This window comes from Leopardus geoffroyi, chromosome A3 (assembly GCF_018350155.1).
Source record: "Leopardus geoffroyi isolate Oge1 chromosome A3, O.geoffroyi_Oge1_pat1.0, whole genome shotgun sequence".
Taxonomy (NCBI): domain Eukaryota; kingdom Metazoa; phylum Chordata; class Mammalia; order Carnivora; family Felidae; genus Leopardus; species Leopardus geoffroyi.
The window spans coordinates 101,622,922-101,744,817 of NC_059336.1; the positions used below are offsets into that span (position 1 = coordinate 101,622,922).

General features: G+C 44.8%; 2 protein-coding genes and 2 long non-coding RNA genes across 10 annotated transcripts; 1 reads left to right on the forward strand and 3 right to left on the reverse strand.

Moving 5' to 3' along the window:
• Positions 1-50,330: 50,330 nt before the first annotated feature.
• Positions 50,331-55,337, reverse strand: FOXI3 (forkhead box I3). Its single transcript, XM_045446795.1, has 2 exons — positions 54,516-55,337; positions 50,331-51,861 (listed from the first exon to the last, which is right to left on the reverse strand). The coding sequence occupies exons 1-2, from the start codon at positions 55,246-55,248 to the stop codon at positions 51,242-51,244; spliced, it is 1,353 nt and encodes a 450-aa protein (XP_045302751.1). The 5' UTR covers positions 55,249-55,337; the 3' UTR covers positions 50,331-51,241.
• Positions 55,338-55,529: 192 nt separating this feature from the next.
• On the forward strand, positions 55,530-120,979 carry TEX37 (testis expressed 37). 7 transcript variants are annotated; one of them, XM_045446796.1, is made up of 6 exons: positions 55,536-55,660; positions 68,187-68,248; positions 74,003-74,143; positions 116,736-116,772; positions 117,509-117,601; positions 120,439-120,979. In XM_045446796.1, exons 3-6 carry the CDS (start codon positions 74,091-74,093, stop codon positions 120,865-120,867), a joined length of 612 nt encoding a protein of 203 aa, XP_045302752.1. In that variant the 5' UTR covers positions 55,536-55,660; positions 68,187-68,248; positions 74,003-74,090; the 3' UTR covers positions 120,868-120,979. The 7 variants fall into 7 exon arrangements, with proteins under 7 accessions (XP_045302757.1, XP_045302752.1, XP_045302755.1 ...); XM_045446801.1 differs by lacking the exon at positions 117,509-117,601 and having other exon boundaries at positions 55,530-55,660; XM_045446799.1 differs by lacking the exon at positions 74,003-74,143 and having other exon boundaries at positions 55,537-55,660.
• On the reverse strand, positions 107,129-108,572 carry LOC123581094. The gene is made up of 2 exons (XR_006703593.1): positions 108,372-108,572; positions 107,129-107,964 (listed from the first exon to the last, which is right to left on the reverse strand). It is a non-coding gene; the product is annotated as an uncharacterized LOC123581094 (long non-coding RNA).
• Positions 111,159-115,712, reverse strand: LOC123581093. The gene is made up of 3 exons (XR_006703592.1): positions 115,576-115,712; positions 113,153-113,967; positions 111,159-111,269 (listed from the first exon to the last, which is right to left on the reverse strand). It is a non-coding gene; the product is annotated as an uncharacterized LOC123581093 (long non-coding RNA).
• Positions 120,980-121,896: the final 917 nt, after the last annotated feature.

The window sequence follows — 121,896 nt, forward strand, 5'->3', positions numbered from 1 at the left end:
TGAATTAATTAAAATTAACTGAGATGGAAAAAGATAAAAAGAATCGAACCTGAATCTATTCCAGCTTCTAAAACTCATGTCAAATACACCAGAGGATTGCATTCAGCAAATGCAGGACTGTGGAAAACTCTACTGGACAAATAGTCCAGTGTTTTCAATGAATGAATTACCAGAGCGGGGGGAAAAAGAAGATGGAGGGAAACCTTACAAGTGAAGGAAGTTAATATGGTTAATATGCATCTCAACTATTTGCAGCGTGAAGACCTTATTTGGATCACGGTTCCATTAAAGATACAGACAAAAATATGACTTTCATAATATAATTGGAAATTGAATACTGCGTGAATATTGAATGATATTAAGAAATTGTTGGGGTTTTTTTGTACATGTGATAATGTACTGTGGTTTTGGCCTTTTAAAGTACTTACCTATTAGAGATGTGTAGTAAAATATTTAAAATTTTTTCTTTAATGTTTATTTATTTTTGAGAGGGAGAGAGAGACAGAGTGTGAGTTGGGGAGGGGCAGGGAGAGAGGAGGACACAGAATTTGAAGCAGGCTCCAAGCTCCGAGCTGTCAGCACAGAGCCCGACGCGGGGCTCGAACTCACAAACCATGAGATCATAACCTGGGTTGAAGTCGGACGCTTAAGCAACTGAGCCACCCAGGCGCTCCTGCGCGGTAAAATGTTTATGGATACAATTCTATGATGTTGGAATTTACTCATAATGGTATGTGAGGGGGATGTGGATGGAGGTTTTTCAATGAAATTTAGATTGGCCGTGAGTTGACAAATGTCAAACCTGGGGGATGGATACATGAGGTATTCTAGTGTTCTTTTTACTTTTGTGCCTGTTTGGAATTTTCTATCTTGAGTTAAAAAATAAAATAAAGTGGACCAAACCTGGCAATGTTTCGAGATGTCTCCAGAAAATAATGCAAATTCTTTCCGAAAGCATGTACCTCCTTCAGAAACCTCAGAAGGTTCCCATTGGTAGTTTTCCAACAAATAGGAGTTTACAACTGAAATACACATGACAAAACAAGGTTTTAAGACCAAGAGTCAGCAGAAAAAGCTGCAGAGCCAACATAAATATATTTAAGGTGCTTAAAGAAATTAAAGAGATCATTGAAAACATGAAAAAGGATTAAGAAGCCATCAAAAAAAAAAAAAAAAAGGTGGATAATTCTATCAATAGCAGCTCGTGTGATTGCACACCAGACCTCCTACTGAAAAACAATTAGGAAATCTGCCTAAAGACACTTGATTTACCAAGTCAATGGTAGATCAACTGTAGATCCAAAAACCAAAAATGATAATAGACTTAATAAACATAATTAGAAACATAACCAGTTTGTTTCTCTTCTTCCTAACTTTTATTTGGGAAAATTGCAAACATACGTAGAATTAGAAAAAAATCATAGAGTGAAACGCCACGTATGCAGCTTCAACAAATTCCAACTCTTGGACAGTCTTTCTCTGTACCTTTACCTACTTCCTTATCCCCATTGTTTTGAAGCAAAACCCAGACACTATATCAGTTTATTGGCAAATATTTTGTTATCAAATGCAATCCTACTCAACCATGAGATGAATTACTAAACTACAATTACTCTCAAGTGTCCATTTCTCTGTATATCACCCTCATGTAAGACATTCCAAACTAGTCTGTAAAAATAAAATTTGGCACCTATATTTGGAACATTCTCCACAGGTACCAGGAAAAATTATAAAATTTACCATTTACCATTTACCCATTACCAATTTATCAGAATAATTTTTAATCTGGTTGGTTAACAAGTTGCCTTCAAGAGTTACAGATACAGAGATATAGGTGGATAGATAGATGGATACATAGATAACAGAGGGATGTATAGACAGAAACAGAAATTTAGTTTTAAACCAAAGACTCATGCAATTGGGGTGACTGACAAGCCCCAAATCTGTAGGACAGGCTGCTAGGCTGGAGACTCTTAAGGTCAAATTCTGCAAGGCAACAGGGAGGAAGCTCAGGCAGGGTTTCCATGTTTCCATCTTAAGGAAAATTCCATCTCTGAGAAAACTCTTTTTGCTCTTCAGGCCAGTTGATTGGATGAAGCCTGCCCACTTTGCTGAGGGTAATCTGCTTTACTCCAAGTCTACTCATTCAAATGCTAATCACATCTAAAGACCTTCATGGCAACTTTCAGACTGGTGTTTAACCAAGCCATGGGCACCGCAGGCTAGCCAAATTGACACATAAAATTAACCATCACATTCATAGAAAGATGAACTGATTGGCAGAGAAAAAAATACTGTGTTTTTGATAGACGTTTATTTGTTACATTTAATAAAGATCAAATTTTGGGCTATTTTATGATGTTTCGATCAATTAGGTTTTAATCATTGGAAACGACCACGTATCTTAAGGTAAAGCTTTACTGTTATAGAACATTAAAAAAAGTAACCTGTAAACATGTTTATTGAAGAGGTGTGTGAGAGCGAAGAGTCAGAAGAATTTCAAACAAAAATTGCATGACGATAAGGTTGGAGGAAGAAAAGTGGGATGTAAAATTTCCAACTCTGCAAAAGTTGTTTATGCATCTTTTTAAACAGCTGATAAATATGAAAGGCACTGTGACATTGAGATTACATTTGAATCGATTTAAAGATGGATGACACGATTATATTTTTAAATTACGTGTGTGTATACATTCAGAAACCCAGCTAAACAAATAAATGTTTAATGCCAACTTAAAAAGTATATTAAAGAGCACACAGATTTTTTGAATTCTTTTATAGGGTACATGAGCAAAAACGTTTGAAAGCCACTCCCTCCAGATCCTCTGCTTCAGAACAGCGTAGAATCTTGGGAACTCCCTTCTCAAGCCATATGCCTTTGAAAGTTACTTATTTTTTGTAAGTTCTTTTTGCCAGGATTTCTTACCACAATTTCTTACCACAAGATCTACTCCGTTGACTTTAGTTTCTCTTCCCTTTCTTGATTTGGTGGACTTTTTCTCCCCAGGCTCCCTTCAAACCATCTGAAAGCCTAAGGCCCTCTCAGCCTGGTTAGAGCATGAAACCTCAAAGGATTAGTGGCCCCGTGACTTTTTCAACTCAGAACAGAACTTTTCCTGTCATCATCTGAGTCATTTAGTTTAAAAGCATTGGGACCCTGGATCAATCAGGTTATCTCCAGAACACTCCAGGTAGTCCCTTGTATCTTTTCAGTGTGTGTGTGTGTGTGTGTGTGTGTGTGTGTGTGTATCAATGAATGACCTAAACCTGAAGATTGGCTTTGACTTCAAGGTGAGTGCCTGAAGGCACTATGTAATCAGAAATCTCCATCAATAGAGCCTCTCTTGTTTAATACTCCTCAATGGCTCTAAATAGCAGTTACAATAAATATAATCCTCCAATGACCCTTTTTAACTCCATCAAGTTTGTCTTGCTAACCTCAGCTGAGGCCACTCTCTTCTTCACTAAACCCAGTCACCCCATCTTCCTTCAGTTCCTGGAACAGGTCTATCTCTCTTCTGCCCCAGGGCCTTTGCCTTCAAGGTCTCTTAGCCAGGTTTGCTCTCCGTACTCTTTCAAATGAGTGGGTGCCTCTTTCTTTTCAAATTTGTTACGATTTGACAATATCTCAAATGTAAGAGATCTGCTCACAGACCCATGAACAGTAATTCTAGAAATCCATTTTGAAGGAATATTCCTCTAGTATCCAACACCGTATATAAAAGAAAGTTTATTGCAACACTGTTAGGAGTAAAAATTTGTTGAGAATTTAAATGTCCTTCGAGAGAAGAATGGAGAAATAGTGGTGTATATGCCGCCATTGAAAAGAATGAGGTATGTAAGTAGGTCATGGTGTGGACAGGGGTCCATCGTATGTTGTATGTGAAAAAAGAAAGTCAGAGCAACACTGTGGAACATGGAGGCCCATTTAAGTAAATAAAGCAAAGCCACAACACCCACGTGAACATAGAAAAGAAGGCCTCACACCAGCCAGGATTGGGAGGATAGCGGAAGGCGAAGACGAATCTCTTCTACTACTCATTCTTATCTTGTGTGGAAATTTTACAGCAACTGCTGCTTATGTAATAATTTCACGGGCTCTTGAATCTCTTAAATTGAAATACATTTTGTTGAAATAAATTTGAGGAGGAGGAACTATCTACAAATCAGCGTCACACGAGGGAAACGGTCTTTCAAGGAGATACCAAAAAGTTGAGGCCACTTCCCGCACCTTCTTTGAGAGGAGCAGTGAGGAGGAGAGTTACCGCCCTGGTGCTGGAGCCGGCAGTCCGATGCTTATTGTCCAGGCTGAGGTCTCATCTTCTGACCAGGAGCTGTTTAATGGTGCAGCCGGTTCACCGTGTCCACGGATGCCATTATGGTTAGAGGGAGGGTGCTCTCCCCGAGCCTTGGCAGAAAGACTGGAAAGGGAGAGGTGAGGAGAGAGAAAGCGGGAGAGATGAGAAAACAGAAATTGAAGAGTAAATGAATGAGAAGAGGGGAGAGTGGAGGAGGCAGATGGGAGAAGAAGTTTGGGGGATGGAAAGGGAAGGGACGAGGAGGGGACAGGTGGAGGGAGCAGAGCAGAGGGAAAGAGAGGAGAGAATAAGAGTGAACGCTTACTGGATGTTTAGTATGTGCCAGCCATTCTAAGTGCTGCCCGTGTTTTTATGTTGTCCTCTCCCGTGAGGAGAGTTGTATTACTACCTCTGTTTAACTGCTGAGGAAAATGGGGCCCAAGGCATAGAGATTTTTTTTTTTTTTTTTTTAATTTTTTTTTTTTTTTTCAACGTTTCTTTATTTTTGGGACAGAGAGAGACACAGCATGAATGGGGGAGGGGCAGAGAGAGAGGGAGACACAGAATCGGAAACAGGCTCCAGGCTCTGAGCCATCAGCCCAGAGCCGGACGCGGGGCTCGAACTCACGGACCGCGAGATCGTGACCTGGCTGAAGTCGGACGCTTAACCGACTGCGCCACCCAGGCGCCCCGAGATTTTTTTTTTTTAATATATATATTTTTTTTTGTAAAGGAAACATTTTATTTTCTTTGATGTTTATTTATTTATTTTGAGAGAGGGAGCACAAGCAGGGGGTGAGTGGAGAAAGAATCCCAAGCAGGCTCCTGACACAGGGGCTTGAACTCACGAACTGTGAGATCACGACCTGAGCTGAAATCGAGAGTCAGATGCTTAACCAACCGAGCCATCCAGGCGCCTCCCCAAGGCACAGAGATTTAAAGACACTTTCCCAGGGTCACTCGGCTTGTAAGTTCTGAAGCAGGAATTCAAACCCACGTTGCCTGATGCCACAGCGCCTCCTCTTCTCTCTGGAAACAGGAGTACTTGTGACAGAGGGAAGGAGGAAAAAGGAAGGAAGATGGAAGAATAAAAACTCAGTCTGAAGGTGACTGCTCTTTTAATTTCTACACTATGTAGGAGGGGAGGATAAGTACACACAACAGGTAATTTCTGAACAGATGACAAATGGGGATGCTTTGCTTTCCTACCTCAGCCAGTCTAGATAAACCAAGACATCTATTACTGCCCAACAAATCACCCCAAAGCTTAGTAGCTTCAAATAACAAACGTTTGTTATCTCACACGGTTCCTGAGAGTTAGGAATCCAGGGGCAGTTAAGATGGGTGGTTACAGCTCAGAGTCTTTCATGAGGTTACAGTCAAGATGATGACCAGGGCTTCATCATCCGAAGGCTGGACTGGGGCTGGGGGATCTGTTTCTAAGATGGCTCATTCACACTGACTAGAGATCTCAGCTGCTTGCTACCTTGGTCTCTCCATAGGGCTGCTTGAGTATCCTTACAACATGGCAGCTGGCTTCCAAAAGAGGGAGTGACCCAAGAAAGCCAGGTAGAAATGATATCTTTTATGACCTAGCCTTGAAAATCACTAACCATCACTTCTGCCATATTCTATTGGCTACACAGACCATCCCTGAAACAATGTGAGAGGGGACTGCAGAAAAGCATGAATACCAGAAGATAGGGATCACTCAGGGCCATCTTGGATACTGGTTACCACATAAGGACACAGATGGGTTTCTGATAAGCAGTCTCTTCTCTGGCCATCTATAGTGACTTAACAACTAGTTTTGTCAAATCTCTCTGGGAAGCTTATCGCCCAGCAGTTTCTCTCCTAGCTACATTATATGGAGATCTGTATATTTACGAGCAAAACTATCCTTACAAAGACTGTAATAGCCAAAAACTGACCAATAGCCCAAGTGCAACTCAGCAACTGACTACACATATTGTGCTACACTTATATGACAGCATACTCCACAGCAACAATGGAGTCACACGCAAAAACATAGCTGAATCTTGGGGCACTCAGCTGGCTCAGTCGGTAGAGCATGCAATCCTTGATCTCAGCGTTGTGAGCTTGAGCCCTACATTGGGTGTAGCGATTACTTAAAAAAATAAAATCTTAGGACAAGCAAACAGTGTAGATGAATCTTACAATGTGGAGCAAAAGAAGCCAGGCTAATATATACTCTACGAATCCCCATTTACATACAGCTCAAAAACAGGGACAAGAAAACCAGTGTTTAGGAATGCCATTTAGGGGCACCTGGGTGGCTCAGTCATTAAGCATCTGACTTCAGCTCAGGTCATGATCTCATGGTTCATGAGTTCAAGTCCCATATCAGGTGAGCTCAAGCCCCGCTTTGGGTGAGCTTGAGCCCTGCTTCAGGTAAACCCTCTCTCTCTCTCTCTCTCTCTCTCTGCCCCTCACTCAAACTTCTCCTTCTGGAAACCTTGGTCCTGGAGGAACTTCAGTCTGGTTCTACCATCATGGGCTCTCCCCACCCCCATCCGTCTTTGCCTGCTCCCTCCCACCCCTTTCTAGTCTAGCTCTTCTGAATTTCTTTTGTTAAGCTGACAGAAGCCATAAATGAACCCACCGACAAGAGCTGGACTGTGCTTTTCTCTCTCTTTTCTTTTTTTTTTTTTTGCAATCTACAATGAACCTTCCAAGTTCATTACCGCAAATGGTCTTGGTCAGGACCCAGGGGCTGGTGGCAGAAGCTTATTATCCAGCCTCGGGGACAGTGAGAGCTGGCTGGCAGCCGCAGTCATTCTGAAGCAGTCATGTCCAATTAGAAGGAACATTAGGCACTTTCCTTCTGGAGCCCCATTAACAAATTAGTCCTACCACAAACTGAGAGGGACTGGATGGGACCGAATACCTTTTGACCACGGGATAATTTGATAATTTGGAGAAGAAACAGTGCAGAACACTACTGTGTGTGTGAGTGCGTGTGCACGAGTGTGTGAGTGAGTGTTGGCAATAGAGTGTAGACGGGTGGCTAGGGAAGAGGAGTTGGTCCTGCATTCCTGTCCTACCCGGGAATGAAACCTTTCTAATACCTGTTCTTGGGTTACAATAGTCAGGGAACTGGGAAGAATGGCCATCTTTTCTGAGGTTAATACTTCACCCCTGACTTGACGTGATGGGCTGGAGGAGGGGATGCACACGGCCTCAGCCTTGCTTCCTTATACAGTTTTGCAAGTTTGAGTTCCAGGAAGTTCACGGAGAGAGGGCCAGGGAAACGTGTCTCATGTACTTGCTGTGCTAAAATATCCTTAACTCGGGGCGCCTGGGTGGCGCAGTCGGTTGAGCGTCCGACTTCAGCCAGGTCACGATCTCGCGATCCGTGAGTTCGAGCCCCGCGTCGGGCTCTGGGCTGATGGCTCAGAGCCTGGAGCCTGTTTCCGATTCTGTGTCTCCCTCTCTCTCTGCCCCTCCCCCGTTCATGCTCTGTCTCTCTCTGTCCCAAAAATAAATAAGCGTTGAAAAAAAAAATTTTAAATATCCTTAACTCAACTATTAAAGCTTATCTTAAGTTTTCAAAATATTGGTTATAAGTGGCTTGCTCGGGGAAAAGTACTCATTAGACCTCTGAGACCTTTAAGAGTCTGAATCACAAATAAATTTTCATTGCTAAGGAAATAACTATGTGCAAATTACCATTGCAAATTCAAACTGCCATTTTAGGTTCACTTGCCATAGAGCAAAAGATTGGAGCAAGTCCTCTACAAAGGAGAGCGGGAAAGGAAATAAAGTAAAGAGGAATGAGAAAAGTATTTCTGTTTCTGATCAGAGGCTGAAGAACTAAGAATCTAGAAGCAGAGGGGGCTCCTGAGTGGCCCAGTCGGTCAAGCGTCTGACTTTGGCTCAGGTCACAATCTCAGGGTTCAGTTCATGAGTTCAGCTGTGTTGTCAGCACACAGCCCGCTTCGGATCCTCTCTCTCTCTCTCTCTCTCGGGGTGCCTGGGTGGCTCAGCCGTTTAAGTGGCCGACCTCAGGTCACGATCTCTCGGTCCGTGAGTTCGAGCCCTGCATTGGGCTCTGTGCTGACAGCTCAGAGCCTGGAGCCTGCTTCAGATTCTGTGTCTCCCTCTCTCTGACCCTCCCCTGTTCATGCTCTGTCTCTCCCTGTCTCAAAAATAAATAAAACTTTAAAAAAATTTTTAAGAAAAAGCGGATCCTCTCTCTCTCTCTCTCTCTGCCCCTCCCCCCAAGAATAAATAAATAAACTTAAAAAAAAAAAAAAAAAAAAGAATCTAGAAGCAGAGGACCACAGAGAAGACTCAGGCTATCTCTCTTCCCATGACAGTTTGTTAACCCTGGAATTTCCCACTAGAAAGATTATCTTAGAGATTTTCTGCCAACTCCCATGTAGGGCAGGAGGGCTCTTTCTTATGAATAACTTCATACAATGTAATAAAAATCCAGATAAAATGGATAAACTCTTTCAAAAACATAACTTACCAAAACAGACAAAGGAGAAAAAAAAAAAAAAAAAAGCTCCATATCTATTAAATAAGCTGAACTTATAATTAAAACCCACAGAGAAATCTCCAGGCCCAGATGATTTCACTGATGAATTCCATCAAACATTAAAGAGAGAAATAATACCATTGTACACAAACTCTTTCTGAAAAATAAAGAAGGAAGAAACACTTCTCAACTTGTTTTATGAGACCAGTGTAAGCCTGATACTAAAACCTCAGTAGGTGCAAAAAAAGAATTTGTCAAAATTCTTTCACAGTCAAAGCCCTCAGCCACCTAACAGAAGGGGGCTTCCTCAACTTGATTAAACGAACAATGGGGCGCCTGGGTGGCTCAATGGGTTAAGCATCCGACTCTTGATTTCGGCTCAGATCCTGATCTCACAGTCATGGATTTGAGCTCTGCGTGGGGCTCTGTGCTGAGGGTGGAACCTGCTTACGATTGTCTCTCTCTCTCTCTCTCTCTCTGCCCCTCCCTTGCATGCGTGCTCTCTCTCTCTCTAAAAATAAACAAATAAATAAATAAAAATAAAGAGTGACAATACTTACAGCTAATATCTTAGGTCGTAGAGACACATTAATCCATTTCTCACTAAGTTTGAGAACAAAGCAAATATGTCTGCTTTTACCAGTTTTATTCAAAATTGAGGCCCCCCAAAAGAAATAAAAAGCAGAGGGGCTGGAAAGAAAAAATTGAGGCAGTCAGTACAAACAACTTGACTGTGTATGTGGAAAACATGGGAACCTGGAGAACAACTACTGACTCTTGAAAGAGAATTTAATGAGATTGCAAAATACAAAGTCCACCTGCAAAAACTGTGTTTCTGGATATTAGCAACAAACAAGAAAAAACTAAAACTTTTCAATGCACCACTTCCGGGGCGCCTGGGTGTCTCAGTCGGTTGAGCATCCGACTTCAGCTCAGGATCGTGATCTCACAGCTTGTGAGTCCGAGCCCCCAGTTGGGCTCTGTGCTGACAGCTCAGAGCCTGAAGCCTGCTTCAGATTTTGAGTCTCATTCTGTCTGCCCCTCCCCCGCTTTCTCGCATTCTCTCTCTCTCCCAAAAATAAATAATAAAACATTAAAAAAAATTTTTTTAAATGCACCATTTACAATAACATCAAAAAACATCAACTATCTGGGATGAAATTTAGCCAAAAATGTGTAAGACTTCTGCCCCCAAAACAACAAAACACTGCTCAAATTAAAGACCTACAAAACAGAGACATATGCTACGTTCATAGATTAGAAGCCTCTAATGTTGTTAATATTTCCATTCTCCCAGAAGAACTGAACAGAGTCCAGAGATGAACCTGCCTATATGTGATCAATACATTTTCAACCAAAATGTTGTCAATTCAATGGAGAAAGCAAAGTCTTTTTAAGGCTCACACAACTATGTAGTTTAGGGGGAAAATATGAACCCCAACCCCAATCTTACTCCATACATAAAATTACTTGAAGGGGCGCCTGGGTGGCTCAGTCGGTTAAGCGGCCGACTTCGGCTCAGGTCATGATCTCGAGGTCCGTGAGTTCGAGCGTCGCGTCGGGCTCTGTGCTGACAGCTCAGAGCCTGGAGCCTGTTTCAGATTCTGTGTCTCCCTCTCTCTGACCCTCCCCCGTTCATGCTCTGTCTCTCTCTGTCTCAAAAATAAATAAACGTTAAAAAAAAAAAAAATTACTTGAAATAGATGAGAGAGCAACATAAAAGCCAAAACTGTAAAGCTTCCAGGGGATAAAGAAAAAAAAAAAAAGCAGTCTTGGGGTGAGCAAAGATTTCTTGGGCAGGACACAGAAAATATTAACCATGAAAGAAGAGAGAAGTCAATTGACTTCATCAATGCTTCTGTTATTCAAAGACCATGAAAAGGCAAGCCACAGACTGGGAGAAAATATTCTCAATGCATATATGTGACAAAGGTCTTCAATCCCTGTTGAAAAGAATCCATATGACTCAGCAGTAAGAAAAACGACCCAATTGTTTTAAATGGTCCAACTCTTGGGGCAACTGGATGGCCCAGTCGGATAAGCATCCGACTCTTGATTTCGGCTCAGGTCTTGATCTCATGGTTTCTGAGATGGAATCCCACGTCAGGTTCTGTGCTGACAGGGCAAAGCCTGCTTGAGATTCCCTCTCTCTCTCTCTCTCTCTCTCCGCCCCTCCCCCTCTTGCACTCACATGCTGTCTCTCACTCTCCCAAAATAAATAATAAACATTAAAAAAAATAATAAAATAGAATGGTCAAACTCTTGACCAGAAATTTCATCAAAGAAAATACGCAAATGGCTAACATGCATCTGAAATTATACCCAACATAGTAAGTTATCACTGAAAATGATATGAAAAACGCATATGAAAAAATGCAATCATAGCGAAATTTTATTTAATTTCTTTCTTTATTTTTAAGTAGGCTCCCTGCCCGGTGGGGAGCCCAACACAGGGCTTGAACTCACAACCCTGAGGTCAAGACCTGAGCTGAGATCAAGAGTCAGATGCTTCACCGACTGAGCCACCCAGGTGCCCCTCGTAGTGAAATTTTAAAAGGCTGATAATTACAACAGTTGGCAAGGATGTGAAACAAACAAAGGGTCAGTCCGAGATGACAGGAGAGTAAAATGGAATAACCCCCTTTGAAAACCAGATTGTGACTTTCCTATAAAATTTATAATCGCACCTCTCCTAGATCAGCCAATTCTATTTCTACGTCAAAGAAACATGTCCACAAAATGACTTTCGTATAAATGCCCATTGTAGCTTTATTCATATTAGGGCCAAACTGAAGCGATCAGACGTCCGTCACTGGGCGGACAGATAGATGAACACATTGAGGTGTACCTACACGAGGAAATACTGCTGCACAACAGAAAACAATGAACTGCGGATACAGTCACATGGATGAGCCTCACAAGTCCACGGAGTGAAAGAAGCCAGACAAGAGAACGAACATACTACGTATTCCTTTTGTACCAAGTTCTCAAGTAGGCCAAGCGGATAGTCGGTGACAGGAATCGGATTGTGGGTAGCTGGGGTGGGCAGTGACTGAAAAGGGGCTTGGGCTTCCACAGGGGATTCCGGACTCCAGATGGAATGAGTCCTGAACAGAAGCCTTCAGGCCGAGTGACAGGCAAGCTATCTCCCCAAGAGGCAACGGGGAAAGCGAAATCTGGGTGGCACCCCCCCCCCCCCACCCAGGGGCATTATTTCCATTTTTAAGAACCTTCCTTTCCTCTCCTCCCTCCCTCCCATCCTTTCTTCCTCCTCGATCTCTCCTTTTCCGTTCTTGTCCAATTGAAATCTGTGGGAAAGGCTGGTATCCTCCTGAGCCGAAACCTTTTAAAAATTTTTTTATCTGATTTCAGAGAGGCATCTGCTGATCCCTCCATTGTCTGTGATGGAGCAAAATCTCAGACCCGTAATTATCTCTTCTCCTGCCAGGCCTTAAGATGAAACAGACAGGAAGACCTGAACGGATTCTTCCCAGATGCCACCTCTTAGCACCGGGCTTTGTGAGCCTGTTATTTGGGGCACTGCAGAAGGCAAGGCCCGATCCCGCCAAGGATCAATGCGAAAATAAGCGGTTGCTCGTGCAGAGACTGCGGTCTCCTGCAGTTGTCAGGCCTCCTGGGTAATGGCTATTTATCCCCACTTAATTGCTACCTGGGGTCCCCGTCATTCTGTGCTGGCTGGCACTTCCCAACGCTGCCACCCCGGGCAAACTCGGGGCAGCCTGCAAAGGGGCGGTGTGCGAGCCGGGCACCCCCTTCCCGGAGGCCGGGCGCTGCCCACGGTGACCTCGGCCAAGGTGATGGACGTACCACCTTCACGGACTCTCTCCCGGGGGGTGTCGCCTGATTTCCAGGTCCGGGAGACAGCTGCGCCAGCAGCACTGGCCATGCTAAGCGTCCAGGCGTTTCGTGGGGAGGCCAGACGAGTAGGGTGGGCCGTTCTCTTGGACGACGAACCCGCCGGAAAAGTAAGTCTGCATTCTCAGGGAGCGGAAGAGCCCAGAGGCCCCCAGAGGCCCTCAGAGGCAGGGAACCCCAAGCCCTCCTGCATCTGGACTTCTTGCTGGGTGGGAGGAGAAACGGATGCCCTTCTCTCAAAAGGAGAAGAAACACGTTAGCACATACGCAAAAATCCCACCCCAAATATTATAATCCAAACCAGGTATTATATCATAAGCACATTATATCAGGAACAAATTTGCCCAACATAAACCAGTGTGAACTTGGAAAATCAAGTACTGTGATTCACAATTTAACCCCATTAAAATAAAAAGCTTAAGATTTAAAAAAAAAAAAAAAAAAAAAAAAAAAGCCTTTGTTCTCTTGCCGGGCTCTCTCAGAGAGTTACATAGTCATTTAACTCGCCTTACTACCTGTGGGATTCACTTGGCCTCCACGGGGTTAGGCAAACAAGTTTCGGTTTTGTTCCCATCCAGACTGAGTGCCTGGTGGGCCTGGAGACCAGCGTTGGGGACGATTGTGAGGTCCTCTGCGGGCTTGGCAGGAAAGAGGGCCCGGTCGGAGCAGCCAGCTCTGCTGGGGCGCCAGGGTGGCAGGTAAAGGTGCCCAGACCCTGTGTCACATGGTCAGACCGCCTGCGTTAGAAAGTATACAACACTTGCCCAAAGTCTTCTTGGGAAAGAATCAGCTTGTTAGCCCAATTCTGCACACCAGAAAGCGGAGACCAAAACAACAAACTGTAAACCCTCACTGGTTAAGCTGTTTTCTGGTATTTCTGCATTAATTTACTCCCCTCCGGGAGTAAATGGAGAACTCTATTGCACAGCCATATACTCAAGCTTCTGAAAAAAGTTTTACCTCTTTGGGCAAGTCTTCTGTAAAAGCTTTACCTCTTAGGTAAAAAAGAAAAAAAAAAAAGAGCTTCAATTACTCTGAATCCCTCTTTTATAATTCAACAAACATTTTGCCTACTTACCAGGTAAAAAGAGAAACAATGCTAGGTACTATAAGGAATAAAAATTTTAAAGTCTAAGGCATTGTGCCAAGACATTTGATGGGAAAAGAATAGTTTTTTCGATTAATGATGCTGGAAAAACTGGCTATCCCCATGGGAATAAATGAATTTGGACCTCTATCCACACCACATAACAAAAATTTACTCGAAATAGATCAAAGACTGAAATTGAAGAGTTAATATCATAAAACTCTTAGGAGAAAGCACACGCATAAATGTTCCTGACCTGGAATTAGGCAAGCATTTCTTCGATATGACACCAAAAGGACAAGCCACAAAAGAAAAGAATAGATAAGCTGGACTTTATCAAATTAAAAGTGTTCGTTCTTCAAAGGACACCGTTAAGACAACTCACAGAACAGGAGAAAATATTCGCACATTATATACTTGCTAATAGTCTAGTATCCAGAATATGTAAAGAGCAATTATAGCTCAACAATAAAAAGACAAATAATGTGATTTTTAAAAGTTTGAAGAAACATTTCTCTAAAGGAAATCTACAAATAGCCCATAAGCAGGTGGTAGGGTGCTCAGTACTATTGGTCATTAGAGAAATGCAAATGGAAAAGCCACAATGAGATACCACTGCACATCTACCAGAATGTCTGTAATCAAACAGATAGACAAAATTAACAAGTATGGACAGGATGTGGAAAACCTGGAACCCTCATACGTTGCTGCCGAGAATGTAAAATAGTGCAGTCATTTTGAAACTGCCTGGCAGTGTCTCAAAGAGTTAAACATAGAATTACTATGTAACTCAAGACTTGAACTCCTTGATACATATGGGAGAGAATTGAAAATGCATGTGCACACACACCTGGGCATGAATATCCACAGCCGCATTACTGACAATCACCAAAAAGCAGAACCAACCCAGATGTCCATTCACCAATGAATGGATGAAGAAGTCACAGCCACACAGTGGAATAGTATGCAGCCATCAAAAAGAACTTGGTGCTGATACATGCTACAGCATGGATGGACTTTAAAAACATGGTAAGTGAAAGAAGCCAGACACAAAAGACCACATATTGTACGATGCCATTTACATGAAGTGCCCAGAAAAGGCAAATCCATACAAGCAGAAAGTAGGTCTGTGGGCTCTGGGACTGGAATGAGCGGACAATGGCGAGTGACTAACGATGGGCAAAGCCTTCTTTCTGGGGTGCTGAAGATGTTCTGGAACCAGAGAGTGGTGATGGTTGCACAACTTTGCGAATATACTAAAAGGCACTGAGTTGCACACCTTAAATTTTATCATCTGTGAATTATGTATCAATTTTCTCTATCACTCATTTTAAGTCTAAGGCCTAGTCTTCAGTCGCAGACGGCTGACAATATTCCTGTTCAACACTACCTAATTATCAACACCATATTCTTTTATTTTCTGGGGTGGTCGCAAATCACATTGCTCTTGGTGCATTAATCAACTCGTGACCTAAAAATTAAAAATATAAGTCAGTCTACAACTACATTGCATCAGGTTTTCAAGTCTTAATTAGAAAGAATGGCGCATTTTACAATAAACGTTTTTCTAACCCACAAGGAAAATACTAGTCGTATCAGTGGACCTGAAGACGTCTTCATTTGACAGTGTTGGAAGTGATTCCGACTCAAGTGTAGCAGAAAAGGCTCTCATGTTTTTATTTGTTCATTCATTCCTCAAAACCTTATTAGGTATTATTATCTCCTGGGCCTCGGGGAGAGACTGTGAGTTCCTTCAGGGAGTTTCCCCAGGGAGCTCAGTGTCTAAGGTAAGAGGAAAGCTTGTGTACAAATCTCTGTAAGACTACACTAGGGGAGGGGCGCCTGGATGGCACAGTCAGGTGAGCGCCTGACTCTTGATCTTGGCTCGGGTCGTGATCTCACGGTTCACGAGTTCGAACCCGTCATGGGACTCTGCACTGACTGCAGAGCCTGCTTGGGATTCTCTCTCTCTCCTTCTCGTTCTGCCCGAATCCTGCTCTCTCTCAAAATAAATAAACTTAAAAAAAAAGTTAGGAAAAAAGGCAACTGAAGTCTGCCTCATCTTCCTCATCTGTACTAGGCCCCTGCTGGCGTTTTACTGTCTCTAAAAGAAGCCTTAAGCAAAGGGCACAGCCTGGTGGCCAATGGCCAGACTTGGCCCACAAATGTGTTTTCGTTTGGCCCGAAGAATGTTCCCCAATAAGAGTTCAACGTCATAGTTGGGAATCACCTGCCAATTCTCCCCAGTCCTCACCTCCCACCACGTTGTTATTATTATCTGGCCCAGTAAGGGTTTATGTTCCTTACTTTGTCCGTGTAAGTCTCTGAATTTTAAAATCTAAGACAGGAGGGATGGTGGTTTTATTCAGTATTTATGCTGGCAGGTAGACTGGCATCACTGATGTTCAAGGGTCTTGAAATCCTGTCTGTCCATCGAGACTTCCTGTTGGGAAAGACAGTCACACTTTCCATTTAGTGGCTTTTGTGAGCGCCTTCCTAGTTGGGGAGTTTAAAACAGCTCTTTATCTTTCTTCAATTTTTTATCAAACGATTTATTCTGCGTGATGCCCAGCATCGTCATTAACACCATCGCCATCTCCGACGATGCCTGATTGTCATTAAATGTTCAATAGAAGCAGGTAACTCATGCTGCGACCAAATATAGTTGATACTCAAGGAAATGCAGGAAGTACAAGATTACTTTGAAAAATTCACAACCTTTCTGGCAGAGGAAGAAATGCAACCCAAAATAGGTTTAAGACATTCTTATAGCCCTATTAAGCTGATTACAAAAAATTTTAAAGGTAACATTCTGTGATTACGGGGAGACAGATACACTTACGAATTGTTCAGTAGCCGCGAATTGGTTGGGAAAGTAACTTTCAAATGTTACAAGAGCTGCGGTCAGATCATTCCACTTGGAAAATAATCTCCCAAGGAAATAACCAAAAATGAAAGGCACAAAGATAGTCCCGCTAGATGCCATTTATAAGACAGAGGAAAATGTGAGCAAACCCCATGACAAAAACAAATAATAAACTGAGAAGACTCTGGTTTATTAACAAGGTGGCAAACTATAAATTCTTCAAATGACGGTTATGTAGATTATGGGTAATATATAATGAGCCTGGGAGAGAGAAGGATAAGCGGCTAAAACAAAATGAAACCGAGAATAGGTACACACTGATTTCATATGAATAAAAAAGTAAGTGTGATCATTGACAAAGGTCAGGAGAGAGTATGCAGAGGCTCCAAGGGCTTTGCTTTGAAGTTCATATATGGCACAGACCACTATTTTATTTTATTTTATTCTTTATTTTATTTTTTTAAATATGAAATTTATTGTCAAATTGGTTTCCATACAACACCCAGTGCTCATCCCAACAGGTGCCTGCCTCAATGCCCACCACCCACCCTCCCCGCCCTCCCACCCCCCATCAACCCTCAGTTTGTTCTTGGTTTTCAAGAGGCTCCTATGTTTTCACAGACCACTATTTTAAAGGGGAAGTTAGAATCGGGTTTGCTGGATGTAAAGGATGTAACATGGTGACAGCATTTTCATCGTGTCGATGAGGGGACAGAAGCAGACTATGTGTGGGGAAAAGCAGCCCATGAACACAGAGGTGTGCGGAAGAATTTGCAGAAACACAGCTATTCACGAAACATCCAGAAGCTAACAGTCACTGTTATTTATACAAACTGGGCACGGGCTTCGCTTGTGGATTGAATTTCTTAGGGTGTGAGGTAGTGGTTAACCATTTCCCTCTCCTGTTTTTCATAAGTGTGGTAGCAGGTCTCTATAACAGGTGCCGATGGTACAGGTGTGAGGCGACAGTGAATTCTGTCACCGGCAGGAGAATGCCAAAGAGGGGTCTCGGGAAACCGCAGAGAAGAGGTGACATTTGAAGTGGGCCCGGAAGGAAAAGCTGCAATGTGTCAGAAAGACCAGAGGAAAGGGTGATTTAAGGAGAGGGAGGAGCCTGGGCAAAGGCATGGGAATCTAGCGTCTGGAAAGTGGTAACAGGCAGAAACTGAGCAGGTTGGGAACAACAAGGTTTTGTCACAGAAAAACTTGCTGCACACCCACAATCTCTCCCTGTAGTCCACGACTATTTGTACCCCATAAAGCCATCCAAGGATAAAAATAATGTAAACAAATACACCAAAGCTTGAACCATAGCACCCCCTGGCACGTAAAACAGCTACAAACTCTCTCTGGTTGTTCTTTCATTGTTTCTATGAATATGTCTTGTCAGCCCAACCTAACTGTAAACACGTTTCTTGGAAAGAGTATACGGAGCCCAATAGTTTGTGCAGTCCGTAACCTATACAACTGTTCCTGCCCATCCTGATTATGGTTAGTATTAAATGTGGAGGTTAAAAAGTTCTCTGGCTCTGAGATGCTTTTGCTGGAGAGTCTGATTGACTTCTCTGATCCATCTGCTCCTAAGAGATACAAGGAAACATCTCACCTCTCAGGATTACCTGAAGCTATCCCACCACCTTTTAATTAGATTGCTCTTGATGATTTAATTTATTAAATAATTTATTTAATAAGCATTATCTGAGTAACAACTATGGGCCAGGCTCTGTGCCCAAGCAATGGAAAGAATCAAACTGATGACAATGAGAAAGTAAGACATGAACTTATCCTCATGGGACTTAGAAAATTAAAGTGAAAAGAGATCAAATATCTCTCTCCTTTATTTTCTGTTTGAAATAATACACAAACTTCCCATAGCCTTTTTAGACTTCTCGCTTCAATCAGTACCTATTCACTCTTCTTTCTTTATCTGAAGGATGAAGGTAGAGATGTGAATCATCTCTATTTCATCAGCAACAAGCCATTTAACCAAAAAACAGCAAAGCAGAGGATAGGGGCAGTTCATGATCCAATAAACTTGGAAAACGAATCAAGTCATACTCTATCTTAGAGATTTACCTTCATGTTCACTAATTAAAGAATCCGTAAAAGAACTTTTCACCTTTGGCTAATCCGGGATTTCCAAAACTTATCTGACCCTAGAACTATTTTTTTTTTTTCATAGATTTTCTAACTCTAAACTTAGGGAATAGTTCTCAGAGTGTGAACAAGCCATAGACATTCTACATGGGGATCACCTGAGGGTGCATTATCAAAATCCTGCAGAGAGGCTTTCAAGGGTATAAGTTAACATTTTAAGATCATTACTGCTTTATAGGCAATAGTGAGTTCACGACTGGCAGGACTGATACCCAGTAACGGAAATGAGCAGGATTGAATGTGGGCAGTGTCCCTGGGAAACTCTGGGCTGGGAACAATAGGACAGAATTAGGAGTCAAACACCTAAGTTCTGATCCTGGTGTCCCTTTGAGTTGACTCAGTGTGATCTGGGGGAAAGTCACTTCCTTCCAACAACCATCTGTAAAGTTCCGGGTTCGAGATTACACTGGGCGGACTGCCCCATAGGGCATTGTGGAAATGTTTGAGGACAGTATTTTTGTCACTGCCTGGGGCTCACCACTGACCCCTACACAGGGGCTATGAGTGCCAGAGGTCTGTGTGGTGCGGGATATTTCCTCACTTTGCATTACCCTGCCTGCTGCATGATTTTCTGATGTTCCTCTAGATATTCACGTAAGAGATGAAAAACCTACTAGCAGTTATCTGAGCCCAGAAGTGCACATAAATGGTTTAACATGCACTGAAATTTCCAGAAATGCAACGACAATGTGAAGGAAGAGAAGATGGCACCTTATACAGTCAGAACTTTACCACAATTTTGGACAATCACAGTTCCGATGGTAAAATCACAGGTTTCAATTAAATTGCTAATGTTACATGCCTTGCAGCTCTCACGTTCGTGTTGATCCTATGGTACAAGCATCTGATGAGTTCTCTATGTCATCTAGAGCAATGCTCCTTGACATGCCAGTGCACTACTTGATAAGGAACTTGCACCAGAATGTACTTCAATATCTCGCTTCCTTCATCAAGAAAGTCTTGCTATGAAAAAAAAAAAAAAAAAAAAAAGTCAAACTAAATAGTGTGCTTAGTCATGCAGTCAATTTTCATTTCTGGTATAAGCTCTTTATGTCATGGAAGGTCAGTAACAGTTTATTTATTTCATGTTTGTGGCACACGGATGTTTTTATAGCCATATATATAAATGAACCTTATTGTCGATGTATTTTATTTCGGGAAAGGAAAGGGGACATAACAAATATTGGTTCTTAAAAAAAGAAAAGTGGGTCCAACATATCTGATGATGGGTGGGTCAAATGATTGCCAAGGGCAGCGTTCGGGGATGGGCTGCATCAGCTGCCTCCCTCAGTCGTCTGCGAAGACAATAGAAGATTTCTCAATCTTGCATAAAGTGGGTGATGGCCAGCTGCCACTTTGGGACACCTCTTTCAACCAGAACATAAGTCCCACTTTCTGTAGAAAGCCTGGAGCACTTGCTAATGATGTCTGCGGTCTTTTTCACACTTAAAAACAAACAAACAAACAACTTACTCCTGTATCTTTCAAATGTTGCAACTCTAACTTCACATCTGAACGACTGCCCAAGTCACAGAAAGAACCCGTGCTACTGTATCCCCAGAGCAATTCAATGCCTTCTCTTCTGCAGAACAAGGACAGTCACCTGCTCCGCGGCTCCATCCCCTAAACGTGTACTAGAGGGTTGATGAGAGTAAAATGTCTTTGCTCCACAGTCAACGCAGTTCAGCCCAGCAGGGGTTAAAGCTGGCTTCTCCTCTCTGCTGGGGAGCCAAGCGGGATGGGGCTCCTCCTGTAATGGGCGCAGATGCCGCCATGCTTTGTTGATTACAGTCTCCCACACCAAGGAAGCTTTGACTAGGTTTGACATAATCAGCTCACAGCCTCTGCCTGCACTCTTTCACAAACAGGCCATTTTCACATCTTTTTCATGGAATCCGACAAGCGGAAAAATAATTAATGTTACCTCAGCCCAACAATGACCCTGGCTCTGATTCAAAAAGAAGGCATGTTGCATAAACTGCCCTTTAATTGAGGGTTGGGGGCAGACCCCACATACTCCTGTATCGGTTCTGCCTCCCTGGCCAAGGCTGATTAAGGCTTTCCTAAGACTGAGGATCCATGGTCACTGAGTACTACTCAGTTTCAGGTTCAAAGAGTTTCTGTGAAAGAATTCTGTTCATGGTATTTAGCAAGCACAGACCTGTTGTGCCTGCCAGAGAATTCCAGATGGTACTGTGGGTTGTTCCCATTTTATTGATAAAGAGGAAGTGACTTGCTTTTTTTGCAGAAGGTACGCCATTAGAACCCGCAACAATATTTCAATATGTTTCCGTTCCTTTCTTTTGGAAAAGAAAATACAAATGTATTTTATTATAGAAATCTACACGGTCGATTACACAGTTCTGAATGGTGTGGGTCCTTCAAGTAGCAAAATGGTGCAGCCACTTTGATAAATAATCGGGCAGGTCCTCTAAGGTTGAACACAGGGTTACCTTTTGACTCAGCGACTCCACTGCTAGAATTCTTCCAAGAGAATTGAAAACATGTCCACTCAAATTCTTGACCATGAACGTCCAAAGCAACAATGATTCTTAGTAGCCCCAAAGTGGAAACAACCCAAATGTCTCCCAACTGACGAAGGTGGTATATCCACACAATAGAATAGAATAGAATAGAATAGAATAGAATAGAATATCCACACAATAAAAAGAAATGAAATATATGATATAATATGAACAAACCTTGAAAACATTATGCTAAGAAATTAGTCACGCACAAACACCACTTATTCTATGACTCCATGTATGTGAAATGTCCAGAATGGGCAAACAGAGAGAGAGAGAAAGTAAGTTAGTGATTGGTTAGGGCGGGGGAGAATGGGGGACTGGGGAGTTGGATAGCTAAGGGGTGCTGAGTTTCTTTCTGAGGTGACGAAAATACATCCTAAAATGGGTTGTGACGTCGGTTGCACAACTCATAGATATACCAAAAATCACTGAATCGTACACTTTTTTTTTTAATTTTTTTTTTCAACGTTTATTTATTTTTGGGACAGAGAGAGACAGAGCATGAATGGGGGAGGGGCAGAGAGAGAGGGAGACACAGAATCGGAAACAGGCTCCAGGCTCTGAGCCATCAGCCCAGAGCCTGACGCGGGGCTCGAACTCACGGACCGCAAGATCGTGACCTGGCTGAAGCCGGACGCTTAACCGACTGCGCCACCCAGGCGCCCCTCGTACACTTTTTTAAAAAGTGTGGAATTTGCTAATTTTACTCCAGAAGAATGATTGTCAAAGTGTGAGCCGAGGAACCTGCTGATTCTCAAGATCTTTTGGGGATGTCTGTGAATCCTTACCTTCCTAACTATATACCCACATGAGGCTGGATTTTTCTTTCCTCCTCCTCATCCTCCTCCTCCTCCTCCTCCTCCTCCTCCTCCGTGTCTTGCACGGTTTTTTAAAGTTTATTTATTTATTCTGAGAGAGCAAGAGAAAATATGTGCCAGAAGGGGAGGGGCAGAGAGAGAGGGAGAGAGAGAATCCGAAACAGGCACAGGGCCCAATGTGGGGCTTGATCCCACAACCCTGGGATCATGACCTGAGCTGAAATCAAGAGTTGGACACTCAGTGTATCTGGGTGGCTCAGTCAGTTAAGTGGCCAACTCTTGATTTCTGCTCAGGTCATGATCTCACAGGTGGGTGAGTTCAAGCCCCAAGTTGGGCTCTGTGCTGATCCTGCAGAACCTGCCTGGGATAGGCTCACTCGCTCTCTCCCTCTCTCTCTCTCTCTGCCCCTCCCCTGCTTGCACTCTCTCTGTCTCTCTCAAAATAAATAAATAAACTTAAAAGAAGGGTGGGGGTTGGTACTCAACTGACTGAGCCACCCAGGAACCCCTGGGTTGTATAATTTTAATAACATAAGGAAATGTCATATAAATAGTAATGCACAATTGCACATTAGACATCAATAAAGTGTAGCAATCTTCGATTATGTGTAAATTATAAACAAACAAAAAAGCATATGAGCCAAAAGAAATAATTGTGGCCATTATTCGCAAACATTACATTTTAACATCTTAAGTAAGCTGAGTGTTTACAGAATGTTGTTTGCTTTCAGACCCCTTCTCAACTGTTGTACACAGATTTTCTTCCTGGCAATGTTAAATAGTCATCAAGTCCTAAAACAACCAATAATAATTTTTTTTTTAATTTTAATGTTTATTTGTTTTTGAGAGAGAGACAGAGAGACAGAGAGACAGAGAGCAAGCAGGGGAGGGGCAGAGTGCGAGGGAGACACAGAATCTGAAGCAGCCTCCAGACTCTGAGCTGTCAGCACAGAGCCTGATGCGGGGCTCGAACTCATGAACCACAAGATCATGACCTGAGGCAAACTCTGACACTTAACTGACTGAGCCACCCAGGTGCCCCAACCAACAATAATTTTTCAGACAGTCTTATTTTCTCTCGTATTCAAATGGCCGGTTTGTGAAAGAGTTTTTTTGGATGGATCTTGCATATAAATACCATATAGTTTCTCCCACTTTTATGAACATAGTTTCTTTTTCTATTGACGTTGAAGTTATTCACTGTTCTTCTTTTTTTTCCTTCCATCTTTCTCAGTCATGTTCTTACTCCTTTTATTAAAGAACTTGAATCATATTCTCCTAGGACAGAGTCAAAGGCTATTTGAGGTATATCATATAGTGTTATTCTCTAAAGATCCTCCCTGCCAGCAATGAACATTTCCTCCAGGAAAATGCCCAGGGTGGATATTTCTTTATGTATTCAGCAACACAATATATATAGTGCAACAAATTGAATGCAGAGACAGATGTGAGAGTGTAGCTTTTTTTGATCAAACCATAGAAAAGACTTTCAAATATGTAGAAAGAAAGAAAAACCTCTACACAGTCACTGTGGAAAATCTGGGAAAATCTGGAAAAGAAAAGTAGAAGACAGTAAGTATCTTTCGTGATCTGACCAACCGCAGATGACCACCGCCAGCATTTTGACACATTTCCATTTGGTCTTTTTTCTGACTCCTCGAGTTCTGAGTCTTGTAAAGTAGTGAAGCTCTGGAAAGAGACTCACTCTGCTGAGCAAGCCCCTTCCCTCTGTTTGTTCTTGGTTCTCCTCAAAGTGAAGTATCTAATAACCTCCTTGCTGAGGGTTGGTTGGGGGTAGAGGAAACCCTGATTATACTACCTCAAGGCCATGTTTACTTCCTGATTACAAAAGTAACAGGTGGTGGGGCACCTGGGTGGCTCAGTCAGTTGAGCATCTGACTTCAGCTCAGGTCGTGATCTTGCAATCCGTGAGTTGGAGCCCCACATCGGGCTCTGTGCTGACAGCTCAGAACCTGGAGCCTGCTTGGGACTCTGTGTCTCCCTCTGTCTCTGCCCCTCCCCCGCTTACACTCTCTCTCTCTCTCTCTCTCTCTCTCACTCTCACTCTCAACAATAAAATAAACATTAAAAAAAATTTTTTTAAGTAAAAGGTGGTTATTGTAAAAAAATATTGTGCGCGTGTGCACATGTGCACATATCTGTGTATCGTGAACATATAAAGCAGAAAACAGAACACACATCGTAAACTCTCCAACCCCAAATCCCTTAAAATGATAGAAAAGTGGCTTAGAGAATAAGCTTATTGTAGCAAATGAGAACGGATGTCATGAGCAGACCAGAAATCCTGAAGAATTCCCAGAAGACGGAATGAAGAAAGGGAACAGATGAATAAGAACAAATAAACGACAGGAGAAATTCTAAACACACTCAAACAAAGCTGCAAGTGAGGAAAAACAAATTCACAGACACACCAAGCTCCAAGTCAGATAATGAAGATTCATAATCCCATTTCTGCAATTCCTAAATCCAAAATCTCTCAAAACAAAGTGTTTTTTTCTTCTTCCTAAATTTGGCACAAACTCATTTGCAGCAAAACCTGACTAGAAATGATATGAAGCTATTTCTAGACTTTATCTATCTCACTTCACGTGAATATTCATTTATTTCTTTGCAAGAAAAATTGTTGTATCCGATTTCAGGGTACTACACCACATCCTGCTAGCAATGTTATGAAATATTCAGTAAGTACAATGAACTACCTTTTTAAAATCCAAACAATTCAGAGTTCGAAAACAGGACTGGCCCCAGGGATCTGGATAAAGAGTGTGAATTTGTCCCTGTATCAGGAGAGGTCCTTGGGAGAAAGTAAGAATTGCTTTCCTATCAACAAGAGAATAAATAAGTTGGAGTATAGTCTAGTGAAAGTAAAGACATACTGATTGGAAAGGAAGAAGTAAACTGTTCCTATTTGCAGAGAACATAATTGTCTAGAAAACTCCAAGGACTCTACCAAAAAACAAAACAAAACAAAACAAAACACCACCACCAAAATTGCCTAGAACTAGTGAGTTTAGGGGCGCCTGGGTGACTTAGTTGGTTAGTATCCAACTCTTGATTTCGACTCATGTCACGATACCAAGGTTCGTGAGTTCGAGCCCCATATAAGGCTCTGCACTGACAGTGTGGAACCAGTTTGGGATACTCTCTCTGCCCCACCCCTGCTCGTGCTCACTCTCACTCTCTCAAAATAAATAAATAAAAACTTAAAAAAAAAAAAAAAGAACAAGCGAGCTTAGCAGATTTTCAGGATTCAAAGTCAACACACAAAAGCAATCGTACTAACAATCAATGCTATCAATGAGCAATTGGAAACAGAAATTAAAGCACAATAATATACCTGATCTATATACTAAAAACTACAAAAAGCTGATGGAAAAACTGAAAAAAAAACAACACCCCCTCAAAACAAACAAACAAACAAACAAACAAACAAAAACCCCTGAATAAATGGAGAGACATACTACGTTCACTAGTTGAAAGACCCAACATAGTAAAAACGGCAATTATCCCTAAATTAATCTATCAAAATCCCAGCAGGAGTCTTTGTAGATATAGACAAACTGATCCTGAAATTTGTATGGAAAGACAAAGAAACTAAAATAGCCAAAACAATTTTGAAAAAGAATAAAGTAGGTGAATCACACTACCTGCTTTTTGAGACTTATTTCTACAGCTAGGATGATTAAGACAGTGCAGTGTTAACAGAGGAATAGACACTCAGGCCATAGAACAGAAGGAAGTCCAGAAATAGATACACACAAAGTTTTGCCAGCTGATTTTTGACCAAGGTGCAAAAGCAATTCAATGAAGCAAATATAATCTTTATAATAAATGGCATTGAAAATATTGGAAATTCGTAGAACCTTGGCCTGAATCTCATAACTTCTACAAAAATTAGTTCCAAATAGATCATAGATCTAAATGCCAAACTTAAAACTTTACAACTTTTAGAAGGAAACAGGAGAACATCTTCCTTCCCTGGGGTCAGGGGAAGAGTTTTTAGACATGACAATACATGATATTCTTCAAGTGACAGAATGGCAGTGAAGGAAATCAGATCAAGAGTTGTAGTAATATCCTGGCTGTGTTGATGGTTACTGTAATCTACACAGAATAAAATTTCATATAACTGTTTACACACATACAGAAGAGTGCATATAAAACTGGTGAGGTCCAAAAAAGGTCTGTACCTGAGTTTATTTTATTACACTAACCTTGACTCTCTGGCTTTGATGATGTATACTGCTTATGTAAAATATTATCATTGGGGGAAGCCCAGTAAATAGTACACTGGGGCTGTCTCTATTTTTTTCACCCCTTCTTCAGAGGCTGAAGCTATTTTAAAATTTAATATAATGTTATTAAAAGAAAAACAATGGAGGGACGCCTGAGTGGCTCCGCCGGTTAAGTGTCTGACTTCAGCTCAGGTCATGATCTCACGGTTCGTGGGTTCGAGCCCCACGTCAGACTCTGTGCTGACAGCTCAGAGCCTGGGACCTGCTTCGGATTCTGTCTCCCTTTCTCTCTGCCCCTTTCCTACTCACACTCTGTCTCTCTCTCTCAGAAATAAATAAACATAAAAAAAAAAAGAAAAACAACAGAATGATCATTGCAAAACTTCAGAAAGTGGTTACCCAAGGAGAGATGCAAGAGAATAGAATAAATAAAAATCTAAAATTAGATGGGTGGCAGGGGGGGTGGTGGGGGTGGGTGCCTGGATGGTTCAGTCAGTTAGGCAACCGGCCCTTGATTTCAGCTCAGGTCATGACCTCACCGTTCTGTGGGATAGAGCCCATGCCCAGCCCCGTGTCGACAGTGTGGAACCTGCCTGGGATTCTCTCTCCCTCTCATATGCACTCTCTCTCTCTCTCTCTCTCAAAATAAATACATAAACCTTAAAAAAAAATCGATGCAAGTTACTAGTTATGCTGTGGTTCTGGGTTCACTGGTGTATTTGTGGCAATTCATTGTCTTGCAATGCTTTCTATAGATATAGAGGTGGGTACAGATGTTGATAGAGATCTAGATGTAGATGTGGAAATAGGGAGAGACAGAGATCTCATACCTAAACTTCCCTGCCCATCAAGACGATATTCTAAGAGTTAATGAAGAAAAAGAATGTAAATAGAGAGTTCTAAGAGTTTATGTAATAAACTTTTCATTCAGATTTAAAGAAGAAAAAGCTCTGTTTCTATATTCACATATACGTGTTTAAATGCTCAGGAAAAAAGCAGAGAATATAGATCCAAAGACTAACAGTCAAAGACTCTGGTGACAGAAATGGAGCGGTGCATAAAGAGGGTAAGGGAAAAATAAGGAAGGAGGGTAAATTGAGATTTTCCCCCCTTTTATTCTCTATATTTTGTGTTTATAATTTTTAAAAAAAATATTTTTTAATTTATTTACTTTGAGAGACAGAGCATAAGTGGGGGAGGAACAGAGGGAGAGGCAGAAAATCCCAAGCAGGCTCTGCACTGTCAGCACAGAGCCCAGTTTGGGGCTTGAACCCATGAGCCGTGAGATCGTGACCTGAGCTGAAATCAAGAGTTGGATGCTTAAGCACCCAGGCGCCCCTACAATGTTTTTTTCCCAAGAGAATTAGGTTTCACGGCACCGCTGCTGTCATGTTTTTTTCTGAAATAGACCCTTATTCTTCACATGGATGTGCTGTCCTGTCCACATGCTTCTGCTAACACCTTCGCCTGTTGGGGCGCCTGGGTGGCTCAGGTCATGATCTTGCAGTCTGTGGGTTCGAGCCCTGCATCAGCCTCTGTGCTGACAGCTCGGAGCCTGGAGCCTGCTTCGGATTCTGCGTCTCCCTCTCTCTCTCTCTGCCCCTCCCCCATTTGTGCTGTCTGTCTCTGTCTCTCTCTCTCAAAGATAAACATTAAAAAAAAAAATTAGAAAAAAAGAAAACCATTGCCCGTGGAGTTACAGAGTGCTTGGTTCACCTGTATTCACACAGCACTGCTTCTGACCGAGGGATTCTTCGTCTTCTAGCAAATGAGGATAGCGATGGGCTTATGAACACAGAATTCACTTGCCTTATCATGCTCCCCGTCATTCAAAAGCAGAGGCTTCACAGAACGATTGATGGCCTTTGAAGACTCAGTTGTGTCATCGACTGGGTGACATTCCTGGCCGAGTGAGGGCAATGTGTGCTCCAAGTCAGTGACCCCTGTGCTGCTGTTGCTCCCACGGTCAGGATCCACAAGCCCCGGGATCAAGGAGTGGAAATGGCAGTGGCTCCTCTCACTATCATCCCTTGTGACCCACAGACAGCGTGCTGCTTCCCACTTTCACGACTCTGGGCCCTGCTGGTGGAAAGCGCTTAGTCCCCAAACAGGAGTTCCACAGGGGACACAGGAGGGGGTCCACAAAAGTGGAAGTTGGGACTGCCATCTGGCCATGATGGCTCCTCACTCCAGCGATCAACAAGCAAAGGGGTCGCTGTACTGTTTGGGGTGATTGATCCTGACTCTCAAGAGAAAATTGGGCTGCTTCGACACAATGGAGGTCAGGAGGAATATGTCTGGAATGCGGGGGCTTCCCTGGGGCTGTGATTCAATTCAATGGAAAACTTCAGCAGCCCGATTCAGACAGGACTGCTATTGGCCCAGACCCTTCAGGAAGAAAGGATTGGGTCACCCCGCCAGGCAAGGAAGCTGGGCCAGCCATGGGCAGGCCAAGATGTTCTTCGAGGGCAGAAGGAATATGGAATCAGCGGTGGATAAACTGGCAAAGGATTAAGAAAAGCTGAACTAGCTGCTGGCGCCCATGTCGCCAACTTTTTCTGGACAAACAAAACAATAAAATCCACTAGTACGGTGGTTCTCAAATTCTGGTGTGCATCTGAATCACTGGGGGAAGCTTTTTAAAAATGTTGGGTCTAGGGGCACCTGGGTGGCTCAGTTGGTTAAGCATCCGACTCGGTTTTGGCTCAGGTCATGCATGATCTCACAGTTCGTGAGTTCAAGCCCTGCATCAGGCTCCGTGCTGATATGCAGACCCTGCTTGGGATTCTCTCTCTCTCTCCCTCTCTCTCTCTCTCTCTCTTTCTCTCTGCCCCTCCCCTGCTTGTGCTCTTTCTCTCTTTCTCTCAAAATAAATAAACTTAAAAAAAATGTTTTTAAATGTTGAGCCTAGAAGCCTCTGCTAGGCTTCCTGCTCAGAACTTTCCAGGTGCGGTCAGGACAGCTCGTATTTAGTTTTCAAGATGATTTTAACATACAACTGTAGCCAAGACCATTGTACTGGGAGGTGGGTGCTTGGGGAACATTCATGCCTGGCCACTTTGTTCCCTGGCTGCCCGATATAATTGTTCATTTGATATTCCAAAAGAGTGATGCTCCCTAGAGCATAGCTCCATAACATGGTAAGATGTACAATGCACCAAATTTTTGGAACTCCGAATCTCCCCAAGTCAGTCCTCATGTATATTGCTTCAATGAGCAAAATAGAAAATTAAAGAAAAGAAAAGAAAAGAAAAGAAAAGAAAAGAAAAGAAAAGAAAAGAAAAGAAAAGAAACAGCATACACTAGTAAAGGTATTCTTTTATCTTGCTTATGATATTCAAACTAAAGCACCCATAGGATTGAAATTCCCTGGGGCCTGACTTCACCATCCGAGGTGACTGGCTGCTTGGCTGATAATTCAACCCCATTTATGTGGTTGTAGGTGGTCAAACAATAGCAACAATAATAATGTACAAAGCACAATGCTTCCTATGACGTTAGCACTAATCCTCACGGCACCCCCATGACATGGGTTGAATTGTCTCAATTTCATTTTCTTTTTATTTTTTTAATATTTATTTTTTTGAGAGGGGGACGGGCAGAGAGAGAAAGAGAGAGAGAATCTCAAGTAGGCTCCACACTGTCAGCACAGAGCCCGATTCCGGGCTTGAATTCACAAACCGTGAGATCCAGACCTGGGCTGAAATCAAGAGTCAGCCGATTAACCGACTGAACTACCCAGGCGCCCCCAAACTGTCTCCATTTTAAAGATGCGAAAAGTGAAACCAAGAGCTCACAACATTCAAAAGCCAAAAAGAGACAGTTAAAATCAAGGACTGCCTTCTCCCTAGTCTGAGTGTCCCTGGTAAGATGCTTATCTCTTGCTGCAAATTCCCCCCATCACCACCACCACCATATGCTTTATATTAGGTATCTCTGGGAAATGCAATCTTTTCTGTTTTGTTCTGTTCACTAAAGTCCCTACTTCATTCAGATTTTTTTTTTTTAGTTTTTACCTAATGTCATTTTAAGGAAAATACAATCTTAAGTCATTGTTTCCCAAATTCAGCTAATGATAAGAATGTATCTGTAGACCCTGCTAAAAATATGGCCTCTGAAATCCTAGCCCAGACCACTAAATTTGAATCTTTAGCACAGAGGCCAGGGAAGCTGCATTTTTAATGGGGCATCCCCATTTGTGAACGATCGTCATGATCAGAGGGATTTTTACAGCCTGAGAGCCGGGTGAAGTAAATCACTGGTGGGGAGAAGGGTCCTTAAGTAGCTCGAAAACCCCACCAGATACAATCCTCCAGGGAACACTCTGGAAGTAAAGGTGGGGGAGGGGGAAACGAGAGCAAAGGTGCAGGTTCCCCACCCTGAAGATTGATCTTGGCTAACGTCCCACAGATGACCAAATAATGATCTTTTTTTTTTGACTAAGAATTGTAGGGTCATGCTCCTGGAGTTTGCATCCTGGCTCCTCAACTTCTAAACTTCGTGACCTTGGATGGGTTACCTGACATCTCTGTGCCCCAGCTTTCTCATCTATAAAATGGGGGTAATATTCAGAACCAGCACCTAAAGATGTCAGAATGAAATAACAGGATACTTAAAATAGTGTTCAGTACGTAGTAAGTATTCAACAAATATTATTTGTTACTACAGTGTTAGATAATAATATCAAATGGTAAAAAATAATACTACTAAAGCTCAGGTTCATATGATGCTCATAGCACAAAAGAACTTTCACCTCTTTATTTTTTTTTTAACCTCCCACATATAAACTTCTAAAGTATGTCTGGCATTGTGTCAAGTGCTTTACACATAATTTAAATTTTTTTATTTTGAAGTAATTTAGATTCACAAAAAGTTGCAAAAATCATACAGACTGGCCTGCGTATGCTCTCTGCAGCTTCTCCCAGTAACATCTTATATATATAGACATAAATTTTTTTAAATGTCTATTTATATTTATTTTAAGAGACAGAAAGAGAGTGTATGGGCGAATGGGGGAGGGGCAGAGAGAGAGAGAGAGAGAGAGAGAGGGAGGGAGAGCATCCCAGGCAGGCTCTGCACTGTCAGCAGAGATCATGACCTGAGCAGAAATCAGGAGTCAGACGCTTAATCAACTGAGCCACCCAGGGGCCCACATACAATTTTTTTTTTTTTTTAAGATGAAAGTTTCCAGATGAAGAAACTGAAGTGAGGTGAAGCAACTTGCCTAAGACCAGACAAATTCAAGGTCTCCAACTAAAGAAAAATACTGCCCTTAATTTGGGGGTGGGGGTGAGGGGAGTAGGCAACAGAGAACAGATGATCAGAAAATAGGGAATTCTCCTTTGGAAGAGGCCTGAGCACTCTCACTGACAAAAGCTTTTTGCACATGGCCACATATTTTATCTCATTTAATTCCTGAAAACAGCCCTATGAGGTGGCAGGGCAGATAATGTACTATTCTAACTTCACATATGAGGAAAGTGATGTTTAAGCAGTTTGTCTCGGGGCGCCTGGGTGGCTCAGTCAGTTGAGCATCTGACTTCAGCTCAGATCATGATCTCGAGGTTCGTGAGTTCGAGCCCCGCGTCGGGCTCTGTGCTGACAACTCAGAGCCTGGAGCCTCCTTCAGATTCTGTGTCTCCCTCTTTCTCTCTGCCCCTCCCCTGCTGACGCTGTCTCTATCTCTCCAAAATGAATAAATATTAAAAAAAAAAAAATTTGAACAGTTTGTCTAGAGTCACATGGCAGACTCAGAGACAGTTGCCTTAAAAAATGTGCAGAAAAATAGTTACCTAAACAGGTACTGGGTCTATGGTTTCATTCTTGTCGTCTATAAATGCTTGTGAGAAGAGCAGAAGCATCAGTGTGCTGAGTAAGTGGAGACCCTTCCCCATTTCCTCCTTAAACTCCTCTCAAATGATGGCAAGCACACTTGTAATGAGACACAGACACGTGAGCTCATGCTTTCAGCCTGGAAGGCACAGCACAGGGACCACAGGAAAGAGAAACCACGCCGGCCTTTTAGCTGCCCAAAACACCTCCGAGGAAGCCTTTATGCTGGAAAGCATAAAAGTGAACTTGGCTCCCTCTTAAAAACCCGCGGACCAAATTGGATTTACTCTTTGAGTGCAGGAAACTTTACCAAGATTATGGAAACAGAAAAGAATTCGAGATTAACACATACTGTACATTTCAGTACAGGTGGCAGGACAATTAGAAATCGAGTTAAGCTACGGAAAATCTCCATAAATCTGGGAAGGATTTAGGTCTGGGTGTGCCCTGGTGTAACCCATCATCAGATGCATGTTGTACTCGGTCTCTGAGCATCCAGACTCCCCAGGTGCGGGCAAGATGATGTAAAGGGGAAGAATAAAGAAGCGATTTTTCTCTGATCCACCTTTTGTGTGGGGCAAGCAATTAGGTGGCACTGGTGCCTACGAGGGGACCTGAGTGAGTCCCTGAATGCTGCCTTGTGTCTCTGTTTTACAAGTTTCACCTTTTCCTTGTGGAAATAACTAAGAGGAGGGGCGCCTGAGTGGCTCAGTCGTCTGAGCGCCCGGTTTCAGCTCAGGTCATGATCTCGCAGTTCGTGGGTTTGAGCCCTGTATCAGGCTCTGCACTGACAGTTCGGAGCCTGGAGCCTGCTCTGTGTCTTCCCTCTCTCTCTGCCCCTCCTCCACACTCTCTCTCTCTCTTTCTCAAAAATAAATAAATGTTAAAAAATTAAAAAAAAAAAAAAGAACTAAGAGTAGTCCCACAGAATTAAAAAACAGCCAAGAGGAAAGAAAAATGTTCAAAAGCAAGGACTACCCTGGATATAACTCCTCTGGCCACCTTATTGGCATATTCACCAAAATGAAATAATAATAATAATAACAACACATAATTTACATTGACCAGGAATTGAGCGAAGGTCTACTTACGTGTGAAAGCTATTTTGCTTCAACAATGCCAAATCAAGGGCTCTATTTTATCTATGATCTCAACCAATAGTCAGCACGCTTTTCCTGTAAAGTGCCAGAGAGTAAATATTTTAAGCTTGAAGGATCACATGGGCCACATGGTCAGTGTCTACTGCTCAGCCTTGCAGCGGGAGCCCCTCAGGGGTTTGGGATAATATGTGAATGCATGGGAGAAGCAGCATTCCAATAAAACTTTACTTATGCTGACATTTAGATTTCATGTAATTTTCATGTGTCACGAAAGTGTATTCTGATTTTTCCCCGCATTTAAAAGTATAAACTAGGGGCGCCTGGGTGGCGCAGTTGGTTAAGCGTCCGACTTCAGCCAGGTCACGATCTCGCGGTCCGTGAGTTCGAGCCCCGCGTCGGGCTCTGGGCTGATGGCTCAGAGCCTGGAGCCTGTTTCGATTCTGTGTCTCCCTCTCTCTCTGCCCCTCCCCCGTTCATGCTCTGTCTCTCTCTGTCCCAAAAATAAATAAACGTTGAAAAAAAAAAAAAATAAAAAATAAAAGTATAAACCGGGGCACCTGGGTGGCGCAGTCGGTTAAGCGTCCGACTTCAGCCAGGTCACGATCTCGCAGTTCGTGAGTTCGAGCCCCGCGTCAGGCTCTGGGCTGATGGCTCAGAGGCTGGAGCCTGTTTCCCATTCTGTGTTTCCCTCTCTCTCTGCCCCTGCCCCGTTCATGCTCTGTCTCTCTCTGTCCCAAAAATAAATAAACGTTGAAAAAGAAATAAATAAATAAAATAAAAAAATAAATAAAAGTATAAACCCGTTCTTAGTTCTCAGGCCGTACAAAACCAGGCCTCACGGGGGATTTGGTCGAAGGGCCATCGTTTGCTAACACTTTATCTAGACCTGATCCACCTCTTAAATCTCTAATGAAGCGATCCATGTGGGGTTGAGGTAGATAGAGGCGACTCAGGTCTGTGTATGGGTCTGTTTCCCAGTTTGCTGGGATCCAAATCGTTTCTTGCATATATTCTGACCTCCTGTGACACCCATCAGACTTGACCTCTCTTGATAGGATTCCCCATTCCACTCAACGATTACTGTTCCCAAGCATGGGTGAAACATAACCATCGCACATGGATGGGTATCTTAGAAAGCAGCTTTCACCTCTGGATATTGAAATGTCTTCCCAACATTCTGGAGTCTGTCAAGAAGTTATAGTCGCTCCACACTGGGCACTCCCAGCGGCGTGTCACACAGGGTGAGGATGTTTGTCCAGAAAGCAGGCTCAGAGAGGCTAGGTCAGGCTGAGAGAGGTGCTTTCTCTGACCAAGAGAACTGAGGACACAAAGCCCCCTGCCCTTTTATCAAGGATTTCTGTTGGGTGGGATGAAAGACTGCCTTAGGGTACTTTGGGAATTAGATTTTTATCTGCTTGAGTCAGTTCCCAAATGAGAAGCCAGCAAACATACCTTGAATGTCAGAGAATGGAGTTTCCTGCAGGGAGAGTTTTGCAAGTCTTTCAAAATTCCAGTCAAGCCCTGGAGGTTCAGCCCTGTGCCTTAGACCAGAAATAGTCCCAAACTTGGGGAGTCTGGGCTAGCAGCAGCCTTGCCTGTACCCCCAAGGTCAAACCTAGGAAAGGAAGAGAGAGTTTTGCCTTGTCGGGGAATGGGACCACCATTGAGAGGGAGACCCTGGATAAGGAGCCAAATGAAGAAAAATAAAAAACTTCCAAGAGACTGCCAGTCCAGAGAAGGGCAAATAACAAAGGCAGGACCCAGAAAGCACCGATGATAGGGCCTCCTGTGACCAGTGAAGCCACAAATGTACCAGGAGTTGCTTCCAGAGTAACAAGTCCAAATTCCTGTGTGTTAGGGTGGAGCTCAGGGCCACATTCCCTCTCCATCTGCTGGCTAGGACACTTGTGCCTCTGGTCTAGACAGAAAGAGGGTGGAGCAGGGAAAAAGGAAGGTCAAGGTAGGGTGAACAGAAGATAGGGGTTGGGGGGGGGGGGGCGTGGTGGTGGGGGAGTAGAGGAGACTTATAACAAAGCAGTTCTATCCAGGCTCTCGTATTGGCCTGACCAGCCCTGAGCCTTTCTCTGTAGGATTTTGCCAGAAGTTAGAGGATTTTGTTCAGTTGGTTGACTGGGGCGCTGTCTAGTTTTCCCACTAGTAGAAAACATTTAAAGCCTCAAAAGCAAGCCAAACTGCACAGCCCTCTTTCCATGCAAAGCTCTGGCATGCAATCAGCAGTAGGAGTTCATTGTTCTGACAGGAACCAATTACCAACGGTTAGCAGAGGGCAGACAGAAGCCCAGAGGGAAAAGGGTCCCCTGTCCCTTGAAGACTGAAGAAATTGAACTCAGAAACTGAATTCGAGGAAGACTATAGCCCAGTAAGGGTTTCTAAAGAATTGTCAGCAAAGATGAGGCCCCGGGAGACAGTAAGTAAATATTATGATTTTTGTTCTGTGGAAGATGAACCGGGGGACCCCGAATTGAAGCAGCAGGCTTGAAGTCAGATCAATAAACAGAGGAAGAGAAAGAAGACATTACGGTCCTTGCGGTACGATGTAAAAATGAGACAGAACAAAACAGCAGAGCAGAAAAATAATGAAATAAGATGACAGAAGTTAGATCGAACCCTTGTGAAAACAAATGTGGGTGCGAAAAGCTCACCCATGAGAGAGCAAGGTTTTCAGAAGGCCCCCGATACGAAATTCCACAATATGCTGTGTGAAAGAATCATCACTTCAATAAAAACGGATGTCCAAAGGTTGTACTATGGAAGGCAGGTGAACGGACACCAAGAAATGCTGAGACAAAAGCAAGATTATACATGGATAACAGATGATATTTGTGTGTATCTTTTTTTTTTTTTTTTTTTTTTTTTAATGTTTATTTCTGAGAGACAGAGCAGGGCAGGGGCAGAGAGAGGGAGACACAGAATCTGAAGCAGGGTCCAGGCTCTGAGCTGTCAGCACCAAGCCCGACGCGAGGCTCAAACTCACAAACTGCGAGATCATGGCCTGAGCCGAAGTCAGATGCTTAACTGACTGAGCCACCCAGGCACCCCAAATAAGTGTGCTTTAAATTTTGGTCTGGATACTGCCCTCGGAATTGCTAAGTAGTAGGACCAATTTATGTTGGCACCAAGAAGATATGAGAATACACATCACCCATGTTGAAAATTATCCATCTTTTTCGATTTGTTCAGATGAGTAAAAAAACCCACCGTTACTTGTTTTCATTTGCATGTCCCTGACTGCTAATGAGTCTGAGTATCTTTATGTATATAGTGGCATCTTGTATTTCTTCTGTGAATTGCCTGCTCTATATTTGTTGTTTACGGGTTTGTTGCTGAAATATATGGAAAGTATTTACTTCTCATATGCAGATATTTCCAAGATTATAAAAATATCCCCTTATATCTTCTTGTGATAATTGTATACTTTTGTATTTGTTTTTATGATATTTCTCTTTAATTCATCTGGATGTTATTTTTGTGTATGGTACAAATTTATGTTTTCTTTATGGAATCCAATTGCTCTAACTCTCTGAGTGTTTTTCCTTTTCTCACTGGTTTGAAATGGCCCTCTGATAATATTTTAAATTCCAATGTGTAGATGTGCCCCTTTGTGGAATCTCCAAACTGTTTCCTTGATCCATTTTTATTTTCCTACACCCATACATGCTATTTTGGAGTTTGTAAGTGTTATGTCTTAATAGCTGGTGAGGGGTCGAGGAAAATACATGTATCTTCTTTTTCCAAAATTGTCTCACATATTTCCTAGTCCAGATAAGCATTGGAATTCATTGCTTCCATTGAAAAATTCTTTTGGTACTTCCATTGCCATTACATTAAATCTATTAATTGTTTGGGGTGGGGGGGGGGGGACAGTGACATCTTTACATAGTGAGTTTTCCTATTCAGGAATGTGGCATTTTTTTAAATGGCATTCAGTAATATTTTGTGGATTTTACTAAAACTATTTACCTCTACTGTGGAGCCTGCCTTTTCCTTGTCAGATTATTCCCAGGAATTTTATAGATTTTATTGGTATTGAGAATGGGACTCTTCATATCCATTTTCTAATTGATTATTGACTCTATTTAAAAGCCATGACTTTGTCATATATAAACTTTGTATCTGATCATGATCATATTACTTCACTATCCCATTAGTTTTAATAGTTTTTTAGGTGACTCTCTTGAATTGTTTACAGAGTAGTGTTGCCCGCCCACTAGTAAAATGGCAAATCTTTCTCTCCTTTTTCAATATTTATTCCTCTTGTTTATTATTCTTATTGACTAGTTAACTCCAGTTCAATGTTGAATAGTATAGGCAACAGCGTAAAAATTTTCCGTGTTCCTGTCTTTAACAGGAATGCTTAACAGTACTGTTGTTAGTTCCTGGTAAAAACATTTTCTTAAACTAAGGAATGTTTCTTTTGTCCTTAGCTCAGGGGCACCTGGGTGGCTCAGTTGGTTAAGCATCCAACTTTGGCTTAGGTCGTGATCTCACAATTTGTGAGTTCAAGCCCCACATCAGGCTCTTTGCTAGCAACACAGCCTGCTTCACATCCTCTCTCTCTCTCTCTGCCCCTCCCGCACTCGCGCTCTCTCTTTCTCTCTCAAAACTAAAAATTTTAAAAATACTTCTGTTGATGTTCACTGTTTTATTTAGCTTTAATAAGAAATAAGTGATAAACGTTAACACATGATTTTTTAGCACATGCTTTATTTTATTGCTCTTTTTAAAAAATATTTTTTAATGTTCATTTTTGAAAGAGAGAGACAGAGTGCAAGTGGGGGAGGGGCAGAGAAAGAGCGAGACAGAATCTGAAGCAGGCTCCAGGCTCTGAGTTGTTAGCACAGAGCCGGACACAGGGCTTGAACTCATGAACTACGAGATCATGACCTGGGCCGATGTTGGATGCTTAACTGGCTGAGCCACCTAGGTGCCCCTGTTGTTCTTTTAATAGTCACCTATGTTAATAGATATTCCGGCGATGATTAGCTTGATTAACTAGAATAAATCCTATTGTGCCACGATACATGATCTTTTAACACATTGCTGAATTCAGCCTGCTGGTAGCTTACTTAAGACCTTATTGAGAATTGTAAAAGGTCTGAGATTTTTTTTTTCCTTGCTTGCGAGCTAACAAGATAGCTTGCCATAGCATCATACAAGTTGACAGAATACTCGAGACTCTGGGACACAGACTGATGCCATACACACAGCCAGCCTGCTTCACAGTCAAGAAACTCTGGGCTTCAGGAACTGGAATCTTTTATAAAGGGAAGTAAGCAAGATTACTGGAGGGCGACATTGTTTTCATCATACTTACCAGTAATCAAAACTGCTTTCTCTTCCAGATGGAGGTTCTATCACTATCTTCCAAGGCTGTTCACCATACAAACATCTTTGAAAATATAGTTTGGAACAAAGCGTAGTTAGTACCTCTGTTTGCAAGCCATGTAGAAACACAACAGTCCCACAGAGTCTGTCTCTCAGCAGGCTTTTGTATTGGCATAGATTTGGAAGTGAAATTGGGCACAGTTTTCTTTTGGAGCTATCCAGTTTAGTAGGTATCAGGATTTTGCTGGCTTCCTAGAACAAATTAATAAGTTTTTGCATTTGTACATGTTTAAAAGTGACATGGGGATAATACGGTCTTTGAAACATTGGTAGAGCTTACTCATAAATCTGTCTTGGCCTAGTGCCTTTTATAGGTGCAGATTTTTGACTACTATTCACATGTCTCCTATGGTTATTGATCTAGTCAGGGCTTCTACCCCTTTTGTGTCAATTTTATTAATTGATCTATTCCTAGAAATTTTTTCTATTTCGTCTAGATTTAAGTATTCACTGTAATACAGCATTCAATATGCAGGAACTTACTTCTTTATGTTATTTCTTTAATGGAGAACATTGTAGAACTTTATTTTCTGGGCAGAACACAACTTTAAATCTGGCTTAATTTACTGATAGGGATATAGTTATCAGAGAATTTTCATTCAGCGTGTTAGCTTGGGTAGCTGATGGAGGCTATAATAGTTTACTCGATACACTCTTGTAAACCTGGATCAATTCTACCCCACACTAAATAATATTGAAATATCAGAAAACTTTGGCACAAGAAAGATGCAAGATTGATTATACTTTTCATACTCACATTTAGTTTTCCAGTTAGGCGAGTATAAGAAGTAAAGGGCTTAGCTTATAGCAATATATTATTATGCACTTAATGTGATAATAACTCTAATAACAGTTACCATTCAAGATATCTCTCTATTAGAGAAAATCAATATAGCTTCGTTATCTGATATGGAAGTCTTTAGTGGACAATACTTTATTTTTCTTCATTCAATAAACAGAAAATGACAGGTGCTTTACTTTTAGCTGGCAGGAGTAACTACAGACCTCAACAATTCTGCCTAGGGTATATGCTAATTCTCCAAGCGCACGCTGCAGGTTGTATGGGCTGGTAATTTACCATTTTATCGTCTCCCAGGACATCGTGCTAGTACTCTCCATTAGTGACATAACAACAATGAAAAGCAAGAAGTGACTAATCATATCTGCTTTTACAAGATACATATATGGGAGGAAGCAAAAAAATAAATAAATAAATCTTTAAAAACATATAGGGCCACGACTAATGAAGTTTCTGTAGGACATAATCTGCAGCATGACAAATATCCACCCAAAGTGAAAAACAAATTTGAGCAATCTGTACCCTCTATAACAAAAAAAAAGAAGCCCTTACTTGATGGGTCAACATACCTGCTCCGAGGGTGAACCTACAATCTGACATCTTTGAGTGGAGCCCAGAGAAAGAGAAAGCTCTCTAGTTCCCTCCCAAGTGGAGTAGCTCCTTCCCTGTCTCGATATATACATGTTGCTTGATGTGTCCAACGCAGATTGGAACGGAGAATGGAGCCTATGGCAAGTTGTTACTGGAGGATGATTGAAGCTATTAAAAGTTGTTTAAAGTTTCTTGATTTATTATGAAAGAGACAGAGGCAGTGTGAGTAGAGGAGCGGCAGAGAGAGAGAGGTTGACAGAAAATTCCAGGCAAGCTCTGTGCCTCCAGCGCAGAGCCCAAAGCGGGGCTTGAACTCACAAAGCTATGAGATCATGACCTGAGCTGAAATCAAGAATTGGATGCCACCCAGGTGTCCCAGGTATTTTCTTTTTTGCTGAAGTAAATCATAGGGATGTTCTTTCAGTGAAGTTCTGGTCATACGCTTCCTCAGTCTTTATTCACATAGAAATGCTTCATTTTGCCCTTGTACTTGAAAGATAGTATGTTTTCAGGACACACATATCGAGGTTGACGTTTGTTTCTCTCAACTCTTTAAGGACGTTATTCCGTATCATTCGGCCTGGGGAGGATCTCTGTTTAAATCATCTTCCCAGGGAGGCCTTCCCTGACCATCCTATACGAAGTGGGAATTTCTCCACACGCACTAGCCCCTTCTTCGGCTTTTCTTGTCTCCACAGCCAGCACCAAGAGTGTAGACAAGTCCAGGGCCCCCTATTCGCACAGAAACCAACCACTGCTCCTCCCGGGGCACAACTACAGGGCTCTAGGCTGTGCCCTATGGAGACCTATCCATGGTACCTATCATTCTCTTTTTTTTTTTTAATTTTTTTTTCAACGTTTATTTATTTATTTTTGGGGGGACAGAGAGAGACAGAGCATGAACGGGGGAGGGGCAGAGAGAGAGGGAGACACAGAATCGGAAACAGGCTCCAGGCTCTGAGCCATCAGCCCAGAGCCTGACGCGGGGCTCGAACTCACGGACCGCGAGATCGTGACCTGGCTGAAGTCGGACGCTTAACCGACTGCGCCACCCAGGCGCCCCCATGGTACCTACCATTCTCTATACCTACAGGGCACACTTACCCACAGATCTGCAACCCTTCTCAAAATTTTGGAGGCCAATTGTGTTTCGTAATACTGAATTTTTCAAATTTTGGAAAGGAACAGGGTACCTGTACCAGATTTTATAGACCACCGTGGTTCCAGGGACAGCATCTCCAATCACATCCGTTACCGTTTCCACTCTCAAATATGAGACTATTCTCGCATTGTGTGTCCAGCCCAGGGCACAGGGCCTAACAAAAAGCAGCTGCTAAGAAATATTTACTAAGTGGCTAAATTAAATCTTTCACCCACATTCTGACACCTCCCAGATTTATGTGGCCAGCCTGGCCCCACCTCCTGATCTCAGCCTAAGGGCTTCAGCTCCTGCTGGAAAGGTCCTCCCGGGTGACCCACAGACAGTCGCTCCTCTTCTGAAATGTCCTGGTCTGGTAAACACCTCACCCTATTGCTTCAGGCAGAACCCCAACAGTCATCTTGGAGTCTTCCTTCTCCCTCAACCACCACTCTCAGGAAATCACAAAGCCTCCCCTTCCTACTTTCTAAATGTGTCTGAGACCTCCCACTGCTTCCTTCCCTGTAGTCCCTGCCTTACTGCACACTCCCATCACCTCTTGCTTGTTTTTCTACAGTAGCATCCAGAGGGGTCTGTCCTAGGAGATCTTGCCCTTCCAGAGGATTCTCCACAAAGAACTCTATTTGAAGGACAAATTTCATTTTTTTTTTAAGTTCATATATTTTCGAGAGAGAGAAAGAGAGCACAAGCAGGGGAGGGGCAGAGAGAGAGAGGGAGAGAAAGAATCTCAAGCAGGCTCCACACTGTCAGCGCAGAGCCCGACTTGGGCCTCGAACTCACGAACGGTGAGATCACCACCTGAGCTGAAACCAAGAGTTGGATGCCTGACTGACTGAGCCACCCAGATGCCCCCAAATTTCATACTTAAAGTGAAATTTGATCCATGCCTATCTGTTCTGTTCTGCTCAGTTCTATTCTCTGGACGGCTTATTAGACTAATAGATTCACCTTGCATGTCCCCCACTGCCCTTCCTCACCTGAAACTGCAGAGTGCCACCTGCCTCCAAATACAGCTTCTCTCAGTTCCCCACGGGAACCATGGCCTCTCATTTCCAGCCCCCCACTCTGCTTCCGCCCCCACCCAACACCTGCTGCCTCCCTCTCCGCCCCGTTCACCTCAGCCACTCCTACTCCGGTCAGGGTTTTGACCTCTCCCATGAGATTCCCATGGCATCCCACACTTCTCTGATCAAGGCACTCGTCGCCCTGCTGTTCTCCCCCTCTTTGCTTCTCCTCCGCTAGAATGTAAGCGCCATGCTTACAGGGACCTTGATTTTAGCCGTGCCTCCTAGGAGGTGTAGGAAGTGGTCAGTAAAAATCGCTGAACGGAGGAAGGGATGCTAAATTTGGAAGCATCAGAATGAGCCGTGATGGTGCCCTTTCGAGGAACTGAGCCCATAAGATGCTGGAAAGGAGGATTATTTACCACACGAGTGCCAGCAGCGCTATGACTTCATCAATGCCAATAATCCTGTAAAGGTAGGACGTGTATGTTCTCAGCAGTTCCTGAGCTAGGAAACGTAGATGTAACAGGACGTCGGAACACATCCCGAGCAGGCGGTGGACGTTGCTAGGGTTCCGTGGCCGACATTGCTATTGTAAGTAGCAGTCATTGTTGTTAATCCCATGGAAGGAAGGTTTTCTAAAGCCTTTGCTGAAGTAGCAATTCTTTGGCTTTTACCACCAGTAGGTGTGCAGGGTAACAGCGGCTATGGGTGTTTTTCCCTTCCCCGAACCTGCTGAAGGGGAGAACTTGAAAGTCTTCTGGATGAAATGAGAGCAGGGGGCAGCTGTTGCCTACTGATCAAAGACTGCAGGTGTCTGGCTGAGACTCGTTGCCAGGAGAATGCAGGGGAGGTAGGAACGCGGAAAGGGGGGAAGTGATGTGTGGGGGGGACGGTTGGGCTCTAAATCCAGGCTGAGCATAGCAAAAATTCTTGGGGTTTTGCCCATCTAAAACCAAAGGACAAAGACAACTTTTTCCATTTTATGTACTGAGGGATGCCACAGTCAGCAAGTGAGGTACATCATAAATGAGTCTTGGGAAAATGGATGCCCCATGCCTTGGTTTCCCCAAACAGGAAGGAGGAACAATGTGCTTTTTTTATAAGATCAATTAGACAATCATTTCTCTCGGACATAGGCTTCCTTTGTATTTATTTATTTTTAGGGGTGGCTGGGTGGCTCGGTCGGTTAAGGAGCTGACTTCGGTTCAGGTCATGATCTTCCGATTCACAAACTCGAGCCCCGTGTTGGGCTCTGTGCTGACAGTTCGGAGCCTGGAGCCTGCTTCAGATTCTGCCTCCCTCTCACTGCCCCTCACCTGCTCGCACTCTGTCTCTCTCTCCCCAAAAAAATAAACACTAAAAAAAATTAAAATTTATTTATTTTTCAAGATTTTTTAAATGTTTTTTATTTATTTTGAGGGGGGCAGTGCAGAGAGAGGGAGAGAGAGAGAATCCCAAGCAGTTTCTGCACTGTCAGCGCAGAGCCTGATGCGGGGCTCAAACTCACAAACCATGAGATCGTGACCTGGGCCGAAATCAACAGCTGGACACTCGATCGACGAGCCACCCAAGTGCCCTTAGGCTTTCTTTTTATAAACTTTTTTTTTTTTTTCAACGTTTATTTTATTTTTGGGACAGAGAGAGACAGAGCATGAACGGGGGAGGGGCAGAGAGAGAGGGAGACACAGAATCAGAAACAGGCTCCAGGCTCTGAGCCATCAGCCCAGAGCCCGACGCGGGGCTCGAACTCACGGACCGCGAGATCGTGACCTGGCTGAAGTCGGACGCTTAACCGACTGCGCCACCCAGGCGCCCCATAGGCTTTCTTTTTAAATATGGAGGAGACAAACCTGAGGGTGCCCATGCTGGCTCCTGTTCCTCTGCTCACCTCTCACCCCCCAGAAATGATCTCATTGAAATAATGCTTTTGTTTTATTTTTAAGGCACAGATTTAGTTACAATGGGAAGAAAACTGTACAAAAGGCAGCTTGAAGGGAGTTGGTGGAAGAGGGGAGGGTTAGAAGCTCAGGGACAACTGCTCCAAAGGCCCGCCTTTGAGCAGAAGCTTGACAAGATCCGGGGCATTAAGTTTGTGCAGCAGAAGGCATAACTGCGAAGACCCTAAAACAGAAGAGTCTGGAATGTTTGAGGGGCTCCAAGCAGTGAATGGCTGGAGCCCAGTAGAAGGGGGATGTGGGAGAGGGGCAGGACCTAGTTCATGCAGGGCCACAGACGAGCTTTGGAGTTTGCTAGTAATAGAGGTTACAGAAAGGTTCTAGGCGGGAAAGCAATATAATTGTTATCTGTTGTTTGAAAGATTACTCTGGCTTCTGAGTAAAGGATGAGCTCAAAACAGCAGGGGTGAGGGCAGCGTGAATAGCAGGGAACTAGGGGTTGAGGCCGGGAGCCAGGTAGGAGGCTGCTGCGACCTCTGGGCACAGACCTGGTGACACAGGTGAACAGGGCTGAAGTCATGGGCTAGAGACCAATTTTGAACATGAGAGCCAACAGTTCTTTTCCCGGGCTTGGATGTGGGGTTCGAGGCAAACAGAGGAAGCAACATAAGAGCTGGTCAGTGTTCGGTACACTTAGGGACAGACCGGTGAGCGAGCTGGAGTCCACGAATATGTGACTGTCCCTTTCCTGTGAGATTTCCTCAACTTCCAGCGGCCGGCTGTTTGCCAACCTTAGTCTGTTTTTGCCTTTCTGTAATATGAGGCTAATAATACTCACCCTTCAAGGCTGCTGGGCAAAGGCTCCTCCTTTCTGAGGAGAGACAGGAGGAAGCTCTGGGAGTGGATGCTAAGGCCCTTCTCAAGGGTACTGTGGGGCAAGCACACAGATTCAATACAAAATAGATATGTTAACCCTCTCGACAGCGCTGTGAGGCAGGGATTGATTGCTTTTGTCCATTTTGCTGAGGGGACGACTGAGGCCCTGAGAGTTTGCATGTCTGGCCTCAGTCGCGGTGCCTGCGGGCCGGCCCAGACATGGAGTTGGAAGTGGGCATCTAAGGAACAGGGTCAGTTGGTATCGTCCTTGGAGAAGAGGAGGGAAAGAGATCCTCTTGCTTGTGAATGCCCCAACCCCCACCCCGTTCCGATCCCAGATCCCAGTGAGGAGCAGGAGATCCTGAGGCTGTGCTTTGCTTAATGCACATCAGGAAGGTAAACTGGGAAGGAGAAAACCCCAACATGGCAGGTAACCTTCTTTGAAGTGCAGAGCAAAGAAGCCAGACTCCGCTCCCACCTCAGGTTGGGGCTGAAAGCTGGCGACCAGGAGTGTTGATGCTCAGACACCAGGAGGGAGCTCACACAGGCCAGGCCCCCGGGCCTTGAAGACAGCCCACCTGACTACGGTTGCTTCTGTCGCTTCTGTCAGCCCAGAAGCATCCCTGCTTTGGGTAACCGCTGGTCCTGGTCTCCCGGCACAGGCTGCAGGTCGGGGAAGGAGTGTAGACAGGACTCTGGGGAACCTCCTGTCGCTCTTCCAGAAGGTGAAACCACTCATCTCCCTCACTGGACACTGGCAGCCAGTCGGGAGAGCACAGGCCGACCCTGTGGATCCTCTGTACCCTGCACACATCTGCTCTGGCCCTCAGACGTGCTTGCTAAGCGTCCAGGTGGGTCTCAGTCATCTTACTGTCCCCAATGCCCAGCACCGGGACTCTTGCCCAAAGGGATTTGCTGGGTGCATACTCAGTGCATACATTTCCTGAGTCCAAGGTTCCAAACCAGCGTCTCCAATGTCTGGCTTCCCTTGGCCACTTCAGAGCCCAAGATGTGGGCCATTGACTTAGCTGCTGGCTGATCCTGCAAGGGAGGACATGTCAAGGAAAAACAACTTCCCTTCCCACTGCTTACCTTCCTGTAGCCATGAAAAGGGAGCCCCAGATGCAAAAACCAACCTCAAGGAAATGCCTGCAGGGAACGTCACTGAGTGGGTGGGGGTGGGTGGCGGGGCAGGAGCCTGGGTTCTGAGCCCCCAAACCTGCAACCAATAAGCTGTGTGGCCTTGGGCAAGTCATTTAACCTCCCTGTGCCTCTCCTTTCTCGTCTTCAAAAGGGAGAGACAGGGGCGCCTGGGTGGCTCAGTCAGTTAAGCATCCGACTTCGGCTCAGGTCAGGATCTCGCGCTCCGTGAGTTCAAGCCCCGCATCGGGCTCTGTGCTGACAGCTCAGAGCCTGGAGCCTGCTTCGGATTCTGTGTCTCCCTCTCTCTCTGACCCTCCCCCCGTTCATGCTCTGTCTCTCTGTCTCAAAAATAAATAAACGTTCAAAAATAAAAATAAAAAGGGAGAGACAGAATAGTTTAAGGGCAGGTAGGTCCTGACATCACATGACCTGACTTTGAATCTCTGGCTTCACCACTTACCTGCAGCAGCGACTTAAAGAGTTTTGACCATGGCCCTGTTATTAAACAAATAAGGTCCTTACTTATGGACCACTTACTCTGTGGTCCTCAGCATTCTCATTGGTCAAATGAATATTAACAGTGTTTCCTCGGGCTGCCTGGCTGGCTCAGTCGGTAGAGCACGCGACTTTTGATCTCAGGGTTGTGAATTCAAGCTCTGCGTTGGGGGTAGCGTTTATTTAAAAATAAAACAAAACCCTATGTCTACTTCATAGAGTTGTTGCTAAGATAGCTGTTGATTACATTCAATATATTTATTTTTGTATATTTTAGGACAATGCCCAGCACCTAGTAAGTGAGTTATTATTATTGTAATTTTTGCCTTTTTTAAAATAATAAAGGACTGCTCTCCAGGCCTCCTGGGTTTTTGGTGAGGATCCCCAGACATCATGAATAAAAAAGCAGAGAGGAATTCAGTAGGTAGCTGGTCTTTTTGACCTTTTTTTTGTTTTCAAATCTGACAGGAAATTCCTTCCTTCTCCAGCCCTGCCTGCCACCCAGCCACGCACCCCAGCTGACCACTTTCCATGACAAAAGGCCAGGTCACGTGGGCGGCCGGTTCTCGGCCCCAGAACCCGCAAATCCCTGCCTCAGGTAAACCACTGGGAGTTTCTTCTTTAAGAGCCTCTAGGTTTTTAGCTACTCGAGCAGCTAAAGAAAACCAGTTAGACCCTGTGGACTTAGCCTCTTTCCAAGTTCTGGGCAGTCGCAGGGAGGAAGAGAACAGCTTTAGTGATGTTCCTCATGGCCAGAGCTTGGCCCACTTTGCTCTGGGAGGGACTTGTCAGGGCCCTGGGGAGTTGGAGAAGTTGGGGTGCAGTTCCTGAAGCCTCTTGGCCCCCCTTTCCTAATAAGTTTAAGAACAAGATTAAGGTTCTCAAAGTATCCAGAAGGAAATGTGAATCTGGTTTAGTAGTTTTTAAAATTCTCCTTTGGCCCTGTCTTATTCTGGAAGGTACACTACATCCCAAAAGGCTGGAAGGCGGCTGCCTTCACTTACTTATACATGTGCCCAAATGGCCTCAACGTGGGCTGCAACTCGACTTCAGTCCCCTGGTCCCTGGCCACCCCAGAAAACGAAGGTCACTCATTTATAGGCCAAGGGAGCACATCTTTCCCTCTGCACTGTCCCAAACAACAGAACGTGAAATCTAGCTCAGATCCAGAATGTCTGACCTGGTTCTCAGGCAGACAACGTCACAGATGCAGGAAACCGGTGCCAGCTGTAGGGCTGGTACAGACTTTGACCTGGAAATCTCACAGGCACGGGCAGCTTCGTCAGGTAGCCTTGGGTCCCATGCCGAGCAGGAGGCAGTTCCCTGATCGAGACTCGCCCACCTTACAGCTTCTTCAGTCCCGGGAGTGGAGACTGAGCAGCCCTGCCACCCTCCGCGGCGGTTCAGGAGAATGACGCGGATTCTGCTCTTCGCCTTTGTCCTCATAAATGCCATCATCCTGGCCTTTCATACCAACCACTCAGATCTAGATACTTCCAAATACGGGTTACTCATGTGCTTTTTGCATGTCTTTCTTTCCAAGAAATCCTTATGCCTGTCTCCATTACCGCCCCCCCAACCTCCGACCATGCCAAAACACAAACAAAAACAAAAACCCAAAACTCGGGTAGCTTATTGTTGGTCGAAATTATTCCGGCCTAGGTCTCTATTAATAGAAATAATTAGATGTCAAGAAGGAAGCTGCCATAAACAATCTATAGTGAGCAACTAAAATATTGAAGGAATCTACCTCCAATGTGACAGGGCAAACCAGTGGATCTCAGTTCTGAGAGCAGCGGATTTTCTTTAGAAGAAAAGGCATCTCACAGGACAGAAACCGTCCTACGCCAAAAACCCAGAGGCCTCCTTCATCCAGGGCTCAACAACTAGCCCACAATTTTCCAATTCTGGGTGTTAGTCTAGATCAGTGGTTCTCAAGCAGGGTTAATTTTGTCTCCCCCCAACTGGCCAGGAACATTTGGCAATGTCTGGAGACAGGTCGTCACCATGTGGCCAGGGCCAGGTGGAAAGGAGGCACTTCTAGAGTCTAACGGATAGAGACCAGGGAGGCTGCTAAATACCCTGTGATGCACAAGGCAACCTCTACAATGAATTACCCAACCATAAGTAGCGGTAGTGCTGAGGCCGAGAAACCCTAGTCTAGAAACCTCGTTTTCCTGGTTTCTTCTAGATGGGGGCCCAGTCTCAATAGTTTCCTATTTCCTTGGCAGTGTGCAGTGATGGGCTGCCTGTGGCCCCATTGAGGGCCACCACACCCAGGGCTGCGGAGGCCACCTGAGGACTACTGCCAGCTGGTGAGACCTCACAGCACCATTTCATTCTGGAACAGAAGTTGTCTGGTACACTTAGGTTGGTTGATCTAAGACAGAACTGCTACTCTGTTAAAAATCAATAAAATGCTCACATGCCTATAGACCATCCCCAGGAGTAACTGTTTTGTTCCAGCCTTTCAGACGTGGGCAGGTGGGACCAATCCAATGGGAACATCATTTGCTTTTGCTCTCAACAAAGTCCCTGTAGTGGCTTCAGTGTCATGCCCCTTACATCTCTATTCCTTTAGGAGAAAGACGCTGAAGACAGAAAAACAGGAACGCGAAAAGGTGGCCAGAAATCATCCCACTTAAGAGTTTATTTCATGTGATTCTCAGCATGCAGTGTACTTTCTTGGGAAAAAAAAATTTTTTTTGTCCCAGTTCACATTATAAATTAATTTACAAATATAGAACTGTGTTAGAAATAATATTTATAAAAGTCCCTACGATTTTTCACATAGAAAAATATCCACAGAAACGGTTTTTTTGTACACACAATCTGGGGGTAGGTAGTCTCTTTGGTTGTCTTCGTCCATAATATTTAAAAAGTAACGGTGATGTTATTTATACCTCAATAAAACTTTAAAAAATAGTTTTCTGTATTGTGTATTTCAAAATAAAAATTTAAAAGTAATGCTGTGAGTCTCAAAAAAGAATACACGGGGAAAAGTTAAAATTTTTTTTTTTTTTACAATGTACTTACTTGCGTTCCGTTTTCTAAAAAAAAGTAAATCCCCAAACCAGCAACTCTCCTATCAAAGATCCAACAACAGGGAACAAAGGCAACTCAGGACATTATCAGCTGTTCCAATGAAATCAACAATTATCTACATTTTAATTAGCACTTTTTGGGTGAGTTCAAAAGGTGGCTAAGGATCTGCCAAGGACCAGACACTCAGCTGGGCACTGGGAGGGTGACCATAAAAACTACTCAAATGCAGGTACCTCTTGAGAAGTAAAAGGGAGTGCTAAAAAATAAATTATATTAAAAAATTTTAACAGATGGTTTATTAAGAAACTATAAAAAAATTCCATTTCAAAACTATTTTTTAATAACGTTCTAATATTGTCTTTAAAAAATGAAAGATCTAGGACACACGCTAAAAGGGACAGGACACCAAGTTAACTAGGACAATGGTCACCCTGGGCATATGGCAGCAGAAGGCAGAGGGAGGTGTCTGTCCTTGTTGCTCAGGAGAACATCTGAAATGGTCACTTATTTCAATCTTTGGTCAAATGAGATGTAGCTCATTCCCACCCCCTGCACACTGTGTCTGCCTATGGATAACGGCACCTTTTGTCTCTCAGGACCAGAACAAATCCACAGCACCAGCTCTGGAGCCAGACTGCCTGGACCTGATCCTGGCTCCTCGACTTCTGTGTGACATCTTGGGAGATGCACTGGCCTCATACAGAGAGCACAGGGACAGTAATAATACTGATCTTCCAAGGCTGTTGTGGGATCACACGTCAAGTGTCTGTCTGAAATGGCACTCGGCACAGAGCTTGCCTGGGCAGTTCTATTGCTATTAGTATCCACCGAGTCCCAGAAGCGGAGCCTCAGCAGAGGTGATCTGTGAGCTGGATGTAGCTCGGAGGATTTGTGGTGTTTCCTGGTACAGTATTTTAAGAACTTTAACTGGTGGCAAAGAAGGCAAATGGAGGTTTTCTAAAAAAAAAAAAAAAAAAAAAAAAAAAATCCAGACACCTGACTTTTCCAGAAAAATCAAGATGCTGCCAGGCAGGAAAGAACTAGCTGCCCACAGCGGTCTTCAGCTGGTCAGTCGCGACCGCTCCCCACTGCTGCAGTTACCAACTGCGACCTTTTTTCCTACCCAAGACACTTCATTCTTTTGTTTCTTAGCTGCCCCGTGGGCACATCTGAGCTTGTAACCCTGATATACAGCAATGAACAAAACAGACGCGGTCCAGGCCCTCCCAGGGCTCGCAGGTACTGGCCCAGAACAGAGGTGGCTTTCTCTCCAGGGAGGCCCTTCTCCAGAAGAAACCTGTGAAAGCTTGCTGGGCTGTAGAAAGAATCATCTACGACTCCCGTGCGCCTCCAGATGTGGCCAGTGGGCCCACGGGATCACGCGGGGCTCCAGGGAGAGGCAGAGCCTCCCTTCCTGCCCCAAGACCTACTGCCTGGGAAATCTGCATTTAACAAGATCTCAGGTGCGCATATTCAAGTCTGAGAAGCTGAGGCTGGCCCGTCCTATACCTCGGAGCCCTCGCGGGGGTAGATGAGGCTGTTGACCATGCTGAAGTTGTAGAAAGGGCTGCTGAAGGGGCTGCTTTGCCCCCCGCTGGAGCCGGCAGGGAAAGGGCTGCAGTAGGAAGGCCTCTGGCTGCTGCTGCTGGCGCCGGAGCTCAGTGGCAAGGTGTCCGGCGCGGCTTCCGAGACCGAGCTGGGGGGGAAGGCGCTGCTGGAGGGCAGCTGGGCCCCCTGGATCCCCAGGTGGCGGCCGCCAGGGAGGGCCCGCTGGGTGCCCCCACTGCCGCTGACACTCAAGGTGCTGAGGCTGCTGAAGAAGGTGTTGAGGCAGGGGGTGGAGGTGAGCAGGGAGCCTCCCGGGGACGAGGCGGTACTCTTGGTGCCCTCGGGAGGCTCTGGGGACTGGGACGGCCTTAGCAAAGCCGTCGGGCTGTCCCCTTCCGGCTTCGCGGCCACTCCCGACCCCAATCCTGAGGAGAGCCCGTCTTCCGATTTTGTGGTCCCTGGGGCCGCCGCGGAGGAGCTGCTGGCTTCGGAGCGGCGCTTCCGCTTCCGACGGAAGTTCCCGTTGTCAAACATTTTCTCACAGTTTGGATCGAGGGTCCAGTAATTCCCCTTCCCTACGGGGTGGAGAAAGAAACCCAGGTCAGAGAAGGACCCAGTCCGTGTCCTCGAATTATTCAGCCTCAGTCCCGGAGGGAGCACGGACTCTCATGAAACCCTGACAAACATGCTCAGTCCCCTCTACTGGTTACATTTATCCTTCGGGAGGGGGGGGGGGGAGGTTTTATTCTTCACCTCCAAGGAGAAATCTTGAACCCAGATGTTCTGGCCACTTCCACTCTCTCCTGGCAGTGCCTGCTACTTAAATCGTGAGACCTAATTCTAGGCCCAATACATTTTTAATGCCCCAACACCTCCCCCTCCAGACTCATGGCGTGCGCCCTTGCAAAATCCTGGTGCTACTTAAACGTGAGCCTACCTTTCTTGATTTATAAAAGCAGGCATGAGATCAATACCCATTTTACAGATTGGCCGTGAGGGTTCTGGTACCTGTTATTATTATTTGCTCAAAGGGTACAATATTTGTCCCTTAAAACAAAATCACTCCACTGGAAAAAGGCAACCTCAAATACCACAATCATTTGTTTTGTCTTGCCAAACAAAAATCACAAAAGTTATTACTGGGTAGTCAGTTTTTTTCACACCACCTTGGACAACGTGTGTTCAGGGGACAAGGGAGCTCCTGGAATCTACATCCCTCCCTCCCTCCCCTTCAACAGGAGGTGCCCCAGGTCTCTTCCCAGCTTTTCCTCCACCGGCAAATCTCAGACCAGAGCCCCATTTAGTGCATGTGGTGCTAGTCTTCTGCTTCGAAAATCCGCCTCACTATCTAGCATAATCGAGGGAAAAAAGATCCACCCTCTTGGAGGATTTTCTCTCTCAACAGCTTTTATCACTTCTGGTAAACAGAATCTTTGGCATTTTAAAAGTGCTGGTAAGCACTTGTCTTGTAGAGTGCTTTACACGGGCAACTTCGGTTGCTCCTCTCAGCTCTGTGGAAACAGGCCACATTGGTTGTTAGTAACCTGCTGTGTTCCCAGTTAGCAATGGTAGAGCTGGGCTTTAAGCAGGCTGCTTCTAGACTCCGCATTCTTACCTAAACACTGTGTTAGGTTGCCTGCATGAACTAGCACTCATTCCTCCAAACCCAGGATCTTCAGTAACACATTTTTTGCAAATAGTTGCAAAAAAATTTTTCTTTATTCATACAACTGCCATCTGAATACCAGCACCTGTACCTATCAGGATATTTAGTGCTTTGACAAGATACTAGCTAAAGACGCTAACTTTTTAGACAGTCCAGAAGAATATACATGACCATTAACACGATAATCTCAGGTGCTTTACGGGCCAAATGGGGAAGGTATCTAGAAGATACCTTCTAGAACTGTATGCCCTGTCCAATACAGTAACCACTTGTCACACATGGCTGTCGGGCACCTGAAAAGTGGCTCGCTAGTCCAAAGTGCCCTGCAGAATCAAGCACACACAGGACTCTGAAGACTTAATATCAAACAAAAAGCATAAAGTATCTCACTAATAGCTTTTATATTCGCTGTTGAAACAATATTTTGGGTTACTTAAAAATAATTCCACCGGCTTCTTTTTACCTTTTTAACGTGGCTGCTAGAAAATTTGCAATCACACACGGTTTGTACCGTATTTCTCTTGGAAAGCACCGCTCTCGAGTGCTTTCAAGGTGCGAACACTTCAGAGCATTTACACAAAATCCTGCATCTCTTTTTCCTATCACGCCTCTGTCCCCACCTCCTCTGTCCCCAGCTCCTTCTGAAAACCTCAAGTAGAATCCTGTTCTCTCGGGTTTTTTTTTTTTTTTTTTTTTTTTTTTGAGCTTTTCTCCGGCCTCCACTGCTCCGGTAGAGGAAAACCACTCACAGCGCTCCACTGTAACCCAGCCCTCCTCACCCGGGGTGGGGGGTGGGGGTGGGGGGCTCGGATCAGAAATGCAGCACGCTTGGGGTTTTTATTTTTACATTTCTAAATAGTGAAGGCACCAAACCACACTCTGTAGGACCCAGCTTTAGTTCTCGGATTCCTCTATTCCCTGTCCCCTGACGCCTGTGCCACGACTTCAGTCGTCTCTCTCAAGGCGGGCGCCTACTTCACGAAGGACACAGAGAGGACCCTGGTGCAGGAAGAGGGTCTGTGAGGACCCCGGTGCAGAAGGAGGCGTCTCCAGGGGCAGCTGGGACGGCCGGCTGTTGCTCGGTCTCTCACTACCTATTCCGTGAAATGTGCCGGGGCTCTCAGCTCTCCTGAATCCCTTTATAGTCGTCCCTTATCCGAGAGCCCACGCGTGTTCCTATTCCTAATCTACCTGTCCCTTGGTCCCTCCCTTCCACTGGCACCCAGGGGTGGCTTCCCGTTTGAGGATACTGGCTTTTTTCGTTTTTCTCTAACCGGCCAGCCTCTGCGCGTGTGTGCGGTGGGTGTGAGTGGGCGCAAGGGGCGAGCCCCCCACCACCGGGCCCCCGCGCTCGTGGGTCCTCTGATAGTTCTCTTTGTCCTCCGGTTGACCCCCACCCCAGCCAGACGAGGTTCGGGGTTCGGGGGGTTGTTCCGTCCGCTCTGGCTCCCAGTCCCAGTTAGGAAGAGAAGACTCCGCATGGAGCTCCATCCAAGTCGGCCCCCGTCGGGGAGCCGCCTCCCCGCCCTCCCGGCCGGGGAAGCACCTGTCCGGCGCCCTCACCTGGGTCGTCCTCGTCGCGGGGCACCTTCTTGAAGCAGTCGTTGAGCGACAGGTTGTGGCGGATGGAGTTCTGCCAGCCGGCCTTGCTGCGCTGGTAGAAGGGGAAGCTGTCGGCCACGAACTGGTAGATGTGGCTGAGCGTGAGCTTGCGCTCGGGCGCGCTCTGGATGGCCATGGCGATGAGCGCCGAGTACGAGTAGGGCGGCCGCACCATCTTCATCAGGTCCTCGCGGCTGGCCATGGACAGCCAGCCCAGCTCGCCGGGCGCGGCGGGCCCCGCGGGCGAGGCGGGCGCGGCGGGCGCGGGCTGCGCGAAGGCCCGCTGCGCGCAGCCGAAGGTGCCGGCGGCGGGGGGCGGCTGCAGGAAGGGCCCGGCCGCGCCCCCGGGGGGGGGCGGCGGCGGCGGCGGCGGCGGCGGGGCGCCCAGGTACGCGGCGGCGGCGGCGGCGGCGGCGGCTGCGGGCGGGCCGCCCACGCCCGGCCCGTTGAGCCACAGGTAGGGGTTGGCGGCGGCGGCGGGCGGCGCGGCGTAGTCGGCCAGCCCGTAGGGCGCCCTGGAGGCCGGCGGGGCGCCCGGGGCGGCGGCGGCGGCGGGCGGGGGCAGGCCGGGCTGCGAGTACACGCCGAAGTTGTCGCCGCAGTAGAGGGCCATGTCGGCGGCCGTCGGCGGGTGCGGCGCGGCGGCGGCGGCGAGGGGCGAGCGGGGCTGGTGTCGCCGCTCGGGCGAGAGCATCCCTTTGGGGGAACCTCCCTGCGGCCCCGCCTCGGCCCTCGCTGGGCGACCGGTGCCGGGGCGGGGGTCGGCGGAGGCGCGCGGAGCGCCCGCGAGCCGGCTTCTTATAACCGTCTGCGGCGCGGCTCCTCCCGGGCCGGCCCGGGGCTGGGCGGCGGCCCGCGGGCCCGGGCTCTCCACGCCCCCGCCACGCCCCACCTGCCCGCGCATCCCGGCGGAGCGCGCCCGAGCCCTCGCGCCGCGCGCCCCGCCCACCCCGCCCCTGGAGCCCCTCCTCGGCGGGCCCGGGAGCCCGGGGGAGGCTGGCGCAGGCCCGCGCCTCCAGGTTGAGGGCGAAAAGCACCCCACTGCCAGCCGACGAGTTCTTAGCACAGGGGTGGGATAAAAGGACGAATGTGGAAACCAGGAGAAGGTAACCCAAGCAGTACAGCAGTTTTCTAAAAAGTGCCCAAGATGAGTTTGGGTGGCCACTCAGACCACCTGCTTAGCCCCCTTTGGTTTTCTGCCTCGAGCTTCTGCACCCTTTGTGATTGAGTTCCAGGATTCACGGCCGGTCTCAGCCGATCGGCTTCCAGTCGAAAAGAATAGACGCGATTTACAACTCTTTGGGGGCTTACGGTAGATTTTAGTAACGGGCATCCTTGGAGTGTCCCCATCTCCTAGGGGATTCTGTGATGGGAGGGACTGAAATTGGTTTTTAATTCTTCTAACCATGTCTCTAAACACATAACTATATGTCGTTCACATTCGGGAAGTATTTGTTCATTTTAAGTCCGGTTTGTGCAGTCCTTTGGTGCGATTTGTTTTCTTCAAAAACAGAAGGGTGTATGTTTTCAGAGACATTTAAATAAGTGGGTTCGGAATTAGCATTTTAAAGCCAACTGTAATTTAAACTGTGCAAGAAGCACTCATTTACAAAAACGGTCTTAACGAATTATGGTATAGGACTTGCTTTCTGCTTCTGTAAGTTTTGAAATGTGGTTCCTGCCCGGGGGAAAAAAAAACAAAACAAAAACAAAAAACAAACAAACAAGCAAAACAAGTAAGATACTGTGGCAACCCCACATGTCACACAATCATTAGTTATTGGCTCCGAACAACAATAAGAAAACTGCTTCTTTTACAATTAAAATCATTCCTAAATATGTTCTTACTAGGTAGTGACAAGTCTGAGATTCGCATTTAAGGGAGAGGGGTGGGGGGAAGTTTTTTGTTTGCCCATTGCAGACTGACAGTTCAGAATATTTAATAGTTTGGAAATCCACCCCCCTCTACTCCACTCTTATTTTCATGATATAAAGTTAGTTATGTACTTTACAGAACGTTATCATCATCTGTTATCTCATTTCTTAAAAAATGATATACAGAGATACTTAACTAGTAAATTTAATACCTAAAATGCAAACCACAGTTCCAAGTAACTATTTTCTTCATCTTTTCTGGACTCAGAAAAGAATTATTCTGACCTCTAAATTCAGCACACTGTTTCTTTTAATCTCTTGGCAAATGCTATAGAATGGAATAGTGTTTGTTTAATTGTATTTTGATTTAAGGATCTAAATGTGATCTAAATTTTTCTTAGAGAAGAACAACGTGTGTGTGTTTTCTCCTTTCCCAATAGTACAAAACAAAGTTGTTTTATTTCTTTTGGGATGTTAATAAAGATGACAACTATAACCCAGGAAATTTTAAAGCAATTTTTAATAAGTTATAATGCCCCAATTTAATATTTGTTCTTAAGTTTAAAGATCTAAAAAAGGGGAGAGAGAGAGAGAGAGAGAGAGAGAGAGACAGAAAGTCCAAAAGAAACTCTAGAAACTGAGATGACAGTAAATTAGAAAACATTTGTAACCATCTCCCCTTTAGTCATTGATGTCCTTAAGGCTCTCATACCCACCCTTATTTTTTAACAAATTGCTTATGTGTACAGACTTTGCAGTTTTGCAGGGCTGTTGTTGTTGTTCTTGTTGTTGTTTTAGTCTAATTCTTAACCCAATAGCTCCAAATTATTTCTGAGTAAGAGGCCATGATTGCAAATTATCATCTCTTGCTTTGATGAGAGGTTCTGCCTACCAGAGATTTTATTCCTTAATTATGCATTATCTTCTGCGGACTTTAGTTTTACCTAAAAATGACAGAGCCACCTAGTGGTTCTTTGCCTGTGTTACAGCATACATCTAGGCAGGGATCTGTAAGGTGTATACCCCCTCTAGGGATTTGGAAGTTTTACTTTTCTATCCGTTTTCAATCACATCTTAGTTAGATAAGGTTAAAACTATTATTGGTCGTGGCCTGGGGTTTTTTAATGTCAAAGTTAAAATAATTTTTAATCCCTATTTTTTAAAATTAAAATGTAAAAGCAGGTGGGTGCACTCAAAAACAGGATAAAAAAATGTACTTAAAATGCAAGCACCCAATAATAACATTTTGTCAGATCGCTTTTTCACAAAAAAGATGTCATCAAGGCAATTGATTAGTGCTTCCATGCCAATGTGAAATGGTGAGGCTGTTACATGTTTTCATCACTGGAAAAGAAAACATTTGGGGAAAATACGATAAAAAGTAAATAAACTCTGGTGCCAGTGGAGATGAAAAATGAACCAGAGGAGGTGAGAAAAGAACTCCAGAAAACTTAGATTGTAATTGGAGAGTACAGTTTGGGGAATCATGGAGGGAAGATAACCACCAAAATATAGAAGGCCAATTAGTGCATTTGTTGTTTCCATGAGGAGAGGATAGATTAAGATGTTGCTGACCAATTAGAGCTGGACCCGCCGCCTCATTTTTTATTTACTGTCACGTTTTTCCAACTTCGACCCCTTAATCGGTTCCAGTTTTAGAGCTGGTACTATCGTTAGTTGGGGGGCACACCGAGGAGCCTGTCCTGTCCTCTCCAGACCATACCTCAAAGGCTGGGACCTACAGATGGAAACAGAACTCAGAGGGACCACGCATTTGCTCCTTTAGCGAATATTTAGGGCTCTACTTACTGACTGTAAGCATTAGTGGAAAACTGAGGCATCTCTTTCCCCTCCAGGAGGACAAGCCTTCCACCAACTTGAGATATGTCTTCTGTTCCAAGAATATTTTTCTCTTATAAGCCCTTTAAGTTGACCTTGGCCAGATTGCCCCTGCCAGTCACGCCGCTCAGCCACCTGGGAGTCACGGAAGACTGGAGTGAGCTTGTGCAAATATGGAGTCGGGGCAAAAATCCAACCCGGGGAGGTTCAGAAGCAAGGGCGTGACCCAGGGACCACCCAGCCACCTGCCGGCTGACCCCCAAAGTTCGAGCCCCTCTTCCTCAAACATTAGGCATGACGAGTATAACAAAAAGGATGAATCCTAAGGACTCTAGAAACCTGAAACATCTGAAGATACCACAGAAGTTCCGTGTACTTAATGCAGAAAAAGAAGAGAAAAACTACGGGCCGAAACAGTGGTGCTCCCACAATTCCTTTGAGCAAAGTTGTTCATAATTGGCTCCTCTGCTTGAGCCCTACACCTCTTCCCCACCACCTCACTCTCCCCTCCGCAGTTCTCTGGAATGCTTCCTGGCCTCTGGCTCTCCCTGATTAGCCCCGTTCTTGGGCTTCCTCGGCTCACTTCTCAGACTCCTGCTTCTGCTCCAGACCAGGCGCCCAGGGTGCCTCCAGCGGTCCTAGGACAGCTTGCCTGGCAGAGCCTGCCTGCACTGAATGCATCTCCCAGGATCCTCCCAAAGTGTCCTGAGGCCATCTCAGCTGAAGGCTGCACTTGCCTCCACTCTTCCGTCCTGTCCTCGGGGCAAGAAGGCCCTCAAGCCCTGCCCTCCCACTGGGTGGTGCCAGCATCTGCCTGGGTGGCTCATCCAGCCCCCGGCCCCTCATTCCCAGTAATCAACTCCTCCTCTCCATTTCAGTCACCCACTATACTGGGTGTTCTGGATGGAGGATGGGGACTGGGTCTCTTCTCGCTCCCTTCTTTTTTAGCACTAACAATTAAGGAATGTGTGCCAAATACCTAACACGGGGCTAAGCACTTTACGTGTATTATCGCATTTAATTCTTCCAGCAGTCCTGTGAGATAAGAACTGTTAGTCCATACTTCACGAATGAGGCAACGGAGAGAAAGGTTAAGTGATTTAACTGTGGCGTCCCGACTTCTAAGCAGGGAGCCAGGATTCAAACAGTGCGGCTGAGGAGCCCATGCTAATAGCACTCAGCTTTAACTGCCTCCTGCATTATTTCCTTAGCGCCTAGGCCAGTGCCTGACCTTAGTAGGTGCTCAATTATTGTTTGTCGCTTGAATAAATTAAAAAGTTAAAAAGAGGGGAGCCCCGGTGGCTCAGTCAGTTAAGCATCCGCCTCTTGATTTTGGCTCAGGTCATGATCTCACAGTTCTTCAGATGGAGCCCTGAGTCGGGCTTTGTGCCGACAACGCTGAGCCTGCTTGGGATCCTCTCTCTCTACCCCTTCCCTGGGTGCTCTCTCTCTCTCTCAAAGTAAATAGATAAACTTAAAAAAAAAAGTTAAAAAGCATTAAATGGTATCGCCTCTATAACATTAAACGGTGCGACCTCTTTCCCTCTCTTTACGTAGTCTCTCTCACCAAAGGCAACCACTTGCCCTCAGTTTCTTATGCTCTCCTCCAGAAAATCTTTTGAAATACTTACCAGCACAGCTCTATATGTATTTAAATATGTACAAAAATGACATCCGTGTTGTTCACATGGCTCTGCACCTTATACTTGCATTAACACGTTCTGGAGAACTTTCTGAAACAGCCCGTATGTCCAGATATCTACCTCATTTTGTTCACCTGGTGCTCCCTTTTTCATAGGATATTCAGTGGGGACCCACCAGTATGGCTGTATGGATGGTTTCTAGCCAGTGTCTGTTCTGATTTGTTGGTGCCCCTCCATACCTGGTGGGCAATATTTTGAGTTTAACTTTTTTTTTTTTTTTTGATGAATCTCTGGATTATTTCCTTTTTAATTTTTTTTTTTTTTTTTTTTTTTTTTTTTTTACGATTTTCATTTTATTTTTTTTTAAGGAAGCTCTACACCAATGTGGGGCTTGAACTCAACCCTGAGAGCAAGAGTTATGTGCTATACTGACTGAGCCAGCCAGGCACTCCAGAATTATTTCCTTTTTATTTATTTTTTACTTTTTTTTAAATGTTTGTTTATCTTGAGAGAGAGAAAGCATGAGTGGGGGAGGGGCAGAGAGAGGGAAAGAGAAAGAATCCCAAGCAGGTTCCATGCCCAGCGCGGAGCCCAACTCCGGGGCTTGATCCCATGAACTTTGAAGTCATGACCTGAGCCAAGATTAAGAGTCAGACACTTAATGACTGAGCCACCCAGGCGCCCCAGGATTATTTCCTTTTTTAAAAAAAAATATGGCTGAATTTATTTGTGATAGTAAATCCCTAGCTGGGATTCGTTGGGTCAAAGAACCTGCACCTTTATTATTTTTTATTTTTTTATTTTTTTTTAGAACACGTACCTTTAAATGTTTGATTCCAACAGATTGGTCTGCCAGAAGGTCCTGCAGTTCATACCACTGGCAGGTTCCCCATGGATGCCTATTTCCTTTCACCTTTACTAACCCTGGATTTGTTCAGGTCTTTTTATTTTTGCCGATCTTAAAAGCACAGAGAGGCATATCTTGAAAATGTTTTGGTCTGTTTTTCCTTATGAATGAATTTACCTGGTCATAGGTCATTTTAATTTCTTTTTTTATGAACTGCCTGTTCTGATTTTTTGCCCATGTTTCCATTTGTGTGTCTTTAACAACAACAACAACAAAAGGTGTGTCTGAGCTTCTTGCAATTAAAGACATTAACTGTTTTTACTCCTGGGTGTTGCAAATCATGGTTTCTCTGTTAAAACTGTCTCTTCTCTTGGAATCTGCGATAACACACTGTCCTGGTTTTCTTTCTTTCTCTCCGGCATCTACCGAAAGGCTGTCTGTTTCTCATCTTTCGTTCTTTGCATATTGTTTTTTGTTCCCTCAGGTTCCTAACCTTGGTCTTCTTCTTTTCCTCTGCATATTCTTCATGGGTTGCCACACCTACTCCCGTGGCTTTAATCATTGGAGTGGACCTGGTTTGTTGTAGTTATTATTGCCTGTTTAGCAACGCTGTAAAGAAACACTTTCTCATTACTCCCAGTTTTTGAGGTTTGCATGGGATGGGCTGGGGACTCAAACTTGGTCCTTGCCCATGTTACTTGTCCCTACAAGTGATTTGTTTGAGGTGAGTGAGTGATTTGAGGTAGGTCATTTAAGATCTTTCTCAGGACTGGGGTGCCTGGGTGGCTCAGTCAGTTAGGCGTCCGACTTCAGCTCGGGTCATGATCTCGCGGTCTGAGTTCGAGCCCCGCATCGGGCTCTGTGCTGACAACTCAGAGCCTGGAGCCTGTTTCAGATTCTGTGTCTCCCTCCCCCATTCATGCTCTGTCTCTCTCTGTCTCAAAAATATATAAACATTAAAAAAAAAAAAAAAAAGATCTTTCTCAGGACTTCTGCTGGGATTGCCAGGAAGACATTCCTTTCTTCTCACGGACTGGTTCCTGTACAGAGGTTGTAATGCTAAAATGGCCATCTATGGTACCATGAGGGAGGGAGCCTGCCTGAGAATGCAGGTGACACCAAGTAAAACTGAGTGACAGAAATGAAGACACATTCTGGATGCAAGATTTGAATCCCTTGATCCAACATCCTTCTTCGTCCCCTTGGTTTCAGTAGCCAACAAATTTCCTTTTCGATTCAATAAGTTAGGATGCTGTTATAGGCTGAATTGTGTTCCCCCAACATTAACATGTCAATGTTCTAACCCCTGGTACCTCAGAATGTGACTATTTTTTAATGTTGATTTATTTATTAAGTTTATTTATTTATTTTGAGGGAGAGGGGTGGGGAGGAGAAGCAGAGACAGAGAGAAAGAGAGAGAATCCCAGGCAGGCTCTGCATTGTCAGTGTGGAGCCTGACATGGGGCCTGAACTCACAAACCGTGAGATGGTGACTTGGGCTGAAATCAAGAGTCGGATGCTTAATTGCCTGAGTCACCCAGGCACCCCATATTTACTTATTTTTGAGAGAGAGAGAGACAGAGAATCCCAAGGAGACTCAGCACTGTCAGCGTGGAGTCTGACGTGGGGCTGAAACTCATGAACCGTGCGAGACCATGACCTGAACTGCAATCAAGAGTTGGGCATTTAACCGACTAAGTTACCCAGGTGCCCCAGAATGTGACCGTTTGGAGACAGGGTCTTTAAAGAGGTAATTAAGGTAAAAATAGGTAATGAAGGCAGGCCTTAATTTGATATGATTGGCGTCTGTATAGAAGAGGGGAATTTAGGGCACAGACATGTACACATAGAGGGAAGACCATGTGAAGACACCAGAAGAAAACGGCCATCTGCAAGCCATGAGGAGGGGCCCTCAGAGGAAACCAACCCTGCTAATACCTTCATTTTAGACTTCTAACCTCCAGCACTATGAGGAAATACGTTTCTGGAATTTAAGCCGCTCAGTCTGTAATACTTTGTTTTCGCAGCCCTAGCAAACGAATACAGGTGAGTGTTTATCCCTTTGAAATGTAAGTGCTGGGGCGCCTGGGTGGTTCAGTCGGTCGAGCATCTGACTCTTGATTTCAGCTCAGGTCATGAGCTCACAGTTCGTGAGTTCGAGCCCCGCATCGGGCTCCACACTGGCAGTGCAGAACCTGCTTGGGATTCTCTCTCTCCCTCTCTCTCGGCCCCTCCCACATGTGCTCTCTCTCTCTCTCAAAATAAGTAAACAAGAAAGAAAGAAAGAAAGAAAGAAAGAAAGAAAGAAAGAAAGAGAAAAAGAAAAAGAAAGGAAGGAAGAGCAAGCGAAGGAGAGAAGGAAAGAAAGGAAGAAAAGTGCTGGTGACTTCCGGTCCTAATGTCTCACACAAGCTCCTGGCCCAGTGATCAACTCCTACCGGACCTTCCTCTTCATTGTTTTTTAAGTTGCCTCAAATCCAGCGAGTCTAAGCAAGTAATCTTGATCCTCGTAAAACCTACATCTCCTTCTGTATTCCACACCCCTGTGAAACCCTCTCCCCAACTGAGCCAGTTACCTAAGCCAGAAACCAGAAGCTCTTCTACTTCGTTGACCAAGTCATGCCATGGTCACTCTTCACTCTCTCTGTCCTCCTGGCAACACCGAGCGTTAAACCACCATTACCCCCTCCCCTGGATTATTGCCATCGGCCCCTCTTGTCACCTCCCAATCCTCCCTCCACACCACCTTCTTAATGATTTTTTTTTAATGGCAAATCCGATCGCAACACTCCCCTGCTCTCAAGTCTTTAGTGGCTCCTGCTGCTCTTAGGATAAAGTCCAAACTCCATAGCGTGGCACACGTGATCCCAGGAGAAGGAGCTCATGTCGTTAGCCAGTCTGTCTCCCTTGTCTCCCCTCCATGCTCGCTCTGATCTCTCTTCTAAAGCTCAGTGTTTCCCCAAATCCAGTCATTCTGGTATCCTCTTTGTGATTCTCTGTATCATATATGCTTTCTTCCTTAACATTTTTCTCTTAAATTGACGCAGTTTTTAAAATTAAATTCCATTAGGGAGGTAGGTGGGGAGATGGGTAAAATAGGCAATGGGGACTAAGGAGCGCACTTGTCGTGAAGAACCCTGGGTCATGTATGGAAGTGTGGAATCACTATATTGCCCACCTGAAACTAACAACACTGGATGTTAACTGTGCTGGAGTTAAAATAAAAATAAATAAGTAAATAAATACAGTAATTAAATTAAATTCCATTATTTGGAAAGGCAACCCTATGGCACTACTGTAAATATTATACTGTAAATTTAATATTATACACACACACGGATAGAATCTCTGCCATATGTAGAAGGTAAACAGTTTAAATGGATCATTGATATTGCTGATAAAACTGGTTCCTTAAATAATGTTGATAAATTTCAAGAAAGTTTTAAAATAAAAACGTAAATAATGTAGGGGCACCTGGCTGCCTCAGTAGGAAGAACACGCAACTCAATCTTGAGGTTGTGAGTTTGAGCCTCATGTTTGGTGTACAGATTACTAAAAAGCAAATTAAAAAAAAAAAAAAAATATATATATATATATATATATATATATATATATATATATAAAATGTAATACAAGTAAGGGTAAACTTAATTTTATTAACAAAGACCCAAATCTGAAAATAAATTCCTCAGTAAGAACAGCACTGCTTATAATGTTTAGTAACAAAGGGATGTTCAGTTTAATAATGCTTATTTTATTTTTAAATGTTTATTTAATTTAGAGAGAGAGAACATGTAAGTGGGTGAGGGGCAGAGAGAGAGAGGGAGGCAGAGAATCCCAAGCAGGCTCCAGCCTCTGAGTTGTCCGTGCAGAGCATGATGTGGGGCTCAGACCAACGATCCGTGAGATCATGACCTGAGCTAAAGTCAGAATCTTAACCTATTAAGCCACCAGGTGCCCCAATGGTACTTATTTAAAATTAAGGTTAAGACAAACTTCCACATTAGTAGTAAAAAAAATTCTGTTTTTTGAACCTTTTTTAACCAACATAAAGACTTGCAGTTTACAGGGGCACCTGGGTGGCTCAGTCGGTTAAGTGTCCGACTTCAGCTCAGGTCATGATCTCGTGGTTTGTGATTCGAGCCCCACATCGGGCTCCATACTGACAGCTTGGAGCCTGGAGCCTGCTTTGGATTCTGTGTCTCCTTCTCTCTGCCCCTCCCCTGCTTGCACTCTGTCTCTCTCTTTCAAAAATAAATAAACATTTTTTAAAAATTAAAAAAAAAAATTAAAGAATTGCAGCTTACATGTGTTTACATGGGAATGGAAAAGGATATTAATTTGTCCCATTTGATAGGTTTGGCTAACTTTTATTTTAAAATGTTGGATTCATGGGGCGCCTGGGTGGCTTGGTCCATTAAGCGTCTGACTTCGGCTCAGGTCATGATCTCACGGTCCATGAGTTCGAGCCCCGCGTCAGGCTCTGTGCTGACAGCTCAGAGCCTGGAGCCTGTTTCCGATTCTGTGTCTCCCTCTCTCTCTGCCCCTCCCCTGTTCATGCTCTGTCTCTCTCCGTCTCAAAAATAAATAAACGTTAAAAAAAATTTGTTTTTAAATGTTTGATTCAGGAAACCATCTGAGGTACTTACTCCTTGGGATCTATTGTAAATTTGTGAAGACATCATCCATGATGATATCCAAAAAGGAACAGAGAGAGGATTTCTTGTGCCCTGACAGCTGCCACTGGACAATGTTTATGAAATATTTTTATCAACCTTGTCCAAGTGTTTTCCATCCCCTGCAGAACATTTTCAGCAAGTATTTCAGGTTGAGTTTAAAATTAGGTTCATTTATAAATTCAAGAAGGATCATTTATGAACTCCAGAAATATATATCGAGCATGACAGATCCTGGCCCTGGCTCCAGGCAGACATGATAAGCCATGAATCTCTGCACTCACATAGCTTTCAGCCAGGAGAAAGTTCTGACTCTGTATGACCCAGAGGACCAAGGGACCCAGGAGACTCAGGCTACAGGTTTACAATCCCCAAGGTCACTTTATCTTGCCTGGGAATACTGAAATAAGCATGTCTTTTAAGGATAAATTAGGCTTTCAGATGAGCAAAACTTATCTATAAGATATGCTAATTTATAAACCCTCACCCAACCATGCATATGATGTCTATGAAGATAGAAGTTTCCTCCTAGGAGAACTCAATTCTTCTCCTATCTTGAAAAGACAGGTGTGGAGCTTCAGTATGAAGCAGTGGTCCTTACCCAACACTTTCCAAAGTTGAAATGGTTAAGAATTCTGTGGCCTATGTTTAATGTAATTAATAAATTTAACTGCTATCTTCTTATCTTCTATCTTCCTGTCTTCCTATCTTCTGTGACCTAGACTTCTCCACTGACAGAACAATGGATAGTCTTGGCCATCCAGCCTGAATGAAAGGAGTCCATTCCCCTACTGAAACAGCATGGCCCTAGCACCCTCCATGGTTTGCCCAATGCATTGGTCCTAAACCTGTCATGGTTTGCCATGAATGAATCAAGAAGTTTAAAAACCAGTTCTCTTCTTTAGTTGTATGAATTGACAGGTCAAGATGTAACCAGGATCTTAAGTCAACCTGTGTCTGGCAAACAGAGAAAGATTAGTGGATTTTATAGTATCAGTGGCTTTATCATTTTGCTAGGCTCCATTTTACGTAAAATTTTTGTATAAGCATCATATATTTTACTACCTCACTGTACCTCTTCTTACCAACCTCCAATTGAACTAAGATTCGTTCCTCTAAAATCCCAGTTCCCAGGGGCACCTGGGTGACTCAGTCAGTTAAGAATCCGAATTTTTGGGGCGCCTGGGTGGCGCAGTCGGTTAAGCGTCCGACTTCAGCCAGGTCACGATCTCGCGGTCCGTGAGTTCGAGCCCCGCGTCGGGCTCTGGGCTGATGGCTCAGAGCCTGGAGCCTGTTTCCGATTCTGTGTCTCCCTCTCTCTCTGCCCCTCCCCCGTTCATGCTCTGTCTCTCTCTGTCCCAAAAATAAATAAACGTTGGGAAAAAAAAATTAAAAAAAAGAATCCGAATTTTTATTTTGGCTCAGGTCATGACCTCATGGTTTGTGAGTTCAAGCCCCACATCGGGCTCTGTGCTTACAGTGCAGAATCTGCTTGGGATTCTGCATCTCCCTCTCTCTCTGCCCCTGCCCTGCTTGTGCTCTCTCTCTCAAAAACAAATAAACAGTTCCCAGATTTTCTATCCTAGGACCTTTGCTTTGTCTCTACCTTTTGAGAATAGCAGTTACTTTCAAATAATAGGCACTCTATAGATGGTTTTTTGATGGCGATGATGATGAAGAAGGAGAAGGAGAAGGAGAAGAACCACCTATGGCTTGAACCTTGAACCTATGGCTGCTCCCTTAGTCTAGATCTTCTTGAGTTGACCCCACCCAGTCAAGGCTGAGATTGGAGAAGCTGGACTGACCTAATTTTCCAACCAGTGCTTCTGAGTCCTGTGTCAGAGTCACCCAGAGAGCTTGTTAAAATGCACATTCCTTGACTCTGCCCACATGGAGTCTGAACCCTTAGAGTGGGATGCCTGCAGGCTGTATACTTTTTAATCTCCCCCTCACCCCCACAATGATCCTGACATTTGAGTTTGGGAGCATAATTACCTATTCGAAACTTGAAAAATGAGGAAAAGTGCTGCTTTGTAGAAACACATAAGTGATAAAGAAGTGATTCACAAGTTGGAGAGATCAGTGAGAGGTATCCGAATCAATCAAAGTCTTCCTCAAATAATAGGACTCCTGCTCTTGTCTCATTTGGAGGTGACATGGAGAAGCCATGGCTACCATGTATGTGCCTGTAGCGTCCGTCAGAAGCAGAGAGGCAGTGGGAGACGGCTGAGAGCCATGCTAAGGAGCAAAGAGTATACAAGTGGTGGGAAAGTCAAGGAGCACTTCATATGAATGTATTAATATGTATTTGGGGGAAAAAAGATGGTTTGGGGGGAAAGGAAATCTTAGATGGAGATTTGGGAGGTGAAAATGGAGTGAACTTGAATTGAGGGAGCGCATGTCATTGTGGGGCACTAGTTAGATTGGTCCTTCTAAAGCAGAGCCTCCTAGGAACCTATGATGGAAGGTCTCAGAAGTATTTCTGGCAATCAAGCAGAATGTTCCAGTTCTCTGGTTTCTGAAGACAGAGAGACCTGGGCTCTGGACTCAGCTTTGGTGCATATTTAACTCAGGGAATAGTACCACCAGCTAAAAGCCACTTGAGTCTACTTGATTTTCTCATGTATGAGGTATAGATGGCTATAACCTAAATTGTTCGAAGGGTTCCATGTGATAATGTGTGTAAAGCACTAAGCATTCAGTAAATAATAGTGTTTATTTTCTTAATGCCTATTTTTTATTTTCTGAACAGATAAACCTGGGAATGGAGTAGACTGCCTTTGATCATGGATGAGTCACAGATGAGAACACAAGGTAAAGATTAATGGACACTTTCCTGCTTAGAAAAAATAAAATAAAATACATGATTTGCCTGAGAGCATTGTTTGGACCGATCTTCTTAGGTGAGAAAGCATTTGGCAAATGAAACACTAGACATTTCAATATATAACATATGAAGCTTCTTAATTTGGTGAAAAATTCATGAAATGCCAATGACATGCCAGGCGCTGGACCAGGCACAAGAGATAAGGAGAAAAGAGAGAGTTTCTGCCCTCAAGATACCCCAGCTAAGGAAAAACCAAAAAGGGAAGTAACTAGGCTGCAAGTAGCTTCTGTGGGATTTGTGATAATAGTGTCCTTTAAGATATTAGTAATTTTCTTATCCATTGCTAAGAGCTGCGTCTATTTTGGGGAGATTGAGCCCTTTGTCTCTAATAGGAGTTACAGTATTTTATCCTGATATTCCCTTTTGTCTTTGTTTCAGTGTTTTGTTTTTTATCTCATGGGTATCGTTTTTATATCATCAAATATTAGTATCTTCCTTAAGAGCTTCTAGATTTTTGTGTCAAAGCTGCCAGGCCTTCCTCATTCTGAGGTTATACAATAATTCTCGCATGTTTTCTTCATTTACAATTCTGTTTTTTTATATTCAAAACTTCTTTTAACTTTTTAAAAAATGTTATTTATTTTTGAGGGGAAGAGAGAGAGTGGGAGAGGCAGAGAGAAAGGGAGGCAGAGGATCTGAAGCAGGCTGCCAGCGCAGAGCCCAACGTGGGTCTCGAACTCGTGAACGGTTAGATCATGACCTGAGCCAAAGTCAGGCTCTCAACCAACTGAGCCACCCAGGCACCCCACTCAAAGCTTTTTATATTCCAAAATCCGCTGTAATTTATTTGGATGAGAGATGAGGATTCAACTTTCTTTTTTCTAGAAGGCCACCTGGGGTCCCGACATCATTTATTGAATAGTCCCCTTAATTTATTGGGTTTGTAGATAATATAAACCAATTTGATGTTGAGTTCTGAGATGAAAGGGTCCTTGGTATTCATTAATATTGACCCTGAGTCATCAACAAAAGATTAAATCATGTTGTGTAGTCTCTAAGAGGCAAAGGGGAGTGAATGATTCATATGGAATAATTTTAAGCACTCGTGTTAACACTTTTTGTTTTGTTGCTTAGAGGCCATAATTTCAAAAGTTTGCATCTTATCTCCCCCTAGTCAAGATAAATTTCTTGGTAACTAAAACTAAAATAAATATGAAAATGTCAGAGAAAGCCTGTTTGTAGTGACAGGTCAGTGGCTGGTCAAATGTTGTGCACGTCCAGGATCAGCTGGCTACTTATTCGCACCCCTGCATTTATCCTAGATCAGAAACCCTGAGAATGTAAAGCATTGTTTTATTTGGAATTCAATGATTAGTTCTGAAGCTCTGGGTCAGAAGAAGCCTCATGCTAATTAACAAGCCCATCAGCAGCATGAGAGACTGTTTCCTCACATCCTTATTCAAGATTCAATATAATCAAAGTTTACTAATCTCATAGACAAAAAATATCTCCTTTCTCGTTTCCACATTCACTTCTTTAATTATGAGTGATTTTGGCCATCTTTTCGTATGTGCGTTCTTCTTCTGTGAACAATGTTCTTGGCAAATTTTGTTGGATTGTTTGACTTTTTGTTATCCATCTAATAGAATCTTTGCATTAACGCTGTCAGGGAGAAAACACAGCCTCTCCAAGCCTGTTTTCTGGCCAGGAGATTGAAAGCAGTAATGTTAATGTTAAGGATAACCATCGGGGCACCTGAGTGGCCCACTCGGTTGAGCGTCCAACTTTGGCTCAGGTCATGATATCGCGGTCTGTGAGTTCAAGCTCCACGTTGGGCTCTGTGCTGATAGCTCAGAGCCCGGAGCCTGCTTTGGATTCTGTGTCTCCCTCTCTCTCTGCCCCTCCCCCGTTCATGCTCTGTCTCTCTCTCTCTGTCAAAAATAAACATTTAAAAAAATAATAAAAAAATTTTAAAAAAGGATAACCGTCAACTTCTACTGAGGACCTACTTCGGGTACTTCGCTCAGCATTAGCTCATTTGAGAGCCCCTCGTCCATAAGTCACCTTTGCACCAATTAGACAAAGGCATCCCTACCTTTGTGCGGGCATAGCCTGCCCGACTGTTCAGAGCAATGCTGTCTCATCTAATTTTCATAAATAATCCTACGAAGAAGGTATTATTATCCTTATTTTAGGTCATTTCCCCCAAGCCGCTCGGCGAATCAGCGGTGAATTTGGAGCGCATGATTGGTCATTGTGCTGTATAGTGCCTGCTTCACATGGTTACAGTCAGTATTACTCAAGACAGTCTCATAAAGTACTCAACACAAGTGGTAAATAGTTACTAAAATATACGTAGTATTAGCCTGTGGTCTGTCGTGTGTTGCAAATATTGCTTTCCAATTTTGTCATGTGGCGTTTAGTTTGGCTTGTGTTTGCTAACCAACAAAATTTTTCTATAATCAGATTTATCTTTTCGATTGTGACTGTGGTCATGACTTCTGTTTTGGTTGGCATTATAAAGACAAAATAATTGCGTAAGATAACCACTCCCGTGTTCATGAGGGGACGGGCTAACTTAAAGAGAGCCCTAAATTGAAGACCACATTTGCCTGCTCGGCCACGGAACAGCCTTGATGTGGGATGTGCGCTTTGCAGCACAGGCCTCCCGGTGACCCGGCTGCTTTTTCTCTGTTGGAACAGAACACGGGAGGAGAGGGGGAGAAGAACTGGAAAACAAGCAATTTCCCTTAAAGGAAGGGACATTCATTTCCATGTGAATCCCATTGGAACTTAATCAGGTGGACGCACTTGACTTCTAAAAAAGCTGGAAAATGTAGTCTCGAGCTGGGGGGGCTGTGCCCTGCGGAAACAAGGGGTATGGTGGGCAGGGGCAGAGCTCGTGTACTAAAAGAGAGGAGAGCATACCAGGGTACGAGGAGCACCCCTCCCCAAACCCTGCGGCCTCATATGTGAAAGTCCTCCCTTCCTGAACTGACTTCTGTGTAACTTTTGCTCAGCAAAGAACTTCAGGTCTTGTAGATGCAGTTCTTTACTTTTCTCCCACCCGCCCCCCCCGCCCCCCACCTCCAAGCTCTTTTTGTTGGGGATAATTACAAGAAGTAACTCAGAGTTAAGAGAAGAAATAATACTCCTTGCCTCCTGAGGGTCTTGGCAGATTCTCCTTCCTGGGTCTGGACCACTTTCCAGTCTTTCAGCCAGTTAATTGCTACCTGTTCTTCAGATGCCAGCTTCACCCTCAGAGAAAGGGCCCTAGCTCCTTCCCTCACCAAACAGACAAGGGCTTCTTCATAATCATCTCCTAGTATTTTTCGTTCATAGCGCTTTTGCCGTTGGTAACTGGGGTGGGTTAGCGTGACTGTTTGCCTGACATCACGCTGGTGGCACTGGACTGTGGATTTCCAGGGGGCGGGGGCTCACCTCCAGGGACAGAGCCTAGCACTGGGCACAGAGTAGGTGTTCAATAAATGTTTGCCGGACGAATGAATGGGTGTTGAGAGTCAGGCTGCTGAGCTCTGAAAGAAAGGAAGGAGGCTGAGACAATAGCAGCTGATACCTTAGCACCTCCTGGGTGGCCTGTCAGAGGGGAGGGGCTGAACCCGGGGAAGGGGCGGGCAGCACCTGACAGGCCTGATGGACCCAGGTCCAGAAGCTGTCTATCGGCAGGGCTGACAAGGGGAAAGCCCTTGCAGGGCAGAGGGGTACGGGTGGGAAATGCCTGCTCAACTCTGGTGCCAGCATTGAGGCCTCTGATTCTTTAGAAGAGGCACCCACACCTACTAACTGGTGAATTGATGAAACGTTATGTGTTGGGATTTTCCTGCCTCTTCTGAGAAGTAAAATTACTCGCTCCAGAACTTCATTCATTTTTCTGGAACGAAGCTAAATCCTCTGCCAGACACTTATTTGGACAACTTGCGTTTCAGTCTACAAGTGACATTGACATTTAAAGCAAATCTGTGTCAGGAGTGGTGGTGAAACCAAAGTAATTAGGATTTCATCCTCTCCTATTGTTGGTGCACTTTTGGACGTTACTATTGACGTTTGACCGTGTCCTAATCGATAAGGTAGATAGCATATTGACCATCAAATTAAACCGCAGAGATACTGTTTCAATTTGGGCAGGTGTGGGCTACATCATCTATATTGCATTCATCTACCTATCTCTCTTTTTTTGTAACCTCGGTTCCTCAAAGTTTCTGCCTCTTTTGTGGGAATGGTAAGTCAACTAGAAGCAAAGATAAGAGAAACAAAACACTTTGGAAAGCATACAGAAAAGGCAGTTGACATGAAGTCACTTACAGGATGGAACCTCAGGGCGGTTGCAGAAATGCACCTTGGGTCAACTTTTCTTTCTTTTCTTTAAATTTTTAATGTTTATTTTTGAGAGAGAGAGAGCGTGCGAGTAGAGGAAGGGAGGAGAGAGAGGGAGACACAGAATCCAAAGCAGGCTCCAGGCTCTGAGTTGTCAGCCCAAAGCCCGATGTGGGGCTTGAACTCATGAACTGTGAGATCATGACCTGAGTTGAAGTCAGACGCTTCGCTGACTGAGCCATCCAGCTGCCCCATCAACTTTTCTTTTTTAAATTCCTCATTTGATTTCATGTCCCAGTGCACATGGAAATGACAGCTGCCAAGAGAGGTACAATGTTGGAAAAGATTCGGGGAGAATCAAAGGGCCTGGGGTTGTACCCTGGGAGTCTCTTGGGCTTCTCTTTCGTGGTCTTACTGTCATCTGTCATTATCACCCAGGAGGGTGAGTAGCCATAGTAACCGCTGGTGAAAATGCCACCCAGCATCTTCACCTCTGGGACTGTATGTACCTATTCTTCTTTTTCTTTAAAATTTTTTTTTAATGTTTATTTATTTTTGAGAGAGACAGAGACAGAATGCGAGTGGGTTAGGGGCAGAGAGAGAGGGAGACACAGAATCTGAAGCAGGCTCCAGGCTCCGAGCTGTCAGCACAGAGCCCGACGTGGGGCTCGAACTCACGAGCTATGAGATCATGACCTGAGCCGAAGTCGGTCGCTCAACCGGCTGAGCCACCCAGGCGCCCCTGTATCTATCTATTCTTGACCAGTGAAGAAACTTTGCATTTGTTCCATTTGGAATAGGAAAGCACTCCACAATAGACCATCTTCCTTCTTGCTGCTTAGGTTTTCTCCCATCTGATGATTTCAGCTTCAAGGAGGGGAAAGAACAGAAGAGCCAGAGCGGGTGGGTCAAGAGCTCCTCCAACCCTCAGTCCGTTCCATCGCGTAATCCAGGCACCTTTGGCTCTTGCAAAAATTATTACAAGAGTAAAATGTGATTCTAACTTTCCCTTATGAACACCTGTGCTAGATTTTACTGCCTGGATAATCAGTCCATTTTTACTGTTGACGTTATTCCCGGAGAGTCCTTGGAGGAAAACCATTTGAAAATAAGGCTGGTAACCTCAGCCTGATGCATCTGATGACGCTTTTGTTCTCTCCGTTGAGTCGCGTCTGACAGAGCATTTGAATTGCAGCTGCTTGAAAATAGGCAGTGTGCCGGCTTCCCAGCCTGTGAAAACGCGTCTCGGCGTCACTGTGTTTTCTAGTCTTGTGTGGCAAGAGAGATAGATCTGAAAAAGAGAAGTAATTCCAAGTTTAGAGAAAGTGGTGGGGCAAAGCAGAAGGACGACGGCTAGAAGCACCGGCCTCAGATGGTTTATTTACACACCAAAGCCGTCTTTCCAGTGGCAGCCTTCCGCATTTCCAGAAGAAACTCAGATCAGAGGCTTGGCTGGATCGCGCCTCCAGACTTGAAGGAACAGGAGCTGACGCTATGCTCTTCACACTGCGCAGAGGAACCTGGCGTGGGCCCAAGGCCTTTGTCAGGTGCGCTTTCTCTATTGTTCCCCAAATGGCGAGGGATTAAGATGAGGGGGTTGGAGTGGCAATTTTTTTCTGACTCTTCCTAAGCCAGAAGAGACACTTTTCTTAGAGAGCTGTGGGAAGGAATGCAGACTGCTGAGTGCTTTGGGGAGCTTGTTTCCAAACACCTGGGGTGTGTGTGTAATCCGCACTTGAAAACAGCTGACTTCTGCTTCCTCCAAGCCACCTCCCGCCCCTCCCTTCCCTTCACCACTGCTCTTCCTCCAGCCTCCAAAGCCCCGCTCTTTGAGTCTTAGGACTAGAAGGAGTCCCACCGCTCACAGCTACAAGTGGGGTGCAACCTCCTTTATTTAGGCGAACCGGCTAGCTTTGCCGCCCTCCATCCCAACCACTGAGGTTGCAAGTAAGGGAGAGAGTTGGATTTTCAAAATGATCTGTGCCTGGCTCTGAGCCTCTCATGCAAATGTGCGCCGCAGGCCTCTGGGAAGTTAGGACACCTCTGGTGTTGGTATGGTTGATTATTCATCAGCACCTTTGAGCCCTCAGAGAAAGGCCCTATAGAAATACAGAGAACACGGGGCGCCTGGGTGGCGCAGTCGGTTAAGCGTCCGACTTCAGCCAGGTCACGATCTCGCGGTCCTTGAGTTCGAGCCCCGCGTCGGGCTCTGGGCTGATGGCTCAGAGCCTGGAGCCTGTTTCCGATTCTGTGTCTCCCTCTCTCTCTGCCCCTCCCCCGTTCATGCTCTGTCTCTCTCTGTCCCAAAAATAAATAAACGTTGAAAAAAAAAAATTAAAAAAAAAAAAAAAAGAAATACAGAGAACAGAAGGTGGCTCCTCGAACTGCACCTGGCCCCGCTTTATTGGTCAACTTACTCCCTCAGGAGTCCTGAGAGCCAGAATAGAAATTACCATATTGCACAAGATACTTTTTTTTTTTTTTTTAAGATTTTAATTTTAAGTAATCTCTACACCCACTGTGGGGCTCGAACCCACGACCCCCAGACCAAGAGTTGCATGTCCCACTGACTGAGCCAGCTGGGTGCTCCTACACAAGCATCATTTTAAATTTATTATTTTCTTTTATTTTTAATATATACTTTTAAAGTTTACATGTTTATCCTGAGAGAGAGAGAGGGAGAACAAGTGGGGGAGGGGTAGAGAGTGGGGGACAGAGGATCCAAAGTGGGCTCTGTGCTGACAGCAGACAGCCTGATGCAGGGCTTGAACTCACGAACCATGCGTGAGATCGTGACCTGAGCCGAAGTCGGATGCTTAACCGACTGAGCCACCCAGGCGCCCCTGAATTTTTAAATTTAGGGAATTTTCCCCTCTCAATTTGGGTTTGGTGGGCTAGGTACTCAAATAAATCTCCTGTACAGCTGACTTGTCTGTAAGCCCTAAGAAATAATAGCTGCCAACAGCGCTGCTCAGAGATTTAAAGCTGCCTGAAAAGGTTTTTTTAAACTTCTCAGAAACAAAACTGGTTCTGTGAGTAGCATGTAAAGGATTAGAATCAGTCCCGCTTCCGAGAGAAGTAAATCAAGCAGGACACCGGACTGGTCAGCTGCGCTCTGTCCACAGTGTGCAAAAAAACAATTAAAAATTGTTTAATGCTCCTTGTCCAGCTCTGGAGTCCCAGCCCGTGTGGCACCGGTGATCACCTGCGGGGACCCCTTCTGTCCGTGATCAGCACGTTCACGGAGGGCAAGAGCTGTGGCTGCTGTGTCCCCTGCTCCAACGTGGAGTCTAACACACTGACCGCTTGCTGAGTAAATGCTTGCTGGTGCGTCTTGTTATTAATCGGTGAGAGAGTCTGACGACGCCGTACCTCCGCAAGCATGTTCATTTAGCTTCTTAAAAATCTGCTGCTGTGAAAGGTAAGCTGTGTTTATTTCGAATCTCAAGCTTACCCCTGAAGGAATCTGTAACTGATGACGGCACTGAAGGCTGTAACTTGCTTTTGTTCTGCTGTTTCCACCTACGAAATAGGCAGGATGGCTGATCTGCTGATGGCCTCTTCTGTGGCGGGTTGTGGGCTTTCTGTAGGAAATGGGCGTGTTCAGATGGTGCGGGAAAATTGCATATTCTCGACCATTCCTACACTCTTGCATCTATAAATCCAGTGTCTCTTTGCCATAAAGATTTTATATAAAATGGGGAGTATCGAAACATTTTTCTGTTCATATCAGTCCAGGTTTGCATTTTATTTGTCTATTTATTATTATTATCTTTTAGTAATCTTTACACCCAACGTGGGGCTTGAACTTACGACACCAAAATCAAGAGTCACATGCTCTTCTGACTGAGCCAGCCAGACGCCCCTCTCGGTTGGCATTTTAAAACAGATTTCTAGGGGCGCCTGGGTGGCGCAGTCGGTTAAGCGTCCGACTTCAGCCAGGTCACGATCTCGCGGTCCGTGAGTTCGAGCCCCGCGTCGGGCTCTGGGCTGATGGCTCAGAGCCTGGAGCCTGTTTCCGATTCTGTGTCTCCCTCTCTCTCTGCCTCTCCCCCGTTCATGCTCTGTCTCTCTATAATATGCTCTGTCTCTAAATAAACGTTGAAAAAAAAATTAAAAAAAAAAACAACAAACAGATTTCTAAATACATACTTTCAATAAATATAAAAGCTCTACTCAGTTAAGTCACTACTTTGTATTATATTCCAGTGCATAAATAAGATTAATCCTAGACAGTAAGTCTTAAAATGCTTAGGAAGAAACAATTGAAGTGTAAATAATGTAGGACTTTGCCCCGGTTTGTGTTTGGAGCCCCGAGATCCTAGGAACGGGATGCAGTAGGGTTACAGGATTCAAATCTAATTATTAATTGAGTTGGAAAAATAACTACTTGGAAAGAGAAAATGTCATCGCTGGAAAAAAAATAACATGCTATCCAGCGGTTCTCTCTTACCAAGCAGATATATTAAGAGTACAGCTGCCCCTTGAACGACATGGGTTTGAACTACACACATCCACTTACATGCGGATTTTTCCCAGTAAATACAGTACAGTGCTGTAAAATGTATTTTCTCTTTCTTATGATTTCCTTAATAACATTTCCTTCTCTGTAGCTTACTTTATTATAAGAATACAGCATATAATACAGATAGCATAGAAAATATGTGTTAATTGACTGTTCGTGTTATTGGTAATAGTCAACAGTAGGCTATTAGTACTTTACAAGAGGCTATTAGTTGTTAAGCTTTGGGGGAGTCCAAAGTTACTCATGGATGGGAATGCAAACTGGTGAGCCACTCTGGAGAACAGTATGGAGGTTCCTCAAAAAGGCAAAAATAGAACTACCCTATGACCCAGCAATTGCACTACTAGGTATTTATCCAAGGGATACAGGAGTGCTGATTCGAAGGGGCACATGCACCCTGATGTTCATAGCAGCACTATCGACAATAGCTGAAGTATGGAAAGAGCCCAAATGTCCATCAACAGATGAATGACTAAAGAAGATGTGCCATATATATATACATATATATGTATATATACATGTGCATGCATATGTATATGCATGCATGTATATATGTATATATACACATATGTATACATACATATGTATGTACATACATATGTATGTGTATGTATACATGTATATATACATATACATGTATATGTATATATACGTGTGTGTGTGTGTGTGTGTGTGTGTGTGTGTGTGTGTGTGTGTATAAACAATAAATGACCCGCCAGGGCACACTATCACAGAATTTTAGCGTTAGGAATGGAGAGAATATTCTGAAAGATGATAGAGTAAAAGTTAGAAGTCACACACACAGGATTACCTAAGACTGCAGTAATAACTGGTCAATAGGGGAAGATACATGGAAGTGTCTTCAAAATTCAGAGGGATATGATGTGGATGGAGCGAATGTATTATGCCAAGAGAAATAAGTCAATTAGAGAGAGACAAATACCATATGATTTCACTCATATGCAGAATTGAAGAAACAAAACAGATGAACATATGGGCAGTTGGGGGGCAGGGGAGAGAAGAGAGGGAAACAAGCCACAAGAGACTCTTAATCATAGAGAACAAACTGAGGGTTGATGGAGGGAGGTGGGTGGGAGATGGGCTAGATGGGTGATGGATACTAAAGAGGGCACTTGTGGTGAGCACTGGGGGTTGTATGTAAGTGATGAATCACTGAATCCTGCTCCTGAAACCTATATTGCACTGTGTGTGAACTAAAATTTAAACTAAAAAAGGAAAAAAATAAATTGGTACATTTCTACTGGAAAATGTTATGACTATACCTAGCAATATCTTCATAGCTCTCGTCCTGGAATCCCACTTATGTTCCTAGAGAATAATTTAGCAGAAGCAAAAATAAATGAGTAAGTAAACACATAAAGAGCCATGTTTTTGAAAAAAAAAAAATTCAAAGGGATAACAAAAAAAGGAGAAACAACACAAGAACCCATTAACTGATGAATGGATAAATAGAAGTGGTATAGCAATGCAAGGGACCTTGTTTGGCAGTAAAAAGGAATGAAATACTGTTACCTGCTACAACATGGATGACGTTGCAGGCATGATGCTCAGAGACTACATGTTGTAGGACTCCATTTATATGGGGGGAATGGGGAGTGACTGCTAATGGATATACAGTTTCTTTGGGGGCAACGAAAATGCTTTCCACTGGATTCTCAAGGCTAATCACTGTTCCAATTTGATGGTTTTATCATCATACTCATTTGATCTACTCATTTGACCATTATCACTTGGTGGCTTTGCATGCTAACATCTCTTCAAGAATCATCAGACTAAATGGAAATATCCTTTGGAATGGGTACACTTTATTATTAGCTAACACATCGGTTAGTTAATCCTTTACTAGAGTTTAGCTGCCTGGGGGCATGTGAGAATCTCTCAGACCCAAGCTTGCCAGTCAGGGATGCTCGTACCTACCCACCTGTCCTTCAAAGACCAATGACGAGTGGTGGGAACGAGTCTTCTCAGGTGGCTGAGACATGAGGTGATGGGGAAAGCGCTCAGCTCTCCCTGCAGTGGAGACAACAAAGAGGAAAATCTTTCTTTTATTTATCTGCACCTGCAAAGACATTTAAAGAATCATTTGATTCATATATCTACCCATCATTCTGCTGGCCACCCCCTGGATGCAGGTACTGTGCCAGATGCAGGAGTAGAGAGACTAGAATAAGCTATCGCCTGCTCCCGGGAGCTCTTGATCTCTTGAGCAAAGTATGGGGATGCTTGAGACATAGTTCCTGGTATTTTTGTTCCTCATATTTTTGCCAAACTTGGCCTGTTCCTGTAAGAATAGATCGCCCTTCCTCACCTCTACCCCTTTGGTGTCATTAATTGAAAATTAAGTCAGCTTCTTGTTTCATAGTAAAATATGTGGCATGGAAGGATTACCTGGCTGTGACACTGTGCCCCTCCGGCTGTCTGGGGTGACCCATCCCTGTAGGCTGGCTAAGTCTGCATCAGTCAAAAAATATCCATCAAGCTGCTTCTATGGAATAAGACTGACGAGGTCCCTTCACTCCGGCTGGGGGAGGAGGGAGGTGAAGTGAGGGCTACTTTGGATAGAATGAGCAAGGGCAGACCTCTCTCAAGGATGAGCATGAGACAGCCAGGCTATGAGCTGGAGAACAAGTATTTTCCACCACACCGCACTGGAGGCAGGCATTATCAGTCCAGCCTCGCAAGGGACGAGTCCCGCCCCCAGAAGACGAGGAGCTCATCTCGGGTCCTGCAGCCTTCAGCTGGCAAAATAGACATTCACCTTCTCTTTCTCCCCCTCCACGCTAGCCATTCTCTCTCCACCACCCCCGTGTCAGCTGGAAGTGAAACAGCAGAGGGCCATGAAGTCGGATTGGGGAGGGAGAGAGAGCCAAGTTGAATGTTAAAGAACAAGAGGGAAGTAGGCGTGGCCCAGTGGAACAGGATGGGGTCATAAGCAGGGTTCCTCTTGCTTCTCTGCCGTTCTCTGGTCATTTTCCTTAAACACTGCACGTCTCCAAAGAATGGAGTCTTATTCTTGCCCCAAGAGAAAGCTTGAACAAAACACTGGACTGAGTTTTGAACGTCAGAGAAGTGTGTGGGAATCTCCCCTGCCCAAGCTTGCCGGCCAAGAATGCTTGTATCTCCTTACCCGTCCTTCAAAGGCCAACGACAGGTGGTGGAAACTGGTCTGTTCAGGTGGCCGAGGAGAGGGCAGGGGGGCGGGGGGACACCCACCTCTCTCTGCACAGGAGGTAACAGATAGGATGGGTTCCCATGTTGTGCCTGCAAACATTAACGCACATTCATAAAAAACGGGGCTTTCACAAAGCATGAGGCCCTCAGTCTGTCATCAGCCAGGCTGGGAAACTGGGGTCCCACCTGAGCCATCCTTCTTCTTCAGGACACTTCACCAACCAGGCCTCTGAGAACCATAAATAAAGATCACTGCGAATGGCTTTTCTGTCTGACCCTTTAACCTGAAATAAAAATAAAGCTTGGAGAATGTAATCCTGACTCAAGTCTCCTTCGTGGGCTCCTCCTTCCCTTACCTGTTGACAGGTGCCTGCCAGACCTCACAGTTACCTTTGATTTAGCCGTAATGGCATCTCCACACTTAGCCGAGGTCTGCCCTGTAATCCTTCCCAAAGCTTAAGTCAATTTATATGGTAACCTGAGAGCCATTTCTTGCTTCCAGATGATGTCACTGTCTGTTAACACCTACTGGAATGATCACCATACTCATGCTCAGGGCAATGGAACAGATTACTCTCGAAGCCAGAGCTGGGCTAAAACAAATGTTCAACAAGTTTTCAAAATAGAAAAAGAAGCTTTATTCCCATATGCCTTTTTGTAAACTCCTCCGATATCACAGTCCTTATTTTCAGAGAGCCAAGAATGGTTTTTCCGAATCAAAAATCTGCACCTGAGAAGTTGACGTGTGTTTACGGAGAAAAAGGTGGCAAATCTGAGACTGGAGCAGAAGAGCACAGACGTAAGGATCAAAACCTCCCGATGAATTTTAAACCATATATTTTTCTCCGTTTGAACCCTGAAATGAGTTTGCATCAATAAAAAGTTAGCCCCAGCATTTGTTTGCTTGAGCACAGTTCTGGGGACAAAGGGGTCTTAAGTTTCTTTGTTCCCGACTTCTTTGGGGTCAGGGAGTGAACAAGGTAACAGTGTCTTTGCGTTAACCAGCATCTGCTAGCCACAGCAAAATTAGGACCGTTTTGTTACGGGACAGATGGACGATGTAGATTAAGCGGTGGACAGAGAGAGCTGTGTTTGTGCGTGTTCACATTTCGCTTTGTTTTAAATGTATGGAAATGATTAAAATAAAGCGTCTTTGGCTTTGAATTTTATGAATAGGGGTGCCTGGGTGACTCAGTTGGTTAAGTGTCCAACTCCCTTGGCTCAGGCGATGATCTCCTAGTTTGTGAGTTCAAGCCCTGAGTTGGGCTCCACGTGACAGTTTACTAGACTCCATTTTACACAAAATTTTTGTATAAGCATCAGCTATATTTTACTAACTTACTGTACCTCTTCTTACCAACCTCCAATTGAACTCAGATCCATTCTTCTAAAATCCCGGTTCCCAGGGGTGCTCGGGTGGCTCAATCAGCTAAGCATCTGACTCGATTTGGGCTCAGGTCATGATCTCATGGTCTGTGAGTTCGAACACCACATCGGGCTCTGTGCTGACAGTGCAGAGTCTGCTTGGAATTCTCTCTCTCTCTTCCCCTCTCTCTGCCTCTTCCCCGCTTTCTCTGCCTCAAATAAACAAACTTTAAAAAAAAAAAAAAAGTAAATTTTATGACTACGTCGGATGCCTGGGTGGCTCACTGGTTCAGCGTCTCACTCAGTTTTGGCTCAGGTCATGATCCCAGGGATGTAGGATCAAGCCCTGCATTGGGTTCCACACCGAGCTGGGAGACTGCTGGAGATTCTCTCTCTCCCTCCCCTTCTGCCCCTCTCCCGTGCTTGTACGCTCTCTCTCTAAAACAAATAAAAGTTAAAAACCTTAAATGTTGTGAATATATCAATGTTCTCTTTCCCTACTGTATGATTTTCCTATTGCTGCTGTAGTAAGTTACTACAAACGTAGTGACTTAAAGCCATATAAACGTATAGTGCCAGGGATCAGAAATCTGAAGTTTTCAGAGGAGGATCTGTTTCCTTGCCTTCCCCAGCTTCTAGCGGTCACCTGCTTTCCTAGGCTTGTAGTCCCTTCCCTCTGTGTTCAAACATGTCACTCCAACCTCTGCTTCTGTCCTCGCTGCTTTTTCTGACTCTGACCCTCCAGCCTCCCTCTTAAAAGCACCTTTGTGATTCCATTGCACCCGCCCTGATAATCCAGGATAATCTCCCATCACGAGATCCTTAATTTAATCACACTCGCAAAGCCCCTTTTGCCATATAAAGTAGCATAGTCCCAAATCCCAGGGATTAGAACACCAGGCATCTTGAAAAGGCATTCTCCAGCCTACCATACCCACTTTCACAAGTGTTTCCAAACGTGGGAGCTGGAAGTCCTTGCTGAGATGCAGATGAAGAGCCATTCGCACACCCAGACTGTGCCCCTCACCGCAGCTCACTCCACGAGAGAGCTTTTGTGTCTATCCCTGGGCCCAAAGCCTTCTCCGCAAGGGGTCATGGCTTCTCTGCCTCTTGCTGCGAGGTGGCTGAAAGGGCATTGAACTTGGTGCGACTTTAAACAAGACTGTTTAACATCTCTGAGGGCAGTTTCATTGGGTGTAAAAGGGAAAAGGGAAATAACACACACTTCTCATGGCCCTCAAGGGGTGAATGAGGTCAGTGCTGGAAGCACTTCATAAACTGTAAAGACTTTGTAGGCATATCCTCCAGCAGGACTCATTTTAAGGCATAAATTATGTAGCCAAGAGATCGTTAGAGGAAGAAGAGACTTGAGATCCGGTGTTCCAAACCCTTGTGACAGATGTGACATCTGGGGCTCGTATGGCTTCACATGCCTGTCACGAAGCTCGTGACTGGGTAGGCCACGATTAGTTCCATGTTCTTTCCATTGTCAACCCAATGGAACGGTAACATGTTCCACTCAGTACACGGTGGGCCATCCACTGGGCTTTTCTACTCAGGTCTGTCCAGAGTCTCCCATCCACTGTCACCACTCATTCGCGAGTCTATACTTCTCTTCTCTATGTCTCACACCTGATGTTTGTTCAGTCCTCTCTTTTCCAGCATCTACTTCGACTGTTGCTGTTTTTTTGTTTGTTTGTTTGTTTACTTACATTTGAAAGAGGCAGAGAGACCAGGAGCAGGGGAGGGAGGGAGGGAGACAGAAAGAGAGAGAGTCCCAAACAGGCTCTGTACTCAACACAGAGCCCGATGTGGGGCTCCATCCCGTGAACCATGGGATCATGACCTGAACAGAAATCAAGAGTCAAATCCTCAACTGACTGAGCCACCCGGGTGCCCTTTACTGTTTTCAACACTTACTGATTTCTTGTTTTGCACCATCTTCTAGTTTCTTCAATATAAGCTGAGGTCATTGACTCCGACAGGTTATTTGATGGAATACGTGATGCTCAATTAAATTTTCATTTCAGGGGCGCCTGGGTGGCGCAGTCGGTTAGGCGTCCGACTTCAGCCAGGTCACGATCTCGCGGTCCGTGAGTTCCAGCCCCGCATCGGGCTCTGTGCTGATGGCTCAGAGCCTGGAGCCTGTTTCCGATTCTGTGTCTCCCTCTCTCTCTGCCCCTCCCCCGTTCACGCTCTGTCTCTCTCTGTCCCAAAAATGAATAAAAACGTTGAAAAAAAAAAAATTAAAAAAAAAATAATAAATTTTCATTTCAAATAAATTTTTAGCGTAAGCTTATCTCAAATATTTCATGGGACATGTCTATAGTAAATAACATTTCATTCTTTATCTGAAATTCAAATTCAGCTGGGTATCCTCTTTTTTAGTAACAAACTATAGACATGATCCCTGAAAGTCTAGTCTTTATTCTGTAATTTTTTTTGAGACCTGTCTCCATTTCTTTTTTTTTTTTTTAATTTTTTTTTTTTCAACGTTTATTTATTTTTGGGACAGAGAGAGACAGAGCACGAACGGGGGAGGGGCAGAGAGAGAGGGAGACACAGAATCGGAAACAGGGTCCAGGCTCTGAGCCATCAGCCCAGAGCCCGACGCGGGGCTCGAACTCACAGACCGCGAGATCGTGACCTGGCTGAAGTCGGACGCTTAACCGACTGCGCCACCCAGGCGCCCCTGGATTTCTAATAGAATTATTTTTAAAAAATTTTTAAATGTTTATTTTTGAGAGAGAGACAGAGCTTGAGCAGGGGAGGGGCAGAGAGAGAGGGAGACACGGAATCTGAAGACACAAAATCTCCAAGCTCTGAGCTTAGGGTACAGAGCCTGATGCAGGACTCGAACCCACAAACCATGATATATATTATAGCCTGAGCTGAAGTTGGATGCTTAACCAACTGAGCCACCCATGCGCCCCTCTACTAGAATTATTTAATGTTATAAATTTCTCTCTAAACTTTTTCTGCATTACACAAATTTTGGCGTTACCTTTCCATTTTCATTCAGTTATAAGATCCTTTTTAATTTCCCTTTTTATTTCTTTTTGGGTTATTTAAAAGTATGTTACTTAGTTTTCAAATACTTGGAGACTTTCCAGAGATACTTGATTTTATTTCTAATTTAATTCTATTGTGGTCAGAGAACATGCTTCGTATGATTTTAATCCTTTTAAATTTATTGAAACTTGTTTATGGCCCAGAACGTAGTCCACCATGGCAAATGTTCCACGAACACTTGAATTTGAAAAGAATGTATATTTTGCCATTGATGGATAGAGAGTTCTAAAATGCCAATTCAGTCAAGTGATGGATCATTGACCAAGTCTTCTTACTGACTTTTCACTCTACTTGTCCTAAAATATTGATAGAGGCACATTGAAATCTCCAACTTCAGCTGTAGATTCATCTATTTCTCCTTATAGTTCTCTTGGTTTTTGTTTTTGTTTTGAAGCTCTGATATTCGATGCATAAACATTTAGGATTGTCCTGCCTTCTTGATGAATTGACCATTTCATCATTACAAAATGAGTCTCTTCCCTGGATTCTGAAATCTTCATTGTCTGATGTTAATACAACCATACCAACTTTTTCTTTTTTAGTGTTAGCGTGGTATGTGTTTTTCCATACTTTCATTTTATTGTATATTTATATTTAAAATGCGTTTCTTATAGGCAACATCTAGTTGCTTTTTATTCAATCTGATAGTTTCTGGCTTTTAATTGTGATGTTTAGGTGGTTTTCTTGTATTTACATGTCAGACATTTAAAGTAGCTCTTTTGCAGGGTGCCTGGGTGGCTCAGTCACCTAAGCATCGGACTTCAGCTCAGGTCATGATCTCATGGTTCTTGAGTCCGAGCCTTGCATCGGGCTCTGTGCTGACAGCTTAGAGCCTGGAGCCTGCTTACGATTCTGTGTCTCCCTCTCACTCTGCTCCTTCCCCGCTTGCACTCTGTCTGTCTCTGTCTCTCTCAAAAATAAATAAACATTAATAAATAAATAAATAAAGTAGCTCTTTTGCTTGAAAGAAGGAATACCAGTATACACAGATTGAGCAGAAGCGCTGACCTTACGTGCTATAAAAAAATAAAATGTTTTCAAGAGCTACATTTCATTCATGATGGATTTATTCACTTGCATTTGTGTTTAAATGTAAACCAATACAAAAACCATCAGGTTTTTAAATTTAGGTTCCTGGGTCCCACTCCCAAAGAGTATGATCTGGGTCTGGGTCTGGTCCTGGAGCTTGTACCATAGGACACAAACCGCGCCGCTCTGCCATCACCATGGTAACACCGCCAGCGCAGGAAGTTCTCAGATCACAGCTGGAGGAACACTGTGTGCAAAGCAGCCAGGTTCACTGGATGTACCATCATCTGTTTTTCTTTTTCTTTTCTTTTCTTTTCTTTTCTTTTCTTTTCTTTTCTTTTCTTTTCTTTTCTCTTCTTTTCCTTTCTTTTCTTTTTTTTTTTTTTAGGTTATCAAAAGTAGTAAACAAATATTTTGGGGTTTGCCTTCCCATTTCCAGCTGTGAGACAGCATGAGCCGATTACCATTTAAGTCAAGCCAATTTCCAGTGACACAAGTTGAGTCCTTTAGGGAGGCAAATTTCTTCTTCAGGGCTAGATCGCCATCCTTTAGTAGAACCTGTGTTACCAAGAAATGAAAGAGAAGAAAGCAGCTACTCAAATGAAATCTGAGTTTAATGAAGACGAAAGGTTTTGGTGATTTATTTAATTGCAACAATAAGAGCATATATATCGTGGAAAAGTGTCCTGCGTTTGCCAGTCATCTATTTTGAAACTTTCTGTTGTTGTCGTCGTGATTGTTGTTGTTGGTGGTGGTGGTGGTAGAGAAAAATCACACTCGGGAGTGTTCCTTCTCACCTCTCCCCTATCATGGCTCTTGCCCATTTTTCGGGACCAGCCCAAGCAAGTCCTTTTCTACGATTCTGCCTCTCAGACTCACTATAAAGCTAGAGTCGATTACGCAGATTTGTCACTTGGTCAATTGATTTTCAGCCGCCTTCTGGGCCCATGACGTCACAACAAACCAACTTTGGAAGCCAGATGTCAAATGAGGAGAAGAAATTATAACCTGGGCCCATAAAGGAAAAAAAAGTATTGGTTCCCTGGGTGCTGGGATGGGTGGGAAATCCCACCCGCCAGATCAGGTGCTGAGAAGGAGTAACAGGTATGAGGAGAGAGTACCACCGAATGCAGAGCACTAAGGATTAAAAGAAATGTTTTTCCTTGTGCTAGTACCCATGTATGTAAATAAATTCAGTAAGTGTTTATTTAATATTCTAGCAGCAAAAAAAAAAAAAAAAAAAAAAAATCATTTAGCATCTCCCATACCAGGAAATCTCTACTATAGTCTCAGACTCTTCAGCGCAGGAGTCAGGCACATGAGCAGACCTTGCAGCAAAAATCTGGGGAAACCAGAAGAGGCTTCTGAGGAAGGTGGCATAGGAGCTGGGCGGCCACCAAAGGAAGAATGGGCATTTCTTTTTTTTTTTTTTTTTTTTTAATTTTTTTTTTTTCAACGTTTATTCATTTTTGGGACAGAGAGAGACAGAGCATGAACGGGGGGAGGGGCAGAGAGAGAGGGAGACACAGAATCGGAAACAAGCTCCAGGCTCTGAGCCATCAGCCCAGAGCCTGACGCGGGGCTCGAACTCACGGACCGCGAGATCGTGACCTGGCTGAAGTCGGACGCCTAACCGACTGCGCCACCCAGGCGCCCCGAGAATGGGCATTTCTGACGGGGATTTTTGTGGGGGTGGATGGAAGTGGCAGATGAGGTTGCAAAGGTTGGATTGGGACTCAACCAAGAAGGGCCTTAGATGTCAGAAGTTTAAAATTCATAAGAAGCCAGGATCTTTCAGGTTGACCGTGGGACCTCAGCTCATCCAGGGCCCACAGGGAACCATGCAGAGACACAGACACGACATCTTGCATCGTGTAGCAATTGGATTTGCATTTGATTTTTGTTGTCATTGTTTTAATGCGTGTTGAGGTTTCTAGACCGTTTGACCAACGATGGGCAGTGATCCGTGCACAAACCGAGTGGTGCAAGAAGACAGATCACTGAGAGAGGGGCTCTGTTTATCCACAAATACCTTGACAACTTGCAGTGATGGAAAAGGAGACACAGACAAAATGTCATGTGGAATAGGGCAACAGTCAGATTGGCAATGCTTCCCTTACCTGTCTCAACTTTGTTCTTTCCCTGGCGTTATTTCTGCAGCCTGGGATGGCTCATATTTCATGCGAATGACACCAATGCAGAGATCTTCTCAAAGTATTACTTTCAGCACGTGTTTATGTGCCATCGAATATAATCTAGGCAGTTTCAACTCTATGCAGGAACGAACACAGCAAGAGAAGTAGGGATATTGGAATTTCCAAACTGCATCCCTAAAATATGTGCCTCTCTGTGGCATCTCCCCAGCTGCCATCTAAAACCATGCCCGGCCCCTTTTTCATCCTCCTGTAACTTCTTATGTCTCACAAATAATATAGCTGCTCAATAATCAATAGTAAAGGACTTCTTGTGGTGGTGGTTTGGATGTATACCTGATATTAGGATACTTCTCATAAAAATATAAAATAACAAAGACTATGGAAGAGAATATAGGCAGAAGGGAGGCTTGCCTGTTTTAAATATTGGTTCAGATGATCAGTGAATTGTTTCTTCCATTATTATTGTTTTCTTTTTTCTTAAGTAAGCTCTACACCCAATGTGAGGTTTGAATTCACGACCCCAAGATCAAGAGTCATGCATTCTACTAACTCAGTCAGCCGGGTGCCCCTGAACTGTTTCTTTTAAGATAAAGTTTATAAGGGGTGCCTGGGTGACTCAGTCGGTTGAGCGTCCAACTCTTGATTTCAGCTCAGGTCATGATCATGGTATTGTGGGATCAAGCCCTGCGTTGGACTCCATGCTGAGTGTGGAGCCTGCTTGAGATTCTCTCTCTCTCCCTCTCCCCCTCTCCCCCTCTCCCCCTCTCGTGCTCTCTCGCGCGCTCTAAAATATAAATAAATAAATAAATAAATAAATAAATAAATAAATAAAGTTTATAAAATTAAATATTACAGGGGCACCTGGGTGGTTCAGTTGGTTAAGTGTCCAACTTCAGCTCAGGTCATGATCTTGCAGTTCGTGACTTCCAGCCCTTTGTCAGGCTCTGTGCTGACACCTCGGAGCCTGGAGCCTGCTTCGGATTCTATGTCTCCCTCCCTCTCTGTCCCTCCCCCGATCTTGCTCTGTCTCTTTCTCTCAAAAATAAATAAACATTAAAAAAAGAAAATTTTAAATGAAATGTTATAAACTAACACATACACAGTATAGAAAACTTAGGAAATACTCAAATGTTGAAAGAAAAGAAATCATACATAGTTCCACCTATCTAATACATCTGTCGTTCACATTTTGCTGATTTCCTTTCGGGCTTTTTCTTTACGCACAGTTCTGATCTATTTCTTAAATAAGAAAATGAGCTTCTGTCAAAGTGTCAGGGGAGCACATGGAATCTCTGAGAATTACTTTTTTTTAAAAAAATTTTTTTTTCAACGTTTATTTATTTATTTTTTGGGGGGGGACAGAGAGAGACAGAGCATGAACGGGGGAGGGGCAGAGAGAGAGGGAGACACAGAATCGGAAACAGGCTCCAGGCTCTGAGCCATCAGCCCAGAGCCCGACGCGGGGCTCGAACTCACGGACCGCGAGATCGTGACCTGGCTAAAGTCGGACGCTTAACCGACTGCGCCACCCAGGCGCCCCGAGAATTACTTTTTAAGTGGGAGAAAGTTTGAAACACTCTGAAGCCTGATGTCACCCAACTTCTGGACCTGTCAATAGAAACCCTTTGCTATCCGGAAGCTTTAAGGTGAAAATGAATTTGGTCCTGCATTTCCTTAGCCAGCACTGAGCCCCTCTTCTGTGGTCTGCACGGTGCTAGGCACAAGGTCACTTAAAAACCACCGAGTTCTCCAGGTGGCTGGGTGAGCAAAACAGGACAATGTGCTGAGTCAGAACTTGTAAAAGCCCTGAAATTCCGAAGTGTCCATTAGTGACAGACGCTAGCTGACAGAGGATTTGCGTGAGGACAAGGACAGTGACCAAGTCTGGAAGATAAATGGAAGCCATGGAGAGAAAATGACTTTTTTTTTTTTAATGTTTATTTATTTTTGAGAGAGCAGGAACGAGGGAGGGGCAGAGAGAGGGGGACACAAGAGCCAAAGTGGGCTCTGTGCTGACACCACAGAGCCTGATGTGGGGCTGGAACTCACAAACTGCAAGATCACAGTCTGAGCCGAAGTCAGATGCTCGACTGACTGAGCCACCCAGGTGCGCCGAATTTCTTTCTAATTCAAAAACAAAAAACCAAAAAACCAGTATGTGGTTAATGTGCAAAGACGTAACAGGATTACATGCTGTAAGGACATGATCAAATTGCCCCTTCAGGTAAACTTCCTTTAGCTTCTGGATAAAGTAAGTGGCAGAAGGATGCCTTGGGGGAGCAAATTGCCTTCAGCGAGGAACCCTGCTGTTCCCCTGAAGAGGGAACAGTGTGGAGACAGCTCTATGATAAGTCATCAACTGTACTTCTCCCTACAGCCAACCTGGACACGAGTAGTACCTCTGGCATCTAGTAATAGCCGCTGCATTTCCAGAGAGGTCTGGGAATCCTTGCGAGCCCACAGCCCAGAAAAGGTTGAAACCAGGATTCAAGCAGTCCTTTCTATTCTTGGAGAAAAAAAAAAAAAAGAAGAAAGAAATGCCTCCCCTCTTTGAGCAGCGGACTTGCACTGTTGGCAGGGCAGGAGAACGTATCAATCACACTATCAGGTTCCCAAAAAACTCACATCTACAAATCAAAGAGCAATATCTCCATGTCTTAGCTTCATCTACAGTGAGTAGCTAATCAGTGTCACCTTCAAATCACAATGGCAACTATTCGAGTTCTAGAAAGCCCGTGACTCTGAAGGATACTAGCGATACCTCTGCTCATTTCCAGGATGGCTGATTTATAAAAACTTTGGGCTTAGCCAAATTAAGAGAGGTAGGGAAAAGATTCCTGGAATAGTGGCTCTGGTTTCACAGTGGCTTATCTCTGCTCTGGCTAATCACTTTGAAATTAACGGGCCTCAGGGCCTTGCATTTAGGGGCTAGCACAAAGATGCACGAAGAGAATTCCAAATTTTACTGCATTGCTAATGAATGGTATGAAGCCATAAGAGGGAAACAAAAGAAAAGATAAGAAGAGAGATTTAAGAGGAGAAAAATCACTGGAGATCTTCGTCATTACCCTTTCCACTCAGCCTCCCAAATCAGATAAAAGCCCTCTTTTGCATAACTGTTCTTATCTGTAGGATCTTCAATTTGTGATAATATTCAAGGAGTAAGGGACAAAGGAGTGGGCTGTAATTGAAGGGTTAAGATGCCATGACTTTCAATTAAAATTATTATGATGATTCTTTTCAATAGTACAGAGACCTAGCATTTATTTAGTTTCTGGTGACAAAACTGAAACTCACATTTCAAAAAAATCAGAGAAGCCTCCCAAAAAAACCCATAGCATGCCCCAGAGCACACAGATTTCACATTTCAGAAAGCATGGACTTCATTTTGAGCTTCTAAAAGTTTTTGGGGAAGAGCAGCTGACAATTCCAGGGCAGGTTCATTCAGGAACACAGAGGGTAGATTTTCAGGAGAGAGGAAGTGAGACGGGATGTCTGGGGAAAAGCAAACACTTCACACTTCAAGGTGGACTGAAATTTCTCCCTTGCCCTGCCCCTCTTCTCCCATGACCCTTAAGATCCTTGATGCACCTTAGCTGAAGTACAGATCAAAGGGAGAGGGGTGACTCTTGACACAAACTGAAACCACCCAGTTGTTTAATTATCTCTTGATGCAAAACGCCAGGTCTTGCTTTGCTTCTCCATCAGTGGAGGCAGGTGGTTTAGTACCGCGGCATTTCTTTTCCGGGAGAGGTTTATATTACCTAACAGAGCAACAGTGGGCCGATAATAGAAAATCTTGGACTCAGTTATACGTTTTGGAATGATTGAACTAATGACTCATTTTGGAACCCACAAAATACTTTTTAAGCATATGAAATGTAGGCATTACATTCTCAATTTAGAATCTGATGCTGGAGGACGTGGTAGACATTTTTCCAAAGAAGACATGTAGATGGCCAGCAGACACATGAAAAAAGTGCTCAACGCCACTCATCATCAGGGAAACGCAGATTAAAACCACACTGAGATACCACCTCACACCTGTTAAAGTGGCTAAAATCAAAAACACGATAAGATAAGTAACAAGTGTTGGCCAGGATGTGGAGAAAAAGGAACCCTTGTGCACTGTTGGTGGAAACGCGAACGGGTGCAGCCACTGTGGAAAACGGTATGGAGGTCCCTGCAAAAATTAAAAAGAGAACTGCCATGTGACCCAGTCATTCCACTACTGAGTATTTACCCAAAGACAATGAAAACACTACTTCTGAAAGCTGTACGCACCCCTATGTTTATTGGAGCATTATTTAGATAGCCATGTAAGACCAAGTGTCCATCCACAGGTGAATGGATAAAAAAGACGTGGTACATATGTACGATGGAATCGTATGCGGTCATAAAAAGAATGACCTGTTGCCATTGGCAACAACATGGATGAATCTAAAGGGTATAATGCTAAGTGAAATACATCGGTCAGAGAAAGACAAGTACCATGATTTCACTCATATGTCGAATTTAAGAAACAAAACAAATGAACAAGCAAAGAAAAAAGAGAAGCAAAAAACCCGACTCTTAAATACAGAGAACAAACTAAGGGTTTCCAGAGGGGAGGTGGGTGGGGAATGGGTGAAATAAAGTGGTTGGAGAATACACTTACCTCGATGAGCACTGAGAAATGCATAGAATTGTTGAATCGTATTGTACATCTGAAACTAACATAATACTGTATGTTAATGATACTGGAATAAAAAATATTTACTGAGGTAAAAAAAAAAAAAGTAGAATTTGATGCTAACTGCATATTTAGGCTTAAAAAAAAAAAGCCTACAGTTAAATTGTCAAATTCCTGGGGCAGCTGAGCGGCTCAGTTGGTTAAGCATCTGACGCTTGGTTTCAGCTCAGGTCGTGGTCTTGCTGTTTCATGAGTTCGAGCCTCGAGTTGGGTGCAAAGCCTCCCTGGGATTCTCTCTCCCTCTCTCGCTGCCTCTCCCCTACTCGCTCTCTCTCTTTCTCTCTCTCTCTAAATAAATAAATAAACTTAAAAAAATTTCTTTAAATAAATAGTCAAATTCCTTACTTACTCTAACATCAAACTAAAATATTCTCTGCTAAGTTCTGCTTGAGTATCCCCTTCCCTTTGTCAGCTTCAAGTTTTAGGAGCATGAAGAGTTTCAGTGAAGGCATTTCTGCTCAAGGATACAGTGAACATTTCTTATTGCAAGAGGGGGGGATACTTTATAAGCATGAGTCCAAGTCCAAATGGAGGCCATAGCCAGAGAGGCAAAGCGGTAGCTGAGAAAGAGCAGACTTTTAAGCCAAACCATCATGGACTACTTTCTGGCTCTGTGATGTTGGGCTTCGGTGTCCTCCTCTGTAAAATTGACGTTCTGATATATTACGGGATCGTTGTGAGGATTAGTGATGATGTACATGGAGGAAGAAGCACACGGTCACTCTCTAAGTGATCCTGGGTAAAGATTATAATACCATCCTATTCTCAGAGCTGTATCATATTATACCGTATTATGGCTCACCAATTAGCTCATCGTACTTTTTCAAAAATTTTTTTTAAGTTTATTTATTTATTTTGAGAGAGTGAGCAGGAGACAGGCAGAGAGAGGGAGAGAGAGAATCCTAAGCAGGCTCTGCGCTATCAGCACAGAGCCTGATATGGGGCTGGAACTCATGAACCGTGAGATCATGACCTGAGCTGAAGTTGGAGACTTAATAGACTGAGCCACCCAGGTGCCCCATTACTTTTTTTTTTTTATATATATTTTTGAGAGAGAGAGAGGGAGGGAGGGGCAGGGGATCCAAAATGGGGCTCAAACTCACGAGCCGTGAGATCATGGCCTGAGCTGAAGTCGGACCCTTAATCTACTGAGCCACTCAGGTGCCTCTGTGGCTCCCCAGTTAGTACCCTAATTTTAAAATGCAGTCCAGTAAATTTGTGGATCATAAGAGTTGTGCTTTCACAACGCAGAGTACTAACCACTATACGATCACGGCTAGAGTTGTGCTTTTACATCCAATGTTGACCCATCAATTAGATATTATGCTGGAAGTGAAGTATGCATGAAGTACTTTTAAATCCAGAGTCCCCTGCAAATAGTAACCAGAAGAAATGACTGTGTTGTCAACTATTTGTATTTCTCTTAGAAGAACAGGTGAACTAGTTTTGTAGCAAGGGTGTAACCTATCCCAACAGCCCCCTCCAATGGATCTGGTTTTTATGGGGAAACCATAGCAATATTGAACATATACTTCAGGAAATCTACAAATCAGCTCAAAGGCAAGTCCAGATTGAAAATTAAAGGCCCGCACACTAGCTGCAGCATCATTTTAGCCAAATGATATAGCTAAAACTTAGTTTAATTTATGTTTTGTGAGATTGAAGGGTTTGTTACAGTAACTTTTGTTTGAAATGTAGAATATTAGAAAGGGAAAACTACTCTGATGGTAAAAAATGGTGATGGTAAAAAAAAAAAAAAAAATGGCGATGGTGCCAGTTCATGAAATAATATACTACGTTATGTGTGTGTATAGAGGGGGGAACGGAGAGAGAGTTATAAAATGCAAGTCGGAGGAAAAACATTTGCTTCACAAAGGATTCTCCATTTGTAAATTCAAAAAACAACAACTTCTCACTAGAGTCAATGGATGGGCCTCTGGGCTCTGGGAATTCCTTACAGGTGAATGTATGATTTTTTTTACATGTAAATATCCATGTTTCTGGAGAAAGTGTCCACAGCTTTCATCTGATTTAAAATAATAATAATAATAATAATAATAATAATAATAATAATAAAGAAATGTGGAGGGTAGGCAGTAACAGTTGCTTTAAATATTGAAAATTTTATTTATTTTTAAAAATTTTTAAGTAATCTCTATACCCAGCACGGGGCTCAAACTCACAACCCCGAGCTGGCTTTGGTGGCATAGCTGTGAGCATAGCTGCCTTCCAAACTCACCACCCCGAGGTCAAGGGTCACATGCTCCACCAACTGAAGCAGTCAGGTGCCTCTAAGTATTAAAATTTTAAAAACATTTCAAGTGAGTTTTGTTACCTATTTATGGGAAGTCTTAAAACTGACTATAAACAGCCCTTGTATTGTGGTTCATCAATGAACACCTTAATTTTAAATGCAAGTCAAGGGAATTTGGAGACCATAAGAGTTGTGATTTCATATCAAATCTGACTCACCCACTGGACATAATGCTGTCAGTAAAAATGAGAAAAATAAGAAAAATAAGGTAATAATGGTTTCTATTGCAGCTGGTGATCTGTAAGATGGCACATGTAGAACAAAGGGGGGCGCTTGGGTGGCTCAGTCAGTTGGGCGTCCAACTTCGGCTCAGGTCATGACCTCGCGGTTTGTGAGTTCGAGCCCCGCATCAGGGCCCCGTGCAGACAGCTCAGAACGTGGAGCCTGCTTCGGATTCTGTGTCTCCCTCTCTCTCTGCTCCTTCCCCGCGTGTGCTCTGTCTCTCTCTGTCTCTCAAAAATGAATAAACGTAAAAAAATAAAAATCAAAAAAAAAAGACACTTTTCTCAGTCAGTGAGTAGTACAGAACAGTGGTCGAGACCTAACCGGCTGAGGTTACATCCTGCCTCTGTTACCGTTGTGTGATCTTGGACAGTGACTTGACCTTGCGAGGATACTGGTTACTGGTTGTCCTGTGAGAGTACCGTGAGGATTAAATGGACAAGCAGGCAGATTCTTAGAACAGTTTCTGGCTCGGAATGAATGCTCACAGGTGTCTGCTGTGATCCTGTAAAGCATCAGGCAGGAAAAATGTCGCGCAGGCTATTTCCCAGAGAAGCAACAGGGCATTTTCCTATTGCTATCCCCTGTGAGCATCAGCGTCCCCTGGGCATTACCCATTGTTTTCGACTGGACACATAAAACTCACTAAGTGGTATGTCCCTACTGGAATGGGTACCACCATCGGCGGTGTTGCTGATGTGCCTCACCGCTGGGCTATGCTGGCTTCTGACCAACCAGCGGGGAGCGTTGCCCTGAACCAGCACAGAGCTGGTCATTGACACGGGCTAGCAGAACCCCCGTAACTGCATTCAATTCAATAGTGGTGTTGGAGGACGCGAAACGGAGTGAGGTCAACTGCGTTTGACACTGAGTGTGGCACTTCACTACCTTTGTGATTTAGGGCAAGCTCCTTAACTCTCTGAGCCTCAGTGTCTTCATCTGTAGGATGGGCTTGCTAACGGGAGCTCCCCCTTTAGTACTGTCATCAGTACCCACTGCACTCTCAGCCAGTTCTTTGAACATCGTTTTAAAAACGTTTATTTATTTTTGGGAGAGAGATCGAGCACAAGCGGAGGAAGGGCAGAGAGACAGGGAGACAGAGGATCTGAAGCCCAGAGCCCAATGTGGGGCTCGAACTCATGAACCAGAGATCATGAGCCCTGAGATCAACCCTGAGCCGAAGTCAGAGGCTACACTAACGGAGCCACCCAGGCGCCCCTTATCCACGTCTTTGTTAGATCAAGAGGCCTATGTGCCTGCCACTGGCCATGAGCCTCCAAGTTCCTCCGCACTCAAGGTGACAGGAAAGGAGGATGAGGAGCAAATCCCTTGGTCCAGAAAACTGTCCCTAAGTCGCTCAGATCCCACAAAATGTACCAAACGGACATCAAACAGTGATGTCTTAGGTCCGCCTGGCATCTTTGATACGCGGGCACGTAGAAATCTGTGCATGAGGTCTTTGTGTGTTAGAGGAACCTGCAGGAAAGTAAACAGCAGTGGTGGTGAGTGGGTCAGAGCACTGTGAGAAAAAGGATCACCAGCAGCATTTAGGGGAGGGCCTCACTTCGAGGTCGGGTTTGCCTAAGGCAGGGTTTGAAGGAAGTTTTAAAGGAGTTGCCTCCTAATTGCAAGATGACTCCCCACCCTGTTCTGCAGCCAGACAGGCTCTGCTCTGCCTTTTTGGCCCATCAGTGTCCTCTGAGTTAACAGTAGGGGGCCTGGCCTTTGTCACTCTTCCCAGCCCAACAATCCTATCTCTAAGGCTGTTAGTGGCAGTATCTGTGTAAATGCCCTCCCTAGATGGAGCCCTTCATTTGGCCACATGGGTGGGCCTTGTCATTTTAATAAGATCAAGGCCCTCGGAACTGGAGGTGGCTGTCCCAGGGCAGTCAGCGTAGAAACAGCATTCCATTTCAGCTGTTCACATCTCCTGGTCCTAAGAACTAGAAGGACATACACTTCTGCAGAAATAGATGTTCTGGGCACCCGCTGATGGATTGACTTATGTTCAAGTTACTTTTCCAGAAATATGGAGGGAAATAAACTTGATGTTTCAGACCTCACCAGTGGTCAGATGAAGCCAAGGACATCTTTGCAGCAAGAAGACGGCTAAAATATTTTTCAAATATTTATAATATTTGCACATAAGTGTACATAATGGTGTTACAGCTGTCTCTCCTTCCGGCCTCAAGGAGGGATTGGCTTTAAAGAATGTAAAGAACTGACTATATTCAAAAGCTGCGGAAGGTGTCGGAGGGAACTTAAGAAGTCTGAATTCGGACGTTCACTTGGATGTCTCACGCCATGTCAAACTGACCATGGCCGATGCGTACTTGGGGGATACAGTAGAAAGAAACTCAGGGAGGCAGTATGCTAAATCAGGTTATCAGTTACCTCTGTGGGGAGGGATATTTGTGATCAGGAAGAGCCTTGGAGGACTGGGTGATTCACCTGGTTCTATTTCTTGATCTGAGTAGATGTTCACATGCATCCAGTATGTTGGAATAATTCATTAAACTGTGTATGTATATCTTAAGCATTTTTCTTTTTTTTTTTTAATTTTTTTTTTCAACGTTTATTTATTTTTGGGACAGAGAGAGACAGAGCATGAACGGGGGAGGGGCAGAGAGAGAGGGAGACACAGAATCGGAAACAGGCTCCAGGCTCTGAGCCATCAGCCCAGAGCCTGACGCGGGGCTCGAACTCACGGACCGCGAGATCGTGACCTGGCTGAAGTCGGACGCTTAACCGACTGCGCCACCCAGGTGCCCCTTAAGCATTTTTCTTTAAATGACCTTTTTATAATGGCCAAAAAAGAAAGATTTCACCCACACAAGCCTTGGCCTCCTCCATTCTCTACCATTTTAGTAATTGGTCGCGCCACCATTGAGGTTCCAAGACCTGAGCATCATTCTTGACTCTCTTTGCTTGCTTTCGCCTCCACCCATCCCATTAGCAGCCCGGAAAGTTCTCTCCTCGCTCCAGGCCTCAGCACCTCCACTGCTCCCACACTGTCCAACCTCCGCCATATGGGTGGTGGATGTCTCCGCCACGGATAGCTGGGATCTTCTCGTCCACACGTCCTCCCCATACAAAGACAGTGAACCTATAAAAGAACCTTCCATTTGTAAAAATAGTAGAGAGAGGTCTCATGTGCCTCTGTTTGTCCCCAGTGTTAACATCTTCTGTGACTCCATTGCAACATCAATACCAGGAAGTTGATATGGATATAATCCACAGAGCTTATTTGGATTTCACTGGTTTTATTTGCACTTATCTGTGTGTGGAGTATGCACGTGTGGGTGGGTGGGTGTCAGTCTATGTAACTTTATCACGAGTTTAGACTCATGGAACCACACCACAATCAAGATACAGAACCGACCCGTCACCAAGGACATCTTCCCCATGATACCCCCTTCGGTCCCGCCCAGGCTTCTCCCCTTCACCTTGTCCCTAAACCGTGGCAACCACTAATCTCTTCTCCATCTCTAGAATTTTGTCATTTTGAGGATGTCATATAAATAGAACCATGCGGTATGTCACCTTTGAGATTGGCTTTTGTCACTCGGTATAATGCCCTTGAGATGCATTCGTGTTGCTCTGTGTATCAGTAGTTTGTTCCTTTTCACTGCTGAGTAGTATTCTATGACACAGATGTAGAGTGTTTTTGTTTTGAGAGAGTGAGAGCGAGAGAGAGAATCCCAAGCGGGCTTCATGCTCAGGGCAGAGCCCAACACGGGCCTTGACACCACTACCCTGGGAGCACGACCTGAGCCAAAATCAGGAGCCAGAGGCCCAACCGACTGAGCCACCCAGGAGCCCCTAAGGTAGAGTAATTTTCAAAAATAAAGCCTTCACTTCCTTGTTCATATGGGGCTTTCCCCTCGCACTGAGGCCAAACTATGCTCCCTGCCTGGCCTGCCTGCTGCCTTGTCTCTTGCTACCCTGCCCCTCCCCCTCACACACGCTGGCCTTCTGTCCCTCCTAAAACCCATCCAGCCTGTTTCTTTGTGCTCTTTCCCCGGGGTGACCTCCCCAACCTCCCTTGTCCTCCTGGTCCCTGCTAAGTGTCACCTTCTCACAGAGGCCATCCTGGCACTTACCCTATGTAAATGCTGCCACCCACCCATTTTCTTGCTTATTTCTCTTCCTCGGCACTAATTACAGCTGGCGACATTTTGTTTGTTTGTTTACTTGTTTAATATTTGTCACCCTCCCCCTACCAGAATGGCCAGCGTGTAAAAAATACCAGGGGGGGCGCCTGGGTGGCGCAGTCGGTTAGGCGTCCGACTTTAGCCAGGTCACGATCTCGCGGTCCGTGAGTTCGAGCCCCGCATCAGGCTCTGGGCTGATGGCTCAGAGCCTGGAGCCTGTTTCCGGTTCTGTGTCTCCCTCTCTCTCTGCCCCTCCCCCGTTCATGCTCTGTCTCTCTCTGTCCCAAAAATGAATAAACGTTGAAAAAAAAAAATTAAAAAAAAAAAAATACCAGGGAATGGATTGAATAAAGGAGGTAATTGGTCTCTGAAAGACAACGCTGATGATTAGTAATACACTTGGCCTGAATCCAATGAGAGTCCTCACAGAAGATACAACAGGGCACGCAGAGAAGACGGCCACGTGGACACTAGGTAGGCAGAGATGACAGTTATGCTGCCATCGGACAAGGAACACCAGGGAACACGAGAAGGTGGAGAGGAAAGGAAGGATTCTCCCCCAGCGCCCTCCAGACCACACTCCCTTTGGACTTCTGGCCTCTAGAACTGTGAGTGGACATGTCAGTCGTTTTAAGCCAACAAGTTCATGGCGTTTGTTCTGACGGCCTTAGGAAACTAATATGAGGGACCCACTGAAGGGAGTTTTAACTGCTCAGGCAGCCACCATTAGACACAGAAAGCTAGTTATGGCTGAAGAAATATACATTTGACAGAGAGCTCTGAGAGAGTGAGTGCCCGGCTTAGGGGAGGGACAGAGTGTGACAGTACACGTCATGCATTCACCCCGTTAACCAGCGAAGCAGGCAGCCTCATTCTACAAAGCTCATTAGAGGAAAGTAAAATTTGCTATGGAAATCAGGTGACTCATTACTGATAATGGACTCTGTTTGCAAGGCAGTAGCCTAAGGTGGTGGTGATCAGGGCTTGAAAGAAGCCAGGCACGGTTCAGCCCAAGGGAGGTGGAATGGGACACTCAGAAGAGGGATAGCAGGACAGAGACCAGGCAGAGGCGGACCCAGACCAGCTCCCGGACTGCTCCCTGGCCACCTGGTTAAGGTTATTGCCAGGTCTGCTGTGAGAAGAGAACGGATGTCTTTGTGTGGATCGACACATTACTTACTGAGCACCTACTTAGTGCCAGGCTCAGGCCCAGCATGGCATACTGGGGAGACCAATGCAGTTCTCACCAGCACAGGGCTGAAGGTTTCGGCTGCAAATAACAGAAAACTCAACATACGTTGACTTGAGCAACGAAAGAAACTTACTCATTCCAGGAACTAAAAAGTCCAGGGATCTGAGGCGTCCAGCCACCACTCAGCCAGGACTCTGCTTTATTTCTCCATGATTCTCCTGGGCCTTCTCTCTTCTGTGTATCACTTCCAGCCTCAGGTTGATTTCTCTTTCGTTCAGAAGAGCACAGTCTTGCACGATTGCAAGTTGGCTACCAGCACTATTCTGCAGCCACCTGCTTTACATTTAGGGAGAGAGAGTGCGGCTGTCCTGTAGACACTGGACCATCTTAAACCCGAGTGCCCATCCCTGACTCAGTTGTAAGGCAAAGGAAATAAGATACCCTAATTGGCTCAGACCAGTGCTTCTCAAAGTGTGGTCTCTGGGCCAACAGCATGAGAATCTGCCAAAAATGCAAATTCTTGGGATCAGAACCTGAATTAAGAACAGTGGGGGTGTGGTCCGGCAGTGTGCACTCAACAAGCCCTCTACGTTTTCCTGATGCGTGCTGAAGTTCAAGAACTATGCTTGGGAGTATCAGATCCCACCTGTGGAGCTGGTGCAGGGTGGGGGTGGGGGGTTATTCTACCCAAACTGCATAACTGTTATGCAATGCCAGAAGGATGGGATGGGTACTGGGGAGGCAACCATCATGGCCACTACCTTGAGTGGTTATGACGACTGTCATGGTAGCCAGCTTTTACTGAATTTTTATTATACACCAGGCCACTGTGCTGAACACGTGTGCACAATCTCATCGAACCTTCACCGCACCCTGTGAGGTAGGTACAGTTATTACCCGTGACAGTTGAGGAAACTGAGACCCAGTGTAGTGGACTAAAGTTATTTAGGGCTTCATAGCTAAGTATCAGGCTGGAGTTCGAAGCTCTGTGCTAATAAATAGCCAGCTGCCACGATGTGTGATAAACATCATGACAGAGGAAGTCCAGGTGTGTTAGGAGCACTGTGGAGGCACCTAATGTGCTCTAGTGGGAATCATGGAGGGCTTCCTGAAGGAAGTGACAAGCTGGGGAGGAGTTTGCTAGCTGGGTAAAGAGGAGGAGGAAGAGTGTGCGAAGCCTGGAACCCAGAGATGGCTTGTCCTGCCTGAGGGACTGGCTTCACAGTATGATGTTGGAGGTAGGAGGCAGGGAGGGGTGACAGAAAGTAGGGAGGAGGCTATACCCAGAAGGGCCTTGTGGACCAAGTTGAAGAGGTTCGGCCTTATCCTACAGGCAGTCCGGAACACAGGGAGGGATGAACGCTTCGGACTTGGCCTTTATAAAGATGCTCCTGTTTGCAGGGTAGAGAATTGAGTGAAGGCAGAAAGGCTAATTAGAAACCCGTTGCAGGCAGGGGTCCATCTCAATAAAAATGATGGTGGCTGGAAGAAGGGTACGGAACAAAAACAGATGCGTTTGAGGACTTGCGGCTGTTGATTTTCTGGCTTGGGCTGATGTGTGTCCTTCTTCACAAAGATGAGAGAGAAAGTTTTGGGGAGTGAAGCTCAGTTTTTGATCTGATAGATTTAACAAGAATTGCAATGAATCGTATATGTAGTTTTATTATTATTATTATTATTATTACTATTCAGTATAATTAACATGCATTGCTATATTAGTTTCAGGTGCACAATAATAATAATTCAACAATTTTATACATTTCTCAGTGCTCATCGAAGTAGGTATACACTTCATCCCCTTTATCTATTTCACCCATCTCCCCACCCACCTCCCCTCTGTTCTCCGTATTTAAGAGTCTGATTTTGTTGTGTCTTTTTCCTTTCTTCATTTGTTTTCTTTCTTAAACTCCACATATGAGTGAAATCATGTGGTATTTGTCTTTCTCTGACTGACTTGCTTCCCTTAGCGTTATACCCTCTAGATCCATCCATGATGGCAAGATTTCCTTCTTTTTATGACTGCATACTATTCCATTGCACATATGTACCACGTCTTCTTTATCCATTCATCTATGGAAGGACACTTGGTCTTACCCTGGCTGCCCCTGCCATCGTACATCATGCTGCAGTAAACATAGGGGTGCATATAGCTTTTAGAATTAGTGTTTTCATTTCCTTTGGGTTAATACCCGGTGGTGGAATTACATGGCAGTTCTCTTTTTGATTTTTGGAGGGACCTCCACACTCTTTTCCACACTGGCTGCACCAGTTTGCATTTCCACCAACAGAGCACCAGGGTTCCTTTTTCCCCACATCCTCGCCAGCATTTGTTTTTCACTGTGTTTTTGATTTTAGCCATTCTGACAGGTGCAAAGTAGTATCTCATTGTGGTTTTAGTCTGCAGTCCCCTGATGGTTAGTGATGGGGAGCCTTTTTTCCTGTGTCTGTTGGCCATCTGCATGTCTTCTTTGGAAAAATGTCTCTTCAGGTCCTTGCCCATTTTTAATCAGATAATTTATCTTTATATATTTGGATATTCATCCTTGATCGTATATATCATATCATCCTTGTTGAAAGAAATTGGAAATGACACAAATGGAAAGATATTCTATGCTATGGATTGGAAAAACCAATAGTGTTAAAATGGGACAAAGTAAGCTACAGATTTACTGAAATCTCTACCAAAATATCAAGGGCATTTTTCACAGAACTAGAGGAAATAATCTTAACATTTGTGTGGACCCATGGAAGGCCCCGAATAGCCAAAGCAATCTGGAAAAAGAACAAAGCTGGAAGTATCACAATCCCAGATTTCAAGATAAACTACAAAGCTGTAGGAATCAAAACGGAATGGTACAGGCACAAAAATAAACACATAGATCAATGGAATAGAATGAATAACCCAGAAATAAACACAGATCCTATGGTCCATTAATCCATGACAAAGGAGGCAAGAATATACAATGGGGAAAAAGCCTCTTCAACAAATGATGTTGGGAAAAGTGGGCAGCTACACGCAAAAAATGAAACCGGGCCACTTTCTTACACCACACACGAAAATAAACTCAAAATGGATTAAAGACCTAGATGTGAGGCACGAAAGTATAAAATTCCTAGAAGAAAACAGGCAGGAATTTCTTTGACATCGGCCATAGAAACATTTTTCTACTTATGTCTCCTCTGGTAAGGGAAATGAGAGCAAAATATATAGTTCTTTAAAAAATGTAGAGCTGGGAGTTTGGGGGTCGGGGAGGGTGGCTATCATTTGTTGAGCTTTTACTGGGCGCCAGGTACTTTATATACTTACTATTTCTAACCCAGTCAACGAATCCACTAGACAGGCATTCTTCTCTGCATTTTCTGTAAGAGGATGCAGAACTAAATAGCCTTCCCCAGGAATCACACTCACAAATAGTAGGGCAGCTGGGTTGAACCTAAATCAGTGTTCCCTGTAGGGAGTCCTGCTGCTTCCCCAACCGCAACCGTCACTAGGGCCTGCTATGGATCAAGTGTGTCCGTGAATTACTTCTAATCATTTCTATGGTTATGCTTCCGTGATTAGTTATGACTACAAAACCCATCCCAGCAAGTGGAAAAGGTAGGGCGTGCCCTTCGTTCACTAATCCATTCCCAAATGCCAGGCATATATCAGGTGCCCAACAAATATTTGTAGAAAGGAAAGAGTGAAGGCAGGGAGGGAGAGAGGAAGGGAGGACATGGGGGAGGCTCCAGGCATTGTTACATTTAGGTGGTTAATTGCTTTTGTTCAAGGTTTTGGTAGAAAAAGCAGGGAAAAACAAAATTCTGTGTATACCACATGTTACAGATGAATACGAATAGAACATCTCTGAGAATTGAAGACAGGTTCTTTTTTTTCACCAAATTTTAACACTTTTTTTTTTTTTTTTGACAAATTCTCGTATATGGCTGTGAGCTGTTTAACGTTTGCTGATTAAGTGAATCAGTAAATGGCATGTGTCTACGCGATCTTCCTTGAAGTCTTATTTCATGTCCTAATGTGGTTATTCTTGGTGTTATGTCCGGTATTGCTGGGATATAACAGAGGAGCCACTTAAATCAGGTTTCATTTATTTTTCATAATTTGCTACACCAGGTAATGGGGTCGTGGTCACTTGATTGCTTGCAAAAATTCTTCACGTAAAGGTATAATCAGTCATAATGGGATTCCCAAAATACTTGCTTATGGGCAAAATATTGCCAAGGTCCCCAAACTTCAGGGCACAAAAGAATTCCCTGACAACAAGTTTACCAGGCTGATCCCCGGCCTGACCCCAGGCCCCCATCAAATTCTGATCTGGGAGGGAGGTAGTGAGGTCTTAAGACGGTGTTCTCAGCAATCACTTCGGGAGGTCCGAGGACCACACTTTAAGATCCACCAACTTATCTAGAAAGTGTTTGTGACCAAAAAAGTCTTTCCCAACCTCCCACTGCCAGATTGCGTTATATGAGGTGTGAAGGGGCTGACCTCAAACTGACTGACCAATCTGTCAGCGCGACTCCTAGGAGAGATGCTCCTCTCCGCACTTCATTCCAATGTGATGGCATGAAGGGAGATCCCCTCACAGATTACGCTGCCAGTGCCAGGTCAGGCCGGGAGGGACAGGGGTGTGACTTACTGGTCACCTTGCCCTTTCAACATCTAAATGGCCCGACCCACCACTGACCCCAGACTCGAGGCCCAAAAGGCATGTGAAAGAACTTAGGAAAGTTGACAAAGGTCCACGGAGAAAAAATAAGCACTTCTAATATGTTGCTGTAACTTCTAGGCAGAGCAAGATCTGTAAGGGACAGTATTCTTCTTCTAAGTCCTTTGGGTGTAGAATCTTCGCCATTACCAACTTCATCTTCATGATCATCGTCCTCGACGATCACAATAGTCAATAGTTACTGAGCCCCCATAGAACGCGTCTTAAATTTATTATGGGCCAGAGACCCTGGAGGTTATAAATGTCCATTCCATTCCCAGGCCTCTGGGCAAAAGAATTTTATTCAGCCATCTCTGAGGGTCACAAATCATTCTTCAGTATCTTCACGGAAATGGTTTCTCCTTCTCATGAACATGGACATCCTTCCATATCAGTTCATCTGAAGATCTATCTTATTTTCTTTAAAGGCATACAAGCATCTCATAGTGCGGATGGACCCATGTTTATTTAATCACCTCCTGCTGATACAGATTTAGCTTGTTACAGGTATTTGTTATTTTAAGCAATGCCATAATGAACGTGTCCTGCCTATCTCTGCACACGTGAGTGATCGCTGATGTAAGAGGCAACATCTAGAAGTGTAGTTGCCAAAAAGGTCAGAAGGTACAGCCATTTACATTTTTGGTAGGCACCTCCAACTGCCTTCAAAAAAATTATGACAGCTTATACTCCTAACAATAGTGTATGAGGAAGTACCTGTTTTCCTCACACCAGGACTGGAAATTATATTTAAGACTTTTTTTGATGTTCTGATAAACGGAAAATTGCATATGTTTGTTTGCGTTCCTTTTAATTTGTAATGATGTGTTTATTGGTCATTTGTGGGTTTTTAAAATGTCTATTTTGAGAGAGAGAGAGAGAGCAAGCAGAGGAGAGGCAGAGACAGAGGGAGAGAGACAATTCCAAGTAGGCTCAGAGCCCGACATGGGGTTTGATCCCATAAACCATGAGATCATGACCTGAGTCAAAATCAAGAGTCAAATGCTCAACCAACTGAGCACCCAGATACCCCAGTCATTTGTGTATTTTAATTCTGAGACATGCCTAATCTTTTACTAAACATGTGAAAAAATTTTAAATTATTAAACAGGTTACTTTTTTGATATGTCATTTTAAAAATAGTAAGCTTCATTGATTGAGAAAATTTATGCTATGAGGACACTCACTGAGCATCTCATTCCTCACCTATATCACATATTTTGAGATTTATAGTAATAGAATAGAGAGAGAAGCTAATCATATGAATTTCTTAAAAATGTTTTTAAGCATTACTAAAATAACAATAAAATAAAACAAATTAAGAATTGTAGTTTGAGATCTCTCTGCCAGTCACCATACTAGAAGTGGCCTCATGTTCAATCTTCTTAGCAGTTCTTTGGCATCGATAAGATCCTCCTCCTCACTTCAATAGAGAACTCTCCCCCTTTCTATGGGAGAGATGAGAGAAACACAAAAATAGCCAAAGCATAACACAAAATAACACAAAAGCAGCCAAAGATAAGGGCAGTGGCCCTTTCCAAGGCCCCAGCCATGGCGTGGCCTGACAAAGATTCGGCTTCTGATTGGAAGAGGCAGCCTGGGAAACAGCTTTGATGCCGAAACGTTGGGATTTCCAGAGAGGTGTCAATGACTTCCATCCAAAGACCATCAGGAATCTGCCCGGACTTGAGCAAGTTGGGTTTATGTCCAGTTGCAAAGAGGGAGAAGACATGCAATGAGAAGCGTTTAGAAGAATGGGAAATCAAAAAGTATTTATTTCTGAAGTATTTAGAATGATTTGATCGTTATATAGTTGCGTCTGAGGGATGGGACGAGCCTGGGGTCCTCCTCCTACAGTGCCATCTTTCCCATATGCTTTCAAAAATTATTTATTATAGGTTTTGGGTTTGTATTAGGTGATTTGAGGGTGGGTTCAAGGAAGCGAGGCTTCGCTCTGGATTGGACACTTTCAGGAAACAGAGGACTCGGTAAAGGGGCTCGAGAATTCTTGTCAATCAGGCAGGAGGAATCATACGTTTAGGGCCGTGTTTGGTCATTCCTGTGTTTTGGACGATGTTCGTGGTTTGTGTGTCTTCAGACATAAATAGCTGCTTGCCTTACTTTTGTCGCGATCCATCGTGATCACAGCAGTCTTGTCCGACGTGAGTATTCTCTGAAATTGTTGATGTTCAGCTGGAGAACGCCACGTCCTCAGGGCGGGTACCAGCCTCCAGATCAGGGGCCCCGTTTCACGTTCCTCAAGGAATTCAAGACATTGTTTGAAATAGAGACTACCCCCCAAATTCTGGTATATAACTTGCCTCTTTAGAACCCCATCCCATTTCTCTCCAGGTGTGCAGAGGCCATAGGGCTCAGGGATTGAAAACATGAACTCTGGCCACAGGAAGCTGGGGCCGCAATCCTGTCTCTGTCACTTAATAGCTGTGTGAGACCCTAAGCACGTCACTTGTCCCTTCTGTGCCTCATTTTCCTCATTTACAAAATGGGGAGAGTAAGGATTCATACTGAAGGATTGGGGTGAAGCAGTCGGGACATAACCCAGCAGTTGTGCTCTGTTGTTACCATTGTCACCAAATGTCCAGTCAATTCTCAAGTGCCTGGCTGCTTGTAGGTGCCTCCAGCTGCTGTCATTTCTCTTGTGTCCTCCTCTTCCCTGTCTGTGCTGCACACTTCTCCCACACTGGTCTTCTTTAAAAAAAAAAAAAAAAAATTTTTAATGTTTATTTATTTTTGGGAGAGAGAGAGAGAGAGACAGAGCATGAGTGGGGGAGGGGCAGAGGGAGAGGGAGACACAGAATCCGAAGCCGGCTCCGGGCTCTGAGCTGTCAGCACAGAGCCCAACGTGGGGCTCGAACTCACTAACTGTGAGATCGTGACCTGAGCCAAAGTTGGATACTTAACTGACGGAGCCACCCAGACGCCCCACAAGATGGTCTTTAAGAAGTCCCTTTCATCATGCTCTGTTGAGGGACATGCTCCGCCCTCATTCTTGTTTAGTGAGCACATGCGACGGGCCAGGCATTGGGCTGAGCTGGGAATTTACAGCATTTTAGTCCATTCTCCTGCAGGGTAGGTATTTTGAATCCCCATTTTACCACTTGAGAAGGATACCGAGAAGATAGTATAAGGAACTTCTCCGAGGGCACGTGGTTTTTAAGTGGCAGAGCTGGGTTCAAATGCAAAATCTTCTGACTCTCAAAAAGAACACTATTGCAGGGTCTAGCACTTGTAAGTCTAGTCCGGCAGGCTCGGGAGAGGCAAAGGGCAGTTCAGATCTTTTGGGGAAGCAAAAAAAAAGGGCGCACCTAAATAAAGACGTGGAAATAGCATCAGTTATGTGACAAATACCTGCTGGAGTGTTATAAATGCTCAGAGAGAGGGGTGTGGGTGAGCGTGAGCGGGCAGGAAGCGGTTGCTACCAGAGGTCAAAGGTTACCTGAACCTTCAGAGATGGGCCAGATTTGGACAAAACGAGGCTCTTCATTTAAGACTTGATTTCACCGCACCTCTTCTGCCATTTGTGTAGTCGCCTGTCAATACCGGATGGCCCTCCCTTCTGCACCCCTTACCTGTGCTTGCTCACCCTCCCTTTGGGCCCTTCCCCCTCCTCCCTCTCACCAGTTTGTAAAATTCAGATGGCAGAAACCTTGTGCTTGCCATCTCCTATTATCTCCATGACAATGCCCCCTTCCTCCTTCTCCCCCCCCCTGCCCCACCCCCACCCCGGGGACTGGACACGCACAGCATCTGACCCAGTGTCTTGCTCACCCAAGGCAGCCAGCAGCTGCTTTTGAACAAATGAAGCAGCAGACTCCAAGTTCTTATACCAGTTTAACAATTTCACCGGCATTTTTGGTATCGATTCACATGAACTGTGAATCGCATCTGCCATCCTGCACGCACCCCAGGCTGGGCCCTGACTGGCTCTCTGCACTTGTACAAGTCTCTGAAAGACCCTGGTCCTGGCCTCCCGCCTCTAGAAAAAGCTAAGGGTGGGGCGCCTGGCTGACTCAATCAGTTAATCTCACAGTTCGCGGGTTCGAGCCCCGCCTCGGGCTCTGTGCTCATAGCCCAGAGCCTGGAGCCTGCTTCAGATTCTGTGTCTCCCTCTCTCTCTGCCCCTCCCTGACTTGTTCTCTCTCTCTCTCTCTCTCTCTCTCTCAAAAATAAATAAAACATCAAAAAAAAAAAAAAAATAAAGCCATAAAGCTAGGAGTGGCCTGGCCATAGTCTCCTTGTAGTTAAGTATAAGAACCATAAGAATCTCTGGGGCACCTGGGTGGCTCAGTCAGCTGGGCGTCCTACTCTTGGTTTTGGCTCAGGTCATGATCTCACGTTTTGTGAGCTCAAACCCTGCATCGTGCAGTGTGGAAACTGCCCGGGATTCTCTTCCTCTCTCTGTCTCTCTGTCCTTCCCATGCATGCTATCTCTCTCTCAAAATGAATAAATAAAGTTAGAAAATATTAAAAAGAATCATAAGACTCTCGTGAGGCTTGTTAAAAGGTAGATTCTGGGCGTGGCTCCTACTCCCAAAGATTCCGACACGGAAGGTGGCAGCAAAAATCTAGGTGTTAACATATATCCAGGACTCTGAAGCAGCCGGTCACTGGGCTGCCCTTGGAGAAAGCCTGCTCTAGGTGACCCGGCTAGTTGCTATGAATCTAGAATGGAAAAGGTTGACAAACCCTGTGTTGGGGGCCGGTGAAGGCATCTGTGCGGGGACAGACCTCTCTGAAGCACTAACCCGTCTTAATTTTCAGAGTTGTCCACTTGAAAGCTAATGACCCAGTTGTGTGCGTCCCCAGGGGAAATCTAGAAGAGCGAAACTGACGCGCTCTAGTGTCCGGCCCCCTCCGGCCCCCTCCCGAAGATGTGGGGCCTCTTGCCCCCTGAGCTGTGCGGCAGGGGCTGATTCTGATTAACTCCACAGGATCTGTTTTTGTTTGTTTGTTTGTTCTTCACCTGAAGGGGTGTCCGTTTCTGCTGAGGGCCCTCCCAGCTGAGGCACCCTGTTTGGGAAAGGCGGGAGTTTGCTAAGCCCTTTGGAGGCTCCTGGCTCCCGGAGAGGGATCGGTATCCCCATTGCTCTGGGAGGAGGCCTTTGTAGTGTCGACTTGCTGTTTGTGTTTCAGGCTCTAAGGGAAGGTTTGCTCCTAATTAAAGGCATAAATGCTTTAATCCCTGGCCTGAGGGCTTCCCATAGCGCATTAGCCGTATTAGGAAGGAAATGGATTGTAATCCCTTTAATATAAGCCTGGAGGAACTCGAAGGCTTCTGGTTTGGGAAAAGAATTTCCTCCTGTGATTTAACAATATTAACATGCTGAATTTGCATAGACAGAAACTTGGGGCCCAGCTTTCCCTCCAGAAGGAGCCAAACTGATTCTCTCTCAAATGAATGACTGCTACGATAATTAGGCTCCTACAGCATACCAGCTCAGATGCCAAGGCATTGTACCTATTTTTCTCCTTTAGTTTTGTCATCCAACCGTGTCCATATGTATTTTCTCAAAAAGGAAATGAAGATAGAGAGGTGAATGTTCTCACCGACGGAAGGAGGGGAGGATCTCGTTGAGAGCCTACCGTGTGCCCTGTGCTTTGTGGATTCTGCTTATTGATTGCTGTCCACACAATATATTTGTGTGTGCTTTTAAGCGTTTACTTCACCCTAACCACGTTTTTGGAAACACACTCATGTTGGTTTCTAGCGTGCCACGTAGTTTGTCTTACTCTATACAATTTGAAACCAACGCCCGTATTTAGGCTTTAAAAAAACAAACAGGATTTGTTTTCTGGTTTATTTTTCATCCCTTACCAATGTTGAAAAGATCCCCCTTCATGCTGCTGGAGGAGACAGCAAGAACCATGAGAAACTTACCTGTGCTGCTTCAGAAAAACAACAGGGATTGCACCGTGGGAACTTGAACATCGGTACATGGCGATCCAGCAGTGCGTCCGTGTGAGTTTACGACACGTCGTAGCTATGTTATAGCCTAGATGGAGGAAGAAATGGGGGCGCTGAGGCTCTCGGCGTGAACCTGCCCACGGTGGCTAGCCATGGGGTGGCCCATCTGAGGCCTCGGCCCTGCTCCTGTAGGTTAATGCATTGACGTTGCTGCATGAACTCTGAAGCCCAGAGATTCTGCAGAAACCTGACCGCAGTGGAAGTGGCAAATGCCAGAAACTAAAAAAAAAAAAAAAAAAAAAAGACTGAGTACATGGACCTCTTCACCTTTTCACTCCCGTGGCCTTATTTCCCTTCCTGCTGCCCTTTTAGGGAGGCAGAAGAAAGCTCTTTAGGGCAGGCTCGCACCGCAGGGCTGTGTGGGAGGGAGCTATGCTCCCCAAACGTGGCAAATCCTCTCTGTTAGCTTCAAATACCGCCTGTGTCACCAGCAGTTCCAGAGTGTGTATCACAGGTCCAGAGCTTTCTGCTGGGGGCTATAGATTCTCTCACCCACTTGGAAGCCACACAGGCCGCACAAATGCAATATTTGTCTTACTCCCCAAGCTGGCTCCTCTGCTGGAATTTCCTACCTTGCCAAAGGGGGACCAACCCCCAGCGGCTCATCCCCAAAATCTGGGAACCATCTTTGATACTTCTGTCTTGCTCCTGCTGATTCCTGATAATGAATTCTATAGAGTTTGGGGTGACTGGGCGATTCAGTTGGTTACGTGTCCAACTCTTAAAATCAGATCGTGATCTCAAGGTTATGAGATCGAGCCCCACACTGGGCTCTGCACTGAGTTTGAAGCCTGCTTGGGATTCTCCCTCTCCCTCTCTCCCTGCCCCTTCCCCGCTTGCGTTCTCTCTCTCAAAATAAATAAATAAACATTGAAAAAATTCTATAGAGTTTACTTCCAAAATGCCTCTTGAACCTGCCCATTCTTCTCCCTATCACTGTCATCTCCTCTGACCTGTCCCAGCCGCCACCATCAGCTAGTGGCCTGCAAACTCCTTGCCTGGATCCTATCTCCCCCTCCCCCCCCCCCCCAGGCCATTGTCCATCAGTGATCTTTTTGATATGTTGTTTCATCCTTCTGCTTTAATTCCCCATTATTTTCAGGATAAAACCCACCAATCCCCGTGTACCCCACTGGACAAACCACCCCCACCCCAGCCTCATCTGGAGTCAGTCGCACCTGTCTCTCCTCACTCTGCCCTAGTAGAGCAGCCTCTGTCTTCCACACAAGACAGGGCTCCCTCGAGTCCTACAGCGTAGTCACACAGGCCAGAGCATTCGCCTTCCTCCCTAGGACTGAGTTATAATGTCACTACTTGGCGCAAGTCTCCCCTCTAAGACTGGATCAGGTCCCTGCACCCAACTTCTCTTTGATGGCATTGTCACCGTTGTATTTAAAGACTCACTTATATAATATATTTCTCTATCGCTAAGCTGTAACTTCATGAAGGCAGAGACCACTTCTGTTTTACGTCACCACCCTGATCACAGGCCCTGTACGACGTCTGGTACAGAGCAGAGACTCAGAAAACATGGGTAAACACTGGCATGAAAAGCCACCAAGTACTGTCACAGACTTATTATCCATTTGGCTTTCTTTTTTTTTTTTTTTTAATTTTTTTTTTTTATGTTTATTTATTTTTGAGACAGAGAGAGACAGAGCATGAACGGGGGAGGGTCAGAGAGAGAGGGAGACACAGAATCCAAAGCAGGCTCCAGGCTCCGAGCTGTCAGCCCAGAGCCCGACGCGGGGCTTGAACTCACAGACTGTGAGATCCTGACCTGAGCCGAAGTCGGACGCTCAACCGACTGAGCCACCCAGGCGCCCCATCCATTTGGCTTTCTACATTCATTTCAGGTGGAAATCACATACCTGTTTTACAGATGATCAAACTGGTTTCCGCTGAACTTACCTGGTTTACCCAAAGGCGTGAAGATACCAAGTATCAGGATTTGAAGTCAGGACTCCACTTGGTTTTATTTTCCTGGAAATACATCCTTGCGGCACAAAAGCCTCTTGTTGTGGCCCGGCTGTCCCTTCCGCTTGTATCTCTGCCGCGATTGCATTCTTTACCGAGTTCTTTACCATTTCCTTCAGTGTTATTACATTCACAAGCACTTCTTAAATTCTTACATCTAAGGGACAGTGCACTGAGGGACAAAAAGGTGACTAACACCAAGTTCTTTAGCTGAAGGACACCACAGTTTGCTAGGAGAAATAGCTACTTTCTCTCTCCAACCTTGGATTTGTTGGAACTGTTTTAGCTGTAAGTTGTGCAAACTCCACTAAAACTGGCTTCAGCAGGAAAAGGAATATATCGGCTCATACAAACTGCAAAGTCTGAATGTAGTGTAAGCTTCAGGCATGGTTGTATCCAGGGGCTTGGTGTCCTCATGATACAGTCACTTTCTGTCTCCATCTCTTGGGTCTTCTTTTCCCTGCTCATTTTCTTCTTTGGCCAGGCTCCCTTCGACTGGTGGCAAAGATGCCCTCGGACAGCTCCAGGCTCCAACAGTTCTTAGTGCCTGCTATCTCGGAAAGAGAGAGATGCTTTGCCAGGAGCTGGCATGATGCTCATCAGCCCACCTTGGGTCACGAGCCTCTCCTTGAATCAATCATGGTGGCCTAAGGGACGGAATATTGCTCACTGTTGAATCTGCACAGTTCAGAACGGTGCCCAACACGAAATAGTGCTCAATACACATTGGTTGGATAAATGAAAAGCGTCTAGTAAAGAGAACAAGGAGAGCTTCATGGGAGAGGTGGCCCTTAAAAAGAGTGACTAATTTTTATTGTGGTAAATATATATAACCTAAAATTTACCATTTTAAATGTACAATTTGGTGGTTTAAGTATGTTTGCAATACTGTGCCACCATTGCCACTAGCCATTTCCAGAAAGTTTTTATCTTCTTAAAACTCTGTACTCGTTCCTCCCAACCCCTGACAACCACCACTCTACTGCCTGTCTCTCTGATTTTTAAAAATCTTTTTTTTAACGTTCACTTATTTTCGAGACAGAGAGAGACAGAGCACGAGTGGGGGAGGAACAGAGAGAGAGGAAGACACGGAATCGGAAGCAGGCTCCAGGCTCTGAGCCATCCGCACAGAGCCTGACTTGGGGCTCAAATTCATAGACTGCGAGATAATGGCCTGAGCTGAAGTCGGACGCTCAACTGACTGAGCCACCCAGGTGCCCCTCTGTCTGATTTTGACATCTCTGGGCACCTCTTATAAGTGGAATCCTACGATATTTGTCCTTTGTGGTCTCGCTTATTTCACTTAGCGTAATGTTCTCAAGGTTCATCCATGTTGCAGCACGTGCCCCGATCTTCTTTTTAAAACTGAATAATAGGGGCGCCTGGGTGGCTCAGTCGGTTAAGTGTCTGACTTGGGCTCAGGTCACGATCTCGCGGTATGTGAGTTCGAGCCCGCGTCGGGCTCTGTGCTGACTGCTCAGAGCCTGGAGCCTGCTTCCGATTCTGTGTCTCCCTCTCTCTCCGACCCTCCCCCATTCATGCTCTGTCTCTCTCTGTCTCAAAAATAAATAAATGTTAAAAACAAAACACAACAAAAAAAACCCTGAATAATATTTGAACAAAGGGAAAAAGAGACAAACCAAAAAAAACAGACTCCTAACTATAGAGAACAAACTGGTGGTTGCCAGAGGGGAGGTGGACGGGAGATGTGTGAAACAGCTGATGGGGTTTAAGGAGGGCACTTGTGAGGAGCACTGAGTGATGTATACAACTGTTGACTCACTGTATTGTACATCTGCAACAAATATAACACTGCATGTTAACTACACTGGAATTAACAATTTTTAACTTTTTACAAAACAATAGTATTCCATTATGTGTATATATCACGTTTCGTTTATTTATTCCCCTGTTGATGGATATTGGGGTTGTTTGCATCTTTTGGCTATTGTGAATACTGCTGCCACGAACATGGTCGGGCAAGCATGTGTTCGAGCTCCTGCTTTCAATTCTTTGGGGCACACACTCAAAGAAAGAATTGCAGGATCGTATGGTAATTCTGTTTAGGTGTGATTTTTGGAGGAACTGCCATCTTGTCTGCCACAGTGGCTGTGCCACCTTCCGATTCCCACCGGGGGCACACAAGGGCTCCAGTTTCTCCGTATCTTTGTCGACATTTATTACGTTTCATTTTTGGATTATAGCCATCCCAAAGGGCGTGAAAGAGGGTGAAATTTTGACAGAGGATGGACAAGCCAGCCTTTCAGCCAACAGAGGCCTGCCTGGAGGGGCTATGGTATGCAGTGGATTGAGTCACGCAATGTCTGATGTCAAAATCCACGTGGGGTTCTGTTTACCTTCCTTTCCTGGAAACGACCGACTGTAGAGTACCGTAAAGGCCCTGCCTCCCACGTACCTTCCAATGCTGCTGCTAGAGCTCATGCTGGCTCAGGTGTGCTGGAACATCAGTGACTTGCTCTGAGAGGCTGAGTCAGGGGCAGACACCCGGGAGGTTAGCTGGTCACCCATCACAATGACCAGGGGCTGTGATCAAAGCAGCCTGCATCACACAGGTCAGGGTTCATCTCAAAGACAGGTGTGGTGGTGGGGCACAGAGACAGGACTCTTCACGAGGCAGGGGCACCTGGAGTTGGAAGGGCAGGAACATCGTCATCTGCTTGGTAGAAGGAGGGGTAGGTGCTGTTTGCACTGACGCTGGCCCCCAGCCCCAGGAGGGGAGCTCTTTATGCACAAAAAGGAGGGGGCGTAGGGACTTTTTGAGGTCTGGCAACCACCCCACTGGGTCACAGCCCACTGAATGGAATAGGCTCGGGGCAGTGTTCCATGGGAATGAAATGGAGTACCAGTCAAGAGCCTAGGGGTCCATGCACACAAGACAGGGTGAGCTCAGATTGCTCCCCAGTGACCAGCTGTGAGGCTCCCCGCTAAAACTTCAGGGCTGGGGGGGGGGGGCAAGGGGCAGGATTGGACCTACCTGCGGCTATCATTCAACTGGGAATGCAGAACCTTGCTTCTTCACCCTGGATGCTCCCGATCCCTGCTGGAAAACATGATTTGTGCTTCTGAATCAGGGCACCTGTAAGTCCTAGGCCCGTGGCTTGCTTCCTCAGTGCAGCGTTATGTGGGTAGCTTGAAATGGGCCGTGGTGGGAGCATTTGCACGACAGAAATGCAGAAATCGGTAAACGCTTATTTATTTGCCTCCAAAGGTGGTTGTTAAATATTTACCAGCACACGACTTGCCCTGCTTGAGAGGTGAATCCGATGTTCTCATCGGCTCAGGTTCGGTCTGGGGCCTGCTCATGCCCCTTTGTCCCAGGACCCCTGTCCACCTGCCCATTGATTCCTGCTGCTATCAACTCCTGGGTGACTGAGTCATGTGCAGGGTGGGGCTGAGAGGATTGGGGCAGTTGTGCTCGGTTGGCACAGCTTTGGGGACAATGGCTGTTTCCCCGGCATGTGACAGAAGCAGGGCTAACCAACTTGTTTGTGTCTAGGTCATCTGCCATGGCAGGTGTGGTGTACTCCAGACAGGTGAGTGTTGTGGCTTTCTGTCTGTCCCTTGTGGCCACTTCGAGGTTGCGCAGCTTTAACAAACAGGCCCAGGCGCTTTGGGGATCCCTATGATGATCATTCTGAAATGGTGGGGTTTTTTTTTTTTCTTGTTTTTTAACCAGTAGGGGAAAGCTAAGGATTTGCAATGTTCTGAGGGTTCATTTACGTATTCAGCATGCATGTATTAGGTATCGTGGGTGTGTCGGTCCCTGTGCTGGGTTTTGAGGCTGCAGAGATGTCCAAGATTAGGTCCTAATCTTGTGTGCTTCATTAAATCCATTACAATTCGCCACGATAAGTGCTGCAACGAGGGACGTAAAATGTTGTATGAAAGCGGAGGAGAAAAAGTTTAATTTGGGGGAGGTGAGGAATAAAAGGGTGGGATAGACGTTTTGGGGCGAAATTTAATCTGGGTTTTGGAGAATGTGTAGGAGTTTGCCAGTCCGTGAGGAGTACCACTGGTGTTTCCGGCGGGAGATAAGAGCATGTGCACCTGTGAAGAGTAGACTGTAGCGAGGCTGGTGTACAGAGGGCATGGAGGGGAGCCAAGTGGGATGAGGTGGTAAAGGTCAGTAGAAGCCAGATCGTGAAGGGCTCTGAATGCCAAGCCCAAAGGTTGGTCTTGGTCCTGTAGACCATGAGAAGCCACGACTGCCTTTAGGTGGAAGAATGGCAAGACGGGATCTCTTGTTTTGTAACCTCCCTTGCCCTTTAGGCCCCTGTGGACTTAGATATATACCAGAGCTCTTACATGATTGACTATCAACCCTACGGGAAGCACAAATACTCCAGGGTCACACTACAAGAGGTAAGAAGTCGCTGGGTCTTGTCTTTTCTTCACTGGCCGACTGAAATCATCTTTACTGCATTTGTATTATGAGCGTGGATATTGGGGGCACTTACTTAGAACAATAGCTGATGCCAGGAGATCTAAAGAAGTCTTTTATGTGTATGTTTTGTGAGTATGTATGCTTTAAAATGTACATCAACTCTAGGGGCGCCTGGGTGGCTCAGTTGCTTAAGCAGCTGACTTCAGCTCAGGTCGTGATCTCACAGTCCGTGAGTTCGAGCCCCACATCGGGCTCTGTGCTGACAGCTCAGAGCCTGGAACCTGTTTCAGATTCTGTGCTTCCCTCTCTCTGACCCTCCCCCGTTCATGCTCTGTCTCTCTCTGTCTCAAAAATAAATAAACGTTAAAAAAAATTAAAAAAAAAAAATAAAATGTACATCAACTCTAAGTCATGCGTACAAAAGAGTGTAAATAATATACATTTACAGTTTAAATAACATTGACAAAACAAACACCAATGTACCCATTATCAGCCAGCTTAAAACATAGCACGTTAGAAGTACCAGAGAGCCCTAGTGAGCCCCTCCCTGCTCCCACCTCCTCCCACCTCCAGACGTAGCCACTATTCTGAATTTTGGGTTAATCATTCCCATGTGTGTGTGTGTGTGTGTGTTTATTTTAAGTTTATTTATTTATTTCTGAAAGAGAGGCAGAGGCAGAAAGGGAGTCCCAAGCAGGCTCCTCACTGTCAGTGCAGAACCTGACGTGGGGCTCGAACTCACGAACCGTGAGATCATGACCTGAGCCAAATCAAGAGTCGGATGCTCCACCACCTGAGCCACCCAGGCTCCCCTCCCTTGTGTGTTTATTTAAAAAATAGCTTTACTCTATATGTATGTGTCCCTTCAAACAAATTGTTTAGGTTTGCCTTTTGAGCTTTATTATATATTGGATCATACTATTCATCATCTTCTGTGACTTTTATTTTTTGCTGAACATTGTATTTTATATAATATATTATTCATTTCTGCTGTGTGGTACTACACTGCATGAATGTGCCACCATGCCTGTCCCGTTGGGCATCTGGGTTTTTACTTTTTTGTTACCCCTCCCCACTGCCCAGTGCCGCAATGTGGATTGCACAGCCTAATGTATCCACCGCCCCGGGAGCGGAATTGCTGGTCACAGGTAACATCGCTATTTGCCAAAGTTGTTACATCGATGCAGCAGAGACAGTCAGTTCTGTAACTCTCTAACCTTGCCATAAACTTGGTATTGATAGATTTTGGTAAACTTGGTCTTCAGATTTTTGCTGATTCGGTTGGTTTGAAATAATATTTTCTTGTGATCCCATGTTTCTGGATATTTATTATTCTGTGAGATGTCTGTCCTGCCTTTTGCCCATTTTGGTTTTTTTTAGTGGGATGTTTGTCTTTTTCTTATTAATTTGTAGGAGTTCTTTACATATTGTAGACATGTTTCATTTGTTAGTTATATAAAGTGGCAAAAGTTCACAGGCTGTGGTTCATCTTTTCACTTCCTCTCAGTGAATCGCAATTTTTACCCAATTCTTACTGGCAAAATATAGCCAGATGTAGGCATCTTTCCCTGTATCATCTGCTCTTTTGAAGTCTTAAGAAATCCTTTCCTATTTCGAGGTTTCGCCCCTAAAAATAAGAAGATCTAGACAAACAAAGATGGGACAATTTCTGGGATATAGTATTTGGTGGAAGCAAAGTGCAGAGTGGGATTATAATGTGCATTTGTGTACAAACCAAGGGTGTGTGGAACTTCATTATATGTTTATATGTACATAAACTATATCTAAAAAGATACATGGGGCACCTGAGTGGCTCAGTCCGTTAGGCGTCTGACTCTTGATTTCGGCTCAAGTCATGATCTCTCAGTTTGTGAGTTCAAGCCCTGAGTTAGTCTCTGTGCTGACAGAGGGGAGCCTGCTTGGGATTCTGTCTCCCTCTCTCTCTGCTCCTCCCCTGTTCACTCTCTCTCTCAAAAATAAATAAAATAAACATTAAAAAAAAAAAAGAAGAAGAAGAAGAAGGGCACCCGAGTGACTCAGTTGGTTGAGCATCTGACTTCTGCTCGGGTTCTGATCTGGAGGTTCATGAGTTCAAGCCCCACATCGGGCTTGCTGTTGTCAGCACAGAGCCTGCTTTGGATCCTCTGTCCCCTTCTCTCTCCCTCTGCCCCTCCCCTGCTTGCACTCTCTCTCAAAAATAAATAAAACATTACAAAAAAATTTTTAATGAAAAAATTTAATTTTTTTTTTCAACGTTTATTTATTTTTGGGACAGAGAGAGACAGAGCATGAACGGGGGAGGGGCAGAGAGAGAGGGAGACACAGAATCGGAAACAGGCTCCAGGCTCTGAGCCATCAGCCCAGAGCCCGACGCGGGGCTCGAACTCACGGACCGCGAGATCGTGACCTGGCTGAAGTCGGACCCTTAACCGACTGCGCCACCCAGGCGCCCCTAATGAAAAAATTTAAAAAACCCTTTGTATTATTTCAGTATTGCCCTCAGTCATATACATTACCATTCAAAAACTAATTTAGTTTTTTTTTTAAGAGAGAGAGAGCATGAGTCGGGGAGAGGGGCAGAGGGAAAGAGAGAGAATCCTAAGCGGGCGTCACACGGAGCATGGGGCTGGATCCCACCACCCTGGGATCACAACCCAAGCTCAAATCAAGAGTAGGACACTCAAAGGACTGAACCGCCCAGGCGCCCCCAATGTTTTTTAAATAAAGAGAAGTGTGCTCCCTGGAGGATGAGGCCAAGGAGGCTTCGCCTCTCACCGAGCTCAGCTCTCGGTTCATGTGTGATTTATTTCCACAGCAAGTGAAGCTGGATGCCCAGCTCCGGGACAAAGAGTTGTACAGGCCGATCCCCAGCTCCAAGCCCAAGCTAGAGGATGGGTACCCCGCCTTCAAAACTCCTCCCATGACCGCCAGAGACCTGGGGCTCCCAGGCTTCTTCCCACCACAAGACCAAGACCGGGCGACCACGGCAGAGGGCGAAGGCAGGTTCACCGGTCTCTGCCATTCCGTGTACCCGGTTTCCCACGCTCTGTACCTGGCCCAGGGCGATCCCAACCGCGTCCACCAGAGCGCCCACTTTCCGTGCCTCCTGGAGCCCGAGCGCCAGCCTGCCGCCAAGGAGGGCAAAGGCTACTTCCTACTGCCTGGCTGCCTCTGTCCTCATCACCACAAAGTCAAGTTCCCCGTCTTGAACCGATGGGGGCCCTTGATGCCATTTTACCAGTAGGAAGTGTGGGGCGCCCGCAGGGGCACTGTGGAAACCCTCCCTGTCACCAGGCAATCCCCCATTGCCCTTGGAGAATGGACAGGAGAAGTGAAAATAAAGCCGTGGAAGATGATCCAGGAGCCCCGCCTGTTCTACTTTGCGCCCTGCCTGCCCTGGGACCACATCTCTGCCCACCTGTAGGAGGAGGAGGGGATGAGGGAAGGAGGGCAGGACGGAGGGAGAGAAGGAAAACTGGCGTCTTTGGAGGCTGGAATCCGTGTCAGTTGAGCGTCCTGCTGTAAAGATTCTTGCTGCTGCAGGCATTTACTTACGAAATGGGAAAAATCACGTTCCCCAGAGTTGTCTGGATGTTGAGTGCGATTGCAAACTGGTCCCACGCTGGAGCCACCCACAGTGACCACTTCAAGGGCGTCATTTTACATGTTCCTTCTTGCTCAGCGGTGCTTTTGTAAACATACATATGCCCTCTTAGGGGCACAATGCAGAAATGACATTCTTCACTTCCAGTTCTGCCCTCTTGGCCACAGCCTGGCCACATGGTCCCACCAAACTGCAAGGAAGGCTGGGAAATATACCTTCATCCTGGGTGGCCATGTGCCGGTGAAAAACAGGAAGCCAGCAGAATAGAAGGAGAGGGTGTATTGGGGTGGACGACTATCCATTTTTGCCACAAAACCTGAGGAGGCTTTCCCATTGGAATCACACCAGACACCTAGTGCTTCCCCAGGGAATCTCGTTAAAATGCAGATTCTGAGCCAGTCAGTCTAGGACAGGGGCAAGATTCTGCATTTCCAGCAAGCTCCCAGGTGAGGCCAGCACTTCCGGACAGGGACCATGCTTGAGTAATGAGGTCATACACAATACTCTGCACCTTCCGTTTCTCTTCACAAGCCATCACTTACAGATCTATTTTTTCTTTCTTTGTTTTTGTTTGTTTGATTTTAACAGCCTCCATGCCCAGTGTAGGGCTTGAACTCACGACCCTGAGACCAAGAGTTGCATGCTCTACCTAGTGAGCCCGTCAGCCAC

Bases quoted from the DNA above. Each gene is read 5' to 3' on its own strand.
- TEX37 (XM_045446796.1), top strand. From the start codon at position 74,091: ATGCTCTTCACACTGCGCAGAGGAACCTGGCGTGGGCCCAAGGCCTTT. The intron at 74,144-116,735 runs GTGCGCTTTCTC...GTTTGTGTCTAG, and splicing joins GGGCCCAAGGCCTTTGTCAG to GTCATCTGCCATGGCAGGTG. The intron at 117,602-120,438 runs GTAAGAAGTCGC...TTATTTCCACAG, and splicing joins CCAGGGTCACACTACAAGAG to CAAGTGAAGCTGGATGCCCA.
- FOXI3 (XM_045446795.1), bottom strand. From the start codon at position 55,248: ATGCTCTCGCCCGAGCGGCGACACCAGCCCCGCTCGCCCCTCGCCGCC. The intron at 51,862-54,515 runs GTGAGGGCGCCG...TCCACCCCGTAG, and splicing joins CCGCGACGAGGACGACCCAG to GGAAGGGGAATTACTGGACC.